The sequence below is a fragment of the Strix aluco genome, chromosome 4 (genome assembly GCF_031877795.1).
Source record: "Strix aluco isolate bStrAlu1 chromosome 4, bStrAlu1.hap1, whole genome shotgun sequence".
Classification (NCBI taxonomy): domain Eukaryota; kingdom Metazoa; phylum Chordata; class Aves; order Strigiformes; family Strigidae; genus Strix; species Strix aluco.
Window position 1 is genome coordinate 105,866,078 of NC_133934.1, and position 125,754 is coordinate 105,991,831.

Genomic DNA, 125,754 nt, shown 5'->3' on the forward strand with positions numbered 1-125,754 from the left:
TCAGAGAATGATGAGGACTGTTGTGGTTTTGGTATGCCTTTGGAAGCTGTACTCATGATTGTTAAGAACGTGAAGACTTAAGTTGTCTAGTTTGTCTATGTGCCTGTTTAAGGGCAGTACAAGTTGCACTACCCTTGCAGTAGCACAAAGACTGTATCCCAGCAAATGGAATATTTTCTGGGGTTATTTGGTGTCCAGAGGGGAGCTGTGTAAATTATTTCACCGTTATGTGAGCTGTCTTGGAATAAAACCTGGTTATGGCTTTGCCTTCTCACTTCAGCTGCAGGCTTTGCATCCTTACGGGAGCAAAGACAAGGCATTTATCGCTCGTACAAACAACAGTGCCCATTGGTGTTTCTCCTTCCTCCTACCTGCAAATTCATGGAAGAATGGATCCGTGATAGTCCACAGGTTCTGGACTATTCTAATCCTTTGCTATTATTGTCTCTGTAGTAACTTGGATTGTCCCATCTGTCGAGTTGCATCTCCTTCCCCAGAGATGTTTCCATCCTGAGGGATTCACAATTCCCACTTTTGACTTTTTCTTTGGCCCAGCAAAACATGGAACTCAGAAAGAAAACTGTTTTTTCTGGTGACCAAGATGTTGTCCAGGGGTAGAAAAGTAATGAAGAAAGTTTGCCATTAACCCTCCCTCCAGCGTTGCCCTAAAAAGAGAGGAAAGGAGGAATAGAAACAGGCAGATGCTTTGTTGACATGGGGAAGTTCCAAACTGCTCAGAGCTGTGGGACACTGCTGTCATTTTTGTAACAAATTTCTTTGCCAAGGAGTGACTTAGCTGTCTAAATGGACAGGCAGAGCTCTCTTCAGACTCAAGCATGGCATTAAACCAGCTTGCATCCTCACGCCAAAATCTCAAAAAGTACGTCAAGAAGCTCGAGCTCCTTCAGGAGCACTAGGGCACCTTTCAAGGTCCAATCACTGATGTTTGCTTTATTGCTCTGTTGAAGAAAAATCCACCAAGGATGCAAGTCTTGAGCTGGAGCATCTCTTTATAGCCATAACGATGGTAAGATGGTGCTTGTGCTTTTGCAGGTGTTGTAATACTTGTGACAATGTTAGAGAAGCACACAGGCGACGAGGCTGGGCCTTCAAGAACCCAGATAGCATAGAGCAGTGCAAGAGGGAAGGGTTTAGCCAGAAAATACAAGAGCAGAAGACTGAGGGCTGCCAAGTGTATGGCTTCCTAGAGGTCAACAAGGTGAGAGATGGGTTTTGCTGTGAACCTGCTGCATGATGGTGACAACTGTGAAAAGGCAGATTTGGGGTATTCCTCTCCTTTTCCAGCTTTAGGCATTCACAGGACTGTAATAGAATAATCCCTGAGCTCAGCAAGGTACTTGTGCCCATAAAGGGGTTCAGTAGGAGAGTTGGGAGAAGTGGTGGGTAGGGGCTAATTGTCTGTTCTGTTGTGTGGGCTGGTAGGAAGCGTGCCAGCTGGAGAAGCTTTGCTTTTCCTACCACCTAGCTAGTGAGTCTTTTTGCCAAGGTTTCTATAGAAGGAGAGGCAGCTTCTTTGAGGTTAGATTGTCCCACCTACCCTTTGAGTGTTAAAACAGACCACCAGTAACCAATAACTTGCCAGCAGAGATGCTGGAGAGAGGCAAATGTTATCTTCTTTCAAAAAACAGTGGAAGCAAGACTATTGGAGTTGGTTGTCAAAGCTGAAGATACTCAAAGGTGGTTTTTGCAACTGGTGTATGAAAATGTAGTGCTCTGGTATATCTCATACTATGTAACTACCCTGCCATTTGGAGCCCCACTCTCCCCCTCAGGGCAGCCGGCCCCCACCCTGACCCTGATGTCACCATTTTGTGCCATGTCCTGCTGGAAGACCCTGCCACCCTAGGATGAGGAGGGTCCCAGGACCCTCCCCTCTGGCAAGGACATGAAGGGGCAGGGAAGGGAGCCCATCCTCCCCTGGGTGCGTGATGCCTGCAACAGCCCTGGAAGTGTCAGGGAGATGTTAGGGCTCATCACAGAATCATCTAGGTTGGAAAAGACCTTGAAGGTCCCCTAGTCCAACCATTGGGTTTGGATGTGAAGCCATGAAGCCTCAGTGAAACACCCCCCGGAGCCAGAGGGGGCCCCAACACCTGGAGATGCAGCTCCCAAACCTCTCGTGCTTGTGGTGCCTTCCTCTGCCCCTGCCCTGCCCCAGCTGATGCTCTCGTTGCTGCCGCAGCAGGACAGCCACATGCCTCCCAGGCACCCACATCCTTGCCATCCACCCCAACACCCCATGCCATGGGAGGAGCAGGGGATGAGGCCACACAGAGCACCCAGGGGGCTCAGGTGATGCAAGGGGAGAAGTGACACAAGGTGGCCATGCGAGGCAGGTGTCTGGCCCCACCGGCTCTGGGCAGAGCTGCCTGAAAACCCTCAGTGCCAAGCAGCAGCCAAAGAGGTGACACCAGACACCAGGAACAGTTAGGAAAAGCCACTGGCCAGGAATTGGTTTGAATTTTTCTCAACCCTAATCACCACTCTTGACAAACTTACTCTTATTAATTAACATCCTTGGGCTTATGTAACTTCATTTTTAAAGGTTTAATATTACCACAATGAAACTTTATAGTTAAAAACCATACAGAAACCCTCACATACGTCCCTCAAGTGCTGCACACAGTTCTCCTTGGCCTCAAAGTGCAACCAGCAAGGCTGAAACAGCACACAGGGATGGGGAGAGCCTGTGTGGAGCAGGGCAGGCCACCAGAGCTAGGGTGCCACGTGGCTCACACAGACCCTGAGTGGTGTGGGAAGGGGAGCAGCGAGTCCCCCTTGTCCATGAGGCAGCCAAGGGGGAGCTTCATGGGCCATTGTTGAGGCAGAGCCCATGCAGGGGCCCCACGACACTGTGGATGTCAGAAGTAGAAATGAGGTCCAAAAGGGATCCAGCAAGCTCCTGGAGGATATGCCCAGCTGCAACTCACCCAGTCCATGCCGTGCTGCATGGTGGCAGCGTGGAGGTTCACATCACCTCAACACCCACCACTGACTTTCCCTGCCAGGGCACCTGCCCTGTCCCCATGTCCTTGTGCCAGCCCCAGGCAGCACCAGGACTACAGCGCTGAGGGAGCCTGCACCAGCTATGGGCTGCCATGTCAGATGTGGGGAGGAGCTCCCTTGGACCCCAACACCTGCTATGTTAGGCTCCACTCTTGTTCCTCAGTGCAGGAAAAAAACACAGGTCACCTCATTTGATGGTGCCTTTGCACATCTTGCCCTCCACCCTTTTGCTTGAAGCTTTCAAGAATAACCCTTGATTTTGTTTTAACCCCATGCCAGGGGTGTCCCACGAGCATGCTGGTGCCCAACTTGCCCTTAGGCTTTCCCACTACGTGCACTGCTCTAGGGTATGGCTTGCAACACGGGGTGCATTTGGCAGCCAGCCCTAGCCCGCTGCAGCAGGGGCAGGAAAGAGGAGAGGAAGAGCCCCAGGGACACAGCTTAAGGCAGAAAACAAGGGCTGGGCCTTCCCCTGAGACTTGGACACAATGCTTGCTGAGTGGGGAAAGCAGGAAACAGCAGCACCCACAGCCACCCTCGATGAGCACCATCAGCCCCTTACATATCCCAGGATGTTCCCAGTAAGAAACAGAGCTCCCAGGCCAGCCTGCCCCCGCACCAGGTGAATGAGCCTTGGTGGGGTGTTTCTTGGGTGGGAAGGCCCAGGGGCAGCCTGCCCCCCACTGCCCTAACCTTGCATCAGCCCAGCCAGTGGGAAGAAAAGCCACAGGACAGTGAGCCAGACATTTGGACTGGGGTGAGAATGGGATGGGGATGGTGCCTAGGGAGAGGTACCAGCCCCACACCATGGTGTGGAGGAGAAGGGCAGTTCCCCCAAGGGCCTCCCAGCCTGGGGACAGCTTGGTCCTGACCTGCTCGTTGCCCACCTCCAGCATCACACCAAGGACAGCCCCTTGGGTGCTGCAGGAATTGGTGCTGGGGACAAGCCCTGGGCCAGCATGGGACTGCCCTCCTCCAGCCTGGGTGGGTGCCCATGGGGAAAAGCCCTGCCTGCAGCTGCTGGAAAGCAGACAGGAGTGCTCACACTGCCAGCTCCTGCATCTGACCACCAGGTTTTGTTGAGCAGGGCAAGGCTGGGATGTGGCTGTGAGTACGTGAGGAGCCCTGGCAACCCCATTTCCCTCCTCTTCCCCACCAGGAGGCCTTCCCAGGCAAGCTCCTTGGCACCCTCCAGGGCTGCCCTGTGCCAAGGCTGGGAAGGACACAGCCCTGCAGCCTTCCCTGCCTCACATTTCCTTCCTCCCCAGCTGCAGGGCACTGGCAGATCACAGCAGTTTTGCAGCTGCAGCCCTCCAAGCCATCTCTGCTCACCCCCGACATCATGCTGTCCCCAGCCAGCTCCAGCAACACATCCACCAGCTCCGCTTCCCATTGCCCCCAGGATGTCCTCAAACACCCGTGCACTGCTTGTGCTCATCTTCAGCCCCAGGCCTGGTCATGGATCCTTTTGTCCTGCTGCTGCTGATGCAGTCTGGGCAAACGAGTCCTCTGTTGCAGGCTGCATTCCCACCAGGGCCAAGCAAGAGTCCAGTCAGCTCTTCCCTGCCAGAGTCCTGCTCCCCAGCGCTGCTTGGAGGGGCACGGCTCCGTAAGTCCCCCACACCAGGAGTAAACACAGCTGGCTCAAACCCAGGCAGCAGGAGCGAGGCCGGGGGCAGAGTGGAGGCTACCTGCGTGGTGTGCCACATCTGCAGAGAGACCATGGCACGGAGTGAGCACCGCTGGGACCGGGGGGACACCAGGACCTCCAGGCTCACCCACTCTGCCCCAGGTCCCCCCTCTCTGTGCCTGGCTCCTCTGGCACCGAACCGCAGGGTAGGGACTGCAGACAGCCTCTTCATGGGCAGGAGTGAGGGCGTTGGGGCTGTAGGTGCGCTGACTGAGCTCCGAGCAGCAGGCTTCAGACAAAACAGGGAAATGCAGCAGAAAGGTGCCAGCCACAGGAGCTGTACCCCAAAATTGTTCTCAGTAAGAGTCCAGCCTGTGCCGTTACTGCAAGCGGTTTGAGAGAGTTGACTAAATGTACGGAGGGAAAGGGTAGAGTAACCCAAACAATGACCAGCCAAGGACGGCAGGAAGGACAGAGCTGGCAGCAAGATGAGGCTGGAACGGGAAATTCATGGATCCAGGAAACCCAGTGTGGTCTGTGATGGCGATAGAGCTACACACCATCAAGTCACCAAGTCCAACCATCGCCACCCTGGGTGGGACTGGCCAGCTTTGAGCAGCTGAGCCTGAAGACTACCGAGAATCTATTGAGCCCTCAGTAAAAGGCCCATTTCCCCACAGCTGCCCACTGTCCCCTCCGTCCTTTGTTCTCCTGTGTCTGCTCTGCACAAACCCCTCACTTCTCACAGTGTCAGTAAAGACCTAAAGGCTTAACTCTGCTCAACCCAAAGAAATGAACCCAGAAGACACCACCCATAACTACCCCTGTTCACTTACAGTTCACAGTCTTTACGTCTCTTCTTGTCTTGTCTTCTCTTACCTCGGGCCTTGGACCTCCTCCTTTTGAAAGGAAAGTACCACAAGAGAGGCTGATGTGTGGGAGATGAGACCCACAACCCCAGCTGGTAACACCGCCCCTGACGTCGCTTACCTTTCCAACCTCATCAGGTCCTGCCGGGGCCTGCAGGGCACGAAAAGGACAGAGTGAAGCAGTTACTTGGGCAATGCTGTCTGTTGAGCTGCTGGAGGTGGTTTACGGCGATCCCCCAGTGTGCAGCATAATCTGTTACCATTCATGCTTAAAAAAGCCCCAATATGACTTCTTTCCATGTTATTAACTCCTCAGCCAGGAGCTGACTGCAGTAGGCAGAGACAGCAAAGCGGCAAGAGATGATCAGCTTTGGTGACTCCCCCGGGGATGTGACACTGTGACCATGAGGCTGGGAAGCACAGGTTCAGTTTCAGCTGCTCTCAGTGATATCTTTCATAGCTCAGCTGGTTAAACAAGATGCAACATCCCGAGTAACACATGGGATTTGCTGCAACGTCTCAGTAGTGGTTCTCAGACAATAGCCACAACATACTTGGTTGAAGCATCCCCTATAGGGGCCAAGACCAGGACATCCACCACACCTACTCTAAACTTCAAAGGGGAGATATGTAAAGGTGTGGAAGGCAGCTTAGGGAGAAGCCAAAAGGTGCTGCAGAAGCAAAAAGTTTACACAGATTCAAAGGCAGCCTGCACAAGTACTCATAGGAGATCCCCTGGGAGTTACCCTAGGTAGGAAAACCACAGGGATCAGGAAATTCCCTGCACGGAAAATAGCTGGAAGTGGAGGGGGGAAGTAACACATGTGCTTCTTCCCACTCCCCCTTCTGCATCCACTGACAGACGCTCCAGAGATGTTGCAGAGCTAGACAGGCCTTGTGTCTGCTCCAACACAGCTGCTCTTACAACTGCAGGGGAATACCGACCCGGGATCCTCAGGCTCTTCTTCCAGGCACCGATCACCAGGACACTCAGTCCCCAGTTTTCACAATACTAAATCACCCTGGGGTCATGATGGAGAGCGAATGCCAGAACCCCCATGCAGGCAGTGCTGGAGACACTCTGCAGCAGGGACCGGCTGTGGGCAGCATCAGAGCCACTCCCCACCCCCCCAGTGCTGCATCCCCTGGAAGAGACCCCATCCTGCCCAAGCTCTCACCACTTCTGGGACACAGTGAGCACCCTGACGGGTTACTTATATGCTATAGGTCTCTGGCAGATTGGTGCTGCACATCCATCCTGGGCTAGTGCTACATATCCGTGCTAGGTTGGCGCTGCCCATTTTAAGCTTTCATTTGTCAGCTTGGATGTAAACCCCTGCCCTGGACAGGGCAGCCTCCCTTAAGTGGAAGCCCAAGACCCAGCCCTTCAGCTCTCTTTTTGGACAACAGTCATTCTCAGGTGTGCCAAGTCATGGAGCTTCCTGCTGAGCCATCATCTTGGGTGCACTGCCCTGCATCAAACAGCTGCCTCAGAGCCACCAGCCTTGCTCCATTACCCACAGGCAGCTCCTCTGGCCAGAGGAGCACACGCCAAGCATGCCAAGGCAGCCACAGGGACGGGGGCACAGACATCCCTGCACACAGAGCCAGGGTGCCACAGCAGCTCCAGCCCTGCAGACAGTGCATGGTGCCTGACCTGACCACGCAGCACTATGCTTGCCTGCAGGGAGCAGGCTGCCGAAGCACAGTGCAGCCTGCAGCCGAGCAAGGGCCATAAACACCAGCAAACCCCAGCGCAGAGACAGCAGCGGTGTCTCCGCACAGCTAGGGTGTCCCCAGGGCATCCTTGTCCACAGGCAGGATGAGCTGGCAGGGTTGCTCTTGCTGGGGGGGCACAGGGGTGCAAAAAAAGGCCAGCAGTCCCTACCTGCACTCGCACCGCTTGTGCTCAGTGAACACCATCTCCACGTAGGGTGCATCCCCATTTGGCTTTATCTTCAGGAGCTGAAAGAGGAGCAAAGGTTACTTCCCGGCCAGCAGCAAGAGGGGGCTAGAAGGGCTCCCACACCACTGCCTCACCACCCCAGCCTCTCAGGTAGACGCATGTCTAACCTGTTCTTCGGGACCTCCAGCAGCAGAGACTCCACCTCTGCACACAGGCAGCCACCGGCCACCCAGCAGCTTGGGAGGCTCTGCTAAAGCCACCCCATGTCTTCAGGGCTGTCATTTAAATCCTGCGGTCTTGGGATTTCCCAGCCTTAGAAGAGATTTTTTTGTCTCTGCCTTTGTGGAGAGCTTTCACCTATTATGACCACTTTGCACATCTCCTTTCTCTGATGGAAATATCCCCCTAGTCATGTTTTCCAGACCATTCCCATTGCTGCTGCCTCCTCCCAGCCCCCTTTCTTGCAGCACCAAGTCTGGACTCAGTACCAGAGTGCCTCCCCAGCCCAAGGGTACAGGATTTGCTCTGTCACATCCCAGTCCACAGCCCAGCCCAGAGTTCAGATCAGACATCCAGGGATTCACAGAGTGTGTTCATCATTAGTGTGATCCACACTAGCCCTCACAGAAGAGCCTGGCACTGCCACCCCCCACACGGCAGCAGGATCCCTCCCATGGAGGGAGAACTGTGCTTGGGGAGTTGCCTCCCATTCACGTCAGGTTCTTGTTCGACCTCAGTCAAGATTTTTTTGGAGATTCCCACCCTGTCTTCCAACATGTTTTCAGCCCCCAAAGGACCAAAATCACTGGTGATTTATTGCAGGCACTCTCTAGTCCATCACTCACAGCAAAGTAGAGCTTTCCCCTGCTCCCTGCAGCAGCGGGTTGATCTCTGGCAGCGCAGCACAAGGGCTGCAGTGTGAGGACAACAGCTGCCAGGGGCACGGGTCAGACCCCACCGGCAGCTTGTTTGCAGCATAGGCTCTCCCACCCCACTTTGCACAGCTCCCACAGTGGGGACTGGAAACATGGCTGGCACAGCCCTTCACACTCACCATGCCCCCAGCACACATTCACTGTCAGCACCACCGTGGCATCTCCTGACACATGGGAGCCTTGCTTCTCCCTGCGATTCAAGGGCAGCACCTGCTCTGCCCCACCAGGCAGAGTCACGGGCCACTGGGACACCCCCAGCCCCACCGCAGGACAGGGAAGGTCCAGACAGGTGACAGCAGTCAGCAAGATAGACCACACAGATAGGAGAGGGCAGGGAAGCAGGGAGTGAGGCCAATACCACCAGGCATGACACCTGGTCTCACGGACAAGCCCAAAGAGCAGGCAGAGGGACCCTCCTGGTTTGGCACACATTTGAGCAGTTCTGAGTCCACTCCCTCCCCTGTCATCCATGCTGCTACGATGTCTGGAGGATGTGAAGCTGCACGTTCACCCTCCCGGTGCTTGGCGAGGAGCCCACCACCTCCCTGGCGCGGCCAGGTCCCCGCAGCAGCGCTGCTTACCTGCATGGTGACCGTGCTTGTCTCCACGGGGACACAGCGGAGACCCTCATCCCCGCAGCAGCCTCCACAGCGCCGCAAGGAGACGCAGGAGGGTCTGAAAATGTACTCCACCTCGTTGGGAAACTCGGTAATGACGTCCACCAGCTGCTCCAGAGGCCGGCACAAACTACGATTCCAGATATCCCGAAAGGTCAAGACTGCAAGAAACAGGGGTGGGGGGCTATCAGGAGGCTCCCCAGAGAGGCTGAGCCCTCTGACCCACTGCCAGGACAGGTGCAAGCAGCCGCGGTGGGGTCCTGCATCCATCACGGGGGCACAGGGATGCAGAGGACCCCCTTGTGCCCCCAGTAAGCCCCTCACCACACTGGTGCGGGGGCTCACACAGCCACCCCGTCCCCCCCCGAAGGGCTCTGTCTCCACCTGCCCGCCAGCTCCATCTCCTCCTGCTCAGGCACCCCGCTTCTCCCCGCACCCGCCGCGCCGGGGCTCCCCCTCTCCCCTGCCCTCCCTCGGCGGGCGCAGAATCCCAGCCCCCAGCGCAGCAGACCACCGTCCCCTCGGGTTTCCCGGCGGGGAGAGCAGCGGGGAGCCGAAGCGGAGTGTTCCCGCCCGGGACCCCGCATCCCGGCACCGGGAAGGGGGCGGCGAGCCCGGGACAGGGCTGCGCCCCGCTCCGGCCCGCGGCGGCGCCCGGGGCGGGCTGGGGGGAACGGGCTGCTCCCAGCCCCGGCATCGCCGCGGGGCTGCGGAGGGATAACGGCCCCGGAGGGGAACGAGCCCCCGCGCCGGCCCTGCGCACAGCCCTCCCAGGGCTGCCGCCCCCTCCCAGCCGGGGCACCGGCGGCCGCCCGCTGCCAACTCACCGGGCGGCTCCGCGCTGGCGGTCCCCCGCGCCTCCGGGGCCTGCAGGGAGGGAAAGGCGGGAGCTGTCGAGGGCGGCATCGGGGGGCCCGTCGCCGTCCCCCCACCCAGCGCCGGGGGGAGCTGCCCCCGCGGCCGCCGCCACCCCGGGCGGCGGCACCGGGCTGCCCCCCGCTCCGACCCCCCCTCCCGCCGCCCAGCTCTCACCGGGGCGGGCGGTGCCCCCAGCGCCCCGGCCACCAGCAGCCGCAGGAAGGCGCCGAGCAGACGCATCGCCGCTCCCGCCGCCCCGGCACCGACTCGGCACCGACTCAGCGCCGCCGCCCCGCCGGCATGCCGCCCCGCCGCCGGGCCACCGGCCCCGCCGTGCCGCCTCCGCCGGGCCATAGGAGCGCGCTCCGCTCCGCCGCCGTATTTCACCGCCGCCGCCCCGCCCCGCCCCCGCCCGCCCCGGCCCCGCCGCGGGGCGGGAGCAGGTGCCCGGCCCCGGGGGCCGCGGGGACAGCCGGTGCCCCCGGGCGTAGCGGGCCCCCCCCGGCCTCCAGCCCCCCGCACCGGCCGTTTCCCCATCGGGCCTCCCCGGGGCTTCTAGGGACCGGCCCGTGCCCGGTGCATCCGCGGGGGGGTGGGAAGCACGGAGGCTGTGTCGGGGCTCCTCGGCTCGCTGGGCTCCCTCGGGCCCTGTCCACCTCTCCCTGGGCCAGCGTGTGCTGCCCCGGGCCCATCCGGCCACCCCCTGCCCACCCAGCAGCCCCTTTCCCATCCACCCACCCCATTCCCCCCACACTGCCCCACGCCCGTTCACCCACCCCGTCCCCACCCAGGCACCCCACGCCTGTCCACTCACCCCCTGCCCCCCACACTGCCCCGTGCCTGCCTAGCCAGCCCCCACCGTCGAGCCCTGGCAGGGGGTCTCCAGCCCCCTCAGCCCCAGGGACAGCATCCCGGTCCTGTCTGCCATGAGGGGTCCCTCCAGCCTGGGAGGGAAGGGGGCACAGTGATTCCCTGGAGCAGGTCCAGGGCCAAACCCTGCTGCCAAGGGTAAACCCAAAGGACCTCTGCGGCCTTTTCTGTTCTATTTTTAAGCCCCAGTGGCCAGGGAAGCTGGAGCTGTGGGAGGTGGGAAGGGAAGAGATGCCAGCGGGCAACATGATCCCCTGTGGGCTGCAAGGTCCCCGGGAAATAACGGGCTCTGTGTCCCTGCCAGGATTCACGTTTCTATCCTCCCGGGAGAGCAGGGTGGCTGCTCCAGGGCTTCCCTGCCCACCTCTGTGTGAGGTCCAGCCCTGCAGCATGAGGACACCAGTGGCTTGTCCCCAGTCCCGTGGGGGTCTGTCCCCAGGGGATGTGGGACATGCCAGCCGCCTGCCTGTCCCCAGCCCCACCGGGCCACGCAGGTGGCAGCAGCTCAGGCATCAGCGGGAGCTGGGCTCTGGCTGGAGCTTCCAGGCTTTGGTACTGCTGAGTGTGTGAGAAAGCTGCTGGAGTGGGGCCTGGCAAATTAGCAAGGAGATGCTGCAGAGATAAGAGCACAGAAATCCCGGCCCCGCCAGGGTGGGGGGCCGGGTGCGCTGCAGTTCATCACTCAGCAGCACAGCACAGGGGCTGCTGGGGGCTGCTGGGGCGGCGTTTGCTGCCTGTTCATGCTCTCGCCCCTGGCTGGGCAGCAAGGAGCAGGTAACGTCCTCACTGCGATGGCTGGAGCATGCCTGTGCTCTCCCTCTGCCACCCCACAGACCCGCCTGGGCAAAGGCACCCCTCTCCCCAGGGATGGTTTTGAGATGGGAGGCAAAGGGAGTGTTTCCTCCCACCCAAGAGCCCAGACCAGAAGCTGCCCTGAGCAGCAGCTGCTGCCAACTCACTGGACAGACAGAATCCTGTTATTGCAAAGACCGTGACCACACAGGGCCTCACGCCTGTCCTTGCAGGAAGGTCCCTCGGGGCCACCTCTCAGACACAAGGCCAGCTTCTGGCGCTGGAGCAAAGGGCTCTCCCCCGGGGAGCTGTGTGGCTGGGGAGACCAGCCCTTAATTGCTGAGTGCAATCCTGTTCCTGGTCTGAAGCTATTTCCTCAGAGGCCTTGGGCAGAGTTTACATTCCTGGGATGAGCATCCCCTTTCTAGGCAACACGGAGCAGAGACAGGAGCAGAGAAATAATATTTGGACACTGGTAACCTGTGACCAGCAACATCCTCCTGCAAATGGGAGAAACATCCAGCTGGCTGTGGCTGTGGCCGCTCGCTTTCCCCTCTGCTGCGTTCCTTCCCCAGGGGCTGAGCCTACCCTTCTCCAGCTGCAGGACAGGGCTGGAGGTTGATGCTATAAATGCACCGGTGTGTCCCTCACACCGCCTGCCACCAGGCTCTGGGGACCAGAGCTACACACTTTGGGAACAAGGGACAGAGGAGGCTCAAGGGACCAGCCAGGGACATAAGGCAAATAGAAACATTTCCTTAAAGGGCAGATGCCTCCCCTGTGGTGAGCACCATGCGGTGGCTGCGGGCTGAGAGCATCGCCTCAAATATGCCACTGCCTGCCTGTGCCACCTCCCTGCCCTGTTCACAGCGCTGGGAGGGAGGCAAGTGGGGAATGATGGAGCATCCCTATTGCTGGTGAGCCCTGGCAGCCCAGCAGGGACGGCCAGCCCCGGCATCCGGCTGCAAGCACACCACAGCACAGCCCTGCCAGGGAACAGGCTCACCTCACTTACACCTTCTGGGTGAGGGGCAAGAGCAGGGGCCCAGGCTGCCCGTGAGCACTGAAGGAGCCCAGCACAGGCAGCTGCTCTCCCCCATGAAACCTCACCCTGCTCACCACAGGCAAGGTCCCTTTAAGTCCCCTTTTCCATAAAATGACCCCATTTGAGCATCAAAATCCCCTCATGGGCATTTTTTCCCCTGCAAAATCCCACCTTCAGCATCTCAGATGAAAAGAGCCCAACAAAAACTCATCCCTGTGTTGCTCTTAAGCCGACAGTAGCCAGGGCCTCCTGCGTCACCCCCAAAGCCCTTGGAGAACACCCCTGAAGTCCTCAGGGCATTATTTTTGTGCTGCTGCTATTTAGGACACCGGAGTCAGTTCGACCAGGGCTGGAGGCTTCTGCCAGGGGAAGTGCCAAACCCCCGGTGCTCCAGTGCCTGGCACAGCCACCCCCTCGGGCTGCTGCTGCTGCTCCTGCCCAGCGGACAAGAGTCCCCCCAGCAGCTACCTACATCCTGCACTGTGATGGGACTCCCAAGGTCAAAGCAGCACGAAGACATAAGGCACTGGGCTCCTCGCGCCCGCCCTGCATCTCAGAATGCCCATGTTTCACCCTTGGTGTTTTGCTCAGTTGCTTTCCCTGGCCCTGTGATCTGGCTCTTAGACTCTCCTAAGCTCCCCTGTCAGTGAGTGCAGAGGACTTGGTTCATAGCTAATGCTGAGATAAACCAGCTCAGTCTTCTGCAGGTTGTGTCTCTGCAGTGGAGACGGAAGGCAAAAGCCAGAGGGCTGGAGACTGGCTGGTTGGAGCTGCATGTACCTGCATGTGAGAGTGGGAACAGGGATGGGCATGGTCTGGCAGGGGCTTCCCCAGCACCAGCCTCTCCGCACAGGGAAACCCAGGCCTCTCCACCAGGAGATTGCTGCTGATCTCTTCCAGGAAACACGGGGCTCTCCAGTGCCCTTGTAGGCAAGCAGGGCTGCACCAGTGACCCCTGGACGGTCAGCATTGCTCCTCAAGGAAACAACCTGCAGACAACCTGCCTGGGCACCCTGGAGGACTCCCCAGAGCCGTGCTGCAGCAGCTCCAAGAGACGTTGGCAGCGGCACATCCCTTGCTCCTGGTGGCTGGTTCCCGTGGTGTCAGTGCCTCCTCCCAGCCCAGGTGCGCAGGGGGATGTGTTTGCCGGGGGGGGGAGGTTGACAATAGGGGGAAATGGGCCGTGCCGTGCACCCCGATGGTGGTGGCTCGCGGCCCCGGCTGCTGCTGCCCGCGGCAAGCGGAAGTGTCCGGCCTTAGTCAGCCCCGGTCACACGTGGCAGGAACTCTGCTGTTTGTTTTGGTTCCTCGGGAGGGGAGTTCGGCCTCCCCAGGGACCCGTGGCTGAAACCACGAGCACCTGATGGGCAGCCCTGTGACTGGGCAGAGCAGAGTCTGGCCCCCCAATACTGCACTGTCTGTGAGTTGCTGGCGCTGCGGCTGGCCTGGGTCAGACACGAATTTTGGAGGGGAACAGGACAGGCACCAGGGCTACCCAAGAGCGCTCAAAGAAGGAGACCCAGGTGAGGGAACCTGCAGCAAACCTGCCTGCTGCTCCCAGGCACAGTTTAAATCCACCATGTGGGCCAGAGACGATGCCACCAAGGAGGAGGTCCCTGACACCACCAGACCCCAAGCCCCACGAAGCCATGGCTCTCAGCCAGACGGTGCTCCAGGTCAGTGGATGGCAGCGCCGGCACTGCTCAGCTTAAGGCCTGTCTTCCTAGTTTAATGCCGAGGCTGAGCCCAGGGCAGGGGACAGAGTCTCCTTCTCACCAGGGCAAAGCTGCAGGCAGGTGGCAAAGTGATGCCAGCAGCGGACAGGAGTGTTAATGATGACCAGCCATCTCCCAGCCCAGCCATCAGTCAGCTGTACCCGGTGGGAAGGTGACAGAAAGCACACACTGCCAGGCACTGCAGAAAGCACACACTGCCAGGCCGGCCGGGCAGCCCTGCACAGTGGGGACTGGCTGGGCTGTGGGTGTTTGCAGGAGAGCACAGCCCTGGAGCAGGGCGAGGCACCGGAGAGCCGAATTGCAGACCCAAACATACGTGGGTGCCTACAGGTAAGCATTTCGTCAGCAGCCTCTGCAGGACGTGCAGTTACTGCGCCAAAACAATAGCCCCTTGCTGAGGTGCCGAGAGTCCGGAGCGGGAAACAGAGACGCAGCACCCACGGCACAGCTCACCCTGCTCCGCCCGAGCTCCTCGCCCAAAGCCCTGGGTGGGAGCAGAGCCCCCAAACCCCTGAAAGCCTATGGGAATTTCTCTCTGGCAGCTGCAGAGCACTGTGCTCGGGAAAGCCCAAACAGACTGTGGCCAGGACAGACTGGTGCAGCAGTGTGTGTGTGATGCTCCACCAGCAGCAGAGATGAAACACCCCAGGCCTGCATGGGACGGGAGGGACAGGGTATGGCAGCCCCAGGAGGGACAGGACTCTCCCAGCAGGAGCGGAGCAGCCCCTCTCCCCGGAGAAGAGAAGGAGGTTACTTTTTCACCAGAGAACCCATATTCTGCACATCTATCATGTTTTATCTCCCCTGGGAAAAAGGCAGTGAGCATTGAATGGAGAGGAGAGGCGCACGGGCATGGATTGCCTGCTGCTCTGCTGCTGCCCCTCGCCTCCCAGCTCTCCCAGCCCAGCCAGCCGGTGGGCAGGGGCTGCCAGGCACTTTTCTCTCCTGCCAAACTCAAACCCGATCCACACCCAACCCAGAGCTTCTGGCTGCTTATCATGTGGATGCAGTTATCCTGCTTTTAGCTGTCATAATATTGACACAAAGCAAAATAATAGTGATGGCGAGACTCTGCCTGGCTCTGGAAGGCAAACAGGCGAGGAGATGGGGAGCAGCAGGCTCCGCTATTGTGCGGGACGGGGCAGCAGCCTGGGCTGCTTCCAAACTCTGCTCCCCGGCATCACGCCTGCTGCTAAGGGGGGGGGATGTGGGATGCAGGCGGAGGGGGGATGCAGGCGCCACGGTACGCTCTCCCCATCGAGGAGCGAACGTGTGCAGCAGCAGGGCTTCATCCCAGAGGCTTTCCCAGAACGTGGGTGGAGGAGTGGCTCATCTCTCCCTTTCCCTGAAACCCAGCAGCCGCTGAATAGCTGCCATCACCCGCAGCAGACAATGAGCAAAGCAAGCCCAGGGCCAGCTGCAGTGCCGGGAGCGCGTGAGCAGAGCAGAGGAACCGTGGGGAGCTGGCCGGTGACCAGGAAGCAGCCCAGACTGCTGGTGTCATGGACCCCTTGATGACCACAAAGCGTCCGGGCCGTGCTTTGTCTCGCCCCAAGGGCCTGGCTTCCTGCAGCCGCGCCAGGTTTGCTCAGGGGTTTCTCTGAAGCCAGCCTGGAGTGACAGGCCCCCCGGCATCACCTCCTCCCCAGCCCAGCCAGTCTGCTGCGTGCCCTCTGAGCAGGGACAGAGCCACAGCCAACACCTGCACGGTGCCACCAAGCTTTCTGAGCCGCTCATGCCTTTGGTGGCACAAGCAAAGCCAACCCCTTTTCTGGGTATGAAGGCCCAGCACACCGTTAGCGATGCTGGGGCCAGCACCTCCCGCCCAGCCCTGCACCGCATCCCTCATCCCTCACTGGGGCTTGTTTTCCTACATGACACGCAGCAACTTCCCACACTTCCCTCGCCTCTTCCTGACCAGCCTGGCCTTTGAACCAGCTGCCTCCAGCTGCCTGCATCCCAAGAGGAGACCTGGGGAACTGCCACAAATGAACGAGCCAACGAGTGAGGCTCCACATCCAGGCGAGGGATTTGGACACCAGCTTCCCATGCTTCTCCCAGGGGCCAGGAAGGGCGAGGGGCACCCCAGCCTGGCCTGTTTCCACAATGAGCTCTAGAAAAACCCTCCTGCTTCCCAGCCTCGGTCTCTATTTTTAAGGCTCCAAAAAGGAAAGGGGTGCCAATGGCAAGCTTGCTGGCAGGAGACGGTCCCTGGGCTGGATTCAGAACCGCCTACTCATTTCCCGTAGGGATCACGGGCTGCGTTGGCACTGCAAGGGTCTGGCTATGGGCTCGGCCTGCCCGCGGGTGCTGCGCTGACGCGAGGATGAGCCAGCAGCCATTTTCCAGGCAGAGACAGGCACACGTACATGTGGGCTGCTGAGCAAGGAGCTGCATCAAATCCTTCACTAACCTGAGGCACTGAATCCATGCTGTTACTCCCCATAGCAAGCCCTGCGTTTGCTCTTGGCCACCCAGGCGGTTATGGCAGCCACACTTTCCCAAGGATGACCAGTTTAGGGGACAGTTGTTACCAGGGTCATCAATGAAGACCAGCAGAACACGTGCCCTGGTACCTGCAGTATCAGCCATGAATTTCAAGCATGCTAAAACTGCCGATGACTCAGGCAACGTGTGCGTGCACCTCCAGACCCACAGAGCTGAGCCTTCCAGCTATTCACATACCTGCTTTTGATCACCGGCTGTTTGTTTGGGTTTTTTGTCTTCTTTCCCTGGAAGCTCAAGTTTTAAACATGCATTCAGCACTCGGTTCACCCCATCATTTCCATCCCCTTCACTTACTAAGTGACCTACTTTCTCCCCCGTAGCATACAGAAAACACTGGTTTAGGCTCCCTCAGCCCTTCAGCAGATTCACTCCTGCCCCCTTACAGCCCTCCCTCAACATCTGTGGCTGTAAGAGCTTTGGGCTTGAGTCGCTCCCTCCGTTTTTGTCTCAGGCCTTTGAGCATGGACTTTCCGAAGAGCCATCACATCACACCAAAGATACCTCTGGTGCATCTCTCTCCTTAGGCTGTGCTTCGTGTTCCCCCCACTCTTGCACACTGGTGCTCAGTGAGTGGCTCAGGCACCCAGTGATGACCCTACGCTGCTTCTTCCCACATCACCTATCCAGTCTTCACAGCCCGTGCTGTGCTGACAGCCTGCCCTGTTCCTGCTGGCTCCTTCCCTTCGCCTGCGCTGAGCGTGAGCAGCTCACTCTGCTCACCCGGGTGTTGCAGACGAGTCCAATTACCAGAGTTCAGCAAACTCCGATTCCCCTCCCTGGCATTTCATCCAGCCCACTTATCCGCTGAGAGTTTCTAATCCAAACAGCCTCCCAGCACACGATGTTCCAGTGCTCCCAGGCTCTACCCAGCCTCTGTCCTGGCTTCTCGTTCCTCACACAAGCACTTGGGGACAACATTCAGCCCCTGGGGATGCAGAATTCACTGAGTGGAGGGGAAACAGTGTCTCCAGCAGCCAGCCCTGACGGCACAGAGCAGGACACCGTCCTGGGCAGGCTGGCAGCTCTCTGAGTAGATGAGCCAGATTTCAGCTCCTCTGCAGGCCCAGAATACGTGCTGCCTTGCTCGGCCGGCCAGCTCATCCCCTGCTCAGCTCTTTTCCCACAGCAGCAGCACTGTCTGAAGTCGTGTCAGCCTCCTCGCCTCCTCATGCACCAGCTGGGAAGTTGCAGCGGCCAACTCTGCCCCAGGTGACCTGGACACACCCGGGAAGGGAAGGGGAAGGAAGGGAAGGGAAGGAGGGTCTGCTGTGCAGGAGGCAGCTGCCTGCAACCACAGCAGGAGAGCGGGGTCCTGCTCTGTAAACACCTGGCAGCTGTGGACCACCAGGTGAGTGTCCTTCCAACTGCCCAGAGATGCACACACACACGCACACCCCTCACCACATTGCCTCTGCCACTGCGGTCAGCGCAGCCTGCAAGGCAGTGAGATTTTAGCCAAGTACACCAGGACACCAACATGCTCCTTTCCAGCTGCTTTCCCCACAGGCCCCACGCTCCCTGCGCTGCCCTCACTGCCACTCCTCTTTCCCACTCCCTCCTTTCCAGTCCTTCTGGGCACTCCTTGCCTAACTCACAGCAGGTTCTGGCTCAGCTCAGCTGCATGGGGCTAACTGCTCCCGAAATCCCCATTCAGAGGCTTTCATTCATGAAATACAAGGCAGGAGACCAAGCGCAGGACTCTGCCCCTCAAGGGACACCAGGCTGCTAGCTGTCTTTGGCCGGCTGTGGCAGCAGTGCCGGGCACAAAGTGCCGTGGGGAACAGGGCAGGAACACCACAAGCAGGGAAAGCCTCTGCAGCCTGGCAAGGCACTGAGAAGAAACTGTCCCGCAATAGTTACTGGGACTGGAGCAGGGAATGTAAACAGCCCAGCATCCACAAGGAGGTCATAACCTCAGAGTCCGGTTTCCCTTCTTCTCCTCCCTCCTGCCTAATCTCCAAGAGCTGCTCTATTTACTAGTGAGATAAGTAAACAAACAAAGGAAAGCTCCGAAGTGATTTATTTTTTTTTGCCAATTCACTGCCTGTCCCTGTCCCAGGGTGCACGTGTGGGAGCGGTCTCAGGGTGCACACCATGGCATCAGCACACATCAATGCATGGGCACAGCTAGCAGCAGAGGCAGGCAGCCGACGGGCACTGGCAGCCCTCCCCTGCCTTGCCCACAACATAGCTGCGTGGAAGGGCAAAAGGGGGAACTGCGTTACCTTGCGCAAATGTGGAGCTGGATGGGCCTGGCGTGGCCCTGCCTCCCAATTTATTTAAATGGAAGAAAACAGACCTCTAAAGCTGGGGAGAAGGGGTAGAGAAGGCAGCGGGGGACGAGGATGTGCCTGGTCAGCACAGCAGGGACCAGCACAGCCAAGCCAACAGCAGGGCAAACCCTGTTATCCTCTAGTGACTCTCTTCAGGGGCAAAGGACGAGAAAAGCTCACAGAGAAGGGAAACTCTGACTTCCAGCCCGGGCAGCAGCACCCTCCAAGCACATCCAGGCAAACCCAGACATGTGGCCTTTTGCCAGGCATTCGAGGGATGCAGTGAGCTTCCTTCCCAAGGGTGGCAGGTGCTCTGGCTTCCAGGCATGCAGGGGCACTTGGGGAAGCAGCAGGTAAAGACAGGGGTCAAAGGACTCTCAGCCCAGCCCAGCCTTTGGGTGAGAAATCACCTGTGATACATCCTCAACACCCAGCACACAAACTGTTGGTATCTTGCTAAGGACCCAACAGTCCCTGGATGGCAGCTGTCTGTAGTGCGAGTCCTAAGAGAATCAGACAAGCACAAAAAAGATGTGATGAGCACCCAAGGCCCTACAGGCCCCTGCAGGAAGCACCCGCTGAAAGCTTCCAGCATAAACCAGTTTGCTTTGCTTTCCTAATCTAAAACAATAGGACACCAAGCAGAGCCACAGAATAAAGCAGTGCCGCAATGAGAATTACACCGTGGCTCCCGCCTGCTCCCTGGTCACAGAACTCCAGGAACTAGACACAAAGGAGCTACATTCCTGCCTTATCCAGGGCCGGTTCTGGCTCTGCCAGCAAGAACAATTGGACTGCCAGGAATTGCGCCTTTCCCACCCCATTTGCTTTGGCTCTTTGCATCTAGAACACGGCACGGTCCAAAGTAAATCCTTGCATATGGGCTCTCCCTGCTGCTCAGCACAGACCCGGCTCCCTCCCTCCTGCCCTGCAGTACAGACGCTGTGTTCCCCCGCGCAGGCCCTTCCTGACGCCGGCCTGCGGCGCTCCCCTCCACGGAGGCGTCAACAGCGGCACGGCGGCCGGGCGCTGCCCGCGGGGCGGTCACCTCGCTGCTCCGTCCCCGCCGGCCCGAGGGGCCCAGCCGGCACACACCCCCGAGCTAGGCCCGGCGCCCACCTCAGGGGCACCTCCCCTGGTAGCCGCCCGCGCCCCCCGCTCGCCCGGCTCCAGCACCCTCACCCCCCAGCACCGAGGCCCGGCCACCGCCGCCCGCCCGTGACCCCGCCCCCCGGGCCCGGCCCGCCACCGTCCCACAAACCCCCGCGCGGCGGGCAGCGTCCGGCGTGGCGAGCGGGGTCAGGGGTCACCGCCCATCACCCGGGTTACGACGCGCGCCCCCGCCACGCGCGAACCCGCCGGCCGCACTTCTCATTGGCTGCGCCGCCGCCGGGGGGTGGGAGTACTCTGGCAGTCTCTGCCAATGGGGCAGCGGGGTGGCGGAAGCGGCGTGCGCGGCTGCGGGCCCAGCCGGAGCGGAGTGCTGCCGCCATGCCGGGTGCAGCCGACCGCGGCTCGGAGCTGTCGGAGCAGATCGAGGCCTTCGTGGCGAGGCTGCGGGGCGGCGGGGAGCGGCCGCGCTCCGAGGACACGGCGCGGCAAACGCTGTCGCTGCTGCGAAAGATCATCGCGCACGGGCGATGGAGCCGGGCCGGTGAGGGCCGGGCGGCGGCGGGCAGGGCCCCGTGAGGCGGCGGGGGAGCTGTGGGAGGGCAGCGGTGGGGGCGCCTGGAGGCCCTCGGGGGAGCTGGGAGCCTCGCTAGCAGCTGCCGGCGGGCCTGGGTTCCTGCCGCACCGCAGCCCTTCGCAGCCTGCTGGGCTTATCAGTGTCACTTCGTGAGGAGTGACCCGAGTCTCCCCCGCGTCAGCGGTGTCAGGCCCGGCGCTGACCATTCCGGCAGCAGGTGGTTTCCTCTTTCACTAAACTCACTGCTTACGGTCTTCTGTAAGTTTTGAGTCCGTGTTGTGACCAAGTGATTCATACTATAGAAACCGCAGTGGACTTAGGTGCTCTGCGAGTGGCTTTCTGCTCGCATCTCTGTACTTTTCCTCGGTGTTGCATTACTAGTGCCAGAGCCAGGCTCTGACTGTCGGGCTGCTGTGGAGTGAGCGCATTGGTTTGACGCTCACATGGGTTTGCTCTGGGCAGCAATAACCAAGGCCCTCTTCTCTTTCAGGGGAGCTCATGGACCTGATCCGGACAGAGGGCCAGAGGATGACGGCAGCCCAGCCGTCTGAGACAACTGTGGGCAACATGGTGCGGCGAGTGCTGAAGGTCATTCGGGAAGAGTATGGCAGGTGAAGTGCCCCTCTCTTGCTGCCTAGACCCCTCCTAAGAGCCCTGAACAGCCCTCCCACACAGTGTGTTCTGCTGCCTCTCTGAGACCCCTTTAGTTTCCATCACCCCCTTTTCACGTCTCCTGTAGAGGGATTCAGCAAGTATAACATCAAAGGAAACCTGTTGTTTTCAGATAGCTGATGACACTTCCTCTAGCGAAACTCCACTTGGTGTATGTGTTGTGGGTACGTGAAAACAGTCTGTGCCCTGACCTCAGGCTGTTCTCTCCTTGTGTTCCCAGGAGGGTCCATTCTACTGGAGCAGTAGCCTTGAGCCTGCCCCTCATCTGTGGGCTGCAGCGTTTGCACACAACTTAGGAAGGCGCTTCCTGGCAGAGCTTCGGGTGTCTTTCTGACAGAGAGAGCTAGGGAAGCTCTTTGGCGTGGCGTGCCTCCTGCGTGTGGTTTTCCTTCCTCTCTGATCACTGTTCACATCCAGGTGTGCTGTGCTGTGGGGATGGTACTCAGCCTGGCTGTGCCCCTGCACTCTCCTGAGGCTGAAGGGCTGCTTCTCTCCGCAGGCTTCATGGGCGCAGTGAGGAGAGCGACCAGCAAGAATCCCTGCACAAACTCCTGACTTCTGGAGGACTGAGTGAGGATTTCAGCACCCCTTATCCTCCCCTCAGAGCAAACGTTATTGAAGCTATTAACGAGCTGCTAATAGAGCTAGGTATGGATGGGTCTGAACTGCCCCATGAGTGGAGCTGCTTATGGGATGGGACTGATGCTTCCCTCTCCTCTTAGGTGGAAAGAAAACAGCAGGGATCTGGGAGGCTTAATCTGAAGGAACTAAGGAACTGAAGTCCTGCTGCTCCCAGGACTTAGTTTAAGTCCTCTTTGGCTTACAGGCAGCTGTGTGGAACATCATGGAGGGAACAGTATGGGGGGGCTATCTTAGTCTTCTGGAAAGTCTTGAGCTGAGTCCTCTGAAGAACAGTATCAAAAATGTGCCACAGTTGGACTTAATCCCTATGCACGTATAACCTGCCTCTTGTCACAAAGTGCTGTGATACATGTTCCTTTTTCTGCAGTCTTGTGACAGATCAGGCACCTGACTCTTCTTCTGAGGCCCAGGTTGCCCTGCCTCTTCTTTCCACGTGGTTCTAGTGCTACTGAGCTGTAAAACCATTGAATTTCTGTCACTAGTTGTTGTGTGGGCATGGTGGTCATCTGGAGTAGTGCTGACACAATCTGCTCCTCTCATGATGGAGTTTTCAATACAGCTATGTCTATGAGTAGCTGGGGAGCACAGGGCATTCAAGGGCCAGTTTCTTGGTCCCTCTCCACTGGTAAAAAGAATGGGGAGAAAAGCTGCTCCTGCCTTACCAGTGCTCATAGAATTGCTTTAGTAAAAAAACGATCTTGTTGGAGGACAGCCGTAGCAGCACCAGTGTTGCTTTTCCTGGCAGCTTTTCCACCCACGGCTTCCTTCTGTTACAGAGGGCACCACTGATAACATTGCCATGCAGGCGCTGGAGCACATCCACTCCAATGAGGTGATCATGACCATTGGCTACTCGCGCACCGTTGAGGCCTTCCTGAAGGAAGCTGCCCGCAAGCGGAAGTTCCAGGTCATCGTGGCGGAGTGCGCGCCGTTCTGCCAGGTGAGGCCCGGGCTGGTTGCCTTCTCCAGGCGCCGCGCCGTCCCGCGCGTTCTTACTGAACCCTTGTCTCTGGAGGCAAGCTGAACATTACGGAAATTCCTCTGCAGTGCAGAGACTGAAGACAGCTCGTTATCCTACCCCACATCTTTCAGTCAGAGGGCTGTATTTGTGCTCCATCACTTGGTATTTTTGTGGTTCAGACAAGAATTGAGTGCCAATATCTCTACAGATGCATTGTAGGATGTGTGTCCCAGGGGACCAATTGGATTCTTCCTCTTTTTAGGGTCATGAAATGGCTGTCCGACTGTCTAAAGAGAACATTGAAACTACTGTCATGAGTGATGCAGCTATTTTTGCTGTCATGTCTCGAGTCAACAAGGTAAGGAGGGCTCTGCTGGAGGGAGGGAGTTCATGGCAGGTTTGGAGCTTAGGCCTCCCAAACCAGCTGCAGGTCTGGGCAGTGATGGATGCGTTTCTTCACTGAAGATTCAAAATTGTAATAGTCCATATTTACAGCTAGGGTGGAGATGCAGTGTGGAACCCCAGGGTTCTGCAGTACAGTGACTAACTGCATGGTGATAGGTTTTTCCTGCCTTAGTGGCTAACAGGCAGAACAGTTACAAGAAACCAAGACAGCAAAGCCTCATCTGATTAACTTCATGATTTTTAAAGAAGATGGAAAAAACCCCAGCATTTCCAAAGGGGAGAAACAACCCTTGTGTGGAACACAAGATGGGTGGTGAAGGGAATTGTCAAGGTGTGTCTTTTCAAACAGACCTGTTATGTACTTTTGTAGAGATGAAGATTTGGCACCCCAAACTAAATAAAATCCAGCCACACCACTTCTTACCTATATATTTTAAGCTGCTTTACATTATTCCCTTTTACAGCAAGGGAATTGTTGCAGCCAGCAGTCTAGTTACTTGTACAAAGCTTACTTTGCAGGCTCATAGAACAACAGGGAACACAGCCCAGTTTCTGCTCGGTGTTCCCTGCAGCAGAATATACATTTGTCCTCTGAAGTTCTCAGTGCTGGCCTCGCCATGCTGGAGTCATGCTCTTGTTAGAGAGGAACATCTCAGTGCAGAGCCAGTGCCAGATGAAACAGATCAGGCATCCAGCTGCCCTGTAACTCCAGCCTTGTTCTGACAAACTCCTCCTCCAGCTCATCCGGCAGGGTCCGAGCCAGGAAGCGTTCCTTCCCCAGTTTGCCGTGGAAGATGCCATCCAATGCTGATTTGTCTTTTAAGGTCATCATCGGTACCAAGACAATCCTGGCCAATGGTGCCCTGATTGCTGTGAGTGGGACTCACACTCTGGCGCTGGCAGCTAAACACCACTCCACCCCGCTCATCGTCTGTGCCCCCATGTTCAAGCTTTCACCGCAGGTAAGTACAGCAGCGCTTCAGGACTGCACCTGCCCTACATACAGATGGGGGGTGACTTTATGCTTGTGGAAGCTTGGGCTGGAGAGCAGCCCTGTCCCAGGGTGAGGTTGGTAAATGAGCCATCTCCCCCATCTAGCGCCGTTACTTCAGATAGGAGGTCCTCACCCCGATGTGGCATGCCTCGGGTCTCCTTGAAGCACCCTCCTCTGCCACATGCTCTGAGTAAGCAGTGCACTGGGTGTAAGGATGTAGACCATTGCCTATTAGAGACTGACATCACCATACTGATTTTTCTTCAGCCGCAGCAGATTTCAATATATATCTTTAGTGTTGTAAGACCCTGTGTACTGACAGAGGAGGTAGATGGAGATACTCTAAACTGTTTCTTACACTCAGTACTTTTTCAGTATTGTCAAATGTAGTTGGAGACTGAGGAAGTCACTTCTTTGCTCCAGTTCTCTAGGCTTTGCAAAAGGACAGTCAGGACATAGGTGGCTCTAAAAGCTCTGAGAAGAAAACCTTTCACCTGTAGATGTTGCAGAGGTTCTAGGCACAAGCACTATTAAACAAATGTAGTGTCATGTGGCAAGTCGTCTTCCTGTGCTTTAGTTCCTTACAGCACCCAGGATCTGTTTTCACCAGGATAACGAGGCAGTCTCTTTTTTCCTGACCCTCCTGTACTCTTTCTCATTCAGTTCCCCAACGAGGAAGATTCATTCCACAAGTTTGTGTCACCACAGGAAGTGCTGCCATTCACAGAAGGTACTGGTTCTTTACACAGGCTGGTCAAGCTCATTCAGGCTATAATTATTTTTTTTTTTAAAAGCTCACAAAATTTGAACACAAGACTGTTCTGTAACCAAGACAGAAAATACTATGCTGTTTTCTTAAACAGAAAGAAGTGCTGGGAAACATCCTATTTTATATGTAACCTTATATTATAGAATGTACAGAAAAAGGATTTCCTTTGAACACTATCTTTGCACTTTTGCTTCTGCTCTGAAATAGTCAGTGTTTTATTGTAGGATTATGATAATGGTGCCAGGCAGGTGGCAGTTTCCTGTGGGACAGAGCAGATGCCCGACAGCGAGGGCAGCTTCCTTTCCTTCCTACAACTCATGTTAACTTCTTGAAACTGTGTTATGTGATCTGCTTGTTGAAACCCAGTATCTCTGCAATGGGCTTCCCACACAAGCACCATCTTTAGAAAGGCATCAGGTCCCAAGCCCACTTTCAGATAGCAAAGTCTCTTTTGAAAGCCTCATTTCTCTGTGACAAAGACTTTTGAAATGAAGATACCAGGTTTGGCACAGGTTTTTGGTTTTGGCCTTCTGAGCTTTTCTTTAAATAATAACTTTGGCAGCTCCAGGATTCTTGTATTCTGATTACATGCTGGCAGGTTTTCTGGCAATCAGTAAATCTGTATTGGGGGTAGATGGGGCTTTTTTCAGTAAAAACTACCAAGAGAGTGCTGCCATTCATCCAAGATTGCTGTATACCTGTAATTCAATGACATCAGCGAGGAAGTTGGAAAGTATTCAGGATGTTCCAGTACTGACTTCAGGGTGGCATGTGCATAGCCAGTTTCTTCAGGGGCTTGGGAAGATGTGCAGAAGACTAAATGTACTTTGAGTTGCTTTGTCTAATACTGCTGCTATTCACTTTACAGGGGAGATCCTGGCAAAGATCAACGTTCACTGCCCAGTGTTTGACTACGTCCCTCCAGAGCTCATTACTCTCTTCATTTCTAACATTGGGGGTAACGCGCCTTCCTACATCTACCGCCTCATGAGTGAGCTCTACCACCCAGACGACTATGAACTCTAATGCCGTGAAGCATGTCACTCTCCGGACTTTTCCTATCTTTCTCTTTAGAAAGATACAACAGCTAATTAAAGTGTGTGTTGCAAAGATGGGTTGCTGTGGGGAATCGGTGGGGGATTTGCTCAGCAATATCCATCCTACCCAAAAGCAGGAGAAGGCAGAGCTCTTTTACAGCTTCTCATCCCTGTGCTGTGCTGGAAGCCACATGGAGCTGCTAAGCCAGTGTAGTGCTAGGGCCTGAATAATAGGCCCTGAAACAAAGTTGACCTCTAGATGAACCTCACAACCAAACATTATCCATTATTAGTATCTGCTAACTAGTAAAATCTGTATTACCATTAGCATTTATTAATTAATATCTGATCATTTTCACTAGTGAAAGGTGTGTCTTAGGCAAAATGTAATCAGTAGCGAGAATGAAATGTGAGAATGTGTACCCAGCTTCCCTTGTTTAGCCTTGTTCAAGGCTGAGAACCCAAGTGTTTGGCCTTGTTAGAAACTCCCTTGGTTCTCCCCCCCGAGCCCTGGCCAGGCTTTGGGTGGAATCCAACAGGAGGATGAAGCCAGATGTTTCTGCTCAAAGAAAGGTGCAAGTCATTCTGACGTGCTGATTTTTGGTATATAAGGCTGGACCCTCTTGCCGCGACTTTGGAAGCCTCACCTACGGGTGGACGCATCGCGTAGGACTTCCCCCTTGCCGGGACAGGCTCTCCAAATCCTCGCTGCAACCGGGGCTGCCCAGCGCCTGCGGGTCTGGATGTTGGTAACGTATGCAAGTGGTGAGGTGTCTTTCTTAATCACTATTCTCCCCATCGTGTCGTAATGGTTAGGTGCATTACTTTGCTTGTTCTTATTTTCTATAACTAACTGTACGTAGTAATAATTAAGTGTGCCATTCTGTATTTTTCTTATTGCTTATTTTCTGTATTACTTAGTTATATCCTTTAATTATTAACAGTAAAATAAGCCTGCTCTTTTCACTCTGGTGTCTGAGTTTAACTGACACCCTCAATCAGCAGAACACCCACTTTGATTCTGAAACAGCAATGCATACATGTAACTGTCTGGGGCAGCTAAGCTGTTACTTCCATGTATGCTGCAATAAAGGCTGTTTACTGTGATTTCACCATTAAGCATGTTTTCCACATACAGTTATTTTGTTTCTTTAACTAGCAGGAGTTTCACCAATGTAGTGAGTTGCCTGCACCTATGATGAAGTAGCAGGCTTTAAGGGATGCTTTCACATATGAATGTGATAGGAATCCATTGGCAATTATCTTCAATGAATTTTTTTGGTAGAATTTTCTCACAATTTTTGGTGAGTTGCTGAAATGCAAACTAGCTTTTTGTACAGTGCTAGAATGGAAATTCCATTCTTGATGAAAGGCAGACCTTCAGAAGTCCCATCAGCTAGCTTGTCCCCCTCTCTGTCAGAAGGCAGAGCTCAAGCTCTTGCTTTGCTTATTGTAGTCTGAGGGTCTTTCCTGTGCTAAGTGACTGTGACTATTCTTCCTGGGTAGACGTCTTGTCTCATTTGGAAAGTTCTTGATTTTTGTGAGGGGCAGCATGGAACATCTTAGAAATCTCAGGCTCTTGCAGGTCAGTCTGATCACTTTTCCTTGGTTCCTTTTATCAATATATGGCAATACACTACACCACAGTTAAGGCATCAATGAAAGTAGTTTCTGCTCCTTGTTTTGCTTTTGATTCAGCAGATCTCAATATCTCTCTGCTGTGGTTTTAAGTTTAAGATGACACCATCTTTTATTGTTCTGAAATAAACTCTACTCCTCTACCTTAGACTGAGACACAAAATAGAACTGGAACATGTAAAAAAAGTTCACCTATTATAAAAAATGCAGTGGGCTCTAGCTATTTCTGTGGGGATATGTTTCTGTACCCTGAGAACATGGGGCTATCCTAGGGTTTAGAAATCTCTCACTCAAGAATGCAAACTGCAGGGAGCTGGAGAAAACAGCTGGGCGTGTCATTCATTGCCTAGTTAAATAAAAAGAATGTTTTTTGATCCTAAGTTGACCTATATATACTATGAAGCTGGTCGGTCCTCATTCCAACCCCTGCCATGAGCCCAAGGAAAGAGTTTAGTGTCATTTTATTAATAAATACCTCCCCATTTTCAAAGCACTACAAAATACATTAACATAAATAGATCTATTATGCAGAATAATGCTGTGCTTGCAGAGAAAAAGCACTTTAGTAACTGTGAGTGGCTGCAACTTCTTGCCTCCGATGGTCAAGCACTGACAGAAGGCCCAGGCTTGCAATGTAATTCCTTGATGTTGAAGACACTTCAGGCTGTGAGGATGGGCTCCTCCTGCCACGTTCTCCGGGCCGGTCTCTGCTTCTCAAGTCAGTACTGGGAGCAGAACTGCAGTGACTGCACTGGCTCAGAGGACTCTGCTCCACTCAAGGTATTGTCTAACAACAGGGGGACCTGGATCATACCAGCACTTCTAGTCGTTACAGTTTAGTTTTAACTGTTTTTGATTAGGGTCTTTTTTTGCCAAATAGGTGCCATGCTCGTGCCATCTTCCGCAGTCTAGCCAAATTAGGTTTAGGCTGAAGAGAGAAAAATTAAGAAGCACTAAATTGTAACTAAGTAAGTGAGTTTCAATGCCTCCATACTCTGCCCTAATACAGTCATTCCCAAGTTTTTTTAATATCTAATTCAAAGTCCCACCTGACTTTAAACAGAATCCAATTTCATAACTTAATATAGCACAGTAATAGCAAAAGGGAAGGAGTAATGATTTATTTTTTTAAAATTTAGATGTTGCTATTTCTTTGCTTTTTTTCCCCATTTTATAGCATCTTAAACTTTGGGGAAGGAGGCGTTTGTTTAATTAGCATCTTTGCCGCTAGTAGAATATCAGAATTTACATGTTTTCCAAGTTTCACACTTAAAAACTACAAACACTTTATATTATATGCTTAACTTTAAGGACTAGTGGACACCATTTAAGTCAATGTGACCATTCAAATGACATATGGCAAGATCTTTGCTAAAGTGTTTGCAGGACAAAAGTTTAATGTTCTGAAGTTTTATTTTATTGGTAACTGCTATGTAAAAATTCAAGATACAGCCAGTGGTGATGGTTTCAAACTGGCCCATTCTAATTCTAACACACACGTACATGACATGCCTCTGACAATCCAGAGTGAATTACCAGAGGCATGTCTGTGTGCCACACAGTACCTGCTTTTCCTGCTGTAGATGGTCTGTGTCTGCAAGAGGCATCATGGAAGGTCTTCCATGAGCACACTGGAAGGGCAGCTGGCAAGATGACAAAGCTTCAATAAGCCTGCAGCTCTCCTCCAAAGTCAAATGCTCATTAAACTTAATAGCTCCTGAAAAAAAAAAAAGATACAAATTCTTGCACATGCTGCCAAAGAGAATTCAAACCACCCAGCGGACTTCCCTCCACAGCTGTGGTTTTCACAGAAAACAAGGCAGCTCACAAAGATTAGCTGGGAGGCTGCAAAGGCAGCCCAAGGCTGCAGTATGGCAGATTTAGGGCTTAGCTCAGTTAACCAGCTGCTGCATAAGGTTCAGCTTTCCATGGCCTAAACTCTCACCTCTCCCAAGTCTGGTGGATGGTAAGATTATTAGTTTTTGGCTCCTCAGATGTCATTGCAAGAGGCAAATGGACTTTTTTTTGCCTTTTTTTGTGTGTGTATATGTTACAGCTGAAGATGCAACCAGTTCACAAATCAAAAAGTATTAAACCAAGACGACAGCTAGTATCAGTTCCATAGGCTTTATCAGTTCTATGTGCCTGCCACTGACAGGCATCAGTTCCAAGACCACATGCTAGGCCTGCCACTAAGTCCTTTCTCACAAGTGAGCACTTAATGGCACCCAGAGAAAATCCAAGCAGAACATTAGGGAGTCATTTCAGAGGTGTTTGCAATCTTTAGCCTTCACAGATGCACAAGACCATGTGCAATCTGCCTTTCAGCCATGGGACTTTTTTAGATATAAAAAAAAATTATATAGTGTCTGCCATTTGTAGAATGCAGTGACACTCTGAAAATAGATGCTTTTGGTTCATATTGTACAATACTGTACATGGCAGAGGAACTGCCACAAGAGGGTAGAGCTACTGCAGTCTACACCTGTAAAGTCTGCTCATTTCCAGGTGCTGGAAAGCCATAGTCCCCTAGAAGATGTAAATTCTTACTGCACTCCTTCCAAAGATAATTGAAAGGTCACAGGCACACATAAACTATCACTTTTGATACTTATATAAAATAACAAATGCTTTTTGGGAAGAGTGTCTAAGTCGTCTTTCCTGCTTGCTTTCAAACAGATTCCAGTACCTCCCCTTGCCCTTTCACAGAGGGCTCACATGGATGAGTGCATCTCAGAATTGTATTCTACCTGTGTTTCTTGTGAGGGTTGGAAAGTATGTTAGGCCCATACGTCAATAAATCAGAGCAGTTTTGTTTGACCCTCACAGTGGTCTCCATGAAGAACATTATCTCATCCCTATGAAACACAGTCTGGAATTCCTGCAAACACATTCTGAAACCACTGCCCCAGGGAGAATGTTGTATAGACAGAAAGGTTAAAAAAAAAAAAAAAAAAGAAAGAATGAAAGAAAAGCACAGTTTCCCTACCATGACAGGCCTGGGAAGCTAACACCTTCAGAAACGTCAGAGGCAGTGTCCCTCGTGCTCCTCCTCCTGTGGTCTGCACTAGCTAAAAGTAGTAAGTGAACATCATCTTACTTTCCATTTAATATGAGAAAAAGGAAGAACTGTAACACAAAGGAAACTAAAAATGACGAAAAGCTAGTGGATTATCTAATTCACCTCTCCCATTTGAGGTTTAACACACTTACTCATGCAGTAAGCTTTGCATTATTCTAGTCAACTTTAGAAGCAGACAGCAACTCACCTCAACTTGTTCTTGAATAAGCTCCTGGAAAGAAAAAGGTAATATCATCAGTTACTATTTCTCCCTTTCATTGCCCAGCCCTGCTTTGTCCACATTTGTGTATAATTTACTGTGTAACTGCCAGAACCAGGAAAAATGATGCTGTTGCCAGTACACTCACCACGGTGTGAACGATCTAGGTACAAGTCCTGACCTCTCACAAGCATCTTACCAGACTTTAGACTAATCACTTGGTTTCTCTCTGCATCAGTTTCCTATCTGTAGAATGCATATAATGGAACTCTTATACCTCAGAGTGCAATGAATGTGTGTTATCTTTGAATAGCTGCCCTTTCTTCTCTGGATAATAGTCCATGTGGATTTAATTTCCAATGTCTAAAATGCAATGAATTCATAATCACACATGAATAGGTGCTACCAGTCCTAATTAAAATAAAAAGGACTGCAGAGTAGATCTGTCAAAATGCTCATGAGATCTTGAGGTGTCAGCTAAGAATGAGTGCTCATGAGGCACAGACCTGATTCTCCTCCGCCATTTTAGTGCTCTTGGCTCCCAAATCACACCAGGAGAGTGCAGTTTGAGTTATTCCCGATTATAGCAAGGTTGGAAAAGAAAATTTTATCCCATAAATCATCTTCTCTATTTCTTCTTTTCGTATTAAAAGAGATGTAGGGCAAGACTGGACTGATTCACAATGACTCAGCCTAGTGGCTGAATATGGTACTCCAGAATCAATTTTTAAGGAGTCCTTGAAGCAGTTATGATTGTGGAGAACTGTTTACAATGGAAACTGCAAGTAATCAGTTCAACAATTTCTTTCTCAAACTGCAGAATATCTAGAACAGCAGCTTTTAGAAAGCTGCACTGCCCACGTAGAGATTTCATGAAAACAACTTTAAATCCTAACAACTATTTCTGTATCAGCAATATTAATCATTTTACTGTTCATTCAAGCATTCATGAGCAATAAACTGTTGAAACATCTGTACTATATACTATTTTTCTTAGTTTCTCTGACAGTCCAAGTCTGAAACAGTCTCCTATTGTTTTTCTGTTATAGTTCAGGGATTTCAGTTGTGGGACTATTTAGCTACTAAAAGCGATGGGACCTCACTCTCTCACTCATAACAGAGATACTCTAATACCCTGAGCCATTAACACCAAACAAGACTCAGTATCACAATTTCACACATATCCACAGCTGACCTCCACAATGCTTTTAGTGACAGGTTGTCTTTTCCGTCGTAATTCATTGGCTTCTCTTTCTATAAAACACAGTGGCACTTTCCTCACTAGAATCAAGGAGCTGCTGGTCTCAGGAAATGATAATTCAAGACCCAAGTCCTCCAAATTTTTGTAGCAGCATCTGAGGAAAAAAATACCAGAAATAAGACATCAACCACAGTAGCTATGTCTCCACAGCATATGTAAATATTTCTGTAGTCCCCAGAATATGTTTCTCTCTGCAACAGTTTCCAATCTCAAAATCCATGCATCATGACATTCCAAGTAATTTTGCCCTTTCAGCCTACATTCAGCCATATTTTTTCACTCCAATCAACTGTGCATATTTCATGTTCCACAACCATAAGATCTAAGAGTTCCTGTATTACGTGGATTTATAAATCTACCTTTTCTAAAGATGCATGAGGCGTCTGGTTCAACACACAAACACTCCAAATATTTAAATTATGCATCATAAAGACTCCTTTAAGTCTAACCTAAAAATCTGTGATTTCAATTGACACATAATAGCAAATACGATGGAAAAAATATTGTAAGAAATGTATGTTGGTTTAATAAACTTTAAAGCCCATTAAGCAAAGGGAAACCAGGAAAGAACAACCTCTAGTTAATCTGACATATGTCACCCTGTGGATGGAAAAATACACACAAAAATGGTACTTCAGAGTCAGATGAGAACTTGTTTTCAAAATGAAAACAACTGTAACAATATATAGTTGATTTTATTAACTCAGGGAATATTCATTTAAAACAAAGGCAGTGAAGGTCAATTTTAGAAAATAGATTCTTTGAACAAAAAAGAAGCTAATCTAAATTTACTAAAATCAGTCACAAGAATATAATTATTAGTCTCCATATGGAGACGACCTGTGTAATTCAACCAAAAAAAAAAGACAACATGTATAGCCTTCAGCAAGAGCAGAGAAAGACAGAAAAAGCCCATTGTGGTGAAATGACAGAATCCAAGCAGCTATTGAGGTCAATGAGGCCTTTTTTTTTTTTAAGGGGAAAAAAAAAGACGGAAGTTCAAGAGAGTCAACAGAACAATGCATTACTACAATGCTTAGTAGACAAATAACAGAATCAAAGCTGCAGGTGAACCAGACATCCAATTGAACTATTAAATAGCAAGCACAGCTGAAGGGAAAGGTCTTTTAGGGAAGTTAATTTATTTCATTACATCAAACTTTACCACAGATTACAGTCATACTCTGCCAGCAACAATAACAACAGAATTTACATTTTTACATAGTACTTTTAAATCATAATTTTTTAATAAGGATAGTCTCACAGAGTGATTGTAAAGAGACGAACTGCCCATAAATACTGATAAATTAAAGAGCAACATGGTAAAAGCACCAGTAAGCCAGCACCAGCATATGCCAGCACCAGTAAGCTTTTTCAATCATCTTAAGTGATAACTGAAAATCACAACTGGCATCCCACTGTGCTGAATAATTTAACCAGTGTCCTTAGAAGAAAACCATGCCTCTCTGATTTACTTTACCTTACTGATTTTTTTAGCCTGTTTGTGATATAGCTGATGAAGAAAAATAATTCACAGAATTTATCTGGTCTTTCAAAAAGCCTTTGATGCTGTCTCTTAAAAGTAGCTAGAAGGGCAAATGCAAAAAGTTGTCAAGTATAGACAAGTAACATTTGTCATGATTTAGAGAGTATGGAAAAAAAGTATGCTGGCCTCAGTTGGTCAGTGTTCAATATGACATGAGTCCTGATCTGTATCTTCGTAATTGTTGATTAATGATGTGGAAAAGAAGGAGCATGGACAAGCAGGCAAATATGTAGAAAACACAAAATTATTTAGCTGAGACTAAAGATGATGTTGAACTCAAGCAGAACTTAAAACAAGTAGAAGAATGATGTATGAAATCAGTAGGATGAATGAAAAAGGTATAATGAAAAATGGACAGAAAAACTGAATTCACTGCTCCTGAAGACAAATAAACGCAAATTGTCAGGAATAACTTGACTTATTTGTACATTTTGTTGCCTTCTACATAAATAGCAAAAATAATAAAAAAAACCAAACCACCCACAACTCTGTGTTTAAGTCTTATGACCATTCAATAAACAAGCAGTTCATGCAAGTAGCAGTAGCCAAAAAAGCATACAACATATCAGGTGTGGATATAATAGACAGAAAATATGGGCACAACTGCAAAGCTACTGTACAAATCAACAGGATACCCTCACTTGGTATACTGTATTCAATTTTGACCATCCAGTCTCAAAAGTAGAAATATCAGAAATGGAAGACATTCATCAAAGATGAGTGCAAAAATAATTCAAAGTTGAACAAGAGGCATTACAAATATTGTGATGTTAGCAAGAACATCATTAAGAGGTGGGAACAACAAAGGCATCCAAACATTACTGAACTATGAACAGCAATGGTTATGTTCTCACATTTTACCCTAAGGCAGGTGGAACATAACAGTGCTTTACACTTTCCTTTGGAATTTCTGGTATTGGCCATTGTCACACAAAAGAGTTACCGAACGGATACAGCAGTGATACTGTTATGATTGGAATACACCCAAAAAGGGCTTTACACCAAACAAGTGTATCCCTATAGCAGGCAACAATCTTAATAAGGAGTGATTTAAAAGCTGTCAAGTTTGCCACAGGCATCAGAAAAAAGAGCAGTTTGAGAACAATGAGGTAGTCCTGTGAATGTTAAGGTAGAACTTCACCTGAAAATGAAGAACAGTGCAGGGAAAAAAAAACACAAATGCATATGACAGGGGACAGACAGGGGTTTTGAGGAAAAAAATTTAGTGTCCAATACATCTGCAATAGTTCAACAACAAATCTGTATCTAAACTCTTGCAGTACAAAAGTTAAATATCCTAATAGTAGCTAGGCCACCATTCTGAAACATTTGGGAAACAGTGTTCATTAGTTACTCTTGGCAGGCACCTAGGATTAAGGAATGCATTTTTGAAGGATTCACAATACCAACTTTCCATATCCCATGCTTCTCTTCTCAAACAGTGCCTGTTAAATCAGTGACTAGATCGATACTATGGGCACTGCACTCCCGTGTGCACTCCTGAGTCCTGAGCCCCAGACGGTAGGATGTGTTGGAGCCTGCTTTGGCACTCTCCTGGCCCACACATGAAGGTTTGCTTTCCCAGGGAAACAAGAGCACACTGCAGAGGCACAGAGGTGGCGCACCACAGGGCTTTGTCTTGAGATGTAATGATGCGCCTGAGAAGCACACCTATGTTTCTCAGCACAGATAGAGCCGATTGGCTCAGGATCAGGAAAGAATCAACAGCTTCCTTCCCCAGCTTCATGGTAACCTAGCAATATATAGACATGTTCCTGGTCAACACAGCCATCCCCAAAAGTTTAGAGCTATTGGCCATTACTAACCGTAGAAATCTTCTTTGTTCTTCTGTAACTTCAATCTCCAAAGGGGGAGAGATGGAGGAGGACAGTAATTTCTTCTTGCCACATGCTGCAGCTTCCTTCTCATAGGAATCTGTGAATGAATCGTTCAGAAGTATCCACTCTTAGAATATTTACGCAGGCATTACCCTTAATGACCCTATGGTCTGGCATGTAATCTTCTGTTTGGATTAAAAAGTGACCACAGAATGCCTTCTCCTGAAACTTGTGGAGGACTGGGAATGTCACAAACCAGACACCCAGTCTCTGGGGAAGGGTTGGTTAATGCCACTTTGTATTTTCCCACCAGTTCCAAAAAAGAGTCACCCTAAATAGCTAAAAAAACTACTGATATATTTAGTCCCACTCACAGAGAGCAATTTTTCCACAAGAAGTCTGACATAAATGGCCTCAAAATACAATTCATTAAGCATTTCTCCCTTCAGTCTTTAACTTTTTTCAGTACCTGACCAAAAGGAGCAGAGTTCCTGGAACCCTCTGCAGGAACTGTGCAGTATTTATTGATGAAAGAGAAGGTCAATGATTTTTAAGTACTTGATGGATGGCTATTGTGCTTTTTAACACTGAAACCAATGGCTAATGGGCTTACAGAGAAGACTATTATCCCTTTGCAAACAGTTTTAGATTGTGGAAATTTTAGGCTTTAAGCACAGTATTCAGCTAAAAAAGAACCAAATGAACTACGCTCTTTATTCTGCATCCCATGCCTCATTCTTCACAGCATAACCACATAATCTTATTGATGTTGTTTTACTTCCTCTTCATTGTTTTTCCTATCACTCTTCCTGCTCTTTTATTATGTCAGGACTATTTTAGTTTGATAGTTCTGTGGGTAAGGAGTGTATCTTCTATTTTTGGAAACACTGCAACAATTTTCAGCTGCCAATACTATGACTGCTACAGATACTGAACGTCTGTGCTCTCCTAAGAATCAGGATAAAGATGACAAATGAATATCCTACTGGTTCCATACATCCCAGATAGCTCGTTTGTACTTTTCCGTACACTGTTTAACTTTTTTCCTAAGACCATCTGAACCATCACCTGCAATAAGTTGCTCCAGGCGGATCCGTTCATGAGCTGCATGTTGGTCCACCAAAATCAAGAGGTTTCCATCTAAAAATGTACCAGAACAGATGAGAAACAGGTGACTTTGTACCAGACCACTGCACTCCCTGAGGCCACATTTAGAAGATAACTATCAGCCAGTTTTACATAAATAAAGTGAGGAGGAGGCTGTGTTGGCAGAACATAAAGTCACTACGGAACAGAAATTTAGTGATCTAAATTCGCATTTAAATTAAGGTAATTAGATTTGAGTTAACTCTTCTCTATTGACATCCTCATCTAACTTCAGAATGAGAGCTGAGGTCACCCACAAACTGTTCTATTTAATACAGTCTTTAAAAATGTTACAAAACCTACTGGTTTTGAATGACTTTTTTGTACAGCTTCAGCAAGCTTCAACAATGAATATGTCCAGACACTGTGAACAGTCTGAAAGACGCTAGTAATTTGAGTACAATCTATTTTTATAACACTAATCTGAAGGCAGTAGGAACATTCAACAATGTCCAAAATAAAGATAAAGAAGATCCAGGAAATTTCAAGTGAAGACTAACATTTTCCTCTACTCACAATATCATCCCAAAGCACAAAGAGAATACAAACAGGACAGTGTTCCCTCTGCAATCTAACTGCACTTGACAGCCAGCTCAACTTCATGTTAATAACCACTCTTACCTGCCTTTTTATCCATTTCATTCCTAGTGTTGATTAAACAAGCGATAAATTTATTGTCCACTTGCTGAAGAACCTGTAAAATACTCAGAAAAATCATCACCCTGTGGTAGAATTATTTAAAAAATAAAAGAAAACAAAAGAAGACAACAATCAAAATGGATCAAGTGCATCAAATAGCCAGTAGGATGACAGGAGGGTGGAAACTGCATCTTTTCTAATCCCAAAGAATTTGGCCTAGCATAACTGAGACTGGGGAGGTATATCATTATTCTTTATAAATATAGTGGGGGCTAAATATGGAAAAAGCAACAATTATTTAAGCTAAAAGACAATACTGGCAGAAGGTCAAATGACCATAAATTAGTCATGAAACAGTTTAGTCTGGAACTAAGAGAAAGTTTCAAAATACCCAAGAAAATAATTATAGATCAATTTTTTCAAACAGAGTCATAAGGGCAAGAGTTCTAATTGTTCTATGGTGGAGCTGGAAATTTACAGAACGGATTACATAGTCGTGTAGAAGCCTCCTTGAGTTGGGAATTAAAGCTGTGCACAGCAACTCTGAGTATTTGATTTGCTGATATCACCAAAAGAGAATACAAACAACCTTTTTTAACCTGCCCTGTGTTTAAGGATTTGTGCTGATCATCTGTAGGAGCCAGGAAGCAATTTTTTCCTCATTTTCTGATGTAGAATTTGCCTCTATGACTTGATTCCACCTTCCCCTCAAGGATCACAAAACAACCAGAGCTACAGGGAATACTGAGGAGGGATGCACAATGCTTTCAGTATCTTATTGCTAGATTTAAATTAGCAGATGTGGTGTTAGGGTGGAATTTCTCCCCAGGTCACATAGATAGAGCTCACTCTGAATTCTCTGTCCCACAGCATGTGTGTTGTTCACCTCCTAGGTAAAAATGAATAGATGACTCTATTTCTTTGCAGGGATGCAAGACATTAATAATTCTTTATATTCTCTTCCTGTGGCATGATGCAACATTTTGTGCTTTTGGTCTTTTCTACAGAGATTCTCAAAATTTCTATAGGGTACTGAAGGCAGTATTTAGCTTCTTCAGAGATGGGAAGTGGTAACTTCTTCTCTCTTTACCTTCTTAAAAACATACAAAGGAAAACATTATGCAGGTAAAGTTAAGCACAGAACCGCTCATTAAGTTTTAAAGAACAGTTCTTATCATGAATGAACTGAAAAATGGCACCGCTCCTGTCTTTTTGAAACGGACAGCTTTCCTCTCCTGTCTTTTTGAAACAGAATGTTTACTGTAATAACTTTATTTACCCCTGCTATTCTTGCACACACAACATAAATAAGGGAATCATTTGGCTCCTTCTCCACCCTGGAGAGCAACTTTACCATGCCCCACACAGTCAGAACCTGCAATCTCAAAGTCAGCAATCTGATTGCATGAGAATAATGCTAACTGGGCCTGTAAGTCTCTTATCATTGGGATGCAAGAGAAGAAGAGAATCCACTTTGGCATTTCTATCCAGACAAACCATCAAAGAATGCAAGTTGAAGCCCAACATTTACATTAGCTTTTAAGCTAACATTCAAAACATTTGATAAAGAAGCATTAAAAAATAAAACTTGATGCTATGATGCCACTTTTAAGAATCACTTCAGGGAAGACATAAATCCTAAAGTGAAATTTCAAGTCTTTCCATGAAATCTGGGATTTGCTTTTGAAATCACTCTGGTGAAGAATTACATTTCTAAGGTCAATAAAAATGGAAGATAGAAGACACAGATTTCAGAGGAATACCAACTAAGCAAATGTCTACAATAAATATAAAAAACTGCCCATTGAAATATCATTTAGTTAACAGTGTTTCTAAGCAGCAGTAATAGGGCTGCCTCTTGATTTAACCATACAATCAAGGAATTTTAGAGTCACTTGCAGATAGCTGATTAACCATGAGATGATACTAAGATCTGGCATGACATACACGTCTGCTGGTATCACACAACAACCAAGAATTCTGTTTGTGCTTGTGAAAATTAGGGACACGAACTATTACCCTGGATAGCTCTTTCCCACCAGGCAGAAATATCAGCAAATCCCACCTGCTGAGAGGGAATTTGGGGGTGAAAACTAGTAATAGATCATATTGTACCTGCATTGAATGAACCATGTCTTTGGTGAAACGATAAGGATACAAGATATTGTGAATTTTCACAGCCAGATTGTCAGCCTGACTGCTGGTCACATCAACAGCAATCTGTAAAAACAGAATTACAGATCAAGCAGGCTATAAAGGATAGGGCAAAAAAACCCAAAACCACACAAAATACCTCCAACAAACCAGCTTTAAGAAAAACTGGAAGTAACTCTATTTTGACAAATCAAGCTTTCTACACAAGAATAGCAGTAGCTAAAGATACCATCCAGCAATCCCTGTTTCCATCCCCATATACTTTCCCATCTGGATATTACCTCTAACTTCAATGTATTCAGCTGATTTCAAGTACCTATCGGAAAACCTGAAGTTAATTATCAGCCTGCATGAGGTCTCAATGGATTATTGCATTACAAAAGATTAAATGAGTCAGAGTACATATCAGAGCAACAACTGAACAGAACTGTTCCTTTTCAGAAACTCACCAGCAGGTGGTTTGTTACTCCGTCCCTATTGTTTGCAGGTGGAAATGGTTACACAGATATGTTTACACACACACAACATGATGATTAAAGATAATGCTACCTCATGACAACAAAGGAAGTTTTTCTAAAAGCTCCAACATTGTTTTCCTCTCACATGCTATAATCCTCCCAGGCTATAAAAACAACTATAGTAAAATATACTTCTAAGACCCATTGAATCCCAGAGAAGAAAGCTGGGTTATTTTCACTCGGTCCGCAAACAGGACAGACACTATATTACAATTTTGCCATCCTTTAACTTTCAATTTTAAGACGACTATCTCTGCAGAAGGAAAGACAGCTCACAATAATGTTTTGGTTTTGAAATGACGAGGGAAAAGATTAACCTGATGCCTGCCTCTCTGACTTTGACTAAATCCACAACAGTGACTTATATATAAAGAGTCTATAAAAACACATAACTGCCAGGTCTATAGTCTAATATATGGCTGAATAACTCACATGCAATGATTACAATATTTGTAAATTTGGTCCCCATGTCAGAAAATAATAGGAGGCTAAAATAGAAGGCTATTTTACCACGAGATGTGAGATAATACTTACCTCTGGGCAGGGAACAAAAACAGGATTATCCCATTCTGAAAGTAACGACTGGAGAGACTCCTCTTCATCATCTAGGAAAGAACACACTGATAATACAGGGATTACCACCCTCCATCAATAGGAGGTGCATTGGGTACCTCTACCTCACACAAGTATTTCATTTTTTTTCCTTCATAAAAAGGGGAGAATGTACAAATAAGTAAGTAATGGAACATGAGACTGGGCTTCTTTAATGTCTGCTTTAATGAGGAAGGACACTGCAGCTTTCTGACTCCTAACCATGCTGCAGCACAATTCAACAGGCCCTGAAAATGGGGGGGGGGGGGGCGGGGGGGAAGGGAAAGAAAGACCTGTTTAGCTACCCACTCCCTCTGGACAAAGCCACATACCAAAAAGATGATTTCATCCTTTCCACCGCAAAAAAAATTGTGAGGACTGAAGCTATTTTTCACATTCCAAGGTTGGAATGAGTACAAAGAAGGGAGTAGGTAATTATTCTTTAAACTACTGACATAATTCAACAAAGAACTGGGTATTTCATCCTGTAAATAAGTATCCCCTAACCTGCCTTCAACCCTAAAAGGTTTTTTTTTCCAGTTCTAGATTTGAGATGACTCACACGGTCCCATTGTTAATAGACCTTGAGTAATTCTGGGTTCCTGTTGGGACATCTGGGAGAATTCTTTGATTTGTTTTTACCACAGAACACTGTGTCCTGGAAAGCTGGCCCTACCTCCCAGATCCTGGCTTGCTAGAGTCTTCTTGTTTCGAGGTCTAGGAAGGAAGGGTAGCAGAAGCTCACTTCTAAAGGGATGGCACCTGAACTGAATCCCTAAACACAATATAAATTTATTGCTGCAGATTCAACAGTATGCAAAATTAAAAAAGCTATACAATTATTATATTCTCATAAATGAGCATGTGCTTAGCTCTGTATAAATTAGAGTACCCATCTAACACTGAGAAATAACAGCACATATGTAAAAAGCTCAGAATTATCAGACACACCTGCATCAGGAAATGTTATTTTAAAATACTACCATGGCTTCTGCTGGACTGTCCTTAAAAACTGGCTGCTGCTTTAAACATGTAAGAATTATTTCCAGAATTAGTGCAATCAGAAGTGTTATCCCCAAAGAAAAAGAGGAGGCATATGGTAGTCTGACAGATATCAAAACACTCTTGAATTCTCTCTATTAAGGAGTGGCAAAGCTGTCAGTCTATCACCACTCCTATCAATACTTAATACAGTTATCAGGAACTTGTAAAACTGAAAACTACAAGTCAGTGAGACCACAAGAGATATCAGAGTTAGCCTAACAACATGTTCCTACCCACCCAGAAATGATTTAATGATATTACAAACCTGCACTGTTATCAAGATTATTAAGAAAAGTGGCTCAGATTTCCAGCACAGTGGTAAACATTTCACCCTTCCTTTGGTACAATTCAGACTTCTATTCTTTGTGAAATAATAATGAATTAATAAAGTTCCTTTCTACTGAGAAATTAAGGGTGTGCATTCAGGAAAAGTGGCAGGGTGATAACGCCAAAGAAAACCAGCTGCATGCTGATAAGCTCAGTGTGAACAGGCTCTATGAGATTCTAGGCCAGTCCGTAGACTCCTGACTGTTGACTCCATTCCAGTAAGGATCAGTGATGGTCCTACCTACCCTGGAGACCGAGAATCCTTTCAAGAATCCAAACTGGCACCCCAGCATGGGAGAGTAACTCAGCATCTCATTTTCACAAAACCCAGAACAGAGGACAAGGTGGCCTGATGTGGTTCCCGGGAAACTGTGGCACATTGAAGAATGCTGCCTAATTCAGAGGTTGAGTTTGACAGAACTTTTCAATCGATCATAGAATCACAGAATGGTTTGGGTTGGAATGGACCTTAAAGATCATCTAGTCCAGCCCCCCTGCCATGGGCAGGGACACCTTCTACTAGACCAGGTTGCTCAAAGCCCCGTCCAACCCAGCCTTGAACACTGCCAGGGAGGGGGCAGCCACAGCTTCTCTGGGCAACCTGTTCCAGTGTCTCACCACCCTCACAGTGAAGAATTTCCTCCTGGTATCTAACCTAAATCTACCCTCTTTCCGTTTAAGACCATTACCCCTTGTCCTGTCACTACACTCCCTGATAAAGAGTCCCTCCCCATCTTTTCTGTAGACCCCCTTTAGGTACTAGCAGGCCACTATAAGGTCTCCCTAGAGCCTTCCCTTCTCCAGGTTGAACAATCCCAACTCTCTCAGCCTGTCTTCACAGGAGAGGTGCTCCAGACCTCTGATCATCTTTGTGGCCTCCTCTGGACTTGCTCAAGCAGGTCAATGTCATTCTTATGCTGGGGGCCCCAGAGCTGAACACAGCACTCCAGGTGGGGTCTCATGAGAGTGGAGTAGAGGGGGAGAATCACCTCCCTTGACCTGCTGGTCACACTTCTCTTGATGCAGCCCAGGATATGGTTGGCTTTCTGGGCTGCAAGCACACATTGCCAGGTTGTGTTGAGCTTCTCATCAACCCAACACCTGCAAGTCCTTCTCCTCAGGGCTGCTCTCAATCCATTCATTGCCTAGCCTGTATTTGTGCTTGGGATTGTCCCGACCCATGGGCAGGACCTTGCACTTGGACTTGTTGAACTTCATGAGGTTTGCCTGGGCTCACCTCTCAAGCCTGTCAGGGTCCCTCTGGATGGCACATCCCTTCCCTCCAGTGTATTGACCACACCACACAGCTTGGTGTCGTCAGTACACTTGCTGAGGGTGCACTCGATCCCACTGTCCACGTTGCCAACAAAGATGTTAAACAGCACTGGTCCCAATACTGACCCCTGATGAACTCACTTTTATAGCTATTGTCATGGAAAGATATTATCTCTCAAGTTCACAGAAGCATCTATCATCTATATGAACAGAAGTCCAGTATTTTATACATATAATAAACAAAGAGTCATCTCCCTGCTTCTTGTTGCAGAGAAAATCCTTGTTCAGGATATACATTGTTCATAAAGCTAGGATTTACTTGCCCAAAGGCCAGTGAGAATTCAGAGCTGACAGAGATATTATTAATCTGATTTTTCTGACGAGTAACATCAGAAAAGGTGCTGAGGATAATAATGTATCTACTTCATACATGCAAACCACATAAAACTACCATACTCAAGTATTCATTTTCACTTGCCTCAATTAGATCATTAAAATATACTAGTGTAATGACATATCAGTCAATAATGTAATAAAAGTAACAAAAAATGCAAATATAGCTGGCACAACAATGAAGACCAAGTTGGATGATAACCTACTACAAACGCATAGCATTAGATTATTCAAAAAGGCATCTCATGGTGAAATGAAGCTTGATAAATTTTCCCATGGAAATTAGTTCAATTAGTACAAAGATGCCTGAGTCTAGCCTACAAAATCTAGCATTTTTGTTGAGCACATGGCTTGTGACTAGAAAAGATAGCAGATGGCCACTGCTGTCATGGAGAAGAGGATATGGATTATTCTTACCCCCTTCCACCTGTCACCAACCAGTGTAATTTCCCTAAATTTGTGTATGAGATGCTGTTCTTAATAAATCATGTGGCTATGGAATTCTAAGTCAACACTGTGGGGTTACTGACACTACTCTAAAAAGCAAAATGAATGCGTACACAGCAAGTGAGGAAATTATTCCACTCCTGGGTCTTAACAGCAGTCCAAAACAGTGCTCAACATCAAGAGACATGTTAAGACAGTTATGTTTATTCCTATGGCTAAAAATTATGAATATCCTTTTCTTGAAAAATGTGTGAAAGAACATGTTTGTTGAACTTTGAAACTCTAAGATCTGTAGTGTCTAGCCACAGTTCAAACACCCTGTTAAGGTATGGGAGGTCCAACCTTCAACCTAAGAAAAGCAAAAAAAGCTGCAGTAGACATCTCACCAAAGAATAACACCATTGACAGAGTTAAGAGTAGCACCATTGATACAATGGAGAGTAACACCAATGATAAGGCTAAGAAAGAACAATGCTGTTGGAGGTCAAAAAATGCAACACAATATACGTCTTCAAATACTACAGACTATACATCATCTGAAAGCATAAGGGTACGTGAAGTATTCTCTTCATAAACATGAATGCACTATCCAGCTCTTTGGATAGAAGGTCATGCTCCACATCTCAGTGGTTTGGCTGGCTACTAAACAGCACTGCGGGCAACTGAAATTGGTAAACCACAGAAAGTGTTAGCCAAGGAGCGTACATTTGCACTTGCAAGTAGTTTTAACCAATAAAAACAGAGATGTTCTTCTCCTCGTAACAAGTTTACTTAAATGTAACACAATAAATAATAAAAACTATTGGCATCAATTATTATACTTAAAAGGGAACAGCTTAACAACTGAAACACCTACTGTACCAGTGTTTCTATGACTGGTGATAAAGAAGGAAGTAACAGACAAAAATGGAACAAACCAGAGGCTATCATGATTGATTAGACAAATATTTCATAGGAGAACTATCTAGAAAGAAGTCCAAACTACTTTTTCAAAACAAATTATGTTTTGAATTATGTCTACATGCGGAACGGCTGCGTCTTCGCTCATAAAATCTGCCTATAGACAGAACAAAGAACAACTTTGAGCAAAGATACATCCATGGAAGGGAAAACTATCAAAGCCACTACCCTGCCAATCCAGATCAGGGCACAGAAAGCCAAACGCAACAGACAGATCAGTGAAGACTCACAAACACCACACACCTGAAAAACCAATACAATGCAGTGTCCTGTCACCCCTGGAAAAGCTCTACCATCAAACCACCACCAACGCTGTACAACATCTCCTACAAAGCTAAATGGGAAGGAACAGCCTTCCAAAACCTGCGGAAAGGAGACTACGTATTCTCAATGAAGAGTTAGATTTTTGTTCATTTTCCAAGGGTCGTTTTAAATTTTGTACGCAGGTTGAAAAAAGATCATTTTAATATGGGGTTCTCAATAACAACATACTCTTTGAAACATAACTGTTTAGGGCAAAATGGTAAAAACCACAGTATTTTTCTGGTATGCTTATTTTGAAGTATGTTTCTCACTTTATATATGACAACAATTATATATAACTGTGATCACAGTAAATGTCACGATGCCCAGTGAAAACTAGGCAGCTGTTAATTGACAAGTTGCTGACATTTCTTGTTACTGTTTTATTAAAAATTATGTTTTAATATCTTGAATGTTAATGTTTTGCTGCTTCCATAGTTCCCATCACTTTCCTGGTTTCCATACAGCTACTACATATCAGGCAGTGGCTATCTCAGTATAAACTGTCAGGTGCTGCCAGCAAGATATTTTATGCATGTAACACAACACAAATGGTTTTCCTCATCCCATTTTTATAACAACAACCACCACCCTCTTACCATTCTCTGAAACAACATTCACAGCCATTGTTGTTATATCTTGAATGCAGGCAGCTTGAAATCCTCCAGCAGGAGGAGTGCTGTAGGTGCTCAGTCCAGTTGCTTTATTGATGTATATTGTTTTACCCGATGAAACATCAAAATCTTGCAGCCAGTCAGAAGAACACAAATCATTCCTGGGATTGCCTGTGTTTGTGTTGTCTGCAGAGAATTCCAAGTTACTTAGGAAGGTCATATGGGGGAACTCAGTATTTTTCAAATTTTGTTCTGAGGATTCATATAATGCACTTTTATCTTTACAGATGAAGTTAGCACCATCCTTTTTAGCAGGTAATGATAAAACGCTGCTTGAAGAGACTGTGTACTGCCCTTCTATACTGCTGAGTGATGATGGGCTGACAGTACTTTTCATGGACTCTGCTCTCCTATCGTCTGATTGCCAGCATGTGTCTCCCTTAGAAATGCTGTAATTACATTCCCCCATTTTCTCCACCGAGGATTTATATGTTTGACAAGCATTATACGAAAAATCATTACTTGAAGATTCAAAATCAAGAGGGTAGTCATCTCTTCTACTTGTATCTGTTTGTAATTGTTCACCAAGTTGTTCTACTTCTTTCTGGTCACTTTTCATTCTGAACAGTTTGGATGATAAAGATGCTGGAGATCTTCTACAAGTTGTATTTTTTTCACTAACCTGAGAGTAATCAGACAATGTCAAAGGACTCTGACAAAGGGCTTGTTTGTCCTGTGAAATTTCTCCACCAAAAACCTGGCTATTACTAGAATCTGTATCTTCCACAGCTGGAGTTTCACAAGCACTCAAGTTATCATGAGTGTCATTCTCATCCTTTGAAAAGTCACAATTAGCTTGTGAATTAAAACCCGGGAGACCAAATTCACTCTGCTCTGACAATGGTGTTGGTAGTGTACACCTGACTCTCCCATAATATCTCCTGAACTTTTCTAACGAACCCAGCTGTGTGGACAAGCTCAGCTTCTTAGAGGGCTGAGGTCTTGGCAGAGCTATTTGTCTTCTAGGGCTTTTTATAACTTTATTGTGAGGAATACCTGAAGAAGTTGCCAGCATCAATTCTGTAACATTTGATGTCTCATAATGTCTTTTACTGGTGGCAATAGGCATAGCTATGCCCTTGCTCACCTGATTTGACAAAGTTCTGTTCTCTAAGCGCTCATTACCATCAGTCACGCATACTTCCCTGGTGTAAGGAGGTATATATTCTTTATTTGTATTGCTGGAAATATCCTTAACATATGAAGACTGAATCGGAAAATTCACTTTGTGGCCAAAAATATCCTTGGCACTGACAGGAGCAGGTCTACCCTGTGTGTTTAATGCAAGATTTGTTTCTGTTTGTTCACATTCATGTGGGGGCTCACTTTGCCTAACACATGTTATGAGGCCTGCAGAGCACAATTTTAACGGTACTGAACTAGCAGCCCCTCCTCCAGCATCATCTATCACTTCAGCTGTTTCCCTGTCTCCTCTTCTTGCATTACACACTCTCATCAATGCACTCCCAGAGACAGTTTCAGGTCCCGTTGCTGTTTCGGGAGGGTCTTCTCTCTCAGACGGTGACTGAATAACATCATTATTTAAGATATGGACCGTATTGCTTTTCTGCACTACTTTGCCTTGCTGGCTGCCCACATCTTTTGTGTAATTCTCTGCACCATGCTGCAGGTCACCGCAACCATTTGTTTTTCTTATTTCTGATCTGGCCCCTCCACTGAAAGAGGAACAAAGATTTTCTGAAGGTTTCAGATGAGTATCAGATGCTTTTTGGGAACTGTTAGTGTCTTTTGGCTCTTGCTCTGAGATATTTGATATAATGACATCAGAAGCTGTGTCATCTTTGCTGGGCAGTGGAATCTCCGCTTTATTGTTTCTACATGGATCAGATGGTTCAGCAGTCTTCTGACTTGGGGCAATTTCAGTTTCCTGTGGATTTTTTTTTGACTCTATAAGACTCGAAGAGTTTTTTCCAGTAACAGATTTCCTTTTGACATCTTTTGATTGCAAGTTATACATTTCATAGGCATCCACAATCTCATCACATGCTTTCTTAAAACTGTCTTGGATGCTCTTCTTGTCAGAGAGTGAGGGCTTTGGAACTGGAGCTTTATAGAAACAAAAGTCATTATCTTCATTAAATTCTCTGATGTCTTCACTACATGGTTCAATAAATAAATGTTCTCGTTTCAAAAATATTTTCACTCCTTCCTCTATGCAAGTTAGAAGAACATCCCAGTTCTGGAACTCAATCAGAGTCTTTGCAGGGTCCAGAGACACATCATAGTCACTGTATGCACAGGTCACATTGAGAACAAAGATCCCGTACAACTCTGGGCCACAACGATGGCGACCAGGACTTGAACTAGCCTGTCTGCTCGTAGGGCCACTTTTTGCCTTGCAAATGACACTTTCTTTTCTTAATAAAAAATCAATTAGTTTATGTAGTCTTGTTTTTAAAACAAGCCTTCTATTCACATATAAGAACTGCATATTCTTGTTGTAATGTCCTTCAGTACTGATATAACCACTTATCTCAAATCCCCCAGACTTATGATTTATTTCTCGTAACTTCTGGGATCTGCCCAGTCCATAAATTTGACAAAACCGAGAGTATACATCTCTTGTCTTAGGGAGCTGAAGCACCATAGAACAAGAAACATCATTCCTTAGAGACAGTGAAACAGAGGGATGCATCAGCGAAACAGCCTCTACTTTCTGTCTCACTCTCTCAAATTCCAACACAGGATCCATACACTTTCTCCTCACTGGTAACTGATGGAACAGATTACACACGGTGACTGTAGTTCCGCCACTTGGTCTGCTCAATTCACCTTCACAGACTTCCAGTGCTTGCCCATTGTGAAACAGTTTCACAAATGTTTTTGCTGTCCTGCTGGTCTTAGATGAAACTTCCACTACGCTGGCCATGTTGGCTATGCTTGCCACAGCCTCCCCTCTGAAGCCATAGAACTTCAGGTTCTCCAAGTCTCCCACTGAGCTGCACTTGCTGGTGAAGTACCGCTTTCCCATTGCATTTAAGTCCTCTCTCCCCATCCCAGAGCCATTGTCCACCACCTGGACCTTAAAAGCTTCCAAATCCACCCTGATAGCTACACATGTTGCTTTGGCATCGATGCTATTGAGGACAAGCTCCTCAACACACTGTCCCAGTGAGTTGATAGTCACTCCAGAACGCAGCCTGGCTCGCACATCTTCCACCAAACATTTGATCATGTCAAAATCAAATAGATAAGAAACTCAAGAAACTGCAAAGGGCTCACTCCTCCATGGTCCTTAAAGCAATTCCCTGGGTGGAGGAAAAAAAAAGAAATAAATATTAAAGGCCTGAAAAAAATTGTATTTATTCCATTTACCCTCATAAACATACTTCTGTCAGTTTTCCTGGTATTCAGAGGCTTTGTCTGTGACCACTTTCCTGCTCAGGCTTTAAGTACACAACACTGGTGCCTTCAGGGTAAATAGCCGGGATCTGAGTCTCTGCTCCTTACTAACAACATATGTGACTATCAAACTTAAGAAACCCAAACCAAACTCCAACCATGAGGCAAAACTCAAAAGAACCTGCAAACAAAAGGCTTGAGTTTCCATTTGTATCAAAAATATAGAGTAAGTATCACCAAGAACCGGGCAGAGAGCTGCTTTCCTCTTGTCTTTACCTCAATGTCCTCACATAAATTCACGATGCCTCATTCTGGCCAAAGAGCATCTGCTGCAATTTGTCTAAGAAAGGAATAAAGTGGGCTTGGGAATGGGTGTGGGATACCGAGTAAGCTCTTTAAGTGAAAGAGAACCCACTTTTTCCAGTCCTCGATGCCCACTAGTTTCTTAGTGGTATTCGGGGTGCACGCAATTCTCCCTCACACCCCTCACGCCGAGCTCCCGTGCAGCTTCGCAAGCGCCGCTCCCCCTCTCAGGGGATGTGCTGCCCCCTCCGTGACAGGCACCCAGGGGCTCCCTGGCCCCAAGTGGCAGCGGAGTGCAGCGGCGACCCGCGCCCAGGCTCGCTCCCCCACGGTGACCCCGCGGCGCGCAGGACCCGCGGCCTGGCACGCTCTGCCCGCACCGCCTGCGCCTCGGTCCGCTCCCCAGAGAAGCGGCGTCCGCAGGCAGGTGCCCGCCGGGACGCGGCGCTGCCCGTCCGGGTCCCCCCGCCCCCCGCTCTCACCCCTCAGCACGCCCCGGCCCGGGGGCGGGGCGGCCCTGAACGGCCGCGGCGCGAGGGCAACCGCCGCGAGCTCCCGCGGGAGCACAACGGCACGGGCGCGCGCGGGCAGGAAGCGTGGGGCGTCTGCGCGGCTGCGCGCGGGGCGGGGCGGGCGCGGTTCCCGGCGGGCCTGGCGCGGCGGGCAGGGCGCGCCGGGAGCTGTAGGCCCCGGCCCCGGGGGGGCCGCAGCCGCGCCAGGGCGGCCGGAGAGAAGGGCGGGCTGCGGGAAGCACACCGCCCCCGGGCGGGACCCGGGGCTGCTCCTGGCACCACGCGGTCCCGCAGGGACAGACATTGGCAACGGGGTCACGCTCGGAGGGCCGCGATCCACTCAACCCCCACACGACACACCCCTCCCACACAAGAAAGAAGCTTCAAGCAATTTTATTCTAAAGAAAAAATAACAGTTCTGGGAAAAAAATAGATTGCTTCATACTGGCATTTAGAGCACTGAAATAATGTTTTTAGCAGTTTTTCATATCACCACTGATTCCACGATTTGCTTCACGTGAGTGCAACATCACACAAATTACCGATTTCACTCATGTACAACCACTCGCACCACACCATGCACAGACATCCACAAACAAAGAGCCTGTGTCCCTCATCAGCTTCTTTATAAAGACAGCACCGCTCTTCCTCTACCTGTCAAACTTCTGCGAAAGGCTGAGTTAGACTAACAGTACAACAAACAAATAAATTAGAAATGTAATAAAATAAACTTCTGTAGAGCTGAATATTGTCTGACTGAACGAACGGGGAAGAAGGGAAACATTGTGAGGGCAGCTCACACGCCAGATTTTGCTCCTTCCTTGGCAAAGTTATTGCAAAATCTTGAAGTCTTGGTGCTCCAGTGCCACGATCTTCTTCTCATTGCTGAACTCTGCTTGGCTGATGCAGGACTGGGGACTTCCTATCTTCCTGAGCCATTCCTGCATCTCCCGCACCCTGGCAGCTGGACCCTGAATTTGTCCTTGCACGGTGCCGTGGCTAGTATTCTGGACCCAACCAACGAGTCCTAGTCTCTTAGCCTCCTTCTGAGAAGACAATGCAGAGCAAAATGAGATTAATCTGAACTGCAAAAGAGCTACAGAATGACATTCACATACAGGAGTCAGTTTTATAAGTATGACACAGACCTCTAAGGAAATTCCTGTGGCTCAGGTGCAGGAAAGAGCAGAGGATTCACCCGGCTACTCATTATATTCTTTCACGTGAAAAGCTGGGTCTGAAACGCACTTTTCAGTCGTGCTTACATAATGCAGCACAGGCTGCCAGCAGCACTGGGAGACAACCACCCCCACTCAGAGGCAGCCGGAGCACCAGGCTGTGGCCGTCACCCCGGCCGGCCGTGGCTCAGCCCCACCGGGGCGCCCACAGGAGCCGCCGCAGCCCCGGCAGCACTGGCAGAGAGTACCGCGCACCCCGGCAGACAGACAGACAGACAGACTGGCTGGTAGACAGGCTGCCCCTCAGGAAGGGCTGCGCCGCGGGACCACGCCACGCCACGCACCTGGGTGTACTTGCGGAAGAAAACGCCCTGCACCCTGCCGGACACCTCGTAGTCCACGGAGAACAGGCCCTCGCCCTCCGCCATGGCGACGCCGCCGCCGCCGCCTCCTCCTCCCGCCGCCGCCACACGCCTCAGTGCGCCTGCGCAGCACGGCCCGCACTGGGGGCACGGCCCTGCCCGCCCCCGTGAGCAGTGAAGAGCCAGAAGCCGCGAGAGGCGGGGATAGGCTGGCCCCGCCTTCACCGCCTCATGAATCATAATAGCGACCCGCCCGCCGGCCCGCGGCCCCCGCCCGGCCATGGAGGCGCGGTCCTCCACAGAGCAGAGCGGAACGGGAGGTGGCGGTGGAACCATAGAGAAGACGCTCAGCGGCGAGAGCGGCGCAGGAACTGGCATCCGCGTGCCTGTCTCCAGGCAACAGCCGTCAACACGGCACCCGGGGCGACGGGCAGAGCTCCGCGTTGCCACGAGACGCGGCGGGAGGGCAGGAGCAGGAGGAGCAGGAGCCGTGTCTCTCGGGCGATGCCGGGCCGATAAGCCTAAACGGGTGGCGACGCAGCTTGCCGAGGAGGCTGGGCGCAGCGCCGGCCGCAGCCCCGCAGGTAACCCCCGCTCGCCCCGTGCCGCCGCCCGTGGGGCCGGCCCGCGGCGTGGGTACCTGACACACTTCGGGGATGTGGTAGAACGAGCCACGGGAAGACTGTACTGAGCTTTACCGGACGTCTGCGTGTCAGACCTGTGTGCCCCACTGGTGGATCTACAATGCCAAAACTGAAGGGACATGTTGTGCGAAACACCGTGGGGGAGTATAACAATTTCTCTGTCAGTACTGCATATTTCTGCTGCTACCATGATAAGACAGGGCTCAGACAGCAAGCAAAATAAAAACATACCTTATTTCTGGCTGCATAAACGATTGGGGCTGGAACAGGTGGCATGGGAGCTCCCTAGATGAATGGAGTGTAAAGATTTACAGAACCCAGAGAAGTTACAAAACCTTTGCTAGTATTTATTGTAGCCTCTAGGTGTAGACTGTACAGAGAAAATTTGTCCAGTTTTGGATAAGATAGTCTGTGATGACTGCTTCTAACATCAGGCTCTTTCTTAGGCACTGAATGGCTTTGTTTCCACCGGTGGATTCTGTGATGGCAGCTACTAAGCTTGTTCCCAGTTCCCAGCTGGAACATCAGAAGCACAACCTTCAGCATGAACTCATACCTGACAAAGAGGAAAGTTTAAAGGACCTGTATGTCCAAAAGAGCCGAAGCTATTCGTATTCTCTTTCTACAGAAAAGACTCAATACAGCTCTGGGCATGGAGGCTTCTGTTCAGCTGGACTGCAGAGCAAGCATCTCACCAGCCAGACCAAGACTCTGCCAGCTAAATCAGTAGCCAGACGGAAAGAAGGAGTGGACCGTGCATATCCCCTGAAACCAATTTTCCACCAGAAGGGTGTGAGTGTTCCAGTGGTCAACACAGCACAGCTTGGAAGTTCCCCATACATGGAGGAAGCTCCAAATAGTAGGCCTAGCTCAATGAACAAAGGGAAGGCTCCAGCAGGGAGGCCTCAGCTAGCCGCAGTGTTGTCTCCTTGGACAGCAGAGCCTAAACTGTCAGCCTCCCATCTACACAGGAGAGAGCTGGCCTACATCCTAAAGTTGGAGGCAGAGGGACAGAACCTGGAAGAGGAAATTCAAAAGAAAAAGGCCCTCCTCAGAGAGAAGCTGAGGAGAACAAAGGAGGAGCTTAGGAGGATTCAAAGAGAGAAGGAGCTTGTTGAGGCAAAGGAGAGAAGAGACAGAGAAGTGGAGAGGACCCATGAGCGAAAAGCCACAAGACACCCTGAAGAGAAAACTCTCAGAGTTGCAGTCAGGCCAGGTGATGGGGTGTTCGGGGGGGTGCAGTCTGCAGAGGTCACTATCCCCAAGCCTGGCATCACCCTCCACCCCCAAGAGCTGGCTATGGGGAAACTCAAGAAGGAGCGGCTGGTGGCCAACAACAGCAAAATTCGAGACCACATATCCATGGAGTGTTTAGCCTCTTGTTCAGAGCTGGCCCCAAAACATAGCCCTTCTCCCTCTGCCCTCTCAGACCGAGATTCTGGTGACCACCCATCCACAGAGGTGCTGTACACGCAGGCTGACAGTGCTGCAGGGCAGGGGGGACTTCAACAGTGCAGCTTCTGTGGACGTAAGTTTCTCTTCACCAGGCTCGAGAAGCACATGACTATCTGCAGCAAGAGCCAAGGATCCAAGAGGAAAGTGTTTGACTCCAGCAAGGCCAGAGCTAGGGGCACAGAACTGGAACAGTATCAGCAGTGGAAGAGCTCAGAGAGCCCTCAGGTAACGTGTAGTCCCTTTGCCTCCCTTGATCCGCATCTACTGCTCGCATTCCTTCCACCTTGACATCTAATTCTGACTGAGATGCGAGCACCTTCCTCTGTACACGGGTCTAAGGGATACAATCCAGCTATTCCCTCTGAAAGGTTCTTGCCAAATGGATAAATAGATCCATTTGAAATCTAACAGATGGGAGGGCAGGGGTCCTAACTGACTCGTCTTTGTAATGTGTCAAGGGTGTACTCCTGGAGAAAGCTCACTCCTTGCTGTAGTCAGGTGCTCAGGATGCAGACAGCGTCTGCTGCAGTAAAACTCTGTGGCATTAGGGGCTGCAGGGAACTGACTGAAAATCCAGGTAATAACACAGGCTATTAAAATGAAGGCAGTGGAAACATGCAGCTCTGTTCCTGCAAAGCAGCTACAGCAACCCTTTCCAGTTCCTCGGCCCTACTGCTTGCTTTTCTGGTTATTCTCCAGCTCTAAGTATTGATGAATCCATCAGTATTTCCTTGAAATCCCCCTCGGTGGAGGTCTTTTTGATCCCCTTCATGGGACTCAGCTTCTCAGGGAGGGTTTTACATCAGCAGTGAATGCCCAGGGACAGGTCACCTGAGTTGGACCCTGAGTGTAAGACTGAGAATGGAGGCTGGCAGTGGTGTCAGCTGCTCTGACTGCCTTTTCGTTCTGCAGAATAAACCACCCAGAAGAAACAACTGGAGACAGAAGCATGAGGTTTTCATCCAGACCCTGTGCCAGGCCCGGCAGGTGCAGCAGATCCTCTCCACAGGAGGGAAGGTGTCTGACCTGCCCCCCTTGCCTCCCATCGACAGTGCAGAGTACATTGCCTGCCCCTACTGCAGACGCCGATTTGCTCCCCAAGCAGCTGAGAGACATATTCCCAAATGCAAAACAATCAAGAATAGGCCCCCTCCCCCATCGCAGAGGAGGCGCTGCTGAGGCAGTCTCCAACTGTACCTGCTGCTGTGATTCCCTCCCTACCTGTTTTCTGTCAGGTTTCCAGCCACAGACACTTGCACTTTCTCTACTCTCAGCACATCCTGTGAGCGTTGAGCTTGTGTGCAGAGCAAGTGAACAGCTCAGGACGTATAAGCAGAATTCTAGAACTTGTGTATGTTGACCTGTGTCCTGGGTTATCCCACACGGGATGCTCCTCCAGGGGCCACTTCTCCCATCCAGCAAGCTCATCGCTACAGGCTGCCAGCAGGACAGCAGCGGGGAGCAAACGAGCCATCAGAAAGGGGCTGTTCTTCACAATCCTATTTTGCCTGTAGGTTAGGGATGCTTGGACTTTTTTCTTTTGTAACAGCTAGTGGTGTCTGATGTGAAGAGAACTGCTCTCCTTTAGCTCATCAGTGGCTGCAGACTCCATTTTTTTCCTTCTCCAAAAGCATAGAGTAGTGCTGTTCATGAGAAGAGCTGGGCCTTCAAACAGAGCATCTGCCTTTTGTTTGCTCTACTGCTCTGTAGGTGCAGACGTTCACCCCTGGACGTGCTAACAGTGACAGTGGTTCTGGGTGGTGTAGCATTTTTATTATAGCTACCTACAAGAGATTGAGATGCAATGGGTGCCTCTTTTTTGCCACAGAAAGGACTCTACAGTCTTCTAAACTGTTTAGCATTTAGACAAAGGATTTGGAAAAGTCAGACAGAGGGAGGGAAGGAAGCTATGAGCAGTTAACTTTTTTGCAGCACGCAGACTGCTGTATTCTTTTGTCCTTAGTATCTGCGCTAGACAACAGGATCCAGAGCTGCTGCTTGGTCATTGCTCGTGCTGTCCCATTTGTTGTAGCATGGTTCGTTTGAATAATGAAAGCTGTGTAGGTAGGTTTATTCCACACTTGGTCTGCAGCAGCTAAGAGTTTATTTAGATGCTTTTCTAGAATGCTGGTGACAATCCTGGGGCTACATCTTACCAGCTGAAGATCTATAACATTACCATTTAGAAATCCAGTGTGACATTGTTTGAATTAGAAAAGAAGAACCACAAGGAGTATTATTAAATACTTCCTCAACACAAGAAGCTCAGGATCAGAAATTCAGGGGGCTAGAAAAGCTAGCAGTAGCTGGCACTTGCTGTTTGAGTCCATATGTCAATTCACGTGCATAGAACAGCAGAGATACTCCAAACCAGCCAGGCCCCTGAAGCAACAGAACCACCATCCCAGCGTCTTAGTTACCACATACAATAGCTGGGACTCAGAGTTGGGAAAGGGCGGAAGAAGAAATATTTAATTAAAGAATAATGCCACACAAGATCAAAAATAGGTCATGAATAAGCTCAGACTGGAAATTAGGTTTCTAAGTAGGAGAGGAGTGAGGTCATGGAAAAACCTTCCAAACAGATTAGCACAGGCAGGGAACCTACATTGTTTCAAGATGGACTTGGACAAGATTATGGAGGAGCATATGGCAGGAGTTAGCAAGTAAGAACCATGATACAGAGTATTTGTTCCTATCTCCAGGCTTCTTGTATAAAGTGCGAAGGACAGATCAGGGACAGTTCTGTACCTCAGTGTATCACTTCCAGGAACAGAGAAGGAATTTCCTTCCCATGGCAACCTTCCCTTGATTCCTAATTTGGCTTCTGATTTATTTTTAATTTCCATCCAAAATGTTTAAGAATTGCTACAGTTAGAAAAGCCAAACACCCAACTCCCCCAGACAGTACACTAAGGAACTTCACATCAGAAAAACCTGTTAGCTGTTTCACTCATATGTTCAGGATTAAATCAACAATTAGATTTAATATAAAAAAATGGAGTTTTCCTGCAGGCCAAGTTGCTGGGGACCTCTAAAACACAAGGCCTGTACCCTTCCTTGAGTCATCTGCTTATTTTCATCTTCATTGTTGCAATGGCAGGGAATTACGACAAAAACATACCCCTTCATTTGCTTTTTTCTTGAGACGTAAGGTAGTTCTTGATTATTTTGGCCTCATGCTAAAGGTCTTTGTCACACTGCTGAAGGGCCTTTTGGGGGAAACAGGTGTCCTACAGCCTCTTTTAGAGAATCATCTGCTTATAACTGGTGGCAGTTCCTGCACATTTCTGTATCAGTTATTTTTCCAGATTCTGATTTTTAATAAATTAGACTAGTTCTGTTGTGTAAGAGTTGTTTTAAATGGTCACAGAGTGCTTTGTGTTATCAAAGTAAGAATGACTTCTTATGAGAAAGTTGCAACAGAAAGCAAACAAGGAACAGAAAAATTCCAGCAGCTCCTTTTGCAAGTCCTTCAGTAATATAGCAGCAGCTCATGGGAGCCTAGAAAAAGATAAAAAGTGACTACATTAAACTGGACTAGTCAGAAGCTGAATATGAAGAAACACTCCAGCCTGCAATGGATGGACTAGACTCCTGAAAGAAGTTGGAGAGTTTCTGCCCTATAGATACATAGGCAGAAATCCCAATCCCTTAGCACACCTTAGAAAAGCATGAAGGTCCCAGAAAGGGTCTGTGCTGCACTGTGCCAGCCAGGTATGAATGTACAAACCTAGAGAGGAGAGAAAAAACAGATTTGAAACAAGGGAAAATAATTTGCTATCCAAATTGATCAGAGAAGCAAGACCAATGCTCTGACTTCAGAGCTTCAAAATATGGGATTGCAAGAGGTGACAAGGGGTAGGAAAGGGGTAAACTGGAAGCTTTATGCCAGCCTCCTTGAATTAATGAAAAGCGTAACTGAATTAAACAAAGAGTAGTTAGGAAATTCAGTACCACTGCTTGTCCTGTAATATTAACTCCATTTACCTTGCACCATGTTTTATTCACTGTATTTAGTGGACCCCAAAAGTCAGCAAAGTGCAAATGGTGACTGGGATAGACACACACAGAAAACCTTTTGAATCTGTAAAATAAATCCATCTGCTGGGGGTTTAAGTGACAGGCAGCTAATGCTGAGATTGAAACCGTAGATTAAACAAAAATTACTGAAATTAAATCACCAGACTTCATTTGTTATCTTTGTTTCAGAGCTAACCATAGGTAGTTCATCCCTCTTTGCTGAGCTATTGTTTCAGGTCAAGACAGACAGCAGTATCCAGAAAGTATCTGCTGACTGGTTTAAAACTTAGTAACAGTTTAGGCAAAGCATCAGGCTCAGCACAGAGATTTACCCTGCTGCTTTGCTATGAAGGTTAGTGTTACCCTGGCACTACTCAGGCTGTTACTCACACCAGCTCAGCTTCCTCTTCTGCTACTGCAGTACAATTCCCCTCTGAGATATGCTGCATTTTCAGTATCCAAATCTCTGGTGAATTTTAAGTCTTTAACCCTGCTCTGCCTCTCAAAACATTTCACAATTTACTAAAAACCCTCATAAAATGTCAGAAGTGACAGGCATTAAGTACAGTGTGCAGCAGCAGTTGGCCAAGCAGATGTCAGGCAGCTTTTCTCTTCTGTAGGCCTTAAAGCTCAGTAGGAGCTGTTCTGAGAGAAACAGGTACTTCTTCCCTTTGAGCCTCTCTCTTCCCATTACTCACTTCCCACTTGGCACTCAAACTGTTGAAATAAACACACACACAAAAGCCCCCTGACGTCACCAGGAGCAGATGCAGCAGCAAAAGAAAAGAGTTTTGTTGTTGTTTTGTTTTTTTTTTTAATGAAGGGACACAGAACCTAACATTTTTCTTCCCATAGCAAAGAACCTGCAAGCCCCTTGGCCCTCCTTCTATAAGCAAAAAAACCCCAGAATCAAACAACAGAATGCTGTGAAGCCAGCTGACTATATGCATATTTCTCCTTCCTCTTGGAAAGAAAAAAACCAAAAGAGTCTGAACACAGGAGAATGAGTTTAAACATTTATTTAAACAGAAACTCCAAACCACTACACCCTTTAACCTTTCAAAAAAAGACAACGACAAACTAGTTTTCAGCCAGAGTGTCAGAGCAGGCATAAGTTGTGTTCCACTATAACAACTCAGTAGCAATACTAGCAGAAGACCAACACATATGGAGCTAGCACTGCAAGAAGGGGAGAAGTAAAAAGGGTTTGAAACTGCTCAAAGGCACTTCTGCCCACTTGCCCTTCCGTTTTCAGCCCAAGACGAAGGTGCTGGCTTTAAACTGCTTTTTTGGTTGCATAGCTGGCTGGTGTGAAATCTGTGGTCTGTAACAGGCACAACCTGGATAGCGTGAATCCTCTAAGGCACATATGAGATTGCAGAGCACAGGGCATCCTCTGTCAGGGACCCTAATCCTCCACTAGATCCAAGGGGAATCCAGTCTGTGCACCTAGCTTCCCAACTGCAGAGCATTGAGAGATGAAGATAGCAGTGCACTGCAGGAGAGCGACTCCCATCAGCTTGGTGCTTGCTTATTGGACACGGCTCAGGCTCAACTCTTCGCTCCTCAAAGGCACTGCCGCAGCGTGACCAACTCAATCGTTTCCAACTGCAACAATCCTCAAGCCGGGACCCTAACCCGAGAGAAGTGGCTCCAACGCACATGGGGAAAGGAGAGCAGAGTCACAAGGGCAACCAAGCGGTGCGGCCACACCAGGGTGCCTGACTCGCCGCCTCCCAGGAGGGCTGTCCTCCTAGCCTTCCTGCGGCAACGGTGGGTGGGCACACCAGTACGATCCTTGCCCTGGACACTGCACTGGAGGGACTGCACTTGATCCAGCTCCAAGATACTAGCAATAGGCATCAAAGAAGTATTTAAGGAGTGTAAGTTACAAGCAGAATGGTTTGGCATCCACCTCTAGAGACAAACAGGGAATGCTGGCTTCCCCAGAACAGTCTCTCAAAAGAAGTAGTCTAGGAGAGGCAATAGGATATCCAACTCCACGAGACCTAAGGCAATTCTAGTGACACGCCACTGACAGGGATGGTTTAAGCCTAATGAAATCACAACCCCCCTCTTACAGCAAAGGTGAGAGGGACTCAGGACTCCTTAGAGGCTTCATGTAAGGCAGGGGAGGCTAGCTGCTCCCGGGGATCCTACCCATCCCAAAAGCTTAGTTCAAAGTCAGTTTGCTAATAAATCTAAGGGGAATAAAATCAACCTCATTCTCTAACAGGAAATGAGGAAATCTTGAGCATCAGACCATGCCTCTTCCCATCTCCAATTTTCTTGGGAAAGCCTCTTGCTTCTAGAAAGAAGGTGAATTCCGGACAGAGAGTTGATCATTCATGGTCATTGGGGAAGGCTGCATCCTGTGACCATGGCATTAATGACCTATTCTGGGTAGGAAACCACATTCCAGCTTCATCAAAACACTGAGTGGAAAAACACTGATTCTTCCCACACCCACACAGAGTGTGGCACCAGGGGCTGAGCAGAACAGAAGCCAAGCAGGGAGCAGCTACGGGCTTATGCCAAGAAACCAAAAGCTCTGGCACCCAAACCAAGTTGAACAGCTGGAGCAAGAAATGGGTTACTTAGTCTGAGGCCCAGACACTTGTCATCTGGCTGGGAAGCAGGCGGTCTGGAACTGAGAACTAGAGATCCCACCTCAGACAGTCCCTACTACTGCTATTGGAAACGACACCTGATTCACTCATCTCGGTGCATTGCCTGGAAGTTGGAAAGCTCTAGGCACCCAGAATAAAGCCTTTAAACTCTGTCTATACAGGCCATTGGACACATGCCTTGAGGCCAGGGACATGCTGTCTACCATTATCTCCCTAACAGGAAGACCTCCACTGCCTCCAGAATGAGACCTTCTCTGCTCCCTCTGCCCCTGAGCAGAGGGGAGCAGCCTCACCGGCTGGGCCTTACCATGTGGTAGGGAGAGAGAGGACCCTAGTCCTTCACCCCTCTGAAGCGAAGGTAGTGAGTCTTAGGGTTCAGCCAGCTTCAGTACAAAACACATCTCCTCTCATCTAGAGATGCAGTGATGAATACTGGGGTCCCAAAGGCAGCTCCCAGGAAGCAGTGAAACAATGAAAGGGCCACAAGCCGCTACTGGAGCCATCGCCATAACGGGGCCGTTCTGCCTCACGTGCAGAATTGACAGAATAAGGTACAAAGGAGCTGCTGCTGCTTCAACCACTGAGCTGGCCTAGAGCTCAGGGGCCCTTCCCCTCTCAAACTCACTCCTAGTTTATATCAAACGTACATGGGTGCTGCTCTGGAGCCTCCGGCCTCGCTCCTTGTCTGCGAGTGACCTGAAGCCAGGAAAGCCGCTCTCTGCATTCGGTTAGTGTGCTGTGAAGTTAGATGGATCCCAGTGGGCTCAGGAGACTAGAGGCTGGAGCGGCACGAGTCCGTTCCCAGGAGACACCAGGAATCTGAATCCAAGTCAGGTTTCGGATCCACTTCCATCTCCTCTTTCGCTGTCTGTGTTCCTTTGGAAAGAACCTCCACCTGCCAAAACACAAAGCAGTTATCCAAACAACTCTAGGACTAGCTGTGAAGAAACAAGGAGCTGCACAAGGCATAGTTTCTATTCTCCACAGCCACGTGGGACTCTCCACAACATCTGACTGCCCATCCCTTCTCATCAGAAGAAATAAAGGGGAATCCCAGGTCCTTCAAGGACTGGGCTGTCCTCACAGGAAATTGTCGTCTTGGCTTCAATCCTGTTGCTACTATCAGAGCCTGCATCAGCAGCTCAAACAAGAGACAGGCAGCATGCTCAGTACCCCCATTCTGCTCCAAGAGAGACGTCTGTTAAGAGCTGCTTTCTTCTGCACAGCCTCTGCAGTCTATGGAGGAGCCGTTAGGGCAGTGAGCCCTGAGCATAGATGTGCTTCCAGGTGATGGGTATTACCTGCTGTATTCCCTCTGTCCCCCTGCAGAACTGCTGGAGTTGGGCACTCAGACGAACAGTTTCCTGCTGCAGCTTCTTCTGATCATCCAGACACTGTAAAACCAGGCCTCGGAGGTGTGTCACCTCCACTTGCAGAGCACTGCACATGCAGCCCGCAACAGGAGACGCAGCCTTCCCTTCACCGCACGGCAAGGTTGGACTCAGGCAAGTAGGCTGCAGAGACATGGTGGGACGTCAGGCCAGGTTTGAGTGCAAGGCCAGGAGTTGTATACGCCACAAGAAGAAACCATGCACAGAAAGTATCACCCCAGCCTGTTTCCTGACTTCCCAAACTTGTAGCAGCCCAGGTCAACAAGCTACTAGTCATTACATCTTCAGTACAAAGCCACTAACTTCCTCCTTTTTCTGGGAAAACTCCTGGAATAAGGTAGTCTCACAGGTTGCAATTTCTCAGTGATTTCCTGTATCAGTTGTTCTTCCTATCTCACAGCAGTTTCTGCTTTCTAAATTTCTATCTCTGCTAGGCTCCTGGGCCTTAGGCTTCTCTTTTTTTTCCAACTGCATTAACCACATTTTTTCACAGAACTGATCTCATTATTTTCAATCAGACCAAGCCCCAGCTTTGTGTTCTAGATTTCTGTGAATTGTTCTCTTTGCAGCATCATCTCTGATTACGAACAGCCCTCTTTTCCACATCCAGATGAATTAGGCCAATCCAACACCCTCTTCTCAGTTCTCCCCATAATTCAAACATTGCCATTTATGGTCCCCAAAAACTTTTGACTAAGCATTCACTTGGATAACATTACCCAGGGCTCTGTCTTGGGCTTGTTTAGTCCAACAGGTTCCTCAGAGGCCACTTTGAGTCCTTGAAGTTTCTGGTAAGGGAGAGTCTCCTTCTCGGGCTCTGAAGATGCCATGCTCAGAGGAAAGGGGCTGTCAGGCATGGGGATGAATTCAGCGTTCTCCAGCTCCTGGATACACAAAAGCAGCACTGTCAGGCCTGCCTGCCTGCCTTCATCTCCTCAACCAATGCACTAACACCCTCTTGTGGTAAAAAAGGCAGCGAGGCTAAAGGGGTCCCCACACAGCACAGCTCTGAGAACCTTTCAGAGCATCCCTTAAAGGCAGAAGGGGCCACTTGCTTTTCCCCAGCATAGATCCCCACTTTAAGGCACTTCTGAGAGACCCCATTACCTTCCGCAGCCAGCCAGGGCAGGAGCTGCTGTCAGCACTGTTGCCTCCCTTAGCTTCTGTGGTGCTGATCCAGCCCCCCAGCTCACGATCTGCTTCCATGGTTCCCCGAAAGCCTCCGCTGGGATTGGGGGTCTCCGCTTCCTGTTCATGATCCTCTTCCTCTCCTCCTCCAGTTGTGCAGCTCTGAGCCACTGGCAAACAAGAGTGAAAACTTTATACTTTCCCTACCTCTGCTATTCCTGTTGCCAAACCCCAGCTGGAGCAGAGAAGATGCAGAAATCTGGGCTGTATGGCCACGTGAGAGCACATGCTAGCAGCACCTCCCTCAACAGCTTGTTTCCTAACACTCCCTGCAGGCCTCCCCAAAAGGCCTTGTGTGCAGCAGTCTTTTGCAGCTTCTTGGCTCCAGCCCTCCCACAGGTGCAAGAAACTGGACTCCATCTCTCCAGCAGCTGCCCCATAGCCCCACTTCCCTTATCAGCTCTCTTCAGTGAATTCCTCTCAGCTTTTCCTTGTTTGGGAATTGAAGCTCCTCAACTACAAAGGCCCTGCTGAATCCATGTTCTTCCTCTCCGTTTCAGTTTTCTCCCAGCTTTGAGCCATCCCTTCCCATTCACAGCACCAACTAGACTTCCTGCCTTTGAGCTCTTCCATGAGGCCTTTCAAACACACAGAAACCATGCTGCAGGACCAAACTGCACCCACTCAAACTGACCACTGAATGGCCTTAAACCACAGCTCCCCGGGGCAGGTTACTCACCAGTACCAATGGACAGGCCACTGCTGTTGGATCGGATTGTTTTAGAGTTCAACACCTTTTCTGCAAGGAGAGAACCATGCTTTCAGTTAGAGTGCCACATGGAAAGCAAGGCAACTCCTACAAAGGCACACAGCAAAGCCAATGTTGCAGGTCTAGAGCTCAGAGCAGCCTGCCACATTCCCCCCCAGGTTTCTGTTCCCAGGCAAGGTCCTGGCAAGCAATACAGCATCATAACTAAGATCCCACAATTTCATCCTAAACTTACACTTACCAACAATGATGATGGTGTGCCAGCCACGGCACGACAGGTCTGGAACGTGATGCAACGATCCAAATATTGGCCGAGGCCATGAGGTACAAATATCCGAGCCATGAGCTCTCTCGGTCGATGTCATTGCCAGACGCCCATTCCCGCCGTTACCCCAGGCAAAGATATGGTTGTCTGAGGAAAGAGAGATTCAGGAGCCTCAATTCACTCACTCCTTCTTGGCCTGTAATTGCTACAAGGATCACAGCCTCCCTGCTGTAACTGCTATCCCAGAGTATCTAATCTACCAGCCCCATGTTGCCAGTGGGAGAACAAACTGATAATGAATCTAACAGGCAACCACCAAGCTGGCACTCTGCAGCCCCAAGGACAGCAAATGCTTGGTGCTGCACTGGGACAACTAACAGGGACAGAGCACCCCAGTCTAGGAGAATTTCTTTATTTCAGTGCAGCGCTGTGGGGATGGTCTAGGAAATGATCAGTGGGAGCCAGTTAACCACCCTGCAGATCTAGTTCAAAGGAACCCACCGCAAGTTTGGAAAGACCCACTCACCGTCAGTAGCAGCTATGGTGAATTCATCTCCACATGAAACCCTGATCACCTGCTTACCCCCCAAGGGGCCTCCCAGCAGGTTAATTCCCAGGTGCTTCTTATAGTCCCCCACACCAAGCTGTCCACACTTGTTGGAGCCGAAGGTCAGCAGGCGGCCTCGCTCTGAGAGGAGGAACGAGGAGACAGTCACAGCAAGGGCCCAACTGTGGAAGCAGCCATGCATGCAGAGAACAAGCAGTGACAGCCCATGACCAGGAAGGACTCTGCTGAGAAGCCAGCCAGGCTGGGAGGGGACAGTGCCAACCAAGAGGAATGGCTTCAGCCTGGAAACACCTCCCCAGTTCCTTCTCCCTTTGCTCCCTTTTTCTGATGCTGGGGGCTGTGACTCCTCACAGCCCTCTGACTGGCGTCACTTGGGCAAAGCCTAACTTGGTCATAAACAATTCCTCTGCTATCCCAGAGCATGATTCTTCCCTAAACCTTTTTTTTTTCCCCCTTTCAAAAAAAAAAAAAAAAGTAAGGCTGACCCAGAAGCTGATGTTGCTGCTTCAGCTGGCCAGGAGGCAACACTGCTAAGGAACAGGAATCCTGGGTTCCTGGAGCAGGCATGAGCTCTGCTACCAAAAGCACAACCCTCAATGTCAAGGGCCAGGCTGAAAGGGCAAAGCTGATGTAAAGTAATCCAGGAACCAGTATTCACTTCTTAAATACGTAGGGCTCACCATCAATGGAAGCTGTGTGTGTCTTCCCTGGAGAAATGGTACGGATCTTGTAGAAGGACAGCTGCTTGGCCAAAGTAAGGGAAGTGGCGTATGGCACCTCACAGTATGTCTGAGAAAAGACATGCGGGTAAGCACAGAGAGAAAAATCACGCATTCATCAGCTAAGACCTACTCAATCGGGTCTTGCAGACCACATTAATCTAGACAGTCCCAACACAGGTATGGTAAAGAACTGCCTGAATCCACGTCACTGACTAAGTCGCCCTGGAGAAGCTCACTATCCATTTCACTACCTCAGATCTGACATAAGCCCTTAGGGCAGACAGGAAACTGAGGAACAAATTGCCTCTGCCCACAATCCCAGTATCCATTGTCTTGGATTGGAACTAACAAATTGGCATGAAGCTAATGAATGCTTTGTCATTGTCACAGGACCTCCACTTCCCCATATACTACTGACTGCTGGGAGCTGGAGCCAGGGACCCAAATGCACTTACGTCATGGTTGATTATCCCCGATGTGCACTGATTCAGGCCCAGCTTGTTGAACTCGTTGAGTCCACATGCCAACACTTTGCCTGTCTGGGTGAGCAGAAAAGTCCCATCACAGCCACAGTGAACGGACACAATGTTTAAGGTCTTCGGAACATCCACCTACATGGAAGAAATATATCCCAAGAAAATCAAAATCCCAATACCTACTATACAGAAGCTCGCACATGAAAAACATATGGGGTTAGAGCAATGGTTCAGGTCATCTGGGCACTGACAATACCCAATGCAGTTATTTTGAATAAAGGTGCAAGAATATCATAAAGTCTATAGCATACTGAAACTCTGGTCACAATGCAGAAATCCAAGGCATTCTACACCTTGTGTGCAGGCACCAGTGAGCCAGAGCACAGGAACCAGGAATGTGGTGCACAGGCATCCTTGGCCAGCTGGGGTCTACAAGCACCAGACCCAGTTAGCTGAGCAGGGCTAGGTCTGTGTGATACTGTGTGATCACAGATTTTTGGCTTCCAGGCACATCCTTCTCTGTTTCTAACCCTCAGTGGGTTAGATTACTTCAATTACCCCTAGCACTGTATTTCAAGAGGGTTTTACTTTCAACTCATGTTTAACCCAGTATATCAAATTCAAAGACTCCCAGTTGTTTGCACTGCTGCGAGTTTCCTCTACAGACCTGAGGTATGCAATTTGGTGTTTCCTACTATGATTTCTACAACATTAAGTTTGGCATTTCCAGATCCAGCCTGGAGATCAGAGCAATGAATTTCTAAATCATGATGCTGGCTGGGGAGTGGCATGTCCCTCTGCCATGATCTCTATGGACAAATGAAGCAAAATAAAGTGAGGAAGTAAAGTTAAACTCTCACAAACTCTATGATACTTCAGAAAAGACACCTGAATGTCAGACAGTTATTTCCAAACAGCAACTGATTTGGGTTCATGCCCATGCAGATTTTGAGAAGTAGTCGCAGCCCTACCTTCTGAGGGGTGTAGTGATCTTCTTCTGAATCCAAGCCCAAGCGCCCTGCATCAGTGAAAACACTGCAGTTAGAAATGGCCTCACAAGGTGCCTGCCCCTAAGAAATGGTATTGTCTCTTCATAGTCCCAAAGGAATCTCCCTACAGAACTAGAAACCTGCTCCCCTACACGCATGATTGCCTGCCAGTCCTCAAGGTACTCCAACCCCACTCACAGAACAACCACCCTACCCACAGGGAAGGCAAGCAGCACCCTAGAGCTTCCCAGAGTAAAGTGCCAAGGACTCAGTCCCCAGTTCCCCATTCTTACAAGGAAAGAAAGCCCCAAAGAAACAATGTTCTTGCCCCCAGGACATACCAGACAGCCCTCACCCAGGCCCTGCATTACACACCTGCACCAAGCCACTTTCTGGAGCGCACATGCCCCAATGCCTTTAGGTTCCAGACTAAAGGTAGGCAGACTCTACCTACCATACTCCCCACAGCCCCACGTGTAAACTTCTCTGTTCCTGGTCAGCACCGCCACGTGGTTATCTCCACACGAGACCTGCTCCACAGGGTTGGTAAGAAAGAAATCCAGCTGCAGGGGCTCAAGCACTTCAGAGCCATAAGCCTTGTCAATGCCAATGCATCCATAATAGTCCGAGCCAAAGGCATACACCTGGCCCTCATCTGAAGGACACAAGGGAAGCTCAGTCAGCACACAGGGCTTGTATTGGGCTGCATGTTAACTTCTCAGGACACAGCCAGAGCAACCTCTTTTCATCCTCCTCTTTAGTGCAGAGGAATGTCATCAGGAGAATATGGAGTCCTTTCTTTTTCACATTAAGATGGATGACCTTACACCACAACCTGCAGCTATTTCAGGCCACCAGTGTCAAAAAATCTTGGGTTGAACCTGACACTTTAACAGAAACCCACAAATTGATCCTGTGGCTCCCTAAGTCACTCCTCCAGCACATTGAGCATCTGAGCTTATCTCTGTCAAACCTCTGCTTTTCCAGCATTGGCAAAATAATCTGGAAACTACCTTGTTGAGAATTATGTTTTCATGGGTAAAGCACAATTCAAATTCTTCCGTAACAGACAACACCACAGTTAAATCTTTGTATGAGCAGGGTTAGAACTAGAGACAGCTACCACGTCTCAAGCTTTCTGAATTAAATAGCAAATCTCAGATATGAGAGACATCGTCTTTTATCACTGGGTGACTCTTTCCCCACACAGTCCAAAACCAGTTTCAAACACATTCACGTTCTTCAGGCTCCATCTTTAATACAGACTAGTATGGAGGCAACACATGCACTGGTAAGAGCAGGGACTCTGCAACTCTGCACAGCCACAAGGAGTTGTGCTCAACACCCAGCTTCATCACCAAAAAGCATCCTTAGCAAAACACCCAGCCTTCTTGGGAGCCACGATCTTTCTCTATATGATAACATTGATCTATCTCCACTACTGTACCTACTATCCTCAAAACTGAGGGGTAACATATGGGGCTTTCTCCTTTGTGCACAAAGCTGCTCTGCTAATCTTACTGCGAAGGCAAATATCTCCACAGCACAGCGAAGTAAGGGACGGTGGTGCCTTTCCAGCTCTCACCTGTGATGCACACTGTGAAATCATCTCCACAGGACACCTGGCGAATGGCTTTTCCCTGAAGCTTCTCAACATGCTTTGGCTGTCGGTAGGAGGCTCTGTCTCCATGTCCCAGCTGCCCGTGCAACTTGGTGCCCCCCTGCATATTCTGCAAGACAGGAACATCTGGTAAGGTTATGTATCCAGAGATGGTGCCAGTAATTACAGCACCTCAAATGAACAACAGAAGACAGCAAAGAGCAAGAGAAAGTGTGTTAGCCACCTTAGGGAAGAGACTGCTACCTGCAGGCAACATTCTAAATGGCAGCGCAGGCTTTCAGGCAGTTATGCACTAATGAGGAGTGATCCAGTCTCAGGCCACCAGCTGGTGAGGAATCCCTGCTCCTCTCTCACCTGCCAGACTACAGAAACTTCTCCCTGCTGCAGGACTGAATTCCATCCTTCAGCTTTTTGACCTACTTTTCTAAATCCCAATGGCTGCAAAGAAACCCATAATGTGAAACAAATGTCACTGAAGTGGCCAGACCTACCAGTTCTACAGGAAAAACAAAACAAATCTGAGTAGTGTTGAAGCTAAAACTAAAATATTACTAGTCAGCTGAAAGTTTTCAGTGGCCATTCTTGCAAGAACATCCAGCAAATGACTTCAACTTGCTCTCCTCCCATTTGGATCACTTTCTTCTATCACCCACCTACCAGTATTTTCTAATCTGTTTTAACAGATTCTGTATCATCAATACAAAAGCCTGTGGAAGCCTGGAGATGCAGAATACCTCCATGTCACTGACCATCTAAGCCTGAGAAAACTGGATTCAATTGTTTAAATGTGTTATATGCCAACATTTTTTTAATTCACTTTAAACTATTACAGAACTTCCACTCATCATAAAAAGCAGAGTTGTTTAGTATAATCTCTGGTTTCATCCAGAAGTTGCCTCGCAGATGACATCTGTATCACAACAAGGTCACTCATCCCACCCATTCTGATCTCAGAAAACCTTCCTCAAAAACACACAAAGCCAACAGAGCATCACAAAGCCTCCAGTGCATTTTCAGTAGTCAGGAATGGAAGGAAGAGATGTTTGACACAATGTCTGGGCCTACAAGTCCCACCTACAATCCTCAAGTGCACAGCAACTCTCCAATACACCTCCTGTCATGATGGAAAACTCCTCCCAAAAACACACTTGCCTTAGGAAACTTGAGTCAGCCCCGAAGCAGATGGCCTCACAGTGTCCACTGCAATCAGATTTCCCCCTTCCCAAGCTGCTTGCCCATCTGATTCTAACAGGCTTATGAATGGTCAGTGGTGGATTGGACGCTCCTTTCCCACCCTTACCCTCTTCCTGCTTTTTCTCTCACTTACCACCCAGGTGTAGAGCTCCTTCTCCACTGTCACCACAGCAAAGTGAGTGTTACCAGCACACACCTGGCGTGCACTGCAGCCACTTTTGATGGCATCCAGCTTCTGGGGGGTGGACTTCCCACCCCCCCAGACATACACCTCACTAGTGCGCGAAGTCACCACTGCAATGGGAGCCTCATTCATGGTACTGGACCTGCACAAAACACACATGCTTTTAATAATGAGTTTGCATTCACTGTCATCACTTATTTTCCTACTGTTGTCTATCAGTTTCCCCTTCACAACCATTCATGGTTTTTATTTTCACAAACTGTTCTTTTTATTGAGTGGTTGCAAGGCCTCAACTGCCTATAGACACTGAATGTCAAACCTGTCCCAAAGCAGCAGAGAAAGTAGCCTCCAGGAAACGTTTTAAAAAGCCTACAATCCAATTTGATGTCATTTTAAAAGACCAGGCTTTCACTGAATGGCCATGGAGCTGTTCTAATTTGTGAAAAATGAAAGCCTTACAAACGGTCATGAAATCTCCCTCAAAATACAGAAGCATCCAAAAGCTTCTAACTTCCCTCTCTCTTCTATTTAAATTACAGGCTTCCATCTGAGGGCAAAAATATACTCTTTGATGCAGGTAAGCATCAATTCACAAGCAGATTGCAAAATGGAAGCTGTAATCAAAGCAAACTGTTTGCGAGCAATTTATGAACTGGAACAACTTCACATAAAGTGCTCAGATAGTACTTCCAGGTTTATGAGGAACAAAAGGTCAAATTCTATGTGACAAATCATCAGAAAAGCAGCTATACGTGTCAAGGAAGCTATTTGCTTACAGGCTTGCTGGGGACTGTGGAGAACCTCTGCATATATCCAGCTTTATGAAAGGTATTTATATTTATTTAATATTCAACATTCACACAGTCATATTCCTCCTGCTCAAGGGAATCTGTGTGAAAGCAGGGATCTATATTACATCCTCAGATACGTAGGCTGTAACGACTACATCCTCAACAGGACAGATAGAGCTGTATGGGACCTGCTGAGGTAAGGCTCCAGCCATACATATAAGCAGGATATGAAAGGCAGAATAAAACATGGGACAATAGCCATGTAACAACTATGTCCAATTCCTAGCACTTAGGGATCTTCTAAACTACACTATTCCATTAGGGTTGTCACAGACTAACTCTCAGCAAAGTTCCTCTCTGGGGAGCTGTTCTCTCCAGACTTCCTTTCAAACACATGCCCAAATAATTACCTTGGTCGCTTATTTGGCCCATTAAGCAGTGTGACTTTCTCTTCCATCTCCCTGCCAAAGGAGAAAAAGCATTTTAGGAAACAGTAACATCACCCAAAGCAATTTACTGACAAGCAACACACACAGACTGCTTTCCCTTCCAATAAAATGCTGCTCCCTCTTGGAGGAAATGTGGCAGCTGTTTACCAGCTCACAGCAATACACAGTAAGCAGGGCAGAAGTAATGTACCATATAGCTAACAAACTTCCTGGAGAGCCAAAGACAACAAACTACATATATACCAGGATGTGGCCAACCAATACCCATACTGCCCAAGAATGACCTTAAATGGCTAAATATTATCAGGATTTTGGCTTTTACCAGTGCATACAGCAAGACAAAACTCAAACTTTCCTGATCACCAAGTAATAGAACCTTGGTATGAAGGACTAAGTCTGCTGTCCCCAAACAGTCCAGAATTATGGTCCACCTTTCATAAAAAGACAGTGTGCAGGCTGATGGTCAAACTAAGCTAAAATGGACCAACTCTCTCCAGAAGAGGGAGGCAACAAAGGGAGAAAGCAGGGACCTCTATATTGCACGATATGTATATTTTGAAAGGCCTTTCCCAATGACCATAGGAGGATCTCTGTGACCCTTTGTTCACAGAGATTTGAAGAGCAGGAACCAGCATTCCTCAAAGAAGCCTCAGAAAGGGATGCCTCAAGGTTCTCAATACAACAGCTTCTAAGACCAAGGATGCAGATATCTTCTCACCATACACATGCACCAACAGAACATCAGATCAGAAGACAGCAAGAATGCACTTCTTTCCTAAAGAGGCAGTTGTTGAAGTACACTTTATCTTCACGTCAGGCCAAATTAACTTAAGGACTTTGCCACAAAAGCATGAACACCACTAGTCTGCACAAACCCTCCTGTTCTGCCTGACACCTGTCCAGGTTTCAGGCAAGACCATCTGATTACCTCCTGCGTTTGCTGAGAAGGGGATGTTCAAGCAATTCATCTGCAGTGGGTCTCTTCTCTGGATCCTAAAAGTAGTGAGTAACAAGTTATTTTCTGGGAAATGTTCATCATCTACAACAGAATCTTGGGCCAGAAGACCTCATTCAAGTCTGCATGGACCTCCTTCCCTGACTCCCTTCAGAAGGGAAAGGAATTAATTCAAATATTTGGAATGAATAGGGATAAATACCAGGGATGTGAAGGAGGGACTTCCATGCTCTGAAACTATCAATACTACGTTTGTTTTCAAGAAATTAATCCCCTACAGAAAGCCAGAGTCACAGTCAGAGAGCCAGAACTTTAAGAGACTGTATAGAGAGGATGCTCCCACCTCTGCAGCACAGCATTAGAAAATAATTGCTTCTGCCAGGCCATTAAATAATTGTTGTCAGAGTAAACCCAGCACCCCTCCAAAGCCTGCAGGACTGAACATCTTAAAAGAACGCTTTCAGAGGACTACAGGAAGCCCAACCTTAGTGATGCCTCAGACGTCACAGAAATTGCTCTGCATCATGTCATTCCCCTTCACCCCTGAATTCCATGGTTTAGGCAGCTGGAAAGGGATGTCTGAAAATTAAAAAGTATTTCACCAACCTGATCAAGGCAGGAATTCACCATCTGGATCAGCTCCCAGGAGTAGACAGTGGAATCAACCTCCATGGCACGATTTCCCTGTACAATCTTCACACAGAGGTTCAGGGGATTCTAGACAGAAACCAGAAACCAGCTGTAAGGGAACTGAACTGGACAACGCGTTCAATGGGGAGAGATGCTACAGGCCACCACTATTTTCTTCCTCCTCCTCTGATCAGGACACATCTTCCTCCTTCCCTGCCTAGCAGGTTCTCAAGAAACCTAATAATAATTCCTGCAGAAACGGTACCTCTGATAGCTAGGACTTGGTGGCAACACCCAGCTTTTCACCAAATTCCCTAACAGTGGAGGGAGGATAGGTTTCTCTCTGCATGGAATCTCCTATGTAGCACATTGCCATTGAAACTATGCACAGCAGCAAAGTTACTGGGGACTCAGCAGCCATGATGAGAGGACGTCAGGAAAGGATGGTATTTCCACAGCACCTCTTCAAGGGTTACAAAATCTTGCATCATGGCAGCTAGCAGCTTTTCCCATCTCATGGCACAAGTTGGCAAATCACACATGCCAGCCAGCAATGCTCCCTTTCACCCTCTCCAAACTTTAAGAAAGGGTAACAGTATTAAATCCTATGAAATCCAAAGGCTGGAAGTTTTCGCAACAGAATGCTGCACAGAAAATTCACAGCTAGTAATGCTGAAAAAACCAAAAAGACTACACAATCACAAACTTCCCCCTCATAGAGAAAAGGATGTTTCATTCACAACCATGATACAAATTAGCACAGCTTGTATTCTGCATCTGGTAAACCCAGGGCTGCAGACAAGGATGATGGAGTTTTGCAGATGCCAGAGAGGAATCTGCAGTGCAGGGTAAGGGAAATCGTGCAGACATTTTCTCTGGCTATAGTTGGCACTGCCAGGCTACCGTTTTCCTCATCAGTAAATTTAAACAATGAAACAAAAACATGAGTTAAGAAAGCTATGAGCCAAGTGCAAATCTCAGGGTGATAAAAAATAAGGTTACTCAGTCCATCCTGGTTTGCAGACTTACAGTAGCATCAAAGGTCCTCTTCAGAGTAAGCAGCTCAAAGATGACACAGCCTACAGCCCAAATATCTGATTTGAAGTTGTATTTCACACCCTGGCAGAGTTCTGGGGACATGTAATATGGAGTTCCCACCAGCTAGGAAAAATAACATTTAAAAATCAGAAATGATCCATCAGCCTTCAATTCAGGAGCTCTGCATCCATCATGCTCACAGATGCCCATAAGCACCAGAGCTAGACACAGCTCTGAAGTGACACAGATGACACACCCCACCAACATTCTGGAGGAACAGCAACAATAAGCTCATTTCTTCCCTTCTCATCCACAAGCCTGTGCCTGCATTTCTTAGAAGACCCTAGACACCTGTCTGCTCAGATCCTGATGTGGTACGTACTTCGCAATAGAGTTGTAGTCATAAGAACACAGCAAGGACTTGCCCCTCTCTTAAATATACTTCATTTAGGGCTTATGTACTGACCAGGCGTACAGAAACCCTCATAAGAGGTTGAAGGAAAAGGGATCTAGCAAAACTTCCAAACAGATGCCAGCCCATGGCTGTGGAGCCACTCTGTCTGATCACAAGGTACTGCCAGGACAAAGGCTACTCTGTCTCCAATGAAAGAGGGGTTACTTTTGGGTCAGTAAGTAGAAAGCTGGCATGAGTCCCACCTGAAGTAGTAAGCTTCACTTCAGAAGTAGGCTTTCCTGAACAATTGGTTTAAAACAAACACTCCCCACCACACACAAAATCCCAAACCCCAGCATTTAAATACAGAAGCCCCTCCCAGCTACAACAGAAATACTGGTGCAGCTCAGTCACAACGAGACACAGGACAAACATGATAAAAGGTGCAAGAATGAAGCTTCTAGATGAAGGGAGCTCATTCCCTAGCAAGGAACTAGACAGCAAAATAAAATGAAAAAGACAGAATTCAGAAGAAGAGGAAATATTTATAGTTGCTCTCTTTTCAACTCTCTCAGCAAAGCTCTTAGGACTACAAAGCTTGCCTTTCATTAGGCTCTGCTAGTACACTAGATACCTCATGGGCACATTCAGAAGCCGCCATCTCCCCGTCACTTCCCGTTACAGAGCGTGACAGCTACAGAGATACATGACTCCTAGCCACGGGAAGATTTAGAAGCCCAACTAGTTGGAGAATCATATTGAGAACTAGGACGCTGCACCTAAAGTTTCTTTAAGCAAAGGATAGTGTAAACTTTCTGTAAGAAAGACAGACATATTTTATATGTCTTACTTGGTAAATGGGAGAAAGAATGATAAAGACATCAGCATTTAGTAAGCAAGGTAAACTTTTTACAAAATTGTAATTTGACTGTTACAATTACAAATACTGACAATAACATGTTCTGCACTCATTTCACAAAAAATTAGTTCCAGACGACCAGTCATTAGATCACAAATTGAGCAACTAGCTCAGAACACAGCCAGCATATACAGAATGAAATACAGTTGAAGGTATGTAGTTTAAAATTTTTCAGAAGTGAGATAGGAAAAAAAAAGCTCACAGGTATAGATGAAGACACACAACACAGGCAAAAAGAAACCTGGAAATTCACAGCACAGCCTGCACTTTCTCTGAAAGCTAGAAGGCCGTGAAAATTGTGACAAAACAGAAGTGGTTTTGCTGCAGCCCAGCTTAGCGAGGGCTTTATGCAGTAGCCTTCAGTTCCCACTTACTGTGCAACCGTACAACAGTGCTCATGTTCTGGAAGGAGGTTGGCAAGTACTTAATGACACATCCTAACAGAACACCAACAGCTTGCATTAAATCTAATAATATGGCCTGGTAAGGGGAAGTGCAAGCTGGCTTGCATCCCAAACAATAATAAAGGCCTTTAGCAGAAAGGAGCTCCAGACAATGTCTACCTTTCCAAGCCTAGTGCTCACCACAGAAACTAATGGAGCTGGGAAATCCAAGCTGAGCCTTTCAGGTACCTGCAAGACAGCTTACCCTGTGTCATAACTCTGGCTGAGAAACTGCCTTCTGGAAGGGTCTGAAACGAAGAAAGCCAAGCTTGACAGCCTTCTGGTAGAATTAATCTCTCCTACAAAGCTTTTCCACCCTCCAAAACATTACCAATAATCCATCCACCTGGTTACCGTAAGAAGCACAAGTGCCTTTCTTGCTTCTTTGTAATTCAGTTCAGAGCCTGTGTATTAAAGAGTAAGGAAACGTATCTATGGCACAGTGCAATGTCAGGCGAGCACATCCAAGCTATCTCAGATCCAGCTGAGGCAAAATGCCCCTGTTAGCACAGCAGCATGACCAAATGAATTTAACTTGCTAAGCTGGGCTTAGCTAGTCCTGAGGGAGAACACTGTACTGATGTGACTATACTGCTGTCTCTGTACCTTTGTACAGCACTGCCTTCATATTACATAAATTCACCTTTGGAAGTATCATGCCTAGGTACCAGAGAAAGAAGAGCAGTGCTCTCTAATGCAGCTACACTGGCTCTGGCACAATTCCATGCCCACAGTGGCACTTATCTTTAGTCTATTGCTGCTTTGCGGAGACACAGACATCCAAAAGGTAACCTGGGAGCAAGGATAATTGCAGGCTGCAACACACCAGCAACTATGCCAATGTTAGTGAGATAACGTTGAGAGAAATCAAGGGAAGAGGGAAAGGAAAACCACAGAAAACAAGCAGCAAGAATGTACAGCATCCCTGGTCTTCTGCAAGGCATGCAGAGATGAAAGAAAAACACACCTCGGTTTGCACACAAAGGCGGCAGATACTCACAGTCTCAGCCATAGAGTACTCAGAGTTCAGCTTCTTTGCCAACCCATAGTCTCCCAATTTAATCAGGTTTGCCTTGGTTAGAAAGATATTTAATGTCTTTATATCTCTGAAAGGAGAAGAAGAAACGCAGACACTCAAATGTATTTCTGGATTTCACAGTTTTCCACACACTACTATACCTCCCCCCCAAAATGAGGTACTTGCTACTCTGCCAGCACTGTCTCTCACACACACAGAGCTCTTCAAAGGCAATTTGACCCCAAGTACTGGGGCAGTAACTGCAGTTAGTTTTATCACATCCCCACACAAGCACAACACAGTCTAAGTTCAGGCTCCAGACACCTATGTAAAGGCCACAGATCAAAGATAGTTCTCTTCTCCCTCTCAGTCTCTTCTCGTATGAAGGTCATTGAGCAGGTCTTATTTTTCCTGGTTTTATAAATAGACCCAAGCCAGGAGTCGCTGAGCTCACTAAAAACATAAACGTATGCATGAATATGTATGTATGTAAATATAAACAAACACAGAGCATGTGAAACTGATGCCACTCTAGAACTTAAACATAACATCCCTCTACCTTATGGCTCAAGAACAACTCTTTGTAACAGGACTTACTATGCCCAGAAGATCAAAAGGCCACAAAAATGCTGAATTCTGAAACTCACTGAAAACACTTTCTCCCAGACAGAATCATTTATATGTCATTTCACAGATCAATATAAGAGGCTGTAAATACAGAGAGGACGCCCCCACAATATGATATGCTTCCCGTGGCCAACGCTTCATAACACCCCCTTTTCCTAACATACCATTAACAACTTCCCAGTGCAGATCAGGACAACATCAAGTAAAGCAGCACTTTGCATTCATCCACCTGGGGCATCGCAAAGTCCTGGGTCACTCTGACAATGTCTGCAGCAAAAGGAAATTACTGCAAACATTTAAATAACTGTTCAATTCATTATTGTGGAATGATCTGGGGCCACACATATTCCTAGACTATGAACCCTGCCCTGAAGAGGGGCAACAGAGGTGGCAAGCAGGAAATCACTGCAAAGCAGGACAGACATGACATCTCCTCTAGGTCAAAACCTTAGGCACTACTTTATTGAATGTAGGGTACCAACCCTTCATTAGCAAGGCTTGCCAATTACCAGAGATTCAGAATGGCAGCAACCAGGATGCTAACCCACAGGAAACATCCTGACACATCTGTGCTCATTAGTTAGAGAAGGATGTTGTGCAGCACACAACCCAATCATGCCAGAAACAGCTGTCTACGTGTGCAGTACACCCCAGAACACCATGGCCTCCTTGAAGCACATAAGCCATGAAATTTATCCTTCCCAAACAGAAAAGGCCAACAGAAAAAGGTAATTAGCTACTCATTAAAATCTCAGAGTCAATGTCAAAATTACCACTATCAGTTAACAAGCTGTATTACTACTTGAAATAACAGGCTGAAGAAATGAGATTCAGGCAAACGCAGGACAAATCTTCGCACAGGTTATATTACAGCAATGCACCAGTGCAAAGTTTTCATCACTGTTAGCCTCCAGGAATTACAGAAGGATGTACATGTTGGTTTGAAGCTATTAATTGTGGAGTGGGTAGGAAGTACCTTTGGCCTGTGGTAACTGCTCTTCCTACCCACTTTAGCAAACATCACTTACGTGCTTCGGCAATAAAGGGCCAATTTACTTCCTTCCTACATGGATTAACTCCTTGTTCACAAAACTGCAGCAAAGAAAGCAATTCCATTTTCATATACAAAATTTCTTGCACATTTATCACAACACTGTTTCTAGCCCTTTACAGAAGGGATACTTAACATGAAGGCAGTCCAGCTACGCTTTGGAGAGAAGCTCAGTGCTTGCTTTAAACACAAAAGCAAAGGCTACTCAAAGGAGTTCTGCACTCACATCCATGAACCGCACTGGTTACCTTAGCTTTACTTCATGCCACACTTACCTGTGAAGAATTCCTGCTCGATGAATGCAGCTCACAGCTGATGCAATTTGAAAGAGATACCAAACCACCATCTGCAAAGGTAGGAGTAAAAACATTATGCGAAGCTCAAAAAAACCGCACAAAACCCCTTACGTCCCAGTCACACAGAGGCGCAGCAAGAGGGCCTGACCATACCATTTAGTTGCTCTTTCAGGAGTACGAAAATGTAGAATTTCCCATTTTGGAAATCTCTGAAAAGATATTCCAAAAGGTAGATTGTTCTAGTGCCATTCATGGTGTCTGTCCTGACAACTATGATAGAATTCAATGACTGAAAAGACTTAGGAATGACAGCCAATGACCATCTGGGAAAGACCTATGGTTGGGCTCTCTGGAATATGAACTGTGACCATGTAATATTCACCATAAGCCAGAAGGCCTTAAAAGTCATCATATAAGATAAATAAATGTAATCATTAACCACCTCAGCATAAGGTAGAAGCAGACAGCAGAAAACAAGTTTAAAAAAAATAAAAAGACAGAAAAAGGAACAAGAAAAAAAAACCTATGATGAAACAGATTCAAGGTAATTACTCAGAAAAGAACCTACAAAATGGTTAAGAAGGGAGAGAAATTGAGTACCCACCAGGAAGAAACACAGAAAGAGGTTTTAAAGTTAATGGTAAGATGATAAGGTGATAAGATGATAAGATGACAAAAGTCAGTTGAGCGCTCTTTCATTATTTCTCCCTTGGAAGTTTATACTGCTTATAGACAGCCAAAAATGAAAATAAAAAGTTTCTGATAGTCCATAAATGCTTGCAATATTCAACAGGAGAGGAAGCATGTCAGTCCCCAGATATACACAGAAATTCCTCACCAGCGCCACGGAAAAAATGTGGTATAAATACTCAGAAACCAGACAGATCCCCAGAACATTAGGCCAGCCCCACCACTCCCTCAAACCAGTTCAAATTACCTCTTCTTCAAATAACTTGTCTTTCTGCCGCAGAATCTTATCGTAGAGGTTCCCTCCTGTAATTATAAGTGAGTGAGAAAGACAAGAGAGGTTCATCTTAGTTAATGGCAGCAGTTACTCTGCTCAGGTACTACTGGGAATACTCAAATCCTCTAAGAGATCCGATGAATCACTACAGCTCTCCCTCAGCACTCTTCACTTAAACTGGACAGGCACTCACAAAATTAAGTTGTTCTTCCATCTAAGAACTTCACTGGCATATCTAAGCTTAAGCTGAGATGATTCTTTTTTATCACCACCATTTAATACTCTCCGAAAAGTGAATTGCAAAGATAGGCTAGCAGTCCCTACTTTTTTTACCTGTAAGTGCTTCTTGGGATATGTAAACATTTATAACCTGTACATCAAATCACGTGAGATTGCCCTGCTCAGCATTTTATATATATATAATACATTAAAAAAGAGAAAGCAAGCAATTTCAGTTCAGAGTAGTCCCTGAAAGGACAAGTTACTGCCTTTCCCCACTTACTGCCCAGCTCTGACCTGCCTCTCCTTCATTTGCCCTGCCAAATACATTGATGCAGAATTCACAAACAGTTGGCAACAGCAGCACCACCAACAGAAGCCTGAAATCATCAGACTCTTCATGGCACCTCACAATTTCAAGATGGCAGACTAAAAATCAAGGAGAGCTAAAAGAAACGATGCTATGGGCTGCAGGCAGTGAGACTCCCTGTCAGATTAGCATCCTACCAGTCAATCCCAGATCTCTGATCACATCCTGTTGCTATTCCATTTCCCAATTATCATGTATTATGTCCTAATAGCAACAGAACACCAGGCCCTTTCCCATTCCCATGGGTATGGTTCAAGACAGCTTTCTGCTGTATGATTTCCATGGGTCTGTCAAGTTGTAGATGTCCAAAGCAGGTCGCAATGGCTCCTTTGCCTCCTTGAGGGACTTAAGGCTTCCATGTTAGGAAGATCTTTCTGATATTCTTACTAAGATTCCATTCTTTAATTTCTTCTCATTCAGCCTTACTATAACCTCTCAACATTTCTTTACTCTGCCTTATGTTTACATTTGCAAATTACCTACAAATCACTCTTCACATTCACAATTTAACTGAAGTATTCACTTCTGCCTCTTCTTATGAACTTCTTTCCTAGTGATTCAGGCTATGCAGGCTTTTAGTGAATTCTGTTCCTCATCTCCCACTTTTTGCCATCTTTTTTGCAGCTCTTCTGAACCAAAGAGCAGCATAACAGGTACTACATGGCCAAAATCCTACACAAGGAGACAAATTAGCTCTTGACTCAGATAATCAATACCACTATGCACACATACTAAAAACAAATTACTTTCTTTTTCATTTCATCTAACCACATCTAACCTTCTGACACTCTCTTCTCTCCTCAACAAATGTATTTGATAGGATATTTCTTCCCAAATCTGTTTCAGATGTATTTACTGACGTTACCCACAATAAATCCAAGTCCTGTGGTACCATGATATACATACAGAACTATAGGCAAATAAATCAATAACTTGGCTTCCTCCCCTGTAAAGTGGGGATGATATTTACTCAAATTTGAAAGTCTTTCCTAGATCTCCAGAAGAGACATGTCAACTAAAACAGTAAATACTTTGGATTCTGAGGAGTGTCTGACAGAAACTAGTCCAGCTTTACTTTAAACATTACTCACAGTTTATCTTGTACACGGGAAAAAAAAAAAGCCACAGAAACAACTATTAACAAAACCAATATCCATAAGTCTAAATGAGATTTCCTCTTTCTCACATCCCTAGTTCTGTACCACTCAGACACATTCAGGCAACACAGGCTATATACTCATCTCTTGGTTATTGTCCCAGAAGTAAAACAGTTTAGAGACATTAACAAACACGTACAGACATCAGTACTATTCAGTTTCTCTCTATGCTCTCCAATGAATTTATAATGGCTCCAAGCATGCAGTCTTTTCAGGGCAGCTAAATAACTCACACAGAGTACTCCTAAAACAAATGGTGCATCAAGAGCTAACATTCCCCTACTCCTGCACTGGACTCCACCCTGCGTAAGAGTAAAAAGCAGAGAAGCAAAACCAGCTTTGGCCAACCTTTCAAAAATGCTTTGCGCAACTCTGTTGTGCTCCCTAACCTGTCCCAGTGAAAACAATCTGTCTAAGATGAAAACAAGATGATAGCCTTTTTCATCAAAAAAAAAAGTTTCTGCTGATGAGCCAAGGCTTAACACAACTCCCAAACACACACAGGACACCTAGCCAGGGGAGCTGTCCCACCCATCCAGAACCGCACTGCAGTTCTAGGTAGGTATCCTGTTCCAGCAATATCAGCTGTACATGATCTCCTCTTCCAGCTGTCTAAGAGCAGCTGCAACTCAGACCCTCATATCAAATCCTTCTACCTCTCCAGCCCAGCTGGGACAGTTTCCTCTGCAAACTCCACACAATACCATCTCATCTACTCTTGTGTGGAATTTTAAGTTTTCTCCACCACCAGACAGACCGGATTGGGTTTTTTTTAATAGTAAACGTAGAAGCTGATAGCACAAGGCAGGAAAACTCCTGATTGCAGAGTGCCAGTAGATTTTTAAAGCTCTGATTCGTAACTGCCAAACAGAGGGGTCTATTTAAGTGACGCTACTGAAAAGCAGCCCCACTCTGTTCTGGCAGAGAGGCCTGAATATCTTCATGGTCTTTTCCAACCATCCTCCTAAAAGAACACAGCAAGGCGCATCAGAAGTGTACATTACCAATAACCCCCTTCTTCCACTGCATCAGCTACTCAGAAGACTCGAGAAATCATCTACTGCCTGAACTGCCTGCACTAACTACTGGGCTTCCTTCTTTGGCACCTGAGACACAAATCAGTCTGAAGGGTTCTCAGGAGCTACGCAGCAGAATCCACCTCCATTCCTCTGCTTCCCAGAGGACACCCCACAAATACTCCCTGCAGATGCTGCAGGAGGGTGACTCAGCAATGTGGCAGCTGCCTGTTTGTAAGCAGGAGTAGGGATCTCACCATTACAGTACTCCAGCTCAATCAGCAGCGTGGTGTTATCCATGAAGTGATTGTAGTACGCGATGATATTCTCATGCTGCAACAGGGCAAGGATAACGATTTCGTTCAAAGCATCACGACGCTCCTTTTCTGACAGCCGGGTCAGGTCCACCTCCTTCCACACTACAAGTGAGTCATCCTGAAACACAAAAACATCTTTTAATTAAAAACACACTACTATGAAGAGAACATTATGTGCCTTTACAGCAGGAAATTAAAATTTCAGGAAAGGTAAAAAAAACTTTCCTGCCTCTTACAGATTTCAGACAAAGATTCTTCACAACAATAAGTTTTGAGGTTTTCTGTTTGTCGCTAGGAATAGCGATGGCCTGAAGCCGTCTTTCTAGCTGGCCAACACATGCTTTGGAAAAAAAAAAACAACAAACCACCACCAAAAAAACATACTACAAGGTTTCCAGGGAAAAACACCGAGTTTGTTTTGTTTCAATAAAGACTAAACATATTCTGGTTCAATAAAGGGAGAACAGTGTATTTCCAATCCCATAAGTGTAGGATACAAGACTACGAGCCATTACAAACACCCAGGTATTCCTAAAATAAAAAAAAATAAATAAAGCAAACAAGAACAAATTTAGTTTGCCCTTGTTAGGCCCACCCAGATTGTCAGACCGGCTATAAGTGATCTGTTAAGTGAACAGTGTTCATTTACAACTGTTCGAGCAGTGACACCTCAGGGTGGCCTTCCCCCAGAAAAAAACTGAAGAACAGCCCTTGGGAACCAGTCAAGGGCTTTTCTTTGACAGCCGCTTAAAAGCACAACTAGGATCAAACTGGATGGGACTAAATGACTTGGGAGCCACGGAAGGACTGGCTTTTCAGCCAGTTTCCTCTGATTATGCTGAAATGCTGATCACGCGAGACAGTTACCTGTATGAGATGCCCCCATGTCCTCTGTGACTGGAATAAAACATAGAAAAATGAGGAATCTATTAGCATAAGAAGAGTCTCCACATCTCCCTACAAAACTTTAGGGGACCGAGAGACTGGCGGCACTCAAATGTGCCAAAACCCAAACCCTGCGCCCCTCGACGCCGAGGGCCGCAGTCGTCGCTTGGCGCCGGGAGCTGTCACCCAGAGGGCTGCTCTCTGTCAGTCAGTCACCCAGGGCGCTGCCTGTCAGCCTGTCAGTCACCCCAGGGCGCGAGCCCCCCTGCGGCTCTTCGGGCGCCGGGGCCGCCGACCACCCAGCCTCCGGGAACCGCCCCGCTCGCCCTGAGAGCGGCCCTCGGCCCTCCTCGGGAGCGGCCCCCGTGGCCCCCTTCCTCGGGGGTCAGGAGGAGGAGGAGGAGGGAGAGGGGCCTCTCTCCCGCTGCCCGGCGGGGGCCCGGCCCGCCCCGCCGCCGGGGCAGCCTACCTCGGTGCGGCGGTAGAGGGTGGCCTCGCCGAAGGCGCCGCGGCCCAGGGTGCGGATGGGGATGTAGTGCAGCTCCTCCTGCTCGCCGGGCAGGCTGCCGCCGCCGCCGCGGGACCCGCCCCTGCCCGAGGACTCGCTGCCGAAGTCGGAGCTGATGGAGTCGCAGTGCCGCTCGTACTCGCCCAGCGACATGGCGGCGGCGCGGCGCCGCTGCGGCCCGGCTCTCCCTCAGCGAGGCCCCGCGAGCCCGACGGGCTCCATATTGGCTCCCGACGACGACCCGGAACCGTTTCCTGCCGCCGCGCCGACCTCCGCGCTCCCGCCTCCCGCCGGGGCCCGCGCCGGCCCGGCCTCGGCCCCGCCCGCCGCCCCCGGGCCCCGGCCCAGCCCCCCCAGCCAGGTCCAGAATGTATTAAAACCGGCGCTTCGAGCGAGCCAGCCTGCGTGGGGCTCCTGCCGCGCTCGGGCTTCAGCACAGGCAGCCCAAGCCCTCTTCCACCGCTTCTCCAGCCCGCTGCCTCCCTCGTAAAACCTGCATAAGCAGAAGTTGCCTCAGCTCTTGACAAAAATTATTTTACTGCCAAAGAAGTCAAGAGTTCAAGGTTATTCTCCTAAAAACCTTTCAAATTATATTTTGGTAATAATTGCCTGAAGTAACTGATTTATATCAAAATTAAGTCATTACTGGTTTTGCTTAACTGTACTACACATAACATACATTATTGAAAAATAATTGCTACAAGGGAGAACACACCGATAAACACCACAACCGTATCCCAAGCTCAAAGATCTGCTGGAAGGATGAGGGGACCTGCGGTGGATACACATTTCACACCATTAATAAAACACAGCAGTGTCCCTTACCGTGCCACTCAGGGTTCACGAATTTTCTCTCTAACCGAGATGAAATAAAATGAGAGCTTCACAAATAATACTTTAGATCTGGAGCTGCAATAATTTCTCTGTCATAAAGAAGTATTAGCAACCTTTATCGTAGGTTAATGATTTATTTTCTTCATAGATCATGCACACTATCATAATTTCAATATTTTATTTTCAAAATTCAGCAGTCACAACCACAGATGGGAAAACAGAGTTGAGCGATGGTGATTGTTCACTTCAGGACAGGTGGTCCTACACTTACAGGAGACATCAGGAGCCGAAGCACAAATCCCTAAAACCAGGTACAACAAAGCCTGGTTAGCTCTTATCCTACTACCTTGGGAAGATGCTTTGTTGCTCAGAGGGTGGAACCACAAGTGGGGTTCCTTGCCATGAGGTGGTGGTCAAAGAGCTGTTCAGCATTATATGCATCTATTTTAAAAGTAACTTATCCATCAAAATTTATTTGCTGTGCATTGTAACTATTTCCAGACAAAGATGTTGTCCTTCTAATCGGCAAAGGCAGCACGTCAGTTTTAGAATAAAGGAGCTTGCAGAAACGCATGAAAAAGCTCAGACATGTTCTGCTAAGGATCATTCCCTCCCTCCACTGTGAGGCGAGTACCTGGAAAAATATCCTCTGGAAAATAATAATTTTTTTAAAAATATCAAGATGGCAAAATCTCACAGAAATGGGATTAAGGAATCTGGAACAGTTGTAGAAAACCAGAATACAGTATAATACACATTATTCCATAAAATGATCACAGTAGTAGCCACAATCAGGTTTAGCCACCCCACAATGTTACCTTTACTATGCTTTAAAAAGCAGGGCAGTAATTCTCACAGCAAGATGTCCCTAAGGGAAGTAGCAGCCGCCGCCCACTCAGGTTTACTGGAATATGACTGAAGAATATACACCCGATTTTACACTGAATTTTTTACTCAAGCATTTAAAGAAATCACACCATGTAGAGGCAATGTGCCATTCTGCCTCTTGCAAAATCATTACTTGGATAAGGGTAGGAACACTGTCATTTATAGCAAATCATAGCAAGTATCTGCCTTAGTTCAAAGATCTCATTCATGGTTTCAGAGTCAAGACAGTACATTGATTATGTCACTAACACAAGGAAAGAGCAGCCCACATTGAGAAGGAAGAAATGACAAGGCATCTACATGGTTAACTATAACTAAGACTACAATACCATGAGATTCCAGTTACATATGTATAGCAAATACCTTACACCTGGGGAAAGATTATCCAAAGTATATTCAGAGAGGAAATAAAAGACCAAGCAGCTGGTATGGGCGAGAAAACCCTAGAGTGTAAAGTTCTGCAGCAGATCAGACCGGAGCTGCAATAGGATACAGCTGGAAAACATAAGCACACCCTCCCCTCTGTCTGCCTCTGCTGTGTGGCGGCTGTAGGAACAGCATCTCCCATATAACCAAGAAAAAACAAGTTCATCTCATTACAATTCCAACAGAACCTCCTGGTGCAGCTTATGCAAAGATCACATAATGCAACCGATTTAAAAGCTCAGGGAAAATGTACCTCAGGAATATCAGCTATGAAAGGAAATTAAGTGACAGGAAACTGCAGAATGAGACAGAGCAAATGTGAGCACGGTTCTGTTGCTGCCTTTTTTGAGTAACATGCTCCCAAAGGAAGTTATTCAACACATACATTTTATTGCAAAAACTGAAATACAACAAGTCCGATGGGTCCTTCAGGAAACAGCAGCTTTCTCCAAACGTGAGCTAAACAAATGATCCTCGTAGCACAATTCACTAGGACTGACACCTGGAGACCACAGGTCCTCTGGCAGGCTGTGTCAGCAAGCTGGAAGTGCAGAAGCTAATGCACTGAGTTTAAGGTGATAAACCACATGGACCTCTGGCAACAGAAAGACCAATCAGGCATCTGTTACTGCCATTTTGCAGAAAGTTTTAGTCACTTCAGCTGCAGCTGAAATGGAGCAACTCCTAACTCCTGCCAGTGCAATAGACTTCCAGTACAAAGCAAAGCAGGCTTCCTACAAACACTGCTGAGCAAATACAAATATTTTAGCACTGCAGCAAAAGCTTGGGCTCACATGTTTCAGGTTTACAAAGGTCCAAGAAATGCCAACAGGCAGTTTTCCTAAATCCTCTGCTCCTTCCACCTTCCTCAGAGAAAGGCAGGTGTGCCAGAGTCATCACACCATCACTAGCAGTGGTTTGGGGTAGGAACAGCACGGTAGGCACAAGCCCGACTAATTTTTCAGGTGGAGAAGGGGCAGCAGACAAAACCACCAACCCTGAACTCCTGCAGCCTTCACCAGACTCAACTTTCTTCTTCCTGTGAAAGATGTATCCATTTCAGGTTTGTGCTCTCTCCTTCCCCTCAAGCCACCTTGAACGTACAGTAAGTTCACTTCCAGAGACTTTGTTCGCTAAGGGCAAGGCCATCTCAGGCATCTGAAAGACAATTACAGCAGAGGGACACAACTAAAGATATGAGACAGAAATAAGTCACGTGAACTGGCAGAGGTGAAGAGAGGCCACGCTGCTTTCCAGAACCTCTGCCATAGGACCCCATGAAATGCACAGGCGAGAACCCACTAATGATGCCAACCAGTTGCCAAACTAGTTTTGAGTCGGAATCCCTGATCTGCCCGTTAAGAGACAACACAGGTGGTGTACACTCGGGTTATTTCTCACATACCTGAGCAGCTTGTAAGAAATGAGCAAGAATGTGTGCAAAATTCTCATCCCCTTATGTGTGCATGCACACAGCAGCTGCAGCAGGCACTTTGTACAGGGTGCAGCCTACGTTGGCATAGCAGGAGGGGGAATACACGAAGATATACCTTACTTAGGAATGCTCACGCGCTGTGTTAAGTAGTGTGATAATTAAATCGTTAGTCACATTGACAAGTGGGTGGAAGAGGCTGAAAACTGAAAACGTCTGATGCAGTTTGCTACAGGCAATTATAGATTTACCAGTGATGCATCTGTCACACACAAAGATGGGCTCAGACCCAAGTATCTGCAACAGCTCAACTTTAGCCCATTTCCCAGAAGTAAAAAGGAATGAAGACACCAGCTCTGCATCCGCAGTACTCTGAAACAGCCCAGACCCACCGCCAACCTACCGCATGAGAACAGCTGTACGATTTCACATACTCACATATTCATCCAGGCAGGAACTTGCAGAGGCTAATCCTTATCCAAAGATCTGGGAATTTCCCTTCTTGAAATTCTCCCTGATAGTACTAACTAGTTATGTAGCATTTATGTGTCCCCAGTCCTGTTACATAGCATATCTCACTTGGCTACTGCATGACAAAAGGCTCGCAAGCTCAGCAGAAGAGATCTGACAGCAGTTCAGTAAATACCTAACGACTCTCTTCAGTAAGCATCTGCCACTCACACAGGACCAACTCATCTTTGCAACAGTTAAAAAATTCCTCTAAAGCACAAAACTGAAAGTAATTCCATTAATGAATTAGATTTTACATGGGAGCTGGCAGTGAAAAACTGGATCTTGTACTCTAGAGCACCGGCCCTGTTCCACTATCAGCCTCCTATATAGAGGATATACTTAGGAAGGCGAGGAAGAAAGGCAACAAATGGTAACCTGTATTAGAGACACCTTGCTTGCTGTGCTGGTCACACTCTGCAGAGAAGCCCTGTGCAAGCTAGTACCTTTCCTGAGTCTGGAATTCTCAAATTCTTTAGAAATTAACGGCTGCTAGAGAAACCCAAAGGCTTGCAGGGCGTCCGTGTACTTGCTGCTTCCTGCGACAGGTCAGCTTGCAGGAAACTGCAGTCGATAGGAACATGCACAAAGAGGACAAGATTCACACGGACAACTGAGGTGGGTTGTTTTTCCCCAAAGAAATTTTATTTGAGAAAGTTGACAAAAATCCCCCAACCAGTCGTTACAGGTAAATCCACACCAGTCCCCCACACCTGCTCCCCAGTAATCATACCAGTACAGTGAAGATCAAAACGCAACACCAGAATGATGATAGTGTGTAACAGTCACCTGGGGAACTTAAGGCCTCGCCACCATTTTTAAAATAAAGGTATCTTTGTACTCAGGGATGGGGAGAGGATATCAAAACAGACAAGACTGGAAAAGCCCCTTTCTTGTACTTTTTAAGTTATATAAAAACAAAAGCAAAACCTTAACAGATCTACAGGCTTCAAACTGTAGGACCTAAAACTACCTTCAAATGACTTCTGTAATTCAGTCCTGTGGCATCACTGCTGTTCTGCACTGTAACAGCTTTCAAAAACGTACAAGGATAAAATGGATGCAAGGGCAGAGGAGTGGATTTGGGTTCTTAATATGGCTTTATCAAAGAATAAACAAATTAAAAGCAATCTAAACACTTGACAGTGGAACTAACAACTCCAGGAACTTGGCAATGGCAAAGGGGAGGCAATGTACTAATGTATTTAGATGACAGGAGGTCATCTTTTCATCCTCTTTCCCATTGCCTCATCCTGAACAACCGTTTCCTTCCTAGCAATAGATCAGATTCAGGTCAGAAATTATAAAACCATGTTTTTTTCAAAATGGTAGCCCAGGCCCAGGGCCATGACAACCTCTTCCCTAGCCAGACTAGGCACATGACACCAGAATTCTGTGCTGCTGAACCATTTGTTCTGAAGGAATGCAGAGAAGGTGAGAGAATTTTAATCACTGCCTAAAAACTGCAGCAGGTAAGTCCAGGAATTTAACCTCCCTATTTTTTCCCAGCCCGGCTTATTTAGCATCATGCCACCTGGACAGCTGAGAAGTGATGAGAAGCTGCTTGCTCTCTGTAGTACCGCATGGGAGAATAAGAACTCTGTTAAGGGCACAGTTCAGACTCCCCCAGATGTAGAATTAGCCTATTCCTACCCCGTACTGCTTTTCTGAGTTCATTCACATTCTTCCAACAATTCCTCTGCCAACCTGCGAAACACCCCTTGCACCCTCAGACCTCAAAGCAGGGCACAGGCCCTCATGCTTCACACGAGCAGCAGCCCACCTTGCTTTGAGGTCTCAGAAAATGAGATTCAGCCAGCTGCCTGCTGGATAAATGCTACACTGTTAGATGAGAAAAGTCTCCTGCTCAACATAAGACCAAGCTTCCAAGCATAACCTGCTCTTATTTGTTCTGTGACTGTATCTGACTGAGGCCTTCCATCTGCACAAAAGGCTGTTCCTGACCAAGACTTTCAGGAAAACTGCTGCATCATTTCAGAACAAGAAAGGCAAATCCAAGACACACACGTGGAGCAAGGGTGGGACCAAGGCTGGACAGCTTACTGGAGCAAAGCAGGCTTCCCCTTTCCAAGCTCAAACACGATCCCAAGCCCTCCTTCCAAGGCTCCCCTTCCTCCAGGCTGAACCACCGTATGCTCAAGTGCCCTGACCTGTCAGCACAAAGACACCAGCTCCCACAGGGAGAAACACAGAGGTCCGCAACAGGGACCAAACCTCGGACCTCCCTCTATCCTCAGGCCCTGCTGGACTGATGAATCCTATTGCTTTGCACTCACCTCCGTTTACACGGGGCTTAGATTCCAGCTGGTCAGAACAGGGAATCCCCCGCTCTGCCCCGGTGCTAGCTGCGTGGCACCTAAAGAGCTCAGCAGGGTCAAGTGGCTCAGAGTAACACTACAGTCACAGACAGATGGGAGACATCATCAAGCCAAGATTATAAAAGGAGAACAGACAGCGCAAAAACTTGGTGCAGCTGTCATGGAAACATCTTTTTTTATTTAATCACTGCCCAGGAATCCCCAAACCCATCACAACCTCCCCCACCCTCAACATCCAACAGGATTTCACAAGTCCCCCGTTGCCTCCAATGTTTAGGCTCCCCTCCCCCTCTAGGGTCCAAATTCCTGCAGAAAAGCTCCAGTCAGTGGGTATCATCTGTGAGATGGCTCCAGGGGGCCATGGTTGGGTCCCAGCGGTGTCCAGCTGGGTCTGAGAGGAGGGGGAGGAGGACTTGCTCCTTTACTCAATCAGTTTCTTGGCCTTGAAGAAGCGACGCAGGTAGAAAACCTGCCAGGTGGCCAGTCCGATGAGACAGCACATGGAGAAAATGCTGAAGTACAGAACCCGGGTGTTTGTCGACTCTGAAACAGACAACAAACCATTGTGCGGGAGTCTGACATCACAGGATGCCCCTCAAGAGGGCAAAGTTCCCAGGATTTCCTCTCCCCACCCGTGCAAAACTTCAAAGGCAAGATATGATACAGCATGAAGGCAAGGGCACCCAAGCACCAGCAGTACTTGAGAATAAAAGCAGAGGGATCAGAAGGATAATGAGATGGAACAAGGTGAAATTGTGGTTAATGGGCAACATTAAATGGTGCAGAGTAATTCACGTTAGGAATGAAGACAGAAAGAAATGATTTCTAGAGATGGGACACACAGGACTCATTGACTGCTTCAGAAAAAGAGAAATACCAGCAGGTTTCCCCTTACTAGGAACAGAGGAGGCAGAGACCACTATAATTGCTTGATCTCCAAATGCTGTCCTAATAACACATTCAGCAGAAGTAAGGAGTCTTAGAGCTCCATCCCTCTGAAGGAGCACACAGTCTCTTACCATTCGTGTCCCTCATCTCCTCTTCTCGTTTCTTCATATAGGCAAAGTCATTAACTATGGACTCCGAAAGATCTTCCAGGCGCCTCAATTCTACTTCCAGAGGCTTCAACTTCTCCACTTTTGCAATCTAGAAAACAGAAGAGTCAGGCAATCACTGAGCCAAAACCAAAAGCTCCCACATGGGTTTTTACTGCCAGTTTGAACCACTCCTCCTCACATACTACAGATCTGGGGCATCCTTCCCCTAGGGAAACACCTCTACAAGCCAGCAACTACCATTTCATAAAACACTATCACTTCTCCCACCTGTTCTCTGAAACACACTTTCCTACTACCCCTCCTACACAACGGAGGAGCACAGTATGCATACAAGCACATTTCTTCCTTATTCGGCCTAATGTTAGCTTATTCACAGTTGGCTTCTGAGGAGTGGGTAGAAGAGCTTGCCACATGACTAAACCTCCAGTGAATAGAAGTCACAGAGTGAGATACAAATGACTAACTTACATACGCATATGATAGTGTTCTATAGGCACACAGGATATTAGCACTGAGACTCGCTCTGCTGTTGCCACATACCCCAGAAATCCTGAGCAGCCTGATTCCCAGTAGTAGCGGTTTGATTACACCCACAAGAGCTCAGGGCTTTTATCACTTAGACTGATAACCTCAAGGGCAACGTATGCTCTCGGTAGGGACCACACAGCTACAAAGCGCTCCATCTGCCTCAAGCCACCAGGTGACGCTGCTGGAATACTTATGGGACCGGAGGCCTTTGAGCCAGTTGGAAAGGAAAATGCACTTCCCTCATAAAAGCTGGTTTTATAGGACATCATTTTTGTGCAGAACATGCAACCCACAGTCCTACAACTCACAGACTTTTATCCAAGAAGAAAAATCCACAGGAAATTCAATTAGAAAGCACAGTCCACAAGAGCAACTATTTAAAGTTGAATATGTAAACACATGTCCCTGCCCCAGTCTTGGCTGTAACCTGACTACATATTATGTAAAATCTGTGACACAAAGACATTACTCAAAGGAAGCTAACTGTAATTCCTGCCACTGCTACAGCATAGGGTTTGGGTAACTCTGGTTCTCGCGCAGAATTTGTCACTATTACCAAAGAGTGACAGGCCCCCGCCATGAAGGTCAGATGCCGCGTCCCCGAGTAATGCAGCAGAAGAAAGTTATGCTACAGAAAACACACGGAGCACCTGCAGCTCACAAGCAGTCTCACCACCACACGGGATTACTCAGACATAAGCTGCAGGGGCACCCCTCAGTGGTCCAGGTGCCAACAGGCAGGCAACAAGGTGGCCAGGGTGCAGGCATCCCCAAAACGCCACTTCCAGAGGCAGCTGCCTGCGTGTCAGAGCCCATCTGAAGAGCTGCTCGTGAGCAGGCCAGTGCCAGCTAATCAGCCATTTCACTGAAGGGTCTTCACATGACACGCGTATCCTGGCAAGCTGCAGGCCATCAAGCAGTCATCTGAGGATTTTTATGCTGAGGCGAGCTGTATATTACAGCTCTGCCTGCACAGCAGTGTCAATTCCGAGTCCGTTTGTGAGGACGGGTAGGAAACAGGAGGTTAAACCCCTCCCACTTTCTAGCCAATAGGTCGTACTGACAAAACCCTATGGCCCTGATATGCATCTGCCAGCAGAGCTTTGCTGAAAAACCGGTACCAGTGTAAGCATGCCTATGGCCCAGATTCTGCTGACACAGCTAGAGCAGCAGGTCTATAACACATACAAGGTCTCAGGCAGCTCTACTGACAAGTTAACCCTGCGTTGACTGGCTCCATTATCTTCCTGGAGGGCACTCTTCCTCATTCACAGAAGGCTACAAAGGTTCCACTGGGAAAAACCAAGGCTTGTCTGCTTCATCCTGCATCCTTTCAGCTGCTCTTAATAGGCGTAGCTAGAAACATCTGACTGCTCCTTTTAGTCCTGCATGTACTCCAAGATGCACATCATGGAACCTCTTTCATCCCTAGTGAAGACAACTATGCACAAGTGCTCCAAGGGATTTTGTAAAAAGCCCACCAAGCATCTGTGATGGTAGAACACCATAATCCTAGGAGGAACATCTGGACCACCAAAACAACCAAGACAACAACTCCACTGAAGTTCTCAGGGGCCACACAGATTTGTCAAAGCCTAACTCTCTTCCTAGCATAAAGAGACACGCTATAGCCAAGAATTGACAAGGAGTAGCTGATCTGGAAAGGAACCTAGATTGCCAAGCCTTCTTGGTGCCCTCTGAAAAGTCTTTTCACAGAATCACAGAATCATTCAGGTTGGAAAAGACCCTTGCGATCATCGAGTCCAACCATCAGCCCTACTCTACAAAGTTCTCCCATATACCATATCCCCCCAAATCTCATCTAAACGACCCTTAAACACATCCAGGGATGGTGACTCCACCACCTCCCTGGGCAGCCTATTCCACTGTCTGACCACTCTTTCTGTGAAAAACGTTTTCCTAATGTCCAGTCTAAACCTCCCCTGTTGCAGTTTAAAGCCATTCCCTCTTGTTCTGTCACTAATTACCTGTGAGAAGAGACCAGCACCAACCTCTCTACAATGTCCTTTCAGGTAGTTGTAGAGAGTGATGAGGTCTCCCCTTAGCCTTCTCCTCCTCAAACTAAACAGTCCCAGCTCCTTCAATCGCTTCATTTCTACTTATTGAATGGAGAAAGTTATTCCTCCCTACCCCAGAGAACAAACGTATGACACTGCCATGCAGTTAGGTTTTCTAACCCAGCTCACTCTCCCAGTTGCTTTGCTCCAAGACTGTCTGGATCTATGAAAGCTTATGAAGCCAGACTTGGACATCACCCCTCTTCTCACTCCATATATCCATGCATAAGCAGGACAGTATCAGTGACCCTTGTTCAACTCCCTGCATCAAGTCTCCTTGCAGCAATTCAACAAGAAAAAATGGGGGATAAGACAGGTCACTGGTATCTTACAGCAGATGAACATCACAAGCAAAAAGCTCAAAGAGGCAGCAATTCCAGGAGAGAAACCTGAGCAACAGTCCTCCCTTTCACGCCTTAAGCAGCCTGTCAAGTCAAAACCCACAAATACTACAGCAACCTGGGGAGACAGAGGATGAAAAAAAAGAAACACACTGCAAAGCAGTGTGGCTAAACATCTGTAGCAGCTGTACAAACAGTAAACCAGTTTGAGTCCTTTGCAGACACACTGCTCAAGAAGGCTCAACACAGTGTGCCACTCTGAGAGGTCCTGACAAGTCAAGGATGCTTGTCAGTGCTGCCAAGATCTGCATTTGTTGTCAGGTAGGACTGCAAGTCTAAATTCTTCTTTTCCCATGTTTGTCCACGGACCTTTTCCATTGATCTAACTACACTGACAAGCATAATGGATACTTACTATTATTCCAAGACAAGCTGCATCAGTACAACCAGTGAGTATGTAGACATACATGCGTAAGAGAACCTTTCTGCCTAGGGACAATGTTTCTAGGTAGCACTACAGTAGTGTAACTTAAGAGTATGCCGCAGCATTGTATTTAAAGAGATTCTGTAAATATAGCCATCATAATCCTCCCAGTTATGCTCTCAGAGGTCGTCCTGTAAGATTTCATCTTGTAATACTTCAGTAGCTGCTTGCCAGGCAGCTCGTGCAATGACTGCTCTGCTCTTCTCTGACCCCAAGCACTTTCTTACTCTCCATGGAAGATGTGCTCTAGACTGACTTAAGCCATGCAGGACCAGCTAGCCCAAAGCTCAAAAGGATGTAAAAACTCCAGCATGCCCATCTTAGAAATTTGTTCCTTTTCTAACTGGCACCATACACAGCCGCCTCTGCTACCCACTCTCCTCCCTAAGGCAGCCGTCACGCTGTTATGCACCGTGGACACAGTAATCATTTGCAGGAATCTTTCTTCACCAACAACTCTCATTTTCTCAGGCACAGGCTCTATGCTGGGGGCTGACTGACCCCAAATTCTAGTGAGCCAAAAGCATAGTAGCAGCCATCAAAATTCAGCATCCAAACCAGTCAGGACTGTCCCAGCCATGAAGCAACTGCTACTCCACATAGCTGGCTCTTGGGTCTAAGAAAGCTGGGTCCTCCTAAGATGGAAATGTTTAGGCTTTATGCCTATTTGCAATGTCACGCTTTCAAACCAAATACCCATTTCACACCAGCTGCTACTCTGCCAAACACCTTTACAGCGATACACTGCCAGTTCTGAGAAATGCACAAGCACCATTTCAGAGCTGTTGAGCCAGTACATATTACAGTCAGGAAGGTAAGAACAATAACGATGCAATTTGAGCTTTAGGAGGATCTGATATTAACCTAAAATGCCCTCTGCCGCTGGGGATGGGGAAACTTCACATCTCAGTTTCTTGTTGCCTCTAATGCCTATGCGCAGAAGCTGGGTCATGCTGTCCTAGCAAAGAAATTCACACATTAGGCTCCAGTTCCCAGAGTAAAGAATTAATTTTAGCTGATTGTCTTTTTTTTTTTTTCTTCCTCCCCTAACACACAAAGCTTCACTGGAATTGTAGGCTGCAGACAGGCTTTCATCACCGCTGGGAAAACAGCTTCCCATCATGAGCCTCACATCTACAAACGGCATCACGTGAGTGCCGGGAAAGGGGAGCCTGCAGCGCAGGCAGCCAGGGGACATACCTCCTCGTAGTTCTTTGCTTCAACTCCATGCTTCATATCCAGAACCACGAGCTGGTCCGGCATCCTCCCTGTTCCTGGAAGCATAATGAAAGGATTCATTGTGCGAAACATTCAGCCTGCCAGGAAATCACCAGCTCTCCCCACCACTGAGGAAGAACTCACAACATCCCTCCCCTCCCTCCATGTCTGCAGCTAACTGCGGAGGCAGCACAGTCCAGCCTAAAAATACAGAGACTTCACAATAAATCCTGGCTGAAGGAGAGCCTCCCAAAGATAATGAGAACAAGCTGTAACTAAATGCACTAAGTGTGTGTAGGATGCAAATCACTGTAAAAACTGCAGAGGATTAGAAGATGAATACCAGCTGCTATGAGACAGCCTGGCGAAAGACAAGTCACCAGAGGGACAAATATTCAACTGGGAAGCTCACACTCCTCCTAGCAGGAAGTACACCAGCAACTTGTCAAGGTTATTGGGGTTGTAAATGATTTTACATTTACAAAGGAGCAAGAAGTTAAACTGCTCTAATTGAGGAATATGGCATACGGGGACTACTGACCCTTGCATGCTGCAGTATCTGCAGAAATGAAGGCAATCCCTTTACCAACATATCTTTTCAGGGAAAGAACAGCTCAGATGTCCGAGACCCACACTGCTAATGCAAACCCCAGGATAGCAGGAGGCTTCTGAAGCCAGGAAAATGCCACTTCAGAGAATTGCCAGCTGAAGCTGCACAAACAGCGAGTAGGGTAAGGCTGCAGTTAACAGCACAGTAGGTATCTTTTAAGGCTGTAGCCCCCAAGCTTGGTACACCTATGGCTAACAGCTTCTTTTAAACTATCACATCTGAGAACATACACAAGAGGGAAAAAAACAAAAGAATAGGCATATAAGATACCCTAAAGAATGCAGCACATCAGCTGACCTGAGTATCATATTCCACTATACCACCCACCAAGGAAATGTCTGTACATAACACGTTCCCAAATCCCAGCCCTTTGGGGCATACGGTTGTCCTCAGCTGGCTGCCAGCAAAACACAATGTCTGAATTCACTTATAGTATAAATTTCTGAGTCTTTATCCAGGAGCATGTCCAATACTCACACTTTGCCTTAAGAGGCTGCCAGGTGGACATTCCCTCAGTCCACAAACTCAGTGTACAGGTTACACTGGGTCACTCCAGTCGGAGCTAGGAAGATACTCAGATCTTCATTACAACATCCCCAAATTTTCTCTCTACCCACTGAACAGTTCAACACCAGAGCAGAATCGCCTCCACCTTTTACTGCTATCAGAACATGGAATAACCTAATGACAAAATGGTCCAAATCAACTACAAACTGTTTCTTAAATTTCCTGAGGGATACAGGAGCTCAAAATACAAACCCAGCTATTTGAGAGCCCAATGGATAAATTAGGATTAGGATAGATTTTTTTGGTTTCTTATAAAAGACTGGTTACTGTAAAAACAAATTCAAATCCCAGTACTATTCTTTAACAGACAGGCTGTATACAGCCACCCAATGCTCCTTTCTCCAACCACAAGTTATGACTGCTTATGCCATACAAATACCAGCATGCCTGGAGACTGGCAGGTAGGACAGTCAACAGTAGCTGCAGAAGAAAATTCAAAGCACACAGTCCAGTGAGAAGTTTTTTTAATGTTGTTTAAATTACAGCAACTTGGGTGGAGACCTGGAGCTTCCAGGAAGCGATGAGAAAAATGAAGAGGCCAGTGAACAGGAGAACAGAACTGGAAGGATTAATTTGTCTGGCTGGAAGGGAGAGCTGCCAAGAGCCAGTAAGAAAGTAGAAAACCTAGAGCTTCTGGGTGTAAAGGGACAGAAAGCAGACATTCTGCAAGAGGTTAATGCTGTCAGGGACTGGCCTGGAAAAACTCAAACTGCTCTTCTACAAGTTTACTGAGCCCAAGATACTAGGCAGCTCCCTTCACGCTCATCAGATCCTCAGTAACTCCCAGCTCCTCCTGCAGCCAGGGCTCACCAGCGCAGACAGGATCAGCAACAAAGAAAAAAAACCAAACAGTTAAGGCCCAAAGATCTTGAACTAAACTGATACCTACATCCTTCAGGAGGTCTTCAAGAGGTCATCTCACATGAACACAGAACTGTTTCATGGGAGATTAGCAAAGTCAGTGGCAAAACAGAATGGTTGAACAGGATGTCAAAAAATGTTCCCATAGGAATTCCAGAAAAAATGAGCCATAACACTCTTAAGAAAGTTTGGGAAGAGAAGGATTACAGAAGGAGCAAAGAGGTAAAGATTAGCACACAGGAAGAGCCCTACAGGGTAGCACGTAGTGCAGGCCAGGCTGTTCTTCTCAGAGATTAGCATAAGGTGCAAGAGTTAAGTGTGCCTGGGAACAGAGCACTGGTCAGGAAGACAGGACCCTTCCATCCTCGAAGAGGGAAAAAAGCCTATCATGCAAAACCCCACACCTCCAAGAAGCACCCTAAGAACCCCTCCACTCTGATAAGGTGGACCTTCTAAATAGGACCTCCTTCTCACTTCCTCTTCCTCATTTCTGTGGTTAAGGATTGAGAAATCCCAGTTGCTTAGACCCCTCAGGTCCCAACGGCTCTGAGCTTCCTCTACCAACAGTTTTTCTCTTCCAGTACTCCACCAACATCCTCCTTGGCTGCCTCACTACAAGTCCTGACCACTTACTTGATGGCGACTGTGGGGAAAAAAAAAAACCAACCTTTGAAGAGCAACATGGGGATAAAACAGCATTTGGTCAGTTTCCCCATTCCCATGCTGACCTTATAGAGGAAACAAGGCACTTCCTTGTGATGTGGTTACTTCTTCCACAGTACCTTAACCAAGTCCTGGAGATGATCAAGCCTTGCGGTGCCACCTCCCTTACTTTAATGCTTCCTTGATTTGCAGCACAGACATGGGAAATCTGGAGATACCTGTCATGCAGCATCTCTCTTTAGCAAGGAATTTGGGGTGTCTGGGTCCAAAAAAAATGGCAGCTTGGAGGCCCCCAAAGAGAAAGCTTCCAGAAGACGATTCAGCTGCACAAACAACCAGCTCTAGATTTTGACACCTCAACGCCTCACTGGCCACTAGGTAGAAGCTGCACTTTGAAATATTTTATCCTCATCAGTACTGAAAGCTTTAAAACAAACCTGCAACAGTACAAGGGAGTCAGGGAACAAACATTTGCTAAAATCAAAAGAGCTATAAGGGGCTCAGTCTAGGCAAGAAACTTTTGGTCACAAGCACTGAAATAAGAGTCTAGACACAACTAAAGAAAGAAGCCTTTCCCTCTTCAGTGTGTGATCACATGGAAGCTATGAAAGGATTTGTGGGACTGTCTGGAGACCTCCCAAATACCCAGGTGTTGGACAGTAAATAGCATGAGTGACTCCCAGATGAGTCACTAGTGCCTACATGTCTCGATGCGTTAAGGAGCATTTGGAAGCCCTACCTTTGCAGTGAAATAAAAGAAAAATCCTGAGCATTTGGGGTCACTGTCTTATCTGGGAAATACTATAGAAAAGGTGTTACAAGCCAGATCCCTCCCAGTCCCAGCAAAGAAGAAAGCCTTCTCTTTCTGGAAAGTTCTCTTCAATCTGCAAACTATCTGTACCTTATACATGGAGCAGAACAGCAAAACAAAGGCTGCCTGTCAACAGATAGGAGGAATGCTACTAGTGACTGCTCTGTGAAATGCTCTGGGATCTTTTAGGATAAGACCTAAGAAGAACCAGGTCCAGGGAGCAGAACTCTGACAGTGACCGTGAAAAGATGTGACCACCTACGAACTTGCATGCACTCACACCACCGCAAATGAGACTAGAGCCCACATGTTGGCTGTTTTCAGCACGTTTGTCCTGAAGTTGAGCCCAACCACTCAAAGCAGCACATGCGTCACACTCACAGGAAACGAGCCTCAGTGCTCGTTAGGCAACCATCCCTGCCAGGACAAATGCAGGGCTGACGTCCTGCTCATTTCCCCTTCCCTTTATTGACCACTTAGAGAGCAGTTGCGCATGCAAACCAAGGCCACATTCTCTATACACACACACATCCCAATCCCAGAAAACGTTTGCTACCCTAACACTGGATTGCTGTCAAACACACATTGTTGAGAGATCATGTTCCACCCAATGGGGAGAGATGGTCAGCTCGGGAGAAAGACAGGGTCCTGCAGATGATGGCATCCTGCTCTGTCCTGGCTTGACTGCAAGGTGGGGAGATGCATGAAAAGGGCAAAAGAGGTGTGGTTTGCTCCCGGTACTGCCACTCACTGCAAATGTGGTGACCTATGTGGGAGGAACGCATGATTCCCCTTTCAGAGGAAACCCAAGCGCTCTACACAACAGCCACAGAGGATTACTTAACTTCAACTGCAACACCAAGAGCAGATATCCTGCAGTGAAACTGTCCACAACCTCCTGAAGATCAGCTTTAAAAGTCAAACAGTGCTCTGCAGACCACACCCAGCACCACTTCACCCATACCCCTAAACACACATATCTACATGAACTTGTTTGGAAGCTAGAAGCAGCCAACAGACCTTTCACTTCACTTACCCACAGGAAGCTTGCTCTCAAAGCAGGCCTCAAACATATCATAGTCTTCAGTGGTGAAGGCAAACTTGCCCTTAGTGGCATCCTCCTTGGCATACAGGATGTGCCCAGCTGAGTCGGTTATCTGTAAAAGAGACGAGGGTGAGGAACACGGTGCTTCCCTGACACGGGCTTACGGCCTGGGCCATGCAGGAAGAGTTCTTGCAGCATTCCCTTTGGAGCTGCTGCATTCTCCTTTCAACAGTTCCCCTCCTTCCTCACAACTGTATCAATTCCTCTCTTCCTCACCCCACTCCAGGTGCTGACACGAGTGCCTCTAAGGTAATTATTGGCTCTTAGATTAAACAAAAAAGAATCTCACCAAAAAACAACTAACCAACCAAACCCAAAACCACACCAATTCCTCTTCCTCCTATAACCTCTGAACATAGCCTACATTTAGAAACTCTAGCTGAACCAAACTGTTATTCATTGCCTTCTTTTTGCAAGCAAAATTCATAAATTCCCATAGCAACAGAGATATGGAGAAGCCTTATGGGAAAAAAAAGACTCATTCCCCAGAAGATGAAGTGGAGAAGGGCACATCTATTCCTCCAGAAACGAACCATCAGTGTGGCCCTGAGTTATACAAGGTTTGGGTGCCAAGATCCATAAAAGTGGCCACTTCAGAGGACAATTCAGACTACACAGACAGAATAATGACTGCTTTGCATGAAGTCTATGAAATTACTAAGAATAGGCAAAACTTGTAGAAGGTCTACAGAAATGCTTCAACAAAGAGTAAAAAAAAGGACACACATTTCATGACGCAGACTTGAGAATCATTGTGCTCAATTAAAGGCTCCATCCAGTTGAAATACTGTGTCCAGGGAGAGGCGTGAAAAAAACTGAAGACATTACAATACTGCGTCCAAATCAAGAGTCTGTGTTCCACTGGAACACTTCCCAGTTCCCCTCAACTCTGTCCTTCAACAGGTATGTCTGAAAAAACATGGGTGCTAAAATTACTAGGGATCTTTGAAAGTCTTAGAGGTGAAGAGACAAAAAAGTTTGGGAATAACTTTAAAGGTATATGAGACAGAAGTACAGGAAATAATTTGTGGTATGGAGAAGGTAAGTCAGACTTTCTCCTTCACTCCATCTTATAACAGAAAACCACCCTCATGTCCCTATACAAAGGCCATACAAAAGGGCTACGTACCCAAAATTATTCTAAGGAAACACTCTATTAGAACACATAATTAGCTCCCTGTCACGGGATACCACTGATACCGGCAGCCTGCTGGACTCAGAACAGGTGTGGACCTTCAGATGGATAATGAGAATTGCTGCATTAGGCAGGAAAAATAACACAGTATATAAATCCTCATGCCTCAGGGTATAAACCATAGCAGGCAAGACTTTAGGAACAAGCTTCCTCTACATACAGATTATCCCGCAATTTTCTGTTACGGGATTTGTTGTAGCTGCCCCTGCACCATACGGTATTGGTCAGCGTCTGAGAACGAGGAGCACTGTTCTCCTCCCGCGCTGCAGTTCCTGCTCAGAGCTCTACCTGTACTCAAGCAGTGAGCAGATGAAAGCATGCCTGCACAGTCAGGCACAGTCAGCAGCTGCATTGCCATCTCTCTGCCACAAGCCACCAACGCAAGCCACCTCCTGTCTGGAAGCCCCCAGACTATGGGAAGCACCCAGCTCAAGACAGCAGGCCCTGCTGGAGTGCTGGACTGTCTGCACCTGACCACACAGACATGGTGAACACTAGCCAACAGAGCAGTCCCAATTAACCAAGACGCTAGCCTCCACAGGGTGATATTGTACTATCTGCACATTGGGTTCTCCATCCCAAGAAGTGCTGACAAGAACACAGTAAAGAAAGCTCCCAAATGTCCCTATATTATTTTAAGCACTATTCCCTTAGGGCTTTGTAGACACCGGAGCTAATCTTTAGGTAGAGGACATTACGCAGCTTGATCCTTTCTTGCCCTTTGCAGCTCTAGCAATAGCCTGCTCACGAACAGGATTCTGGACAGTAAAAGCTTGGCTATCTACTTTCATCAAAACTGAATAGCATTTCCCAAATCAGCCAAATACACTGCCCATTCAGCCGGGCGGGCGGGGGCGGGAGAGGCTGCTAATAGCCCAGCCAGAAGGCTTGTGGGGGAGTTGACCTGAAAGGGATTTTTCATGCTATTCTAACGTTATTTACGGTAACGCAATCCCCTACAGACAGGGCATTGTTCACCCTTGACAAACAGCCCAACGGTTCCCCAAACCACCAGCCTTGACAATGGGGCAGAGGCACGTGGCCGGGCCCAAGTGAGACGTCAGCCGCCAGCTGGCAGAGCCCCCGGATTCCACCAAAACAGAGGGTGCCACTGTTAGCGCTGGGGTATCACACTCACAAAACTTAGCTCACCGGCAGGAACCGAACTGAGCCCAGCCAGGATTAACTACCAACCTCCTACGTTTGGAGGCCCAATCCAGAGGACCAAAGCAGAAGGAGAGAGAGCACCTGCAGACATGATGTCCTGAACTAACCTTTCCCACACAGACACAAAGAGAAAATATGCACCTAGCAGAGGGGTTACAGCACTTACAACAGGCCCAGCATGTTGGGAGGCCACAGCATAACTGAACAGTAAGAAGGAAAGCAAGAATTGCATAAATTATTATTTCTCCTTTGTAGCTTTTCAAACTAGTACAGAACTTTTTTTTTTTTTTCATTTTTACTTTCCAGTTAGAATAAAATAGAACTTCCATGAGCAGTCCTACCTGGATACCAGCTTCAGTAGCAAAGCCAGACTAAGACCTAAGAGTGAGATTCATTGCTTCACCACCTCCCTAGACAAGCTTTCTGTCATAAAAGTGAGTTTTGGAATAGACTGTGAGGTCAGTTGACCTAAGAGTGGGCACCCAGAGAACCAGGAGGCTTGAGCACCAAGAGGTAAGAGACAGATGGGAACACGGCACTCACTCTGAAATACACACACCTTACCAGCCAAATACTACAGCAACACTTTAAAGCATTAAAGCTGCTTGGCTCTGCCTATACACAGACAAATTTCCTCTTACAAATGATGTAAGAACAGCAGAACAAGATTTTTAAAAATGCAAGACTCCAGAAGCAGCCTTCTCTAGCCATAACCAAGCACAGCTGCTAAAAACCCAAGGCCTTCAGGTGTCTATAGGCAGATGATGGAAGGGCAACTTGATTTCAGGAGATCTCAAATACTCAATAACACTGAGTTTAGAGACTCTTGAGCAGACCATTCTGTCTCTGTTGTTTGTGTGCTTACTTGTGAAGCCTTTGGGAGCTTAGACAGAAATAAAAATCAGGCAGGAAGCTGTTACGGACTGATTACGCAGCCATAGACCCTACTCAGCTAGGTGGGAAATCTGAAGAAAGCCTAGGGAAGGTAGACTGTGGACAGAATTAAAGTGAAGCTGTTGAAGTTTTGATAGCTGCTTGTCATATAGGTGTATTAGTGACGTGTATTTTGCTGACCCTTCCCCTATACTCCCTGAAGATCCTTTAGAATTGCTTTCTTCCCTGTAGCAAACGCCTGCCTCCTTAAAATCCAAGTAAGCCACGACGCGGCAAGATGCGAATAGCCATTTTGTGTACCAAAACCCGGTTTCTAAGCCCCCTCCTCGCCCCTTCCCTGCGGCCTGCTGCTCCATCCCGTCGCGCCAGGCCGGACGCGGGGAGGGAGCCCTCGGAAAGCCACGTCACCGTAACTCTTCCCTCCTCACACCGTGTCAGCAGGTTTAGGGCGGCCTCACCGCAGCGGCCCGTCCCGCCAGCCGCCCCAGGCCTTCGGCGTGCGGGCTGTACGGCGGCTGGCAGGCCGTACGGCGGCTGGCGGGCCGCTGAGAGCAGATACTTGCGGGGAAAAAGGCTGTATTTGGCTCAAGCCACAGTCCTGCCCTGCTCCCTCGCTACCCCAGGGCAGAGCCCTTGGGCGAGCTGGTGGCCCCTAGCACAAGGCGAGTCCCGGCCCATCCCTCCCCGGCGCGGCGCAGGCAGGAGGCCAGGCCCGCTGCAAACCCACGCGTGGGTCGGTGTCACGCGTGGAACACGTCACCCATCCCCACGCCCCGCCCCCGCGCCGCCGGGGAGGCGGGGCCACGCCGCCCGCCCCGGCCTGACCCCCACTGCCCCCCGCCCCCGGCCTGTCGGGGCGCCGCCGCCGCGGCCGCACCTTGAGGTTGGCGGAGGGTCCGGTGGAGGAGCCCGGCGGGGCGCCGATCTCGTACTCGCCCGTGACCAGCGTGTCGCGGTGGATCTCCTCCCGCAGGCACTTCCGCGCCTTGCCCGGCAGCTGGAAGGAGATGGGCCGCGCCGGGCCCACCAGCACCGCCAGCAGCAGCAGCAGGGCCGGGAGCGGGGCCTGCCCGAGGCGGGGGCGGCCGGGCAGCGGCAGCGGCATGGCGGCAGCTCCGGGTGCGGCAGGCCGGGCCTCCGCCTCCGCCACACGTGACCAACGGCGCCGCCTGCGTCACGCCGGGGCGGGGCGGGGCTGCGCGGGGCGGCGGCCGCCGGGGGCTCCGGTGTGCCCTGACCGCCGGTGTCCCCTGACCGCCGGTGTGCCCTGACCGCCGCCTCCTCGCGGGGCGGGTGGACGGGACTTGGGGGCTGAAGGTTGTCCCTTCGAGTGGGCTATTTGATTGTCAAATAAACGATGAATTAAATTAATTCGTTAATACTGGATGATGACGGTTAATGATCATTTCTTTCATTAAAGAATTGAAAAGTTAGAAAAAGATCAGACCGCGCTCTGAGGCAGAGGAGCGTGCAAGCAGCCTGAATTTCCTAGAGGCTTCCACGCAGCGGAAGTCCTTCACTGGGAGATGCACTTGCTGTTTAAATTACGTTTCTTTTAAAAGTATGAGCAATTTTCCTCTTGACATCTTCAGCCAAGAAAATTTAGTTTTATCAGCTGTCTCGCTTCTTTGCATCAGCACCCTGCAAATGCCATACAATAGCGGCAGAGGAATGCAAGGGCTTTTGACAGCAAATAAAGATACAATGACTTTTAAAGATACTCTAAGGATTATTTTTTTCCTCTCCCTTTCCAGCATATGCGAAGATCTACTTTTTTTTCCTCTCGGTCTATTTGACTCTTTAGGAACATAGCATTAAATAACCCACCAGCTAGCCTGGGACCGCTGCGTTCCCTGGCACCACACCACCGGCTGCCCTCCCATCTCAGCCTCCCTCCCTGCCGTGGGCACCGCAGGGAGCGGCGCTGCCGCGGAGAAGGTGCACGAGTGGGAGAAGCAACTTGCTTGAATGTGTTGAGACATAAGGAAAGGCGGGGAGAAAGACGTGAATAGCAACATTGCTAGAAGGTAAAAGAGCTATTTTATTTCTATTAGCTTGAATTAAATAAAAAAAAAATTACACCATTGTTTCACTTTTATTAAACATCACCGGTCTGCTCTCGTTGGGCAAAACATGTCTTTAATGACAAGCAGTAATCAGGAATCGGTACAAACTTCAATCTTAAGAGACTTAAAGCAGCGAACCGAATGCCTGGATGTTCATGTGCAGGTCATGACAGGCCACGTCATGGCCAGAGCACTTCAAAGAACAGTTCTGTGCTCTCACATCCTTGTGCTCCTATTTACTGATACAATGTGATGAAGCCCTCCATTTGAAGGAACAGAAACTAAGCCCATCTGTACAGTGATGGAGTGAACTCCTTGCTTGGAGGGAAATAAAGAGAACCCTCACAAAAAACCCCTCCCAACACTAGACTTTTGACCTTCATTTAAATGGCGTTTTAGGGAAACACAATTTTCCTTAGCAGAGCGTATTTCTTTTAAGTGAAGGTCAACTGTGCTCAAATATTCAGTTCATTACTTTAAGCTCCAGTTTATTGTTTGAAATGGGATTTATGGTCACTTGATGCACATTTCAATACATCTTTATTTTTCTAATTGGTTCACAAACCTTTCCTTACTTGGACAATTAAATTATTTGGAAACTTAACCTTAACAAAATAAATATTTAGCTCTTTCTGCAATATGTCAAAGTATATTTGCACAACAAAGACATTCTTTCCATTGCAGCACTTCAGACAGAAATAGCTATTATTTCACAAGCTTTAAGAAACATAGATTAATAGAATCTGAAGATATGAAATGTTGTAATGTTGTACCACAAAATTCCTGATGAAACATGCATGGCACGACAAATCTCTCTGTGCAGAACATTCCTCATACCAATGATACGTACCCAGCCTTCTAGCCCATATAAAACATTTGATAATGCCTTATTTTCTGGGGCAAATATCAGAGAAAGTGGCTCATTCATGTTAAGGTAGCCTCATTTTCTAAAACCAAAGCGTGAAGTCAACCATAGAAGAGCAAATATATAACTGACTACAATCCCTTCCTATTGTGGCCATTTTGTCACAGTACATTTTTAGATGAGTTACATTTATGACCGACAGATTTATCCCCCAGTTTCTGTTGTAGCCTTTTCTCATGTGGATGCATTACGCTAGAAACTGCCGCGCAGGCAAGTTCAGATCTAATTATAAAACCCCATCAGAGATGTTTAGTGCTTTAGCATGTTGTGAAAGAAAATAGTACAGAGCTGCTGTGAGTCTCTTCACAATTCCCAGGTTTTCACTCTTTAAAGCCCTTAAACATGCAATGAGGCAATCTTCCTTGAGTGTGTAATGTAACTTCTAGCAGAGGGAAAGCATTTTAAGATCCTTTCAGCTGCAGGTTTAGAAATAACAGTCTTGCAGGGACACGCCTTAACGTTTCCACATAGTGGAGGCTGGCAAAATGAAATGCTTCCTGCAATTCTGAAACACTTAACAGAGGAGAAGGAGAGATTGGTACCTTGTTACACAACTTTCCAGTTGACCTATTTTAGCCTAATCTGCTGTGTTAGGCGTTGTGGGAGCTCTGCAATTAGCTGGAAGCAGGTATTTGTTCCCACTGCCGCTAATCCATAGACAAATGGGTGTATCCCCAAAGTAAGTATTACCCTGTCATCTGCCAATCACGATACCTTGCCAAAATTTAAACCATGTTGTTTGTATATATCTTTTATATTTCCAGTTTCATTGCTGTCTTGAAAATGATGAAGAGAGCAATGAATTATTCAGCTTTCAGCCCTGTGTTGACAAAGGAGCACTGGAAACCTTTGGGTATCTCTGTAGTTTGAGGCAGCAATAGCCACCAAAGAAAATATGCCCTTTCCCACCAAATTCCTATTTTTTTTCCCAGCTGTCAAAGAAGTTCACAAAGTGTTGGCAGTAGTCAATTTTTGCCATACCAAAATGAATCTTTTATCTACAGTAAATGGCAGAAAACAACACTAATTTGCTATCTCTATGAAACAATGTGTATGAATGTGTGTGAATGATGTAATTAGACTTTTTTTTTACTGTTTCTGCGTCAGCTGCTGTGGCATTTCTGCATTTTCTTCTTTTAGACAATAAAAAGTTGAAACAATTTTCTTATTAAAAACTATTCTAGACTTAACTTTCATGCTCTAATCCTTTTGCATTCTACTTTGCACCTGGCAATCCACTACAAGCTACTGAGAAACTTCTATAAAAACTACATATGCTTTACGATGGTAATCGCTGTTTTTACTAACCATGCAAAATTATTCATCCACTTCTTCTGGAAAGCGCAAGGACTCTTCTTTTAAGGGGCTATATTTGAACTCATTGCTGGGATATAACCATCGCAGTCACCATCGTGATCACAATCCAGATAGGGACGTTGTTCAATCAACTAAAAATAAATCAGTGGCTAAACAGCCATAAAACAGCATTGCGCTGCTCTGCCTCCCCTGTAATCTGTCCCAGAGACCCCAAGTGCTGTGTGCTGGCCATGTAGCTAAAATAGATAGTGTTTGAATAAGAGGCATGGAGCAAAATAACTTTTAGACATTAAGAAGCATATAAGATCATTCCTTTGAGAAGACAAACTATAGTTACAATATATTTATACATACCTGTTTCCATTTCACCCAGTGACCAAAGTCATTAAATAATTAAAAATCCTGCATAAATGTGAATTTATTTTGCCTGAAAACAAGTGTATGGGGCTTGATTTAAAACATGAATTCATTCAGGGAAATGAAACATCCTTCATCAAAGATAGCCCAGGTTCAATCACACACAAACCACTTTGAGGAAACGAGCGTTCACAATACTTCTCTCGTCTCTCCCTGGCACTTTGCATGCTGCCAGGCAGGTTTTCGACTTTCAAGCAATAGCCTGGCGGGCTTGTGAGTCTCTCTCCTAGCTTTTTGAGGAAATCTCCCACTTCACTTCCTAGCAACTTTCACCTACTGCCCTTCTGGAGCTCAAGGGGAGCCAGTTCCCCTTTCCATTTCCAACAGGCGTCTCCAACTGAAGCCTCCCATGGCCCCAGCAGCATTCAGAGGCTGCTGGCCTCTCCTGCTCACCAGCAGCTGTGTTGGGATGAACTTTGCCAGCAAACACCACTAATGAGTCCATGTAGAAACCTGCACCCTCCACAAGAAGTAGCTGGCTTGTTACCTCCTCTCAACCCCTCAGCCCCTGTCCTGTCCTCCTCTGACCTCTGCGATATACATGCCTCTGCTCAGGGAGGGTAAGAAATTGCTGTTTACATAGGCTTTCAAGCAGCTCTACAAAAGGTTGCACGCATTTTTGTTACCTAAGCCACAACTCTTAAGAAAAATGTAGAGGCTTGGGGTATTGTCATGTCTTAACAGGCAAACTCTTCAGTGTTAGGTCATACCATTATTTTTCTTTCAGTTGTGAAACGCAGTGCAGGCTCAGGATGACAGAGAAGAGATTACATTTCAAGGTCTGGGGCATAACTTTACAGTTACTTTTTCTTAAAAGACTAGAGCTGAGATCCATCTGATCAAACGTCCATCTCTGCATCTGAGGGGGCGCAGGGGCTGCATCCCCTTTCCAAGTGATGAAGAGAAAGAGGTTATTCTAGAGAGAAGGTCATCTTGTCCTGAACCAGACATCTAAATCCAGTGAGGTAAAGCCCATGCCAGGTTTCTTCAAACTGAATTTATGCTAAAATCGAGGTCTAATCAGCTGTTACATTGTGCATTGCTGCTCTGTATAAGTCTGACTGAGAGGTCTCCTCACCCATGAAACAAATGAGTGAAACATAGAGATAAAGCCAATTTATAATTAACAGCACCTTAAATAAGAGGTGGTTGGCCATGCTAAGTCCACCTCCCTGCATATCAGGTGAAGTCCTCACTCACTTCATCCCTGTTGACAGCTGGGGAGTCCCAGACCATCTCCCAGACCCCGCAGAGCAGCTCCTCCACTGTACTCTCTCTGATAATGGCTAGTGATGGACATGACATAGGAGAATGGAGAAGCCCACAACAGAAAGGCAGGACATATTTACTCCATCATCAGATCTTTACCAGTTAGACCTAGCCAGAGGATGTCAGAAGAAGACTCACTTTTTTTTTAATGTGAGTGTATGTTTTAAAAAAACATAACTTCTAAAAATCTGGATGTTCCTACCAGCCATATAAATTTCAATGCTTTTTAATATTGCTGAATTCTTGAATTAAATGCTTTCTAGATTTTCTGTCCAATGTCTGTGAAGGTATTTCCTTAAATCAATTTCAGTTTTTCGTAACTGAAAGCTTATCTGTCACAAAACTTGTCCTCTATCTGTACCTTATGGGAACGTAGCCAAGTCTGCTCTCAAGGAAGATGGCTGCCCAAGCTGTGGGGAGGCAGCAACAGAGAGAAACACATGAGTAGGTACAAGGAAAGGCTTATGTATGAGTGTGTTTAAGTGCAACTCTTCCAAATAATCCCCAGTTAAGACAAGTTGTGACTTCAGTTGCATTTTTAAAAGTAAATTTCTGAACTGAATTCTTAATGTAACCATCCAGAGAGACTTTCACATGTCAAAAGTAATGTGAAAAGTATCCAGGAATTAAAAAATAAATATTCTTGTGTAGGCTTTGCACATGATAGCAGTAAGCTTTTACTGTGTAGGAAGCCTGAAGTAATTTTATTATTCTACTGTGGTGATGATTAAACGTCAAAAAGGTTGTACCTTTCTTCAAGGGCTAATTTTAATTATTTTTAACTTCTCAGCTATTTAACATTTGCATTTGTCTATTCTCAAATCTTTCCTTCTTATACATAGCAAGTAAGTGCAAGAACACTGGGGAGGGCACACCAAGATGAGAGAGCTCGAATCCCTCTTGTAAACACAAAATTAATCTCAGCTGTAGCTATAGAAGTCCTATTTCTGAATGATATTATCCTCATATCACCTGGTAATATTAAACAGAGGACCTTTATGCACAGGGACACTACATATATTCATGCTAGACGCAATGGAGTACCAAGCCAGGTTCTCCACTGAAGACAAGCCTTAATAAATTCTTCCAGACTGACATGATTTATTTCAGCTCAGAAGAGCCTTGCTCATTATTTGAAGATTTACCTGAAAAACATTCCTTCATGCAGCTCATCAGAGTGGTCAGCATCTAATGAATGGGTTAATGAATATTACCTTCTATATTTCAACAACAGTGCAGTTGAAGGCTACTCAAGTCGCCAACTCTTGGGAGGAGGCTTGGCAGCAAAGGCAGCAGTTAGATGGGATGTTTATTGGATGTCTTCCATCAGCTGCACTGTGTGGTGGCTTGAGTGTTAGATTATAAATATTTCCCCTTGTGAAAAGGGGAAGTTGGCTGGATGAACACTGATTCAGCAGGACATATTCATAGCCTCGGCAGAGATTGGTGTGTAAGAAAGCAGGAATGGGAAGCATTGAATTAGGCCTGGGAAGTCCCCTCTCTCCACAGGCACATGAGGAGAGCACTTATCCCTGGAAGCTAGTCAGCATGGCACGTGGGCAACAGGAATATTAATAACTCTTCTATGGCAAGACTTCTGCGGGGCATGATGGCTCACCCAAACCACAGCCTCTGTGGCCACTCGGTGCAGATGGGCAACTTCTGCATTGCAGAGTTACTTCTGCAAGGGCAAACGGAGCTGCCGGGTTGGGTGGGGGTGCAGGAGGCACCCCAAAACCCAGGGAAGAGGTGCCTTGGGGATACTGATTTTCTCACTGCTGGTCACAGGCAAGAAGTCAGTCCTAAGGATCATACCAAAGACTGGTGGGCCTTGCGACTCTTGCTGGTACACCAGACTTAGTGAGTACCAAAGACATGGCTGACCATTGTATGCAATGTCTGATATGGAGAGTGTTAGTAGAAAAGCCTTTTGGTGAGCAGCACAAGAAAGGCCTTCTAGCTCGAGGGAACCAAAAAACAGGCAACGAAGATGGCTAGGATGTGCAATCAAGGCTCTCATCCATCCTGCAGAGTGGCTAGGAAGAGCTGATAAGGATCGAGTGGTAAGAGCAACATGGAAATTTCCTTTGCCTTGCAGAAGCCTTCCCAAGAGGAGCAGGTCACAGGAGAGATGTCAGAGCAGTGGGATAGCTCTGGAGTTTGTCTCAGTGCTGGCTTTGTGCAAGTGACTCTGACTCACCATGGCAATTGTAGACCAGGGGGGTTTCCAAGAGGCTGGGGCTGAAATCCCCAGGGATGTTAGTCTAGACAGGGTGCTCTTCCCTTTGACCTCATTGAGGGCCTCAGCTTCCTCTTTATGCAAGGAACACCAGCTGCCAGGACAGGTTATTTTGAGCTACAGAACAGTTATGAAAGAGCAGTGTGCTGAGGGTTTGAGGAAAAAGATGCTCCTGCTGTAAGTATCCTTTTCAGACCACAGTTGTGCCAGGCTGCTCCTTGCTACTGCTCACGGGAAAAAATTTTTATTCCTGACGTCTTCTAAAGAGACTCAAACAGCCTGAGAACGGTTCCTTGTAAGAGCTTGTAAAATGAGCTCCAATTCCCCCAGGATAACTGGAGGGAAATCCCAGTCATTAACTCTTCCGTCAAGTGACGTAAGTAAGAGGGATTGCAAATTAATCCTGCTCCCCATTCATCTCATCCCAGCAGAGATCCCGCTAGTAAAAACCAGTCCTTCAACAGCCCCACGGGAATCCCAGACTGTATCATAGTGCTCTCCTGCCCTTGCCTGCAACAAATATGTCTGGTATTCGATGTTCATGTGTTACTTCTTCCATCCCTCAAGAGCTGGTATGCAGGAGAGGGCACAGGCGAGGTGTGCATGCAGTGGAAGCACTAAAGGCTTCCCATATTCCATGCCGTTTTGCTGTGTGGCCCTCTCTCCGCTTTCCCAACAGATGGTCCATGGCTGCCTCACCTGCCTTTGGTGTCTGGTAACTCTTCAGCAACAGCCAGCATGGTCTGAGGAGGGGTGATTTGTGGCTTGTGGGGAAAGGACATGTTCTGTGGGCCCTTCTGTCCTGTCCCATCCTTGCTGGTCCCTTCCAACTCTGTCTTCTCTGCTCTGTCAGAGGCTTTCTGCTACTAATAAACTGGTGATTTCAGTGAAATGAAGGAACCTGGTAACCTGGGCAACCATGGGATGAATGTCCCGTGCCCAGCCGGAAGGCAGCACTGGGAGCTCTGCCTGTGTGCAGAGTCATGGAGTTGGCAGTGTGGGCAGCACCAGGCAGGAGCCTGCTCAGAGAAGCATCAAAGAGGCTTGAGGCTGTGCTGGGTCATGTGGATGCAGATGTAGCTGTTTGTGGCTGGGAGAAGTCACAGGGACTTCGATACCAACCTAGAGAAGCTGGATTTTGCTGTACAGTCACATGAAACCCTTTGATTCCCAAACACCCTTTCTGAACTGCCTCACTGAATACACAAAACTAATCTGTGACACTTTGGGCACTCTGGTGTGCTATGCGTGCACACACATCCCATGGCCTTGTCATGGGCCAAAGGAGAAGAAGGTAACAGAGGACGCACAGACAGACCAGTTGTTCTGCACTGTGTAGTTGACATTTGGATTGCAGGGCAATTCCTCAGAAATCAGTGAGATAACAGGCAGTGATCGATACTCAGCAAACAATGTCCCAGGGAAATGCGAGCGACTTCCAGGTGGCCTTGGCAGGCTGAGGGCAGGGCTGAGTGAGGAGGGACCCTGTGGTGTGACACAGGTATTCCTCCTCTTGTCTGGCCACTTCTCTGTCGAGCTGTTCAACTCCAGGAACTTGTAGGGGAGATGAACTGATTTCACTTGCTCTGTGTGGTTTTGGGGTTTTTTTTCGAGCCCAGTGTGAGGAGCTGCTGTTGTGGCTGCCTAGCTCGCCTCTTGCCATGCTGCTATATATATCTGTGATTCCTGCCTCCAGGAGCTGGCTGGGATCTGAGCCACCTCACTGAGAGCAGAGGTATCCACCACTGTCGTGTGACAGAGGTGGAGGGGGAAGGTGGCAGAGCTCCAGGGGACAGGGTATGAATTACCTTCATGAGTGGGCACAAGTCTCTCAGTCCAGGAAAGTGGTTTTAAACCTTTTGTCCTTTTTTTCTCTCTCCTTTTTTTTTTTTTTCTGTTGCTTTTCCATAAATAAAGATTAACGTAGAGATTTTCTCTAGGGCACTTGTCATCTTCAGTGTTTGACAAATACTAACTTGCTCACCTTCCCAAATCCTTACCCTGTCAGCTGAATGAGGATGGAGAACGTTAGCCCCAGAGAAGAGGATAGAACAGCAAAGCACCCACACAGACATCAGGGAAAGATGTGCCCAAGGTCACAGACCATGGCAGTGTCATAGCACAGTGGACAACTGCACTCCTGGCTCCCTCTCCTCTGTCCAGACCAGTAAACCAGACAATAAAAATCAAAGCAAATGCATCTAGAGGAGAGAGCTGAAGTTAGACACCTCCATCTGCATGTGCTTTGGACAATGACACTGTTATTTTTACCTAGTATTCAGAGGCTTTGAGCAACTGCAGGTTCTCATGTCATCAGGGAAAGGCTCAAACCTTATCTGGGTGTCTATACAGGGATGTAGGTGACTGTTTTCCAGCTTCTATCCTAGGCTTTTGTTCTAGCTCTTTTTCCTGTTCATTTTTTTTCTTAAATGGGTCTGAATCTCCACTCAGTGTTTTCTGAGTCAGCTTTTTGCCACCCTCCAGTACTACATAGCCTGGGGCTCCGCCAGGTTGCAAAGTCAGCAGACGCAGAGGGGGGCTGGCCAGCTCTGTGGGTCACTGCCCAGGGGCCAGCAGCAGCTCTGTGTCCCAGCCCACTGAGGCACGTTTGCTGGAATGCTCTGGCAGAAATATTCCTGCTCTGGCACACCCTTGCTCCAGGACTCGGCCGTCTGAGATGTGTCAGTCCTGAGCTCAACCTTTGGAAAAGCCCTGCTCTGACTCCTGCAGCATCTGCACCGGGAAGGCGAGGGTCAGTGAGGCACTGAAGCCCAGCTTGTGTGCGAGTGCTCGGCCTGTGTTCCCAAAAGGCAGTGGCGAGGTGTGGAGTGGTCCCTGAGTGCCTTTGGTAGCCTTGCCCCCCCTCCCCAGCGTCTCCTCCTGTTCCACACATTTATCCCCTGTGGCCACACACCAGCCTCGCTGACGGATTTTACTTGAAAGCTCTGGCAGCCTGTGCCGCTAATGGCAGAGCCCTGAGCCGTCTCCCTCCGTCTCCCTGGAGTCCCTGCGCAGACGTAGGTGCACGTCACCGCCTGCTCTAATTTTATCCGTGTTTGATGGAAGAGACGAACTGAGCAGCAGGGAGGCAGCTATTTTGGTTTTCTCTGTGGCTGTGGGTTATATAAAGCATCCTGCCATGACCTGCATCGCTTGGGAGCTGCTTCGCTTCCCCTGTCTCAGCTGCCACGAACGGGTGGCTCGGATGCTCGCTCCCGGCGAGCGTGGTGGCTGCGTGGGCCAGGTGTGCCGTGCGTGCATGCGTACAGAGAGAGTGTGTCAATGAGATTCAAGGGCAACCATCTATAGGGGGAGACCAGGTCTCCTCCTTGCTGTGCTGTGTGACAAGTGCTCAGGGGTTGCACCCGTTCCAGCGACTGCACATCATCTGTGCTCCCTGCCAGCAGGGGCATGGGCAGAGTTGGGTGGCAGCACCCCGGGGTGTGCAAGCTTTGGCCGGCCGGAGCAGAGTACTGCTGCTTTCATCTCACCAGGGCCAGAGGAGCGGCTCCGTTAGGTGGCAGCAGCCACAGCAGCAGCAGCCACAGCAGGAGCGGCAGCAGGAGCAGCAGCAGGAGGCTCCCACCCCCGTGGGACCTCTGTGGGTGCACGGCGGGCCAGTGGGGCCATGGAAGAGCCTGGCAGGGCCAGCCCAGCACCCAGCACTGGAAGCCAGGCAGTGTGCTGGGGGACCCCATAGAGTGGAAGGAATGTGGGGGGGCTCCTGCCCTCACTGCCTGCACTTTCTGCTGCTCTGGGGTACCTTGGTCTGACACTGGCTGAGCCCCTGTGAGATCGCAGGGGCTGCTCCCTGGGCTGAGCTCCCACACGTAAGGCACAACGTGGTACATGGCTGGTGGTGATCCTGTCCCGTGCTAGCTGACCGCAGCTCCCAGCCTCAACGCAATAGCTATTTCCCAACCGCAAGGAGCAGAGGCATTACGCAGGGCTTCTCACCCATGAGGGCTGCGGATCCTCCATGCCTGGCCCTCCCAGGCAGTGGCTTCGTCAGCGATGCTCCAGTGCCTGGTCCCACGCTGGCAAGGCAGGGCACCAAGCCTTGGGCTTGCCAGTTTGAGAGTTTTTGGCAGGAGGCGGCGTGACTGGAACTCCTTCCTCTGACTGGTGCAGGCAGGGTCTACCAACATCTGGGTTAGGCGCTGGAGCCCAATGCCTGGAGGGAGTTTTGGGGAATGCCTCTTGCTTTTGTTTCTCGTGCAAGCAAGCAAATTTAATAGCACAATGTGGATTTGGAAACTAAAGTAATTAGGCCATATCATGATGCTGATTGGCACCTCCCTGCTCCTCCACTCTCTGGGTTCTGCCTACCCTGCTGCTGACTCATGTCAAAGCCACCTTCTCCCTAATGACCGGGGGGTCAGGCCAGTGCCCAGCCCGCTCCATGGCTCTCCTTGCTCCCACGCAGTTCCCGCTGGGCCGCCCGTGGCAGCACCGGCAGGACACACTCACTTCCTAAAGAGTCACCTCCTGGGAACACTGCCGAGCCTCCGCGGCAGCCAAGGCATCTGACATCCCCCCGCCGGGCGTGTGCCTGCCTGAAAGCCCGTGTCTGCCGCCCAGCCGCTCCCGAGGAGGCACTGCTGGGTGCAGGATAACCCACAGGGCAAGGGTGACTGTGTCCATGTACAACCACCACCACCCCCCACCCAAAGAGCTGCTGTCTGGGGTGGTAGAGCTGCCTTCTTGGGGTCTTCCCAGCAGGACCCATATCCATCTTCCTTGTGCATCCCCCATCAGTGGTGGGAGCGCTGCCCCCCCCAGCACGCCACCGCATCGCCTTCGCTGGCACGCTCCCCGGGGCAGGCCCCTGGGAAACCGGCGGGCGCAGAAGGCATGCTGGAGGAGGGACGGGGTGTGCGTGCAGGAGCGTGAATGTGCTCACGTCAAGGAGAAGGAAGCAGGGCCGTGAGTGCTGGAGGCGTTGTGAGCGCCAGGCACAGGCTGACAGGCAAGGGCTGCGGCTCCCGTAGGAAGTTAAACTGTTTCACAACAGTCACGATCGCAGCGAGCGGCTCACTCCAGAGTGATCCTGCTTGCTGGGGAGGGACAGTACAATCAGCGCTGAGAGGATGAATGTAGCCCAGCCTGGGATACGGGGTAGCAGCCTGAAGATTTTGTGGATGGATTTGGTGTGTGTGGAGGGAGAGGATTTGTGCAGAGAGTGCAGCAGCTCTATAAGCCCCTGTAGTGCTGGTGAAGGGACAGGGGAGGAGTGATGCTATTTCGGAGCCCCCTGCAATGCTGCTGTGGATGCACCTCGCTGTGAATGCTGCCTGGTGGGCAGAGGTCACTAAAACAGCCAGAACTGGCACCAGAGCAACCAAGAAATGCACAAAGAAATGAAAACGCTTCAGGGAGTGAAAATGTTATGGACTTGGGATAAACTGCAATGGGAGAGCAGCCAACCACCTCCCCTCAGTTCTTCAGGGAAGTGCAAATGCATTCAAATATTGTGTAAAAGGGCAGGTGACACCCCCCCAAGCCCTCCTGCTAGAGCTCAGCTCCAGCACTCATTAAAGTCTGTCCTAGTGAGGCAATTCAGTAAAGACTTGTCCCAGGCTTGGACTCACAAAAACTCTTCAGACAACTGGAGTCCTATTAGCTTGGGTCGTCTGTGTGGCCATGGTTACACTTTTTTGGGGCCAGGGCTGTTTGAAGCAGTCGAAGCAATCCCAACTCCTCACACTTGCTCACATCCCCTCTGTTGTGCCAGTGCAACACTGTAAACAGCTGCTTGGCAAACCAGATCAGGAGCTGATCTGGCAGAAAAGTCTTCATCTTTTGTTTTCCAGGGGCTAGTCATCTGCCAGTGCAGCTCACTGCATGGCCCCAGAGCAGTGCTGTGCACCCTGACTCAGCTCAGTGGGTGCTGGCTGTTTCTCCCAGATTCGGATCAGCTGGTTTAGAAGGAGTTGGGCAGCTGCCGGCACCGCACCCTGCATCATGCAGGCACAGGCGAGTGCCCAGCCGCCCAGGTTGCAGCTCCACAGCAGTCCGAGCCCGTAGGCTGACTTTTCCCACTCCTCCTGGCAAGGGACCCAGCCTTCTCCCCGCACTCCTGACTTTGCTCCCAGCCATTTCACCTTGCTAAACCAGTGGAGGACTGACTGCAAAAGGCAACAAAAGGTTTTCTGCTGGGGTAGCACAAGAGGATGGCTCCTCACCCCATGGCCAAGAGATGGACCCAGCAAGGAGTGGGAATGGGGTTCCCCAGTGGAGAGGGGACCCTGGTGGCAGCTCAGACCACAGCAAACCTGAGCAGCAAGTGGCCCGAGCTGACCTGCAACCTACCGAAGTAGTGTGTTCCATTTTCAGCCAGATGTGCTGCTTTTGGCTGGGATAGAGTTAATTTTGTTCATAGTAGCTCATACCGGGCTATGTTTTGGATTTGTGCTGGAAACAGTGTTGATGATACAGGGATGTTTTAGCTATTGCTGAGCAGTGCTTACACAGAGCCAAGGCCTTTTCTGCTTCTCACACTACCCCACCAGCGAGGAGGCTGGGGGTGCACAAGAAGCTGGGAGGGGACACAGCCAGGACAGCTGACCCCAACTGCCCAAAGGGATATCCCAGACCATGTGATGTCATGCTCAGCATATAAAGCTGGGGGAAGGAGAAGGAAGTGGGGGATGTTTGGCGTGATGGCGTTTGTCTTCCCAAGTAACAGTTACGCATGATGGAGCCCTGCTTTCCTGGAGATGGCTGAACACCTGCCTGCCAATGGGAAGCACCGAATGAATTCCTTGTTTTGCTTTGCTTGCATGCGCGGCTTTTGCTTTACCTATTAAACCGCCTTTATCTCAACCCATGTGTTTCTCATTTTTACTCTTCCAATTCTCTTCCCCATCCCACTGGGGGGGGAGTGAGCGAGCACTGGTGTGGTGCTTAGTTGCCAGCTGGGGTTAAACCACACACTAGGTAAGCTCTCTGGACTGGCTTGCCACATGGCTGCATGCCCCTATGGCCAGAGCAAGGGAAAGAAATATGTGGTGCAGGCAGGAGGGGACCAGGAGCAACACAGGTCTGTGTGGCTGCCCTCCACACACCCTAAATCTCCAGTCGCTTGCTCTCATCCCATATCACCACTCAGCTGGGCCCATGCCCCGCAGGGCAGGGTGGGTTTGGGAAGAAGCAGCCGGGACAGGACTGGGCGGAGGGGACTTGAACTGCTGCCGCACATTGAACTGTGTCCTCTGCCCTGCTATTCCTTCCCTGTGGGTGAGGCCCTGCAGCAGACGGGGAGGGGACACCCGGCAGGGTCACTGAACGACAGGATGAGCACTGGGGCTGCCCGGCTGACTTGAGATGAGGCAGGAACTAACGAGGAGGAGGACACTAGGCTAACTGGCCTCTGCTGCTCCCTGCAACCCAGGAGCTGTGAGCGCCTGCGCAATGGGAACAACTCGTGGAATTTTCCCTTTCTCACTTCAGTGTGAAACGTGGAGAAACCATACCCCTCACCACAGGTACCAGCTGCCTGGACAAGATGCAGATCTCAGATGGAAAGGGTGCCGGGTGTCAGTAGCAGGTGCTGCCTGGGACAAAGGCTGTGGGAGGGTACATGCCCCCATGGGACATTCCTCCCGCTGGCCTCAGTCACCCTGACAGGTGACTTTGGACACCCTCTGCATTGCAGCTGGCCAGATCCCAGGCACAATCCCTGCCTTTCGCCACCTACCCACACTTTCCCATGTGGCCAGCAGTCCCTAGCTGCAGTTGACCAGGCAATGGCAGCACGCGGGGAGCTGCCGTGACCATGCAGAAGGTCTTTTCTCATGCCCTGTGATTACCTTCCCAAACACCGGCACTTCAGGCTTGCCCTTGAGAAGCAAACACTAATTTCAGCCGCACCCTTTCCTGCCCCCGGGCTGCAGGGCGAGGGTATCCTCAATTTATTCTGTGTTCACCAATGAGGGGTGTGGGACAGGAACCAGCCCTTGTAAAATCGCCCGGGTTGAACCTGCTGCCCTCAGCCTGCCAAACCAAACAGAGCTGATGTAAAGCAAACAGCAATGACAACAGCCTGGCTGCTGGCGAGGGTTGGGCAAGCAGCTGGTTTCCAGTTTGCTGGCCTCAGCAGATGGCGGCGGCGGTGGGAACAGGCGCTGGGAGTTCCCACCCCACAGGCACCCGACTGTGACGGCTGAGGCCGGGGCGGCCCGAGGTTCCCTCCTCTCCCGTCTGCCAGCGGTGCTTGTGCAACCCCCGATGTGAAGACAGCCTTTGAGGTATCAGGGGAGCCCCTAGTCGGTGTGACCCACCCACCTGGCCCTGGCCCGGGGGGGAATGCCAGTGGGTGGGTCCTCCCGCCAGCCTGCCAGCACTCCTTGCCGGGCGTCTCACCTAGGAGAGCTTTGGCTGTAGGGGAGGAAGCTGATGTCAGAGGGAAAGACACCCAAAGCACACCCAATGGCTGGCAGCCGGGGAGGAGGCAGGGTGCTGGGAGCGGTGGTCTCTGGAGCAGCCTGTGCCACCCCAGCACACAGGGAGGAGCATTTGGTCTGTCTGGCCTCCACTGGGCACCGCTGCTGCCAGTCGCAGGAGCACGCACTGGCACTGGGCAAAGTCTGCCAGGTGGTTTTGGCAGAGCTGGATTTGCAGAGGATGCTGCCGGGAAGGAAGGGGATGGATTCGGCCATTCTTCACGAGATGGACCAGAAAACACTGCAACCTTTATGGTTCACTTTTCGGTTTCTTTTTGTTTTGAGGCCACATTTGGTTTGCTGGACATGCATCTCATGCATGCACCCTGCTCAGCACCCCAGATGACGAGCACAGCAGACCCACGGCACATGTGCTGCAGGTGCTCAGCCTGCACCTGCAGCAGGGCAAGAGCTTGTGCCCGCTTCGCTCACAGCAGTGCCTGCAGTGTGGCCTCTGCAGGCGCCCGGCCGTCCATCCGTCTGTCCGTCCGTCGTCTGTCCATCCATCTGTACCTGCCAGCCCATCCCAGCCCCAGGCTGTTAGCACTGCCGGTCAGGCTCCCCAGTGCAGTGGGCTGCACAGCTGATCCAGGTTCAAAATAAATACTCCTGTTCAGCAGGATTATTTTTAACCCTGGGTCCGTTTTCCTCCTCGGGTTACCAACCCCTGCCCTCCTGGCACGCAGGACAGGGGTGCCCAACCGCCACCAGCGGGCCGAGGGGCGGCCGCTTCAGCTGGCAGGGCCGGCTGCAGGGGTCCCGACTAACCCACGCCCCGGACTGCTGCCTTCTGCCCGCGGGGGCTCCCACGCGGCCGGACACCCGGGGCTGAGGGGCTCCCCCGGGGCTGAGGGGCCCCCCGGGCCGGGCGGGCCGCAGGGGCGTCTGCGGAGGGGCAGGCCGGGCAGGGGTGCCCCGCCGGCGGGGCCTGGCCGGGCGCCGGCAGCCGCGTGGGCAGGATGCCCGAGGGGGCCGGGGCCGGGGCCGGGGCCGCCGCAGGCTCCCGTCCGTCCCGGCCGCCGCCGCCGCCTCCCAAACAAACAACAGCCGCTCCCGCTGCCGTGGCGACCGAGCCCCACCCTCCGCTGCTGCCATGGCGACGGGGCTCCACCCCTCCCGCCGCGGCTGACGCCGCCGCCTGCGTCGCCCGCGAGCTCCGGCGGGGAGAGGAGGGAGAGGGAGGGGGAGGGCGATGACGTTGCCGGCCCGTTTCTACGGAAACCACGCACCGACGTCAACAGGTTTGTGTGTTTTCAACGTTCCGCCGTCTCCCGGGTAACGTCAGGCGGTCGGCCCGGCCCCAGCAACAGCGCCGGGATTGGCCGGGAGGGGCGGGGGGCGTGGCCCGCGCGGCGCTGGACACGCCCCCTCTCCGCGGCAGGGTCGTGGCCGCGGGCGTGGGCCCGGCACCGCGCCTGCCCCGCCTCGCGCCCCCCCCCCCCCCCCCCCCCCACGCGGGCCGCCCGTGAGCGCGGTGCCGGTGCGTGGGGTGCCCGGGCCTCAGGCACGGCGGGGAGCGCCCGGGCGAGGGGACTGTGTCCCTGGGTGGCCGCCAGTTCCCACGGCCTCTCCTGCCCCCCACCCCGGGCCTGAGGGGGCGAGCAGGGCCTGGAAGGAGCCCTGCGCAGGCTGCCAGCATGAGGGGTGTCAGAGGCCTGGCTGGGATATTGGCCTTAGCAAGCACCCCAAAACTCCAGTGGCCAGTGCGGGTGGCCAGAGGGGTTCCAGGCAGCCTGGAGGGGTCCTGAGCAGCCCTGCTGCTGGGCAGGGGGAGGAGTAGGACCAAGAGGGTGGCGTGTGCTGTGGGAGGCCGAGCATTGCCCCCCTTGTGACCGGCGCCTCGTTTGAGCTGCGTGAGCACAAACCCACAGCTCCATCCTCCGCTTCCTCAGCAGGGCTGGGCCACTCTCTCCAGGCTGTCTCCAGCCCCCTGGGAGACACAGAGTTTGTCTGGGGAAGGCAGAAGGGAATCCCTGTTTCCAGGAACCAGGCACGGGCGGCTGTCCAGGCTGGCTGACTGGGGCTTTGTGCTGGAGCACAGGGCGTCTTTTCTCCACTCCAGTGCCTGCCCACACGCACACTGGCACTCCTGGTGCCTGGGGAGGCCAGCATGGTTGGGGGGGTATTTCACTTAGATGAGAGGTGCCAGTTTTGCAGCCCACTGAGCTCCACTGAGATCCTAAAGCAATCAGGAAGAAAGCAAATTAACGCGTCCCCACTGGCTTGGCAGTTGTGGCCCTGGCAGCCAGTCTGCTGGAGGGGAGTACAGAGAAGGACAGGCCCTCCATGTTCAATCACCAGTCAAACTCGGTCCCAAAGTGGGTTGCCTCTTTTGTGGGGGCAGGTACTCGAGTTTCCAGGCCTGTTCACTGTCTACTTGTTTTCTGTCAGACCTCAACTGGCAAGGAAATGGCCGATCTCTTCAGGTGCTGGTATGGGCCTGGATAATGGCAAGTGCTTTCCTCTATTTGGAACGAGATGTGGGCTGGTAGCAGTGAGCAACAGAGAGTATCCTCCAGACACTGTTCACCCTGCAGAGATGGAGTAGAGCACCCGAGATGATCTGCAAATCTCATACTCCTCCCAGGTCTTTCTGTGCAAGCATATGCTTAGCTCTTGTTACAGTTGCACAGATACTTAGGGATGAGTTAACACAAAAGAAGTTTCCCCCTCCCAGCAGTTCCCCCCAGCCAAACCAAAGTGCTTGGCAGATCTGGATCCTTGGGGAGGATCAAAGCCTCAGGGCTGGGCTGGCAGCGCTCCATGCTATTTACATGTATGTATATTCATAGTTCTGTTAACACCAGACCATTTAATAATACTGAATTTTGTATTTATTACATTTCTTAAATACCATCTAAGGAACCTCAGTTTCCTGGGGTATTCCCAATGTTTGTTCCTAGGGCAGAGAAGGCCAACTCTCTGCGTAGCCATGCTTCATCATTTATTCTCTTGCTGTGTTACTGGGGTCTCTATTCCTGCAGTGGCAGTGTCTTTCCACAGAGCCGATGGCTTCCTTTGGCTCTGCTTGTGTGCAGGCTGACTGTCCAGCCTGAGGTACGGCTCAGCCAGAGCAGGGAACAAACACTTCACTTTCAAATCTCACCTTCCTTTCAGCAGCAGCAACTGAATGTGACTCCTGCTGGGGCCAGGGCAGGCTGAGTCTCTGTGAGTCCTTGCAAGAGCCTCATCGCTATGAGACCTGAGGACTCAAAAAAAGAGACCTTGCTTGTGTTGATGGCTGTCCTCTGGGGCAGCCTGCTCTGTGTGCTGGCCTCTGACACCGACTGGCACAGGAGGAAGGTGATCTGGGGACTACCTCCAGTGAATCAGGGCTGTTCCTCCAGGCAATGGCAAAGCTGTCCCACTCCCTTCCTCCCTCGCTCTCAGGTTATCTTCAGCTTTGTGATCCTTTGTTTGTCCTGAGTCCCCTTGAGCCGCTCCCCAGAGCACTCCCCAGTCACAACAATTAGAGGGTTTCTTTCTGTCCTGAGCCAAAGAATCTTCAACATCCTGCCCCTTCCCTTCACTTCGGCTGCTTTGTTCTCCACCCGCAACAAAATCTCCTTAGCTAAGCACAGCGGCCTTTTCCTCCTTCAACTCAGCACTTCCTCCTTTGCTACCCTTGGCCCATTTTCTTCAAGAGCCACTGCACTGATGGAGGAGCAGGACCCCTTTACCCAGCCCCCAGCCCCTTTACCCAGCCCCCAACCCGTGGCATAAGCATTGCTGCAGCTGCCTGGCCCCATGGGGAAGAGGCATCTTGTGTGACGGGACCATCCAGCTGCCACCCCCAGAAAAGCCCTTGGACGCAATGAGAAGCCCGGGCTTTCTCTCAGTTGTGTGGGGTTTTATTGCAGGCTCCTTGTGGGGTTCAAGCGAGGAAAGCACAGCTGTGCTTGCCTTGTTTGGATCTTGTTTGATTATCAGAAAAGACCTGCATCAGCCTGTCTGTCACTGGGTTTGAACGTGCTGCCTCTCACCGAGCGCGAGCTTATTGCCTTTAATTTCTGGGATTTCACTTCTAAATACTGAGCAGTTCCACAAATGTGCGGGTCATTTTGTTTCATGTATTTTACTCTCCTCTCTTCCCAGCTGGTCTGTGCCCTGGGATTATAACCATGAGCATGCACGAAGCCCTGGGCCGGGCCTGTGGCACTGGAGCTGGGGGGAAGATAAGAGGCCAGCTCGGCCCCGGTGCCCTGGCTCTGTCACGCCACCGCGGCACACGAAGTGAGGGCGCCGGCAGCAGCAGGAGCTGCTGCTGGAGAACTTTGGGCTTGAATTGCTCTGGGTTATGAACCCTCACTCGTGGGGCGATGGCTGCCAGCCTGGCCCCGGGGCAATGGGGTGCGGAGGAGGCGCCGTGATGGGCGAAGCCGCCTTTCGGACCTGCCGGCTGTGAGCGGTGCGTGGTTTCATCAGCCTGCGGGGTAAGGTCCAGCCGTGCCTGGCAAGCTAGCGTCCACCATGGCACAGGTGAAAGCAGCAGGCAGAGTGGTGAGAAGGGGTAGGAGGGCTCGACGGCGCCATCCGCAGTAATTGGTGGCCCGTGGCAGGCGGCTGCGCGACCACGAGATGCCGGGATGTCTCCGCTCGCAGTGTTTATTCTTTAGGATGTCCCTGTCACACACCCAGCTGCTGTGATTATTAATTACTATTTATATTTTGCTTTGGGTATGTGCTGCATTTTAAAGACCAGCAGAGGTGGGAACCCTGCCCTCCTGGAGGCTCCCAGGCTAGGTGGGAGGGCAATAGCTGCAGTGTGTTTTGGGGGGAGCTCAGGCCCCCGGGATAACGTGCTAAGGGCTCTTCCTCCATCCCTTGCTCCCCAGCCACATTAAGGGAGGGGGCAGACCCCCACCACTGGTTTATCAGCCCCCTTTCCTGCTTTTCCATCCCATTTGCTCCTGAGCCCTGCAGCCCCTGCCTGGCTCCACAAGCCTCCCTGGGGCCAGGTGGACGGAGTGTGTCCC

At 48.8% G+C, this 125,754-nt stretch overlaps 7 protein-coding genes across 16 annotated transcripts; 2 read left to right on the forward strand and 5 right to left on the reverse strand.

Annotated features, from left to right (window-relative positions):
- Positions 1-2,555: 2,555 nt before the first annotated feature.
- On the reverse strand, positions 2,556-10,175 carry PGF (placental growth factor). Of its 2 annotated transcripts, none has more exons than XM_074821559.1 (7): positions 10,017-10,175; positions 9,812-9,851; positions 8,949-9,145; positions 7,415-7,491; positions 5,648-5,677; positions 5,494-5,556; positions 2,556-4,736 (listed from the first exon to the last, which is right to left on the reverse strand). In XM_074821559.1, exons 1-7 carry the CDS (start codon positions 10,080-10,082, stop codon positions 4,715-4,717), a joined length of 495 nt encoding a protein of 164 aa, XP_074677660.1. In that variant the 5' UTR covers positions 10,083-10,175; the 3' UTR covers positions 2,556-4,714. The 2 variants fall into 2 exon arrangements, with proteins under 2 accessions (XP_074677660.1, XP_074677659.1); XM_074821558.1 differs by having other exon boundaries at positions 2,556-4,946.
- Positions 10,176-20,474: 10,299 nt separating this feature from the next.
- EIF2B2 (eukaryotic translation initiation factor 2B subunit beta) lies at positions 20,475-27,352 on the forward strand. Its single transcript, XM_074824753.1, has 8 exons — positions 20,475-20,720; positions 21,244-21,364; positions 21,925-22,073; positions 22,844-23,007; positions 23,291-23,386; positions 24,258-24,395; positions 25,091-25,157; positions 26,065-27,352. Exons 1-8 carry the CDS (start codon positions 20,558-20,560, stop codon positions 26,220-26,222), a joined length of 1,056 nt encoding a protein of 351 aa, XP_074680854.1. The 5' UTR covers positions 20,475-20,557; the 3' UTR covers positions 26,223-27,352.
- Positions 27,353-28,315: 963 nt separating this feature from the next.
- On the reverse strand, positions 28,316-50,530 carry MLH3 (mutL homolog 3). 5 transcript variants are annotated; one of them, XM_074824748.1, is made up of 13 exons: positions 50,417-50,530; positions 46,194-49,537; positions 41,522-41,620; positions 40,789-40,859; positions 39,698-39,802; positions 37,565-37,637; positions 36,866-36,937; positions 35,786-35,894; positions 32,348-32,507; positions 31,141-31,164; positions 30,861-30,942; positions 29,437-29,588; positions 28,316-28,799 (listed from the first exon to the last, which is right to left on the reverse strand). In XM_074824748.1, exons 2-13 carry the CDS (start codon positions 49,462-49,464, stop codon positions 28,728-28,730), a joined length of 4,290 nt encoding a protein of 1,429 aa, XP_074680849.1. In that variant the 5' UTR covers positions 49,465-49,537; positions 50,417-50,530; the 3' UTR covers positions 28,316-28,727. The 5 variants fall into 5 exon arrangements, 4 of the variants coding, with proteins under 4 accessions (XP_074680849.1, XP_074680850.1, XP_074680852.1 ...); XM_074824749.1 differs by lacking the exon at positions 50,417-50,530 and adding an exon at positions 50,047-50,362; XR_012623304.1 differs by lacking the exon at positions 30,861-30,942.
- Positions 50,531-50,823: 293 nt separating this feature from the next.
- ACYP1 (acylphosphatase 1) lies at positions 50,824-52,138 on the reverse strand. Of its 2 annotated transcripts, none has more exons than XM_074821560.1 (2): positions 51,969-52,138; positions 50,824-51,492 (listed from the first exon to the last, which is right to left on the reverse strand). In XM_074821560.1, the coding sequence occupies exons 1-2, from the start codon at positions 52,050-52,052 to the stop codon at positions 51,277-51,279; spliced, it is 300 nt and encodes a 99-aa protein (XP_074677661.1). In that variant the 5' UTR covers positions 52,053-52,138; the 3' UTR covers positions 50,824-51,276. The 2 variants fall into 2 exon arrangements, with proteins under 2 accessions (XP_074677661.1, XP_074677662.1); XM_074821561.1 differs by having other exon boundaries at positions 50,824-51,489; positions 51,969-52,105.
- Positions 52,139-52,265: 127 nt separating this feature from the next.
- ZC2HC1C (zinc finger C2HC-type containing 1C) lies at positions 52,266-56,344 on the forward strand. 3 transcript variants are annotated; one of them, XM_074824754.1, is made up of 3 exons: positions 52,266-52,570; positions 53,077-54,310; positions 54,998-56,344. In XM_074824754.1, the coding sequence occupies exons 2-3, from the start codon at positions 53,084-53,086 to the stop codon at positions 55,262-55,264; spliced, it is 1,494 nt and encodes a 497-aa protein (XP_074680855.1). In that variant the 5' UTR covers positions 52,266-52,570; positions 53,077-53,083; the 3' UTR covers positions 55,265-56,344. The 3 variants fall into 3 exon arrangements, with proteins under 3 accessions (XP_074680855.1, XP_074680856.1, XP_074680858.1); XM_074824755.1 differs by lacking the exon at positions 52,266-52,570 and adding an exon at positions 52,617-52,790; XM_074824757.1 differs by lacking the exon at positions 52,266-52,570 and having other exon boundaries at positions 53,055-54,310.
- Positions 56,345-59,112: 2,768 nt separating this feature from the next.
- On the reverse strand, positions 59,113-84,329 carry NEK9 (NIMA related kinase 9). 2 transcript variants are annotated; one of them, XM_074824758.1, is made up of 23 exons: positions 84,054-84,329; positions 83,567-83,596; positions 82,640-82,817; positions 79,594-79,649; positions 78,636-78,706; positions 76,665-76,770; positions 73,900-74,031; positions 72,847-72,957; positions 72,214-72,278; positions 71,247-71,297; positions 69,995-70,187; positions 68,632-68,776; positions 67,501-67,701; positions 67,029-67,075; positions 66,037-66,192; positions 65,540-65,648; positions 64,818-64,979; positions 64,268-64,438; positions 63,997-64,056; positions 63,237-63,427; positions 62,849-63,013; positions 62,040-62,252; positions 59,113-61,633 (listed from the first exon to the last, which is right to left on the reverse strand). In XM_074824758.1, the coding sequence occupies exons 1-23, from the start codon at positions 84,243-84,245 to the stop codon at positions 61,511-61,513; spliced, it is 2,928 nt and encodes a 975-aa protein (XP_074680859.1). In that variant the 5' UTR covers positions 84,246-84,329; the 3' UTR covers positions 59,113-61,510. The 2 variants fall into 2 exon arrangements, with proteins under 2 accessions (XP_074680859.1, XP_074680860.1); XM_074824759.1 differs by lacking the exon at positions 83,567-83,596.
- A 4,472-nt stretch (positions 84,330-88,801) lies between these two features.
- TMED10 (transmembrane p24 trafficking protein 10) lies at positions 88,802-105,266 on the reverse strand. The gene is made up of 5 exons (XM_074824760.1): positions 104,979-105,266; positions 100,777-100,897; positions 96,211-96,284; positions 91,541-91,667; positions 88,802-91,064 (listed from the first exon to the last, which is right to left on the reverse strand). Exons 1-5 carry the CDS (start codon positions 105,204-105,206, stop codon positions 90,943-90,945), a joined length of 672 nt encoding a protein of 223 aa, XP_074680861.1. The 5' UTR covers positions 105,207-105,266; the 3' UTR covers positions 88,802-90,942.
- Positions 105,267-125,754: the final 20,488 nt, after the last annotated feature.

Excerpts from the sequence above, each read along its gene's own strand:
- PGF (XM_074821558.1), bottom strand. The coding sequence starts at position 10,082 with ATGCGTCTGCTCGGCGCCTTCCTGCGGCTGCTGGTGGCCGGGGCGCTG. Across the intron at positions 7,492-8,948 it reads CAAGCACGGTCACCATGCAG|CTCCTGAAGATAAAGCCAAA; the intron begins GTAAGCAGCGCT and ends CTCCTCTTTCAG. Across the intron at positions 4,947-5,493 it reads AGACGTAAAGACTGTGAACT|CCTGCTGCTCGGAGCTCAGT; the intron begins GTAAGTGAACAG and ends TTTTGTCTGAAG.
- EIF2B2 (XM_074824753.1), top strand. The coding sequence starts at position 20,558 with ATGCCGGGTGCAGCCGACCGCGGCTCGGAGCTGTCGGAGCAGATCGAG. Across the intron at positions 20,721-21,243 it reads CGGGCGATGGAGCCGGGCCG|GGGAGCTCATGGACCTGATC; the intron begins GTGAGGGCCGGG and ends CTTCTCTTTCAG. Across the intron at positions 22,074-22,843 it reads CGAGCTGCTAATAGAGCTAG|AGGGCACCACTGATAACATT; the intron begins GTATGGATGGGT and ends CTTCTGTTACAG.
- MLH3 (XM_074824748.1), bottom strand. The coding sequence starts at position 49,464 with ATGATCAAATGTTTGGTGGAAGATGTGCGAGCCAGGCTGCGTTCTGGA. Across the intron at positions 39,803-40,788 it reads TTTTTGTTCCCTGCCCAGAG|ATTGCTGTTGATGTGACCAG; the intron begins GTAAGTATTATC and ends CTGTTTTTACAG. Across the intron at positions 30,943-31,140 it reads TTATTCAAGAACAAGTTGAG|CTAGTGCAGACCACAGGAGG; the intron begins GTGAGTTGCTGT and ends TACTACTTTTAG.
- ACYP1 (XM_074821560.1), bottom strand. The coding sequence starts at position 52,052 with ATGGCGGAGGGCGAGGGCCTGTTCTCCGTGGACTACGAGGTGTCCGGC. Across the intron at positions 51,493-51,968 it reads TCTTCCGCAAGTACACCCAG|AAGGAGGCTAAGAGACTAGG; the intron begins GTGCGTGGCGTG and ends TTGTCTTCTCAG.
- ZC2HC1C (XM_074824754.1), top strand. The coding sequence starts at position 53,084 with ATGGCTTTGTTTCCACCGGTGGATTCTGTGATGGCAGCTACTAAGCTT. Across the intron at positions 54,311-54,997 it reads AGAGCTCAGAGAGCCCTCAG|AATAAACCACCCAGAAGAAA; the intron begins GTAACGTGTAGT and ends TTCGTTCTGCAG.
- NEK9 (XM_074824758.1), bottom strand. The coding sequence starts at position 84,245 with ATGTCGCTGGGCGAGTACGAGCGGCACTGCGACTCCATCAGCTCCGAC. Across the intron at positions 82,818-83,566 it reads CATGGGGGCATCTCATACAG|GATGACTCACTTGTAGTGTG; the intron begins GTAACTGTCTCG and ends TTTGTGTTTCAG. Across the intron at positions 64,980-65,539 it reads ACACACAGCTTCCATTGATG|AGCGAGGCCGCCTGCTGACC; the intron begins GTGAGCCCTACG and ends TCCTCCTCTCAG.
- TMED10 (XM_074824760.1), bottom strand. The coding sequence starts at position 105,206 with ATGCCGCTGCCGCTGCCCGGCCGCCCCCGCCTCGGGCAGGCCCCGCTC. Across the intron at positions 91,668-96,210 it reads AAGCAAAGAACTACGAGGAG|ATTGCAAAAGTGGAGAAGTT; the intron begins GTATGTCCCCTG and ends TCTGTTTTCTAG. Across the intron at positions 91,065-91,540 it reads GGAGATGAGGGACACGAATG|AGTCGACAAACACCCGGGTT; the intron begins GTAAGAGACTGT and ends TGTCTGTTTCAG.